This window comes from Ranitomeya imitator, chromosome 2 (genome assembly GCF_032444005.1).
Source record: "Ranitomeya imitator isolate aRanImi1 chromosome 2, aRanImi1.pri, whole genome shotgun sequence".
Lineage (NCBI taxonomy): Eukaryota > Metazoa > Chordata > Amphibia > Anura > Dendrobatidae > Ranitomeya > Ranitomeya imitator.
The window spans coordinates 590,021,296-590,165,474 of record NC_091283.1 but is presented as its reverse complement, the minus strand read 5'-3'; positions in this window follow the sequence as shown (position 1 = coordinate 590,165,474).

Here is a 144,179-nt window from a genome sequence, read left to right as displayed (position 1 = left end):
ACCAACACCGGGGCAGGAGGATCAACGGATGGAACCACAGGTGCCACGTATCTCCGCAATAACGACCTATGGAACACATTATGGATGGCAAAAGAAGCCGGAAGGGCCAAACGAAATGACACAGGATTGATAACCTCAGAAATCTTATACGGACCAATGAAACAAGGCTTAAACTTAGGAGAGGAAACCTTCATAGGAACATAACGAGATAACAACCAAACCAAATCCCCAACACGAAGTCGGGGACCCACACAGCGCCGGCGGTTAGCGAAACGTTGAGCCTTCTCCTGGGACAATGTCAAATTGTCCACCACATGAGTCCAAATCTGCTGCAACCTATCCACCACAGTATCTACACCAGGACAGTCCGAAGACTCAACCTGCCCTGAAGAGAAACGAGGATGGAAACCAGAATTGCAGAAAAACGGCGAAACCAAAGTAGCCGAGCTGGCCCGATTATTAAGGGCGAACTCAGCCAACGGCAAAAAGGACACCCAATCATCCTGATCAGCAGAAACAAAGCATCTCAGATATGTTTCCAAAGTTTGATTAGTTCGTTCGGTTTGGCCATTTGTCTGAGGATGGAAAGCTGAGGAAAAAGACAAATCAATGCCCATCCTTGCACAAAAGGATCGCCAAAACCTCGAAACAAACTGGGAACCTCTGTCAGAAACGATGTTCTCCGGGATACCATGTAAACGAACCACATGCTGGAAAAATAATGGCACCAAATAAGAGGAGGAAGGCAATTTAGACAAAGGTACCAAATGGACCATCTTAGAAAAGCGATCACAAACCACCCAAATGACCGACATCTTTTGAGAGACGGGGAGATCCGAAATAAAATCCATAGAAATATGCGTCCAGGGCCTCTTCGGGACCGGCAAGGGCAAAAGCAACCCACTGGCACGAGAACAGCAGGGCTTAGCCCGAGCACAAGTCCCACAGGACTGCACAAAAGAACACACATCCCGTGACAAAGACGGCCACCAAAAGGATCTAGCCACCAAATCTCTGGTACCAAAGATCCCAGGATGCCCAGCCAACACTGAACAATGAATCTCAGAGATAACTCTACTAGTCCATCTATCAGGGACAAACAGTTTCTCCGCTGGGCAACGGTCAGGTCTATCAGCCTGAAATTTTTGCAGCACCCGCCGCAAATCAGGGGAGATGGCAGACAAAATTACCCCCTCTTTGAGAATACCCGCCGGCTCAGGAACACCCGGAGAGTCAGGCACAAAACTCCTTGACAGGGCATCAGCCTTCACATTCCTAGAGCCCGGAAGGTACGAAACCACAAAATCAAAACGGGAGAAAAATAACGACCATCGAGCCTGTCTCGAATTCAACCGTTTGGCAGACTCAAGATAAGTCAAATTCTTGTGATCTGTCAAGACCACCACGCGATGCTTGGCTCCTTCAAGCCAATGACGCCACTCCTCGAATGCCCACTTAAAGGCCAACAACTCACGATTACCAACATCATAATTACGCTCAGCAGGCGAAAGCTTTCTAGAAAAGAAAGCACATGGCTTCATCACCGAGCCATCAGAACTTCTTTGCGACAAAACAGCCCCTGCTCCAATCTCAGAAGCATCAACCTCAACCTGAAACGGAAGCGAAACATCTGGCTGGCACAACACAGGGGCAGAAGAAAAACGATGCTTCAACTCCTGAAAAGCCTCTACAGCTGCAGAAGACCAATTGACCACATCAGCACCCTTCTTGGTCAAATCAGTCAATGGTTTAGCAACAGCAGAAAAATTAGCGATGAAGCGCCGATAAAAATTAGCAAAGCCCAGGAACTTTTGCAGGCTCTTCACAGATGTCGGCTGAGTCCAATCGTAAATGGCCTGGACTTTAACAGGGTCCATCTCGATAGTAGAAGGGGAAAAAATGAACCCCAAAAATGAAACCTTCTGAACTCCAAAGAGACACTTTGACCCCTTCACAAACAAGGAATTCGCACGAAGGACCTGGAACACCATTCTGACCTACTTCACATGAGACTCCCAATCATCCGAAAAGACCAAAATATCATCCAAATACACAATCAGGAATTTATCCAGGTACTCTCGGAAGATGTCATGCATAAAGGACTGAAATACTGATGGAGCATTGGAAAGCCCAAATGGCATAACCAGGTACTCAAAATGGCCCTCGGGCGTATTAAATGCTGTTTTCCATTCATCGCCTTGTTTAATACGCACAAGATTATACGCCCCTCGAAGACCTACAGTGGGGCAAAAAAGTATTTAGTCAGTCAGCAATAGTGCAAGTTCCACCACTTAAAAAGATGAGAGGCGTCTGTAATTTACATCATAGGTAGACCTCAACTATGGGAGACAAACTGAGAAAAAAAAATCCAGAAAATCACATTGTCTGTTTTTTTAACATTTTATTTGCATATTATGGTGGAAAATAAGTATTTGGTCAAAAACAAAATTTCATCTCAATACTTTGTAATATATCCTTTGTTGGCAATGACAGAGGTCAAACGTTTTCTGTAAGTCTTCACAAGGTTGCCACACACTGTTGTTGGTATGTTGGCCCATTCCTCCATGCAGATCTCCTCTAGAGCAGTGATGTTTTTGGCTTTTCGCTTGGCAACACGGACTTTCAACTCCCTCCAAAGGTTTTCTATAGGGTTGAGATCTGGAGACTGGCTAGGCCACTCCAGGACCTTGAAATGCTTCTTACAAAGCCACTCTTTCGTTGCCCTGGCAGTGTGCTTTGAATCATTGTCATGTTGAAAGACCCAGCCACGTTTCATCTTCAATGCCCTTGCTGATGGAAGGAGGTTTGCACTCAAAATCTCACGATACATGGCCCCATTCATTCTTTCATGTACCCGGATCAGTCGTCCTGGCCCCTTTGCAGAGAAACAGCCCCAAAGCATGATGTTTCCACCACCATGCTTTACAGTAGGTATGGTGTTTGATGGATGCAACTCAGTATTCTTTTTCCTCCAAACACGACAAGTTGTGTTTCTACCAAATAGTTCCAGTTTGGTTTCATCAGACCATAGGACATTCTCCCAAAACTCCTCTGGATCATCCAAATGCTCTCTAGCAAACTTCAGACGGGCCCGGACATGTACTGGCTTAAGCAGTGGGACACGTCTGGCACTGCAGGATCTGAGTCCATGGTGGCATAGTGTGTTACTTATGGTAGGCCTTGTTACATTGGTCCCAGCTCTCTGCAGTTCATTCACTAGGTCCCCCCACGTGGTTCTGGGATTTTTGCTCACCGCTCTTGTGATCATTCTGACCCCACGGGGTGGGAGCCCCAGATCGAGGGAGATTATCAGTGGTCTTGTATGTCTTCCATTTTCTAATTATTGCTCCCACTGTTGATTTCTTCACTCCAAGCTGGTTGGCTATTGCAGATTCAGTCTTCCCAGCCTGGTGCAGGGCTACAATTTTGTTTCTGGTGTCCTTTGACAGCTCTTTGGTCTTCACCATAGTGGAGTTTGGAGTCAGACTGTTTGAGGGTGTGCACAGGTGTCTTTTTATACTGATAACAAGTTTAAACAGGTGCCATTACTACAGGTAATGAGTGGAGGAAAGAGGAGACTCTTAAAGAAGAAGTTACAGGTCTGTGAGAGCCAGAAATCTTGATTGTTTGTTTCTGACCAAATACTTATTTTCCACCATAATATGCAAAAAAAATGATAAAAAAACAGACAATGTGATTTTCTGGATTTTTTTTCTCAGTTTGTCTCCCATAGTTGAGGTCTACCTATGATGTAAATTACAGACGCCTCTCATCTTTTTAAGTGGTGGAACTTGCACTATTGCTGACTGACTAAATACTTTTTTGCCCCACTGTATCTTGGTGAACCAACTAGCCCCTTTAATACGAGCAAACAAATCAGACAGCAACGGCAAAGGATACTGAAATTTGACTGTAATTTTATTAAGAAGGCGGTAATCAATACAAGGTCTCAAAGAACCAACCTTCTTGGCCACAAAAAAGAACCCTGCTCCTAACGGTGATGACGACGGGCGAATATGACCCTTCTCCAAGGATTCATTTATATAACTCCGCATAGCGGCGTGTTTTGGCACAGATAAATTGAACAATCGGCCCTTAGGAAACTTACTACCAGGAATCAAATTAATTGCACAATCGCAATCCCTATGAGGAGGTAGGGCACTGGCTTTGGGCTCATCAAATACATCCCGATAATCCGACAAAAACTCTGGAACTTCAGAAGGAGTGGAAGACGAAATAGACAAAAATGGAACATCACCATGTACCCCCTGGCAACCCCAGCTGGACACAGACATAGATTTCCAGTCCAATACTGGATTATGAACCTGTAGCCATGGCAACCCCAAAACGACCACATCATGCAGATTATGCAACACCAGAAAGCGGATATCCTCCTGATGTGCAGGAGCCATGCACATGGTCAATTGGGTCCAGTACTGAGGCTTATTCTTGGCCAAATGCGTAGCATCAATTCCTCTCAATGGAATAGGATACTGCAATGGCTCCAAGAAAAAACCACAGCGCCTAGCATACTCCAAGTCCATCAAATTCAGGGCAGCTCCTGAATCCAGAAATGCCATAACAGAATAGGATGACAAAGAGCAAATCAGAGTAACGGACAGTAGAAATTTAGACTGTACCGTACCAATGGTGGCAGACCTAGCGAACCGCTTAGTGCACTTAGGACAATCGGAGATAGCATGAGTGGAATCACCACAGTAAAAACATAGCCAATTCCGACGTCTGTGTTCTTGCCGTTCAGCTCTGGTCAAAGTCCTATCACATTGCATAGGCTCAGGCCCATGCTCAGATAGTACCGCCAAATGGTGCACAGCTTTACGCTCACGCAAGCGTCGATCGATCTGAATGGCCAAGGACATAGACTCATTCAGACCAGCAGGCATGGGAAATCCCACCATGACATCCTTAAGGGCTTCAGAGAGACCCTTTCTGAAGATTGCTGCCAGGGCACATTCATTCCACTGAGTGAGCACAGACCACTTTCTAAACTTCTGACAATATATCTCCGCTTCATCCTGACCCTGACACAGAGCCAGCTAGATTTTCTCTGCCTGATCCACTGAATTAGGTTCGTCATAAAGCAATCTAAGCGCCAGAAAAAATGCATCAACATCACGCAATGCCGGATCTCCTGGCGCAAGGGAAAATGCCCAGTCTTGAGGGTCACCACGCAACAAGGAAATAATGATCTTTACTTGTTGAACAGGGTCACCTGAGGAGCAAGGTTTCAATGCAAGAAACAATTTACAATTATTTTTGAAATTCAAGAACTTAGGTCTATCACCAGAAAACAAATCAGGAATTGGAATCCTAGGCTCTGACATCGGATTCTGAACCACTAAATCTTGAATGTTTTGTACCCTTGTAGTGAGATTATCCATCCAAGAGGACAGACCTTGAATGTCCATGTTTACACCTGTGTCCTGAACCACCCAGAGGTAAAGGGGAAAAGAGAGACAAAACACAGTGCAAAGAAAAAAAAATGGTCTCAGAACTTCTCTTATCCCTCTATTGAGATGCATTAGTACTTTGGGCCACCTGTACTGTTATGAACTGGTGGTCAGGACAATAATGGACCTAGTGGTTAAGAGCACACGGAATGACCTGATAGTTACTGATAATAAAGGACGAGCTCTGGGACGTGGGAACTCTGCTGACCGCAATCCCTAATCCTATCAAACACACTAGAAATAGACGTGGATTGCGCCTAACGCTCCCTATGCAACTCGGCACAGCCTAAGGAACTAGCTAGCCCTGAAGAAAGAAAAATAAAGCCTACCTTGCCTCAGAGAAATTCCCCAAAGGAAAAGGCAGCCCCCCACATATAATGACTGTGAGTAAAGATGAAAATACAAACACAGAGATGAAATAGATTTAGCAAAGTGAGGCCCGACTTACTGAACAGACTGAGGATAGGAATGGTTACTTTGCGGTCAGCACAAAAACCTACAAAAAGACCACGCAGAGGGCGCAAAAAGACCCTCCGCACCGACTCACGGTGCGGAGGCGCTCCCTCTGTGTCCCAGAGCTTCCAGCAAGCAAGACAACAATAAAAATAGCAAGCTGGACAGAAAAATAGCAAACCAAAAAAATACAAGCTGGAACTTAGCTTCTGCTGGGAAGACAGGTCACAACAACGATCCAGGAGTGAACTAGACCAATACTGGAACATTGACAGGTGGCATGGAGCAAAGATCTAAGTGGAGTTAAATAGAGCAGCCTGCTAACGAATTAACCTCGTCACCTGTGGAAGGAAACTCAGAAACACCCACCAGAGGAAGTCCATGGACAGAACCAGCCGAAGTACCATTCATGACCACAGGAGGGAGCCCGACAACAGAATTCACAACAGGGGTCTACTTTCCAAAATGGTGTCAATTGTGAGGGGTTTCAATGTTTAGGCATATCAGTGGCTCTCCAAACGCAACATGGCGTCCCATCTCAATTCCACTCAATTTTGCATTGAAAAGTCGCTCCTTCGCTTCTGAGCTCTGCCATGCACCAAACAGTGGTTTACCCCCACATATGGTGTATCAGCGTACTCAGGACAAATTTTACAACAACTTTTGGGGTCCATTTTCTCCTGTTACCCTTGGTAAAATAAAACAAATTGGAGCTGAAGTAAAATTTTTGTGAAAAAAAGATAAATGTTCATTTTTATTTAAACATTCCAAAAATTCCTGTGAAACACCTGAAGGGTTAATAAACTTCTTGAATGTTGTTTTGAGCACCTTGAGGGGTGCAGGTTTTAGAATGGTGTCAGACTTGGTTATTTTCTATCAAATAAACCCCTCAAAATGACTTCAAATGATATGTGGTCCTTAAAAAAATGGTGTTGTAAAAATGAGAAATTGCTGGTCAAATTTAACCCTTGTAACTGCCTAACAAAAAAAAATTTTTGTTTCAAAATTGTGCTGATGTAAAGTAGACATGTGGGAAATGTTACTTTTTAAGTATTTTGTGTGACATATCTCTGTGATTTAATTGCATAAAAATTCAAATTTGGAAAATTGCGAAATTTTCAAAATTTTTGCCAAATTTTCTGTTTTTTTTCACAAATAAACGCAGGTAATATCAAAGAAATTTTACCACTATCATAAAGTACAATATGTCACGAGAAAACTGTCAGAATCACTGGGATCCGTTGTAGCGTTCCAGAGTTATAACCTCATAAAGGGACAGTAGTCAGAATTGTAAAAATTGGCCCGGTCCATAACGTGCAAACCACACTTGGGGGTAAAGGGGTTAATGAGCGTTTAATGTATAAAAAATGGAAAAAAATGGCGTGGGCTCCCGTGCAATTTTCTGCACCTGAGGGGAAAAGCCGACGGCCAGGGGCCAATATTTGTAGCCTGCTATGAATATCAGCCCACAGGTGTCTGCGTAGCCTTTACTGGCTATTAAAATAGGGGGACTCCAAAAAAAATGACGTGGGGTCCCCCTATATTTTATAGCCAGAAAGGCTACACAGACAGCTGCAGGCTGATATTCATAGCCTAGAGAGGGGCCATGGATATTACCCCCCCCCCCCCCCCGGCTACAAAGACCAGTCCGCAGCCGCCCCAGAAATGGCGCATCTGTAAGATGCGCCAATTACGGCACTTAGCCCCTCTCTTTCCAATCCCGTGTAGCGGTGGGATATGGGGTAATAAGGGGTTAATGTCACCTTGGTATTGTAAGGTGACATTAAGCCGGGTTAATACTGGAGAGGCGTCAATAAGACGTCTATCCATTATTAACCCCTTCCCGATCTGTGACACAGCGTATGCGTCATGAAAGTCGGTGCCAATCCGACCTGTGACGCATATGCTGTGTCACAGAAAGATCGCGTCCCTGCAGATCGGGTGAAAGGGTTAACTCCAATTTCACCCGGCCTGCAGGGACAGGGGGAGTGGTAGTTTAGCCCAGGGGGGGTGGCTTCACCCCCCCGTGGCTACGATCGCTCTGATTGGCTGTTGTAAGTGAAACTGCCAATCAGAGCGATTTGTAATATTTCACCTAAAAAACTGGTGAAATATTACAATCCAGCCATGGCCGATGCTGCAATATCATCGGCCATGGCTGGAAACACTTATGTGCACCCACCCCACCCCACCGATCGCCCCCCCAGCCCTCCGATCTGTGGTCCGCTCCCCTCCATCCTGCGCTCCGCTCCCCCGTCCTCCTGTCCGCTCCCCCCATGCTCCAATCACACCCCCCGTGCTCCAATCACACCCCCGTGCTCCAATCAAACCCCCCCGCACTCCGATCACCCACCCCCCACACAGCGATCCCCCCCCCGTGCTCCGATCCACCCCCCTGCACAGCGATCCCCCACCCCGTGCTCCAATCCACCCACCGGCAGATTCGTTCCAAAGTGAGTTTTGATCACTGAGATATAACCTATCTCAGTGATCAAAATAAAAAAAATAGTAAATGCCCCCCCCCCTTTGTCACCCCCATAGGTAGGGACAATAAAAAAAAAATAATAATTTTTTTTTTCCACTAAGGTGGGGGTAAGAACTAGGGTTAGGGTTAGGGGTAGGGTTAGGGTTAGGGGTAGGGTTAGGTTTAGGGTTAGAGGTAGGGTTAGGGGTAGGGTTAGGGGTAGGGTTAGGGGTAGGGTTAGGGGTAGGGTTAGGGTTAGGGTTTCGGTATGTGCACACGTATTCTGTTCCTCTGCGGATTTTTCCACTGTGGATTTGATAAATCCGCAGTGCTAAACCGCTGTGGATTTATCGCAGATTTACCGCGGTTTTTCTGCGCATTTCACTGCGGTTTTACAACTGCGATTTTCTATTGGAGCAGTTGTAAAACCGCTGCGGAATCCGCAGAAAGAAGTGACATGATGCGGAATGTAAACCGCTGCGTTTCCGTGCAGTTTTTCTGCAGCATGTGCACAGCGATTTTTGTTTCCCATAGGTTTACATTGAACTGTAAACTCATGGGAAACTGCTGCAGATCCGCAGCATTTTCCGCAGCGTGTGCACATACCTTTAGAATTAGGCTATGTGCACACGGTGCGGATTTGGCTGCGGATCCGCATCGGATTGGCCGCTGCGGATTCGCAGCAGTGTTCCATCAGGTTTACAGTTCCATGTAAACATATGGAAAACCAAATCCGCTGTGCCCATGGTGCGGAAACGCTGTGTTGTATTTTCCGCAGCATGTCAATTCTTTGTGTGGATTCCACAGCGTTTTACACCTGTTCCTTAATAGGAATCCACAGGTGAAATCCGCACAAAAAACACTGGAAATCCACGGTAAATCCGCAGGTAAAACGCAGTGCCTTTTACCCGCGGATTTTTCAAAAATGATGCTGAAAAATCTCACACGAATCCGCAACGTGGGCACATAGCCTTAGGGTTAGGGTTGGAATTAGGGTTGTGGTTAGGGGTGTGTTGGGGTTATGGGTGTGATTAGGGTTATGGCTACAGTTGGGATTAGGGTTAGGGGTGTGTTGGGGTTAGTGTTGGAGGTAGAATTGAGGGGTTACCACTGTTTAGGCACATCAGGGGTTTCCAAACGCAACATGGCGCCACCATTGATTCCAGCCAATCTTGTATTCATAAAGTCAAATGGTGCTCCCTCACTTCCGAGCCCCGACGTGTGCCCAAACAGTGGTTTACCCACACATATGGGGTACCAGCATACTCAGGACAAACTGTGCAACAATTACTGGGGTCCAATTTCTCCCGTTACCCTTGTGAAAATAAAAAAATGCTTGCTAAAACATCATTTTTGAGGAAAGAAAAATTATTTTTTATTTTCACGGCTCTGCTTTGTAAACGTCTGTGAAGCACTTGGGGGTTCAAAGTGCACACCACATATCTAGATAAGTTCCTTGGGGGGTCTAGTTTCTAAAATGGGGTCACTTGTGGGGGGTTTCTACTGTTTAGGCACACCAGGGGCTCTGCAAACGCAACGTGACGTCCGCAGACCATTCCATCAGAGTCTGCATTTCAAAAGTCACTACTTCCCTTCCGAGCCCCGACGTGTGCCCAAACAGTGGTTTACCCCCATACATGGGGTATCAGCGTACTCAAGAGAAACTGGACAACAACTTTTGGGGTCCAATTTCTCCTGTAACCCTTGGGAAAATAAAAAATTCTGGGCTAAAAAATTATTTTTGAGGAAAGAAAACGTATTTATTATTTTCACGGCTCTGTGTTATAAACTTCTGTAAAGCACTTGGGGGTTGAAAGTGCTCAGCACATATCTAGATAAGTTCCTTTGGGGGTCTAGTTTCCAAAATGGGGTCACTTGTGGGGGGTTTCTACTGTTTAGGCACACCAGGGGCTCTGCAAACGCAACGTGACGCCCGCAGAGCATTCCATCAAAGTCTGCATTTCAAAACGTCACTGCTTCACTTCCGAGCCCCAGCATGTGCCTAAACAGTGGTTTACCCCCACACATGGGGTATCAGCGTACTCAGGAGAAACTGGACAACAACTTTTGGGGTCAAATTTCTCCTGTTGCCCTTGGGAAAATAAAAAATTGCGGGCTAAAAAATCATTTTTGAGAAAATAATTTTTTTTTAAAATTTTCATAGCTCTGCGTTATAAACTTATGTGAAGCACTTGAGGGTTCAAAGTGCTCACCACACATCTAGATTAGTTCCTTTGGGGGTCTAGTTTCCAAAATGGGGTCATTTGTGGGGGATCTCCAATGTTTAGGCACACAGGGGCTCTCCAAACGCGACATGGTGTCCGCTAATGATTGGAGCTAATTTTCCATTTAAAAAGCCAAATGGCGTGCCTTCCCTTCTGAGACCTGCCGTGCGCCCAAACAGTGGTTTACCCCCACATATGGGGTATCTGCGTACTCAGGACAAACTGGACAACAACATTTATGGTCCAATTTCTCCTATTACCATTGGCAAAATAGGAAATTCCAGGCTAAAAAATCATTTTTGAGAAAAGAAAAATTATTTTTTATTTTCATGGCTCTGCATTATAAACTTCTGTGAAGCACCTGGGGGTTTAAAGTGCTCAGTATGCATCTAGATAAGTTCCTTGGGGGGTCTAGTTTCCAAAATGGGGCCACTTGTGGGGGAGCTCCAATGCATAGGCACACAGGGGCTCTCCAAACGCGACATGGTGTCCGCTAACAATTGGAGCTAATTTTCCATTCAAAAAGTCAAAAGGCGCGCTTTCCCTTCCGAGCCCTGCCGTGTGCCCAAACAGTGGTTTACCCCCACATATGAGGTATGGGCGTACTCAGGAGAAATTGCTCAACAAATATTAGGATCCATTTTATCCTATTGCCCATGTGAAAATGAAAAAATTGAGGCGAAAATAAATGTTTTGTGAAAAAAAAGTACTTTTTCATTTTTACGGATCAATTTGTGAAGCACCTGAGGGTTTAAAGTGCTCACTAGGCCTCTAGATAAGTTCCCTGGGGGGTCCAGTTTCCAAAATGGGGACTCTTGTGGGGGAGCTCCAATGTTTAGGCACACAGGGTCTCTCCAAACGCGACATGGTGTCTGCTAAAGATGGAGATATATTTTCATTCAAAAAGTCAAATGGCGCTCCTTCCCTTCCGAGCCTTACCATGTGCCCAAACAGTGGTTTACCTCCACATGTGAGGTATCAGTGTACTCAGGAGAAATTGCCCAACAAATTTTAGGATCCATTTTATCCTGTTGTCCATGTGAAAATGAAAAAATTGAGGCTAAAAGAATTTTTTTGTGAAAAAAAAGTACTTTTTCATTTTTACGGATCAATTTGTGAATCACCTGGGGGTTTAAAGGGCTCACTATGCATGTAGATAAGTTCCTTGGGGCGTCTAGTTTCCAAAATGCGGTCACTTGTTGGGGAGCTCCAATTTTTAGGCACACGGGGGCTCTCCAAACGTGACATGGTGTCCGCTAAAGAGTGCAGCCAATTTTTCATTCAAAAAGTCAAATGGCGCTCCTTCCCTTCCAAGCCCTGCCGTGCGCCCAAACAGTGGTTTACCCCCACATATGAGTTATCAGCGTACTCAGGACAAATTGGACAACAACTTTCGTGGTTCAGTTTCTCCTTTTACCATTGGGAAAATAAAAAAATTGTTGCTGAAATATCATTTTTGTGACTAAAAAGTTAAATGTTCATTTTTTCCTTCCATGTTGCTTCTGCTGCTGTGAAGCACCTGAAGGGTTAATAAACTTCTTGAATGTGGTTTTGTGCACCTTGAGGGGTGCAGTTTTTAGAATGGTGTCACTTTTGGGTATTTTCAGCCATATAGACCCCTCAAACTGACTTCAAATGTGAGGTGGTCCCTAAAAAAAATGGTTTTGTAAATTTCGTTGTAAAAATGAGAAATCGCTGGTCAAATTTTAACCCTTATAACTTCCTAGCAAAAAAAAATGTTGTTTCCAAAATTGTGCTGATGTAAAGTAGACGTGTGGGAAATGTTATTTATTAACTATTTTGTGTCACATAACTCTTTGGTTTAACAGAATAAAAATTCAAAATGTGAAAATTGCAAAATTTTCAAAATTTTCGCCAAATTTCCGTTTTTTTCACAAATAAACACAGAATTTATTGACCTAAATTTACCACTAACATGAAGCCCAATATGTCACGAAAAAACTATCTCAGAACCGCTAGGATCCATTGAAGCGTTCCTGAGTTATTACCTCATAAAGGGACACTGGTCAGAATTGCAAAAAACGGCAAGGTCTTTAAGGTCAAAATAGGCTGGGTAATGGAGGGGTTAATCCAATACTAGTAAATAGTTAATAAAACACACACACATTAAGAAAAAAGTATTTTAATATTCTTCATTTAACCATACTTACCAAACTTCAGCGCCTGCAAAAAACGTAAAATAATAAACCGTATACTACCTGTCTGCCATAGTCCAATTAATAACGAGTGTCCCATGATGATCTCCCCTATAGAACAGTGACATCGGGTGATGTCACTGCTCTATAGGACCTTCAGTGACACACTGACAGGAGACAATGGCTCCTGCAGTGCATCACTGAGAGGTTACTATAGTTCAAAGTCTCACTTTATGGCAATTGCTGCGTGGGAAAATTTCTCACACAGCAATACCAAAAGTGAGACTAGGGACTATTTTTTTACAGCGGCGGAGGAATACAGTGCGGAAGGATACCTTCCTCCCGTCATTGTATTCCTGGAGCCCCTAGAGAGCGGTCGCCTCAGCTGATGCTGCCGTTCTCCACGGGAGATCGTCTTGGGACACTCGTGGATTTCTGTGGATCAGGGAGTATATTGTTTGTTTGTTATTTTAATCTTTTTTACAGATGACACTGGCTTCGGGGATCAAAATGACAAGTGATGGTGAGTATGTACTCTTTGTTATATGTACTGTATGCCTATACAGTGGGGCAAAAAAGTATTTAGTCAGTCAGCAATAGTGCAAGTTCCACCACTTAAAGAGATGAGAGGCGTCTGTAATTTACATCATAGGTAGACCTCAACTATGGGAGACAAACTGAGAAAAAAAAATCCAGAAAATCACATTGTCTGTTTTTTTATCATTTTTTTGCATATTATGGTGGAAAATAAGTATTTGGTCAGAAACAAACAATCAAGATTTCTGGCTCTCACAGACCTGTAACTTCTTCTTTAAGAGTCTCCTCTTTCCTCCACTCATTACCTGTAGTAATGGCACCTGTTTAAACTTGTTATCAGTATAAAAAGACACCTGTGCACACCCTCAAACAGTCTGACTCCAAACTCCACTATGGTGAAGACCAAAGAGCTGTCAAAGGACACCAGAAACAAAATTGTAGCCCTGCACCAGGCTGGGAAGACTGAATCTGCAATAGCCAACCAGCTTGGAGTGAAGAAATCAACAGTGGGAGCAATAATTAGAAAATGGAAGACATACAAGACCACTGATAATCTCCCTCGATCTGGGGCTCCACGCAAAATCCCACCCCGTGGGGTCAGAATGATCACAAGAACGGTGAGCAAAAATCCCAGAACCACGCGGGGGGACCTAGTGAATGAACTGCAGAGAGCTGGGACCAATGTAACAAGGCCTACCATAAGTAACACACTACGCCACCATGGACTCAGATCTTGCAGTGCCAGACGTGTCCCACTGCTTAAGCCAGTACATGTCCGGGCCCGTCTGAAGTTTGCTAGAGAGCATTTGGATGATCCAGAGGAGTTTTGGGAGAATGTCCTATGGTCTGATGAAACCAAACTGGAACTGTTTGGTAGAAACACAACTTGTCATGTTTGGAGGAAAAAGAGTACTGAGTTGCATCCATCAAACACCATACCTACTGTAAAGCATGGTGGTGGAAACATCATGCTTTGGGGCTGTTTCTCTGCAAAGGGGCCAGGACGACTGATCCGGGTACATGAAAGAATGAATGGGGCCATGTATCGTGAGATTTTGAGTGCAAACCTCCTTCCATCAGCAAGGGCATTGAAGATGAAACGTGGCTGGGTCTTTCAACATGACAATGATCCAAAGCACACCACCAGGGCAACGAAGGAGTGGCTTCGTAAGAAGCATTTCAAGGTCCTGGAGTGGCCTAGCCAGTCTCCAGATCTCAACCCTATAGAAAACCTTTGGAGGGAGTTGAAAGTCCGTGTTGCCAAGCGAAAAGCCAAAAACATCACTGCTCTAGAGGAGATCTGCATGGAGGAATGGGCCAAGATACCAACAACAGTGTGTGGCAACCTTGTGAAGACTTACAGAAAACGTTTGACCTCTGTCATTGCCAAGAAAGGATATATTACAAAGTATTGAGATGAAATTTTGTTTCTGACCAAATACTTATTTTCCACCATAATATGCAAATAACATGTTAAAAAAACAGACAATGTGATTTTCTGGATTTTTTTTTCTCAGTTTGTCTCCCATAGTTGAGGTCTACCTATGATGTAAATTACAGACGCCTCTCATCTTTTTAAGTGGTGGAACTTGCACTATTGTTGACTGACTAAATACTTTTTTGCCCCACTGTATGTATGCATTGAATGTACTGTATGTATGTAGTATGTGTTAGGGGTCGAGTTCCCACCTCTGCACAGGTGGAATCTCGGGCCATCTCCGCTGCGGTCTCCCATTCTTCTCCTGCCGCAGTGGAGCCTGCTCAGTGGAGACGTCAGTCCCAGCGTCTTGCTCAGTCTGACTCTGTACAAAGAGTTACTGCTGCTTTTCCTGCTACTGCCATTGAAGCCAGTGCGGGGCAGCGGTGAGCAGACGCTTCTAGGACTAAGTCCTGCTTTTCTCGTTCTGAGCATGCCCAGAGTAAGATCTCTCAGTGGAGATCGAGGATCACATGTTCAGATACTGCAGCTAAATCCATTGGTCCTTCAGGAAGGTCCTGTAGGTGCTCAGGCTCTGTGGTTGCTCTCATTGGTCCTTCTAGGAAGGTCATGTACTTGCTGCAACTATTTAAAGCTCGAATGGCCGCACGGCCAATGCGCTAGTATCTTTCTAAGTTATGTGCTTTGCGTCAATGTGGTCATGTAAGATTGTGTTCAGGGACCAGACTGAAATAAGCTCCTAGAATGCTGGCACCTCCGGCAAGGAGATTGTGTTTGTGTGTATTCAGGGACCTGGCTGAAATAAGCCCCTAGAATGCTGGCACCTCCGGCGAGGAGTTTTGTCTGCATGCATGACCACTGACTGCTCTCAGTTGGGTTTTTAGCCTGTGCCTCTGTGAAGTCTAACAGGGCGCAGTGCTTTGCTTTCACGGCTACTCAGTGAAATAACAGAGCTAGTTCATACCGCCATATAGTGCTGCCGTTTGCTAGCAGCAGGTTCTCCTGCATGGTGGACCCCGGGCTGCGAACGCATCTGTAACATTAAAACATCTATATTTACTCGGTGCGTTCCGCTAGCCCTAACAGTATGTATGTAGTATGTATGTTGTATGTATGTATGTAGTATGTATGTAATATGTATGTATGTAGTATGCTGTATGTATGTTGCAAGCATGTATGTAGTATGTATGTTGTATGTATGTATGTTGTATGTATGTATGTAGTATATAGTATGTTGTATGTTGTATGTATGTTGTATGTATGTATGTATGCAGCATGTATGTAGTATGTTGTATGTATGTATGTAGTATGTATGTAGTATGTTGTATGTATGTTGTATGTATGTATGTAGTAGTATGTATGTGCCATGTTGTATGTAGTATGCGAGTAGCATGTATGTTGTATAGTATAAAGTATGTATGTATGTATGTAGTATGTATGTAGTATGTTTGTAGTATGTAGTTTGTTTTTGTTTTTTTTACATTCAACACATTAGCCGGATAATGGGACTACTACTACCACTACTACTACTATCATTGGCTAATGTGTCAATCACTGCCATTGTAGCAGGCATAGCCCAATTGGACTTGTAGTCCCATCGGACGATGCCTGCACACAAATACAAAGACCCCTGGCAGTTCACACAGACTCCCGAGAGGCCCATACAGACCCCCGTAGGCCGCACAGATCTTCAAGAGGCCCGTGCAGACCCCGGCAGGCCGCACAGACCCCCGGCAGGCCGCACACAGACCCCCGAGAGGCCCGTACAGACCACCGGCAGGCCGCACAGACCCCCGGCAGGCCGGCACAGACCCACCCACGGTCACGCGCAGACCCCGCCCGCACACACAGACACGCAGTCTCCACCCATGCATCGCCCACACTCTATTATAGTGCATCATTGCACTATAGGATCCTCCGATTCCGGTATCCGATATCTTAAAAATATCGATACTCAGTATCGGAAATCTGATACAGCGAATATCTGCCGATACCCGATATTTGCAGTATCGGAATGCTCAACACTAGCCTGTACTTGTTAAACAGCTGAAAGCCGAATGAAGGGCCTGGAGTGCAATTCAAAGGTGGCAGCTTCAAAGTTTGTGATGCTGTTAAAAGTTTTGTGACTTTACGCTATAATATAGAATAACAACAAATGTCGGGAATATCAAATTTAAAAGGGCTGTCCTTTTTAGATGATCCCTATGTGTTAGATGGGCCCTTTGACAGTAAGCTGATCACACATTGTACGCAGCTGAAACCCATAAGCATCAGTTGAAATCTTTTGAAAAACCTGCCAGTAATTGTTAAAATTCTCTGTAGCAGCACGACATTGTAGAATACATTTAATATTACACCTTGCCCAGTATAATGGGCAGCACGGTGGCTCAGTGGTTAGCACTGCATCCTTGCAGCGCTGGAATCCTGGGTTCAAATCCCACCAAGGACAACATCTGCAAGGAGTTTGTATGTTCTTCCTGTGTTTTCCTGTGTTTCCTCTGGGTACTCTGGCTTACTCCCACATTCCAAAGACTTACTGATAGGGAATTTAGATTGTGAGCCCCACTGGGGACAGTGATGATGATGCCTTTAAAATGCTGCAAAACAAGATAGCGCTATATAAGCAAAGCATAATAATCAATGGAAAGTTTTTGTAAAGCAGGATAAGACTGGTCCCCCAGAGCAAATCTTTCTAACAGTGCTTCCACACTGCACTTTGGAACCTGTTTGCTGGTCTCTTCGGGGCTTACGTCTGAACTTCGGGAATATGCACCGATGGGGCCATAGACTATAATAGCACCAACAGAGTGAACTTGTGCTCTGACGTGCATCATTTTTGGGCGTGTATTCATACTGGAAACAGACACACGGACACCGTCTACTACATCTGAGTGTCAGCCTCCAGTAGGCATGAAGGTGCGAAAATGATGCACATCAGAGAGCATGCTCACTCTGTCAACACTAATATATTCTATGGCCCCATGGGTGCATACACCCAAATCCTGTTTTGAGGGGGCTTCGGATGTAAGCCCCAATGGGCAGGATCAATGAATGTGTGCCAAAACACATTGTGAAAGCACACTAACTGCTCTTTGTTCTGACCAAGAAGCGAGGATTCTCATTTTCAAAGCCATTCTATTAATTGTGAATCCTATTATAGGGTAAAGTTGGAAAGGGGGTTCTCTAAACTAGAAATCTCCTCTAATTCAACCCTATACAGAAAAACCTTTGAACCTCCTCCATCCATTGTGTTAAGAACTGGTGATTCAGAAACACAATGGACCTGGTGGTTAAGAGCACACAAAGTGACCTGATAGTTACTAATAACATAGGACGAGCTCTGAGACGTGGGAACTCTGCTGACCGCAATCCCTAATCCTATCACACCACACTAGAGGTAGCTGTGGAGGGCTCCTGACCAGACCTAGGCGCCTCGGGCACAGCCTGAGAAACTAGCTAGCCCTGAAGATAGAAAAATAAGCCTACCTTGCCTCAGAGAAATTCCCCAAAGGAAAAGGCAGCCCCCCACATATAATGACTGTGAGTAAAGATGAAAATACAAACACAGAGATGAAATAGGATTTAGCAAAGTGAGGCCCGACTTACTGAATAGACCGAGGATAGGAAGGATAGCTTTGCGGTCAGCACAAAAACCTACAAGCAACCACGCAGAGGGCGCAAAAAGACCCTCCGCACCGACTAACGGTACGGAGGTGCTCCCTCTGCGTCCCAGAGCTTCCAGCAAGCAAGACAAACCAATATAGCAAGCTGGACAGAAAAAATAGCAAACAAAAGTAACACAAGCAGAACTTAGCTTATGCAGAGCAGACAGGCCACAAGAACGATCCAGGAGAGAGCAAAACCAATACTGGAACATTGACTGGAGGCCAGGAACAAAGAACTAGGTGGAGTTAAATAGAGCAGCACCTAACGACTTAACCTCGTCACCTGAGGAAGGAAACTCAGAAGCAGCAGCCCCACTCACATCCACCAGAGGAAGCTCATGGACAGAACAAGCCGAAGTACCACCCATGACCACAGGAGGGAGCCCGACCACAGAATTCACAACAGTATCCCCCCCTTGAGGAGGGGTCACCGAACCCTCACCAGAGCCCCCAGGCCGACCAGGATGAGCCAAATGAAAGGCACGAACCAGATCGGCAGCATGAACATCAGAGGCAAAGACCCAGGAATTATCTTCCTGACCATAACCCTTCCACTTAACCAGGTACTGGAGTTTCCATCTCGAAATACGAGAATCCAAAATCTTCTCCACTATATACTCCAACTCCCCCTCAACCAAAACCGGGGCAGGAGGATCAACGGATGGAACCACAGGCGCCACGTATCTCAGCAACAATGACCTATGGAACACATTATGGATGGAAAAATAAGCTGGAAGGGTCAAACGAAAAGACACAGGATTAAGAACCTCAGAAATCCTATACGGACCAATGAAACGAGGCTTAAACTTAGGAGAGGAAATTTTCATAGGAATATAACGAGACGACAACCAAACCAAATCCCCAACACGAAGTCGGGGACCCATACAGCGCCTGCGGTTAGCGAAACGTTGAGCCTTCTCCTGGGACAATGTCAAATTGTCCACCACATGAGTCCAAATCTGCTGCAACCTATCCACCACAGTATCCACACCAGGACAGTCCGAAGACTCAACCTGCCCTGAAGAGAAACGAGGATGGAAACCAGAATTGCAGAAAAACGGCGAAACCAAAGTAGCCGAGTTGGCCCGATTATTAAGGGCGAACTCCACCAAAGGCAAAAAGGACACCCAATCATCCTGATCAGCAGAAACAAAACATCTCAGATATGTTTCCAAGATCTGATTGGTTCGTTCAGTTTGGCCATTTGTCTGAGGATGGAAAGCTGAGAAAAAAGACAAATCAATGCCCATCCTAGCACAAAAGGCTCGCCAAAACCTCGAAACAAACTGGGAACTTATGTCAGAAACGATGTTCTCCGGAATGCCATGTAAACGAACCACATGCTGGAAAAACAATGGCACCAAATCAGAGGAGGAAGGCAATTTAGACAAGGGTACCAAATGGACCATCTTAGAGAAGCGATCACAAACCACCCAAATGACCGACATCTTTTGAGAGACGGGGAGATCCGAAATAAAATCCATAGAGATATGTGTCCAGGGCCTCTTCGGGACCGGCAAGGGCAAAAGCAACCCACTGGCACGAGAACAGCAGGGCTTAGCCCGAGCACAAATCCCAGAGGACTGCACAAACGAACGCACATCCCGCGACAGAGACAGCCACCAAAAGGATCTAGCCACCAAATCTCTGGTACCAAAGATTCCAGGATGACCAGCCAAAACCGAACAATGAACCTTAGAGATAACTCTACTCGTCCATTTATCAGGGACAAACAGTTTCTCCGCTGGGCAACGGTCAGGTCTATTAGCCTGAAATTTTTGCAGCACCCGCCGCAAATCAGGGGAGATGGCAGACAAAATTATCCCCTCTTTGAGAATACCCGCCGGCTCAGGCAAACCCGGAGAATCGGGCACAAAACTCCTAGACAGGGCATCCGCCTTCACATTCTTAGAGCCCGGAAGGTATGAAACCACAAAGTCAAAACGGGAGAAAAACAGCGACCAACGAGCCTGTCTAGGATTCAACCGTTTGGCAGACTCGAGATAAGTCAAGTTCTTGTGATCAGTCAAGACCACCACGCGATGCTTAGCTCCTTCAAGCCAATGAAGCCACTCCTCGAATGCCCACTTCATGGCCAGCAACTCTCGATTGCCAACATCATAATTACGCTCAGCAGGCGAAAACTTCCTGGAAAAGAAGGCACATGGTTTCATCACCGAGCCATCAGAACTTCTTTGCGACAAGACAGCCCCTGCTCCAATCTCAGAAGCATCAACCTCGACCTGGAACGTGAGCGAAACATCTGGCTGGCACAACACAGGGGCAGAAGAAAAACGACGCTTCAACTCCTGAAAAGCTTCCACAGCAGCAGAAGACCAATTGACCACATCAGCACCCTTCTTGGTTAAATCAGTCAACGGTTTGGCAATACTAGAAAAATTATTGATGAAGCGACGATAAAAATTAGCAAAGCCCAGGAACTTTTGCAGACTCTTCAGAGATGTCGGCTGACTCCAATCATAAATGGCCTGAACTTTATCAGGGTCCATCTCGATAGTAGAAGGGGAAAAAATGAAACCCAAAAATGAAACCTTCTGAACACCAAAGAGACACTTTGACCCCTTCACAAACAAAGAATTTGCACGCAAAACCTGGAACACCATTCTAACCTGCTTCACGTGAGACTCCCAATCATCCGAGAAGACCAAAATATCATCCAAGTATACAATCAGGAATTTATCCAGGTACTCACGGAAGATGTCATGCATAAAGGACTGAAATACTGATGGAGCATTGGAAAGCCCGAATGGCATAACCAGGTACTCAAAATGGCCCTCGGGCGTATTAAATGCTGTTTTCCATTCATCGCCCTGTTTAATACGCACAAGATTATACGCACCACGAAGATCTATCTTGGTGAACCAACTAGCCCCCTTAATCCGAGCAAACAAATCAGACAGCAGCGGCAAGGGGTACTGAAATTTGATTGTGATTTTATTTAGAAGGCGGTAATCAATACAAGGTCTCAACGAACCATCCTTCTTGGCCACAAAAAAGAACCCTGCTCCCAATGGTGACGACGACGGGCGAATATGACCCTTCTCCAAGGATTCCTTTACAAAACTCCGCATAGCGGCGTGCTCAGGCACAGACAAATTAAACAGTCGACCTTTAGGAAACTTACTACCAGGAATCAAATCGATAGCACAATCGCAATCCCTATGCGGAGGTAGGGCACTGGACTTGGGCTCATCAAATACATCCCGGTAATCTGACAAGAACTCTGGGACCTCAGAAGGGGTGGATGACGAAATAGACAGAAATGGAACATCACCATGTACCCCCTGACAACCCCAGCTGGACACAGACATAGACTTCCAATCCAATACTGGGTTATGGACTTGTAGCCATGGCAACCCCAACACGACCACATCATGCAGATTCTGCAACACCAGAAAGCAAATATCCTTCTGATGCGCAGGAGCCATGCACATGGTCAGTTGGGTCCAGTACTGAGGCTTATTCTTGGCCAAAGGCGTAGCATCAATTCCTCTCAATGGAATAGGACACTGCAAGGGCTCCAAGAAAAAACCACAGCGCTTAGCAAAGTCCAAGTCCATCAAATTCAGGGCAGCGCCTGAATCCACAAATGCCATGACAGAATAGGATGACATAGAGCAGATCAAAGTAACGGACAAATGGTGGCAGACCTAGCGAACCGCTTAGTGCGCTTAGGACAATCGGAAATAGCATGAGTGGAATCACCACAGTAAAAACACAGCCCATTCCGACGTCTGTGTTCTTGCCGTTCAGCTCTGGTCAAAGTCCTATCACATTGCATAGGTTCAGGTTTATACTCAGATAATACCGCCAAATGGTGCACAGTTTTACGCTCACGTAAGCATCGATCGATCTGAATGGCCAAAGACATAGACTCATTCAGACCAGCAGGCATAGGAAATCCCACCATGACATCCTTAAGGGCTTCAGAGAGACCCTTTCTGAAAATTGCTGCCAGCGCACATTCATTCCATTGAGTGAGCACAGACCACTTCCTAAACTTCTGACAATATATCTCTACCTCATCCTGACCCTGACACAGAGCCAGCAAATTTTTCTCTGCCTGATCCACTGAATTAGGTTCATCATAAAGCAATCCGAGCGCCAGAAAAAACGCATCAATATTACATAATGCAGGATCTCCAGGCGCAAGGGAAAATGCCCAGTCTTGAGGGTCACCACGTAATAAAGAAATAATTATCTTAACTTGTTGAACTGGGTCACCAGAGGAGTGGGGTTTCAAAGCCAGAAACAGTTTACAATTATTTTTAAAACTCAGAAACTTAGCTCTATCTCCAGAAAACAAATCAGGATTAGGAATTCGAGGTTCTAACATAGAATTCTGAACCACAAAGTCTTGAATATTTTGTACTCTTGCAGTGAGATTATCCACACAAGAAGACAGACCTTTAATGTCCATCACTACACCTGTGTCCTGAACCACCCAAATGTCTAGGGGAAAAGAAAGACAAAACACAGTGCAGAGAAAAAAAAATGGTCTCAGAACTTCTCTTTTCCCTCTATTGAGAAGCATTAGTACTTTGGGCCTCCAGTACTGTTAAGAACTGGTGATTCAGAAACACAATGGACCTGGTGGTTAAGAGCCCACAAAGTGACCTGATAGTTACTAATAACATAGGACGAGCTCTGAGACGTGGGAACTCTGCTGACCGCAATCGCTAATCCTATCACACCACACTAGAGGTAGCCATGGAGCGCTCCTGACCAGACCTAGGCGCCTCTGACACAGCCTGAGAAACTAGCTAGCCCTGAAGATAGAAAAATAAGCCTACCTTGCCTCAGAGAAATTCCCCAAAGGAAAAGGCAGCCCCCCACATATAATGACTGTGAGTAAAGATGAAAATACAAACACAGAGATGAAATAGGTTTTAGCAAAGTGAGGCCCGACTTACTGAATAGACCGAGGATAGGAAGGATAGCTTTGCGGTCAGCACAAAAACCTACAAACAACCACGCAGAGGGCGCAAAAAGACCCTCCGCACCGACTAACGGTACGGAGGTACTCCCTCTGCGTCCCAGAGCTTCCAGCAAGCAAGACAAACCAATATAGCAAGCTGGACAGAAAAAATAGCAAACAAAAGTAACACAAGCAGAACTGTTATGATTAGGTAATTCAGTACCACAATGGACATAGAAGTCAGAGCACATACAGTGACCTGACAATAACCCAAAAACATAGGACGAGCTCTGAGACGTGGAAACTCTGCTGACCGCAATCCCTAATCCTCTCCAACAACACTAGAGGCAGCCGTGGATTGCGCCTAATGCTCCCTATGCAACTCGGCACAGCCTGAGAAACTAGCTAGCCTGAAGATAGAAAATAAGCCTACCTTGCCTCAGAGAAATACCCCAAAGGAAAAGGCAGCCCCCACATGTAATGACTGTGAGTTAAGATGAAAAGACAAACGTAGAGATGAAATAGATTTAGCAAAGTGAGGCCCGACTTTCTAAACAGAGCGAGGATAGGAAAGGTAACTTTGCGGTCAACACAAAACCCTACAAACAACCACGCAAAGGGGGCAAAAAGACCCTCCGTACCGACTAACGGCACGGAGGTACACCCTCTGCGTCCCAGAGCTTCCAGCAAGCAAGAAAAAACCAAATAAGCAAGCTGGACAGAAAAAAACAGCAAACAAAAATAACAAAAGCGGAACTTAGCTATGCAGAGCGGCAGGCCACAGGAACGATCCAGGAGGAAGCAAGTCCAATACTAGAACATTGACTGGAGGCCAGGATCAAAGCACTAGGTGGAGTTAAATAGAGCAGCACCTAACGACTTCACCACATCACCTGAGGAAGGAAACTCAAAAGCCGCAGTACCACTCTGCTCCACCAACGGAAGCTCATAGAGAGAATCAGCCGAAGTACCACTTGTGACCACAGGAGGGAGCTCTGCCACAGAATTCACAACAGTACCCCCCCTTGAGGAGGGGTCACCGAACCCTCACCAGAGCCCCCAGGACGACCAGGATGAGCCATATGAAAGGCACGAACAAGATCGGGAGCATGGACATCAGAGGCAAAGACCCAGGAATTATCTTCCTGAGCATAACCCTTCCACTTAACCAGATACTGGAGTTTCCGTCTTGAAACACGAGAATCCAAAATCTTCTCCACAATATACTCCAACTCCCCCTCCACCAAAACCGGGGCAGGAGGATCAACAGATGGAACTATAGGTGCCACGTATCTCCGCAACAATGACCTATGGAATACGTTATGGATGGAAAAAGAATCTGGAAGGGTCAAATGAAAAGACACAGGATTAAGAACCTCAGAAATCCTATACGGACCAATGAAACGAGGTTTAAACTTAGGAGAGGAAACCTTCATAGGAATATGACGAGAAGACAACTAAACCAAATCCCCAACACGAAGTCGGGGACCCACACAGCGTCTGCGATTAGCAAAACGTTGAGCCTTCTCCTGGGACAAGGTCAAATTGTCCACTACATGAGTCCAAATCTGCTGCAACCTGTCCACCACAGTATCCACACCAGGACAGTCCGAAGACTCAACCAGCCCTGAAGAGAAACGAGGATGGAACCCAGAGTTGCAGAAAAACGGCGAAACCAAGGTAGCCGAGCTGGCCCGATTATTAAGGGTGAACTCAGCCAAAGGCAAAAAGGACACCCAGTCATCCTGATTAGCAGAAACAAAGCATCTCAGATATGTTTCCAAGGTCTGATTGGTTCGTTCGGTCTGGCCATTAGTCTGAGGATGGAAAGCCGAGGAAAAAGACAAGTCAATGCCCATCCTAGCACAAAAGGCTCGCCAGAACCTCGAAACAAACTGGGAACCTCTGTCAGAAACGATATTCTCTGGAATGCCATGTAAACGAACCACATGCTGGAAGAACAATGGCACCAAATCAGAGGAGGAAGGTAATTTAGACAAGGGTACCAAATGGACCATCTTAGAGAAGCGATCACAAACCACCCAAATGACTAACATTTTTTGAGAGACGGGAAGATCTGAAATAAAATCCATAGAGATATGTGTCCAAGGCCTCTTCGGGACCGGCAAGGGCAAAAGCAACCCACTGCCACGAGAACAGCAGGGCTTAGCCCGAGCACAAATCCCACAGGACTGCACAAAAGAACGCACATCCCGCGACAGAGATGGCCACCAAAAGGATCTAGCCACTAACTCTTTGGTACCAAAGATTCCAGGATGACCAGCCAACACCGAACAATGAACCTCAGAGATAACTTTATTCGTCCACCTATCAGGGACAAACAGTTTCTCCGCTGGGCAACGATCAGGTTAATTAGCCTGAAATTTTTGCAGCACCCGCCGCAAATCAGGGGAGATGGCAGACACAATTACTCCCTCTTTGAGAATACCCGCCGGCTCAGATAAACCCGGAGAGTCGGGCACAAAACTCCTAGACAGGGCATCCGCTGTTAGGACTGGCGGAACGCACCAAGAAAGGTGATATAGATGCGTTCGCAGTCCGGGGTCCACCGTGCAGGTGAAAACCTGCTGCTAGTAAATACAGACTATATGGCGGTACACTAAAGTATATACACGCTCACCCAGCGTGAAGGGAGCAATCCTGTTGCGTCACAGGATCGCGGTACCGCACCTAAAGCGCGAGCGAGTAGTCAGCGTACTTAACCCTAACTGGGATTGAAGTCCGATTAGACGCTCGCTGGCACTACACCACAACTGGGTGTGTAAGGAAACTAAGTTTAAATATATAAATATATAAATGCACAGGAGTGCGAGCAATGCCGCACAGACGGACGCCACCAACCACACTGGCTTGGGTATGAAAAGCGCAAGGCAAGCGCACGGCGCCGTACAGGCGGACACAGCAAGAGGACGCTGTAATGTGTGTATCGTGCAGATGATTAGTCGGGCGCTAGATAGCTACCAACATCCACGAGCAGACAACAACTCTAGGGAGGGATATTTAGGAGCTTTCATCCATCGACATACATTCATCTACACACACACATATAACGTTATGAGACAATACTAGCGCATGGCCGTGCGCTCATGCGCAGTTTATATAGTTGCAGCACAGGAAGTGGCTACAGCACTTTTGCCCTTCCAAGACCTGCCAAGAGGACCAATGAAATGTGCTGCAGAGCCTGAGCACATGACCCTCGATCTCCAACGGGAGATCTTACCCTGGGCATGCTCAGTACGTGCAGACAAGGACTTAGTCCCAGAGAAGTCCGCTCGCTGCTGACCAGCACTGACTTTAATGGCAGAGACTGGAGAAGCAGCAGCAACTCTTGCACAGAGTCAGACCGAGCGAGACGCCGGGATCGACGTCCCTGCTGAGCAGACTCCACTACGGCTGGAGGAGAACGGGAGACCGCAGCGGAGACGGATCGAGATTCCCCCTGTGCAGCAGAGGAAACTCGACTCCTAACATTACCCCCCTCCTCGGCCCCCCCCTCCTTTGGCCTCGCTACGTTCGAAGGCAGCAATGAGCTGCGGAGCCCGAATCTGCTCAACAGGCTCCCAGGACCTGTCCTCGGGGCCATAACCCTTCCAGTCTACCAAATAAAATTTTTTACCACGCACCACCTTGCACCCCAAAATAGCGTTCACCTCATAATCGTCCGTAGACGAATCCGATGTCCCAGCAGATGACTCGGAAAACCGGGACATATACACGGGTTTCAAGAGGGACACATGAAAGGTGTCGGTGATACCCAGGCGTGGCGGAAGGGCCAAACGATAGACCACAGGATTAACCTGCTCGAGGACCTTGAATGGGCCCAAGTAGCGAGGAGCAAATTTAGTGGACTCAACTCGCAGCCTGATGTTACGGGCGGAGAGCCACACCAAGTCGCCAGGAGCAAAGGTCGGAGCGGGGCGCCGATGAGCATCGGCGGAGGACCTCATTCTCTCCTTAGAGGCCCGAATGGCATCCTGAGTGCGGTCCAAAATATCCCGTGCCTCCACAGCCCAGTCTGCCACCCTGGAGTCGGCAGAAGACACGGGCATAGGCACAGGTACCCGTGGATGCTGACCATAGTTGAGGAGGAATGGGGTTTGTCCAGTGGAGTCGGCTACGGCGTTGTTCAGTGCAAACTCTGCCCATGATAGCAAGGATGCCCAGTCATCCTGCCTGGCTGAAACAAAATGTCGCAGGTATGTGACCAAGGTCTGGTTGGCCCTCTCTACCAACCCATTCGTCTCGGGATGATAAGCGGAAGAGAGATTCAACTCAATACTGAGAAGACGACAGAGCTCTCTCCAGAACCGAGACGCAAACTGGGGACCCCGATCACTGACAATTTTGTCTGGCATACCATGCAGGCGGAAGATATGTCTAATGAACAACGCTGCCAAGGCCCGTGCAGAAGTTAACCGCGGCAGCGGCACCAAATGCACCATTTTTGAGAAATGATCAGTGATGACCCAAATGATGGTACAACCGCGAGACTTGGGCAAACCCACAACAAAGTCCATCCCGACCATCTCCCAGGGCCTATCTGCCACAGGCAAGGGATAGAGCAAACCAGCTGGCCTTTGACGCGGAGATTTATTTTTGGCGCAGGAGACACACGCCAGAACATAATCCCTGACATCCCGGACCATATGCGGCCACCAGTACGTCCTCGCCAGTAGCTCAGATGTCCTCTTTGTCCCAAAGTGTCCACCCACCCTGGACGAATGAGCCCAAGAGAGAACCTCTGGTCGCAATTTAATGGGCACAAAAGTCTTGCCCGGAGGCACAGACTCTAGCAAAACTGGTGCCACGGTTCTCAGGCTCTCGGAAGGGACAATAAGCCGAGGCTCCTCTTCCTCCTCCTCAGTTGACATAAGGGAGCGAGAGAGAGCGTCAGCACGGATATTCTTCTCCCCGGCGAGATAATGAAGGGAAAAGTGGATCCGGGAGAAGAACAGAGACCATCTGGCCTGGCGAGAATTTAGCCGCTGAGCTGTCTGCAAATAGACCAAATTTTTGTGGTCCGTGTAAACTTGGAAGGGAAACCGCGCACCTTCCAGAAGGTGTCTCCACTCCGAAAAGGCCAACTTCATTGCTAGCAACTCCCTGTCCCCGATGGAGTAGTTCCTCTCCGCTGGCGTGAAGGTCTTGGAGAAGAAGAAGCATGGATGCTTCCGACCTTGAGCATCCTTTTGGTAGAGGACTGCTCCAGCACCAACGGACGAGGCATCCACCTCCAGTAGGAATGGCTTATCCACATCGGGACGATGTAAGATGGGAGCGCTAGCAAAGTGGGACTTAATAGAAGTGAAGGCCTTGGAGACCTCTTCTGACCACAATTTGGGATTCGCTCCCTTCTTGGTGAGGGCTACCAAGGGAGCTACAAGAGTTGAGAAGTGGGGAATGAACTGGCGGTAATAGTTTATGAACCCCATAAAGCGCTGCACCGCTTTAAGAGAATGGGGCTCTTGCCAGTCCATCACAGCCTGTAGTTTGGCAGGATCCATAGCCAATCCCTGGGCGGAGATGATATAGCCCAGGAAAGGTAAGGACTCCTGCTCAAACATACACTTCTCCAACTTTGCGTAAAGAGAGTTTGCCCGTAGGAGGTCGAAGACTCTGCCAACATCTCTCCGGTGGGAGTCAATATCTGGAGAAAAGATGAGAATATCATCCAGATAGACTACTACCGAGGTGGAAAGCATATCCCGGAAGATGTCGTTGACAAAGTCTTGGAAAACGGCAGGTGCATTACAGAGCCCAAAGGGCATCACCAGATACTCATAGTGCCCATCTCTGGTGTTAAATGCCGTTTTCCACTCGTCCCCCTCACGGATGCGAATCAGGTTATAAGCACCCCGCAGATCTAATTTAGTAAACACTCTAGCTCCCCGAAGCCTATCGAAAAGCTCAGATATCAATGGCAAAGGATACTTGTTCTTAACTGTGATAGCATTAAGACCCCTGTAGTCTATGCATGGACGTAGTTCTCCATTCTTCTTCTGCACGAAAAAGAACCCTGCCCCAGCAGGTGACACTGACTTCCTGATGAACCCTCTTGCCAGATTCTCTTGTATGTACTGAGACATTGCCTCCGTTTCCGGGAGAGATAATGGATAGACTCGACCCCGGGGAGGCTCAGCACCAGGCAAGAGATCAATAGGACAGTCATAGGGGCGATGGGGCGGAAGAGTCTCCGCTGCCTTTTTGGAGAATACATCTGCATAAGACCAATATTGCTTGGGGAGAGAGGAGAGATCTGCGGGTACCTCTGTAGTAGTAACCTGAACGCACTCTCGATGACACCTGTTCCCACAAGATTCACTCCATCCCAGAATTCTGCCTGAGGACCACTCGATGTGAGGAGAATGGTACCGTAACCAAGGTATCCCCAAGAGAACCTCATCAATTCCCTCAGGAATGACGAGTAGAGATATAATCTCCTGATGAGATGGTGACATGGACAGAGTAAAAGGGATAGTTTGATGTGTAATCTGTGTGGGCAGTGTCGACCCATTCACCACTCGTAGTACCGTTACTGGTTGAGATAGCATGACCAGAGGAATTGCGTGACGTAGGGCGAAGGCTGAAGACATAAAATTGCCCTCCGCCCCAGAATCCACGCAGAGTTCCACCGAGTGAGAGGATGAGCCCAATGTTATTGTCCCCTTAAAGGACAATTTGGAGGCAAACGTCGCCGTGTCTAGTGCACCTCCACCAACTACCACTAGACGCTGACGTTTCCTCGACCGCTGGAGACATCTGGAGGCAAGATGTCCAGACTGTTGGCAAAGATGACAAATCTGGAGTGCACGAGCGGTCCGGGACTTAGATCCTGCTCGAGACTCTACCACAGGCTCATGGGGCTCAGGAGCCTGGTCTGGAGATTCCAAAGGTTTGGCGAAGGTGGGAGCCAGCCGAAACCTCTGCCTACACTGGGCTCGCTCTAACCTCCGCTCGTGAAAACGGAGATCAATACAAGTGGATAGAGTAATTAATTCCTCCAGTGTGGCGGGAATCTCCCTAGTGGCCAGGGCGTCCTTAACGTGGTCAGCCAGCCCCCTCCAAAATATTGGAATGAGGGCTTTATCCGACCACTCCAGCTCAGATGCTAAGGTGCGGAAGTGGACAGCAAAATGACTGACCAAGGACGAGCCCTGAGTCAATGCCAACAATTGGAGCGCCGTATCATGGGTGACACGAGGTCCTAAAAAGACCTGTTTCAGAGTGCTCAGAAACAACGGAGCACTCTGCACCACATGATCGCTACGCTCCCATAGCGACGTAGCCCATTGCAACGCTCTGTCCGACAGAAGAGACACTATAAATCCCACCTTAGCCCGCTCTGTAGGGAAACGAGAGACCAGAAGCTCGAGATGGATAGAGCACTGACTCACGAAACCCCTACAAGACTTACTGTCACCAGAGAATTTCTCTGGAAGCGGGAGGCGAGTTAGAGTCGGGACAGGAGCGGCAGTGGACAAGGTGGCTGCAGCAACACTAGCAGCCTGAACAGCGACAGCAGTGACATCCACAGCTGAAGTTGAACGCTCAAGAGCCGCCAACCTTCCCTCCAGCTGCTGGATGTACCGCTGTGAACGCTGATCATCCATCATTTACTAGCCAGACCCTGGCGCTAGTATTCTGTTAGGACTGGCGGAACGCACCAAGAAAGGTGATATAGATGCGTTCGCAGTCCGGGGTCCACCGTGCAGGTGAAAACCTGCTGCTAGTAAATACAGACTATATGGCGGTACACTAAAGTATATACACGTGGGTTCAACCTCACCCAGCATGAAGGGAGCAATCCTGTTGCATCACAGGATCGCGGTACCGCACCTAAAGCGCGAGCGAGTAGTCAGCGTACTTAACCCCAACTGGGATTGAAGTCCGATTAGACCCTCGCTGGCACTACACCACAACTGGGTGTGTAAGGAAACTAAGCTTAAACATATAAATGCACAAGAGTGCGAGCAATGCCGCACAGACGGACGCCACCAACCACACTGGCTTGGGTATGAAAAGCGCAAGGCAAGCGCACGGCGCCGTACAGGCGGACACAGCAAGAGGACGCTGTAATGTGTGTATCGTGCAGATGATTAGTCGGGCGCTAGATAGCTACCAACATCCGCGAGCAGACAACAACTCTAGGGAGGGATATTTAGGAGCTTTCATCCATCGACATACATTCATCTACACACACACATATAACGTTATGAGACAATACTAGCGCATGGCCGTGCGGTCATGCGCAGTTTATATAGTTGCAGCACAGGAAGTGGCTACAGCACCTTTGCCCTTCTGAGACCTGCCAAGAGGACCAATGGAATGTGCTGCAGAGCCTGAGCACATGACCCTCGATCTCCAACGGGAGATCTTACCCTGGGCATGCTCAGTACGTGCAGACAAGGACTTAGTCCCAGAGAAGTCCGCTCGCTGCTGACCAGCACTGACTTTAATGGCAGAGACTGGAGAAGCAGCAGCAACTCTTCGCACAGAGTCAGACCGAGCGAGACGCCGGGATCGACGTCCCTGCTGAGCAGGCTCCACTGCGGCTGGAGGAGAACGGGAGACCGCAGCGGAGACGGATCGAGATTCCCCCTGTGCAGCAGAGGAAACTCGACTCCTAACATCCGCCTTCACATTTTTAGAGCCCGGAAGGTACGAAACCACAAAGTCAAAACGGGCAAAAAACAGCGACCAACGAGCCTGTCTAGGATTCAACCGCTTGGCAGACTCGAGATAAGTCAAGTTCTTATGATCAGTCAAGACTACCACGCGATGCTTAGCTCCTTCAAGCCAATGACGCCAGTCCTCGAATGCCCACTTCATGGCCAGCAACTCTCGATTGCCAACATCATAATTTCGCTCAGCAGGCGAAAACTTCCTGGAAAAGAAGGCGCATGGTTTCATCACCGAGCAATCAGAACTTCTCTGCGACAAAACAGCCCCTGCTCCAATCTCAGAAGCATCAACCTCGACCTGGAATGGAAGCGAAACATCTGGTTGACACAACACAGGGGCAGAAGAAAAATGACGCTTCAACTCTTGAAAAGCTTCTACAGCAGCAGAAGACCAATGGACCACATCGGCACCCTTCTTGGTCAAATCGGTCAATGGTTTAGCAATACTAGAAAAATTGCAGATGAAGCGACGATAAAAATTAGCAAAGCCCAGGAACTTTTGCAGACTTTTCAGAGATGTCGGCTGAGTCCAATCATGGATGGCTTGGACCTTAACAGGGTCCATCTCGATAGTAGAAGGGGAAAAAATGAACCCCAAAAATGAAACCTTCTGAACACCAAAGAGACACTTTGATCCCTTCACAAACAAAGAATTAGCACGCAGGACCTGAAACACCGTTCTGACCTGCTTCACATGAGACTCCCAATCATCCGAGAAGATCAAAATATCATCCAAGTATACAATCAGGAATTTATCCAGGTACTCTCGGAAGATGTCATGCATAAAGGACTGAAACACTGATGGAGCATTGGCAAGTCCAAATGGCATTACTAGGTACTCAAAATGGCCCTTGGGCGTATTAAATGCAGTTTTCCATTCATCGCCTCGCTTAATACGCACAAGATTATACGCACCACGAAGATCTATCTTGGTGAACCAACTAGCCCCCTTAATCCGAGCAAACAAATCAGATAACAGCGGCAAGGGGTACTGAAATTTAACCGTGATCTTATTTAGAAGGCGGTAATCAATACAAGGTCTCAGCGAACCATCCTTCTTGGCCACAAAAAAGAACCTTGCTCCCAATGGCGACGATGACGGGCGAATATGCCCCTTCTCCAAGGACTCCTTCACGTAACTCCGCATAGCGGCGTGCTCAGGCACAGACAAATTAAACAGTCGACCTTTTGGGAATTTACTACCAGGAATCAAATCGATAGCACAATCACAATCCCTATGCGGAGGTAGGGTATCGGACTTGGGCTCATCAAATACATCCCGGTAATCAGACAAGAACTCTGGGACCTCAGAAGGGGTGGATGACGAAATAGACAGAAATGGGACATCACTATGTACCCCCTGACAACCCCAGCTGGACACAGACATGGATTTCCAATCTAATACTGGATTATGGACTTGTAGCCATGGCAACCCCAACACGACCACATCATGCAGATTATGCAACACCAGAAAGCGAATAACCTCCTGATGTGCAGGAGCCATGCACATGGTCAGCTGGGTCCAGTACTGAGGCTTATTCTTGGCCAAAGGCGTAGCATCAATTCCTCTCAATGGAATAGGACACTGCAAGGGCTCCAAGAAAAACCCACAACGCCTAGCATACTGCAAGTCCATCAAATTCAGGGCAGCGCCTGAATCCACAAATGCCATGGCAGAATAAGATGACAAAGAGCAGATCAAGGTAACGGACAAAAGAAATTTTGACTGTACCGTACCAATGGTGGCAGACCTAGCGAACCGTTTAGTGCGCTTAGGACAATCAGAGATAGCATGAGTGGAATCACCACAGTAGAAACACAGCCCATTCTGACGTCTGTGTTCTTGCCGTTCAACTCTGGTCAAAGTCCTATCGCACTGCATAGGCTCAGGTTTATGCTCAGATAATACCGCCAAATGGTGCACTGATTTACGCTCACGCAAGCGTCGACCGATCTGAATGGCCAAAGACATAGACTCATTCAGACCAGCAGGCATAGGAAATCCCACCATGACATCCTTAAGGGCTTCAGAGAGACCCTTTCTGAAAATAGCTGCGAGCGCACCTTCATTCCATTGAGTGAGTACGGACCACTTTCTAAATTTCTGACAATATACCTCAATCTCATCCTGACCCTGACACAAAGCCAGCAAATTTTTCTCTGCCTGATCCACTGAATTAAGTTCATCGTACAGTAATCCGAGCGCCAGGAAAAACGCATCAATATTACTTAATGCAGGATCTCCTGGCGCAAGAGAAAATGCCCAGTCCTGAGGGTCGCCACGTAAAAAAGAAATAATGATCCTAACTTGTTGAACTGGGTCACCAGAGGAGCGAGGTTTCAAAGCCAGAAATAGTTTACAATTATTTTTGAAACTCAGAAATTTAGTTCTATCTCCAAAAAACAAATCAGGAATAGGAATTCTTGGTTCTAACATAGAATTCTGAACCACAAAGTCTTGAATATTTTGTACTCTTGCCGTGAGCTGATCCACACATGAAGACAGACCTTTAATGTCCATTGCTACACCTGTGTCCTGAACCAACCAAATGTCTAGGGGAAAAAAAAGGCAAAACACAGTGCAGAGAAAAAAAAATGGTCTCAGAACTTTTTTTTTCCCTCTATTGAGAATCATTAGCACTTTTGGCCTCCAGTACTGTTATGATTAGGTAATTCAGTACCACAATGGACATAGAAGTCAGAGCACATACAGTGACCTGACAATAACACTAAAACATAGGACGAGCTCTGAGACGTGGAAACTCTGCTGACCGCAATCCCTAATCCTCTCCAACAACACTAGAGGCAGCCGTGGATTGCGCCTAACGCTCCCTATGCAACTCGGCACAGCCTGAGAAACTAGCTAGCCTGAAAATAGAAAATAAGCCTACCTTGCCTCAGAGAAATACCCCAAAGGAAAAGGCAGCCCCCACATGTAATGACTGTGAGTTAAGATGAAAAGACAAACGTAGAGATGAAATAGATTTAGCAAAGTGAGGCCCGACTTTCTAAACAGAGCGAGGATAGGAAAGGTAACTTTGCGGTCAACACAAAACCCTACAAACAACCACGCAAAGGGGGCAAAAAGACCCTCCGTACCGACTAATGGCACGGAGGTACACCCTCTGCGTCCCAGAGCTTCCAGCAAGCATTAAAAAAACAAATAAGCAAGCTGGACAGAAAAAAACAGCAAACAAAAATAACCAAAGCGGAACTTAGCTATGCAGAGCGGCAGGCCACAGGAACGATCCAGGAGGAAGCAAGTCCAATACTAGAACATTGACTGGAGGCCAGGATCAAAGCACTAGGTGGAGTTAAATAGAGCAGCACCTAACGACTTCACCACATCACCTGAGGAAGGAAACTCAGAAGCCGCAGTACCACTCTCCTCCACCAACGGAAGCTCATAGAGAGAATCAGCCGAAGTACCACTTGTGACCACAGGAGGGAGCTCTGCCACAGAATTCACAACACAGAACTTAGCTTATGCAGAGCAGACAGGCCACAAGAACGATCCAGGAGAGAGCAAAACCAATACTGGAACATTGACTGGAGGCCAGGAACAAAGAACTAGGTGGAGTTAAATAGAGCAGCACCTAACGACTTAACCTCGTCACCTGAGGAAGGAAACTCAGAAGCCGGTAGCCCCACTCACATCCACCAGAGGAAGCTCATGGACAGAACCAGCCGAAGTACCACCCATGACCACAGGAGGGAGCCCGACCACAGAATTCACAACACCATTGGACCCCAAAAATCAGGATGGCTCTTCCCGCTTCTCCAAGTTAAAGTTGTGTTGCAATCACACAACCCAGAAAGGCAAGGGGCTTGGCTTCATCCTCCACTTCATATATTGTAATTATGTTCCATTAAATAAAAAAAAAACATTTCTGTTGAAGGAAAAGATTGCATATAATTTCCATTTCAATAATCAGCCTAACGCATTTATTTTGCCCTCTTTGCGATAATAATATGTAGCAGCAGCAAACTATACACTATTAAATGGCACTTTCAGTGTAAAATAAGAAGAAGCCGCAAATATACAAACTAAAATCCAGTCGCGGTTCCATTTTCTGAATAAGTTCATTTTGCTGTTCCCAGCAGGTTTGCCATGCACCCACATTGTAAGTAGTGTATTCAAGAAGAATAATGACTTGATCAATGGTCTCCTAAGAAAGCAAACATCTCCTGTAAGGTCAGGAAATTTTACATGTAAATATATGAATACAGCAGACTACATTTTCATACATGAGTGATTTGGAACCAAGGGAGGATTTTTGCATTTTATTCCTTTCTGCTCTAACAGTATTTTCCTAATGCTCTGCTAGATTGGCTGCAAACAGTTTCTAATGATTCAGAAAGCCAAGATTTCAAGGTAATTTGGTTCACACTAACTCCCTGAAAGCAGCACAAGAATGAATTTTCATGATTGCAAAATGCATGTTCGATGTTTTCAATTTATATTATCCAACATATTCATTCATCTGAAGAGTGAACATTTTGCCAGCAAGTATACATTTTTTATTGAGGGTTCACATACCGGTATACGTTTAAAAAAATATATATAATCCACCCAAGATTAAGATAAATGTACAGGCAAAATGGCAAAGCAGTATCACTAGGTTTACACTGTACGTTCACCGCTGTTAACCAACCACCATACACATACATACAAGTCGTCCAGCCATGGTTTAACTTAAAAACCCTAGAATTTTCCGCTTTTGCACTCTCGTTTTCTCCTTCCCTTGTACCAATTTTTTTTTAAATGTTTCCAACCACATAGCCTTATGAGGTTATTATATTTTGCTGGACAAGTTGTTGTTTTGAATGACGCCATTCACTTTACCATATAATGTACGAGAAACAAAATTCCAAGCATTGCAAGAAAATACAAAAACATAATTACGCTATAGTTTTTGGGTTTTGTTTTCCCAGTGTTCATTGTGCTGTAAAAATAAACTAACAACATGATTTTCCAAGTCAGTACAATTATTGTAATACCAAACTTGACACTTCTTTTTTGTTATTCTAGTGGTCAAAATAACATTTTGATAATTGCAAAAAAAAAGAAAGAAAAACATTTTTGTTTGTGATGACACTTTCTGAGACCTGTAACTTTTTCCATCGATGAAACTGGGGTGAGGGTTTTTGTTTTTTTGTATGCTGAAATGACTTTTTATTAATACCATTTTGAAGAAAATATCACATTATAATTACTTTTTATTGTATTTTTTTTTGCAAGTACAGTGACCAAAAAGTGGCAATTAAAGCAAATTACCTAATTAAAAAAAGCATTGTTGATTAATTTTGTGTGGGCTAAAAACGATGATATCTTTGAATATGTTGAAAAAAGTGGCACTTGGCTAGAAATCCAAGAAGCTGTTGAAAATACATTCAATGTGCTGAAGAAAATCCTGGACTGTTATAGTTTGGCGCTGCCGGAAAAAAATATTAGGCAGTGTGGAAGTTGGAATATGTCTCTTTTGTGTAAGTAAAATGCATTTAAATAATAATAATAATCCTTATTTATACAGCGCTAACATATTCCGCAGCGCTTTACCGTTTAACAGTTTCAAACACAACAGTCATAAGTAACAGCATTAACAATACAATAAATAAAGCAAAATAAGACGACCCTGCTCTTGAGAGCTTACAATCTACAATGAGGTGGGGGATATACAAAGTATAGGAGCTTATTTACAATTATGTATTTACAATGGTCCAGTCATCTTGAGGGAGTGGGGGATAGATGGATATAGTGAATGGGCTACACACACACACAAACATAAAATGACTTTGATTAGGGAACGTGATAGGCCACTGTGAACAAATGTGTTTTGAGGGAGCGCCTAAAACTGTGCAAGTTGTGGATGGTCCTAATTTCTTGGGGTAGAGCATTCCAGAGGATTGACGCAGCGCGGGAGAAGTCTTGGAGTCAGAAGTGGGAGGTACAGAATAGTGCAGAGGTTAGTCGAAAGTCATTTGCAGAGCGCAGCAGTCGGTTAGGCCGATAGACCGAAATTAGGGCGGAGATGTAAGGGTGTGCGGCACTGTGGAGAGCTTTATGGGTGAGAACAAGTAGTTTGAATTGGATCCTGTAGTGAATGGGTATTTTGTATTTAGAGCAAGCCCTGCTGTGGTTATAAACACAATACAAATATTAAAAGGTTTCATTGGAATTTAGGGGACTATTGACACCAAAAGACAGACAGAGGCCAAAGTTCACATGCCGCTGTGTATGATTACATAAAATTTACAATAAGATAAATTAATCAGATACAATTAATCAAATAGTTTAAGCCTCCACATAGACCTAGTGGACCTGTGCACATGGTCAATTCTCACGGATGAGTGCTATCTGTGGTATTTTATGGGGCTGTGCGCATGTTTACTTTTTTCCTTGGACCAAAAGAAATCAGTGACATATTCAATTTTGATCCAAGTGTGGGAACAAAATCAGAAATGCAATGTCTATGGGTCTGTGAAAAGATGAGACCACAGTAAGATGACATCTGAGTGGGATCCAATTTTCATGGACTGACAGAATGAAGAAGGTGGATGATAGGGGTCGAGTTCCTCTGCACAGGGGGAATCTCGTGCCATCTCCACTGCGGTCTACCATTATTCTCCTGCTGCAGTGGAGCCTGCTCAGCAGAGACGTCAGTCCCAGCGTCTCGCTCAGTCTGACTCTGTACAAAGGGTTACTGCTGCTTTTCCTGCTTCTGCCATTGAAGTCAGTGTTGGGCAGCGGCGAGCAGATGCTTCTAGGACTAAGTCCTGCTTTTCTCGTTCTGAGCATGCCCAGAGTAAGATCTCTCAGTGGAGATCGAGGGTCACATGTTCAGATACTGCAGCTAAATCCATTGGTCCTTCTAGGAAGGTCCTGTAGGTTCTCAGGCTCTGTAGCAGCCTCTCATTGGTCCTTCTTGGAAGGTCCTGTACTTGCTGCAGCTATTTAAGGCTCTCATGACTGCACGGCCATGCGCTAGTATTGAATCAGTTATGTGCATGCTCCAGTGTGGTCACATTTATGTGTGTTCAGGGACTCGGCTGAAATAAGCCCCTAGAATGCCGGCACCTCCGGCGAGGAGATTGTGTGCATGGATTTAGGGCCCCGGCTGAAATAAGCCCCTAGAATACTTGCTCCTCCGGTGAGGAGATTTTATGTTTGTTTTGCCACACACTGCCTTCAGCTTGGCAGTTGCTGGATACTCCTGTGAAGTCAACAGGGTTCCGCATTTCTTAGTTGCCAAGGTCTTAGCTGCTGACTTGGGATGTCCTCTGGCGTGGGCTTAAAAGCCACCGAGGGTCAGAGTGAGATCTGGCACAGCGTCTCAGTGAAGTAACAGAGTGCGTTTCTACCGCCATATAGGTCCGCCATTTGCCAGCAGCAGGTCCTCTCCTGCACGGTGGACCCCGGGCTGCGAACGCACCAAATAACATCTCTCAAATTAACTCGGTGCGTTCCGCCTGCCCTAACAGTGGATGAACTTCTTTTTCTCTTCATGTCCAAGAAAAACTGATGTCACTGTTACCAAATTCGGAGCACACTGATCAGATTAATCGGATGTGCAGAAAAGGTGTTCAAAGTGGGGAGGAGAGGGGAAATGTGCCCCAGTGTATATGAGTAGGTGGTTCATTTTCATGATAGTGGTCATAAACTTTATTTGCAACCCAGACAAATCCTTTAAGAACAATCACTAGGAAACACCACCCTACCCTAAGCAGCTGTTTAAATGGGTTGTCCAGCATTAAAACAACCTGGCTGCTTTCTTCAAAAAAAATCATCACACCGCTCTTGTCTATAATTTCTGTCTGTCTGGTCCATTGGACACATAAGTACTCTATGACCACTGGACGTCATACCTGCAAATTTACTTTAATCAATGCATTCCTGGCTCCTTTTTTGTGACGTCACCATTGTGACATGAGGCACACACGAAGTCGCACCAGCATGATAATCAAAAGAAAAGCTGTAAATACTGAGAGGTAAGGAAATTTGTAGACATCCCATTTAGCAGTCACAATTTCATGGACTTTTCCATCAAACATAAAAACAAGTAGAAAACAAGGAACAAGGAGAATCCTATTAAGGAGGGTTCTAAAATAAATCTGTACACTTTTGAGCAAGAATCAACAATCTCTGTAGCCTTCAGTGTTGAGGTTGAGCTTCTTTGAAATTAAAGGGAACCTGTCACCCCGTTTTTTCAGTATGAGATAAAAATACTGTTAAATAAGGCCTGAGCTGTGCGTTACTATAGTGTATTTTGTGTACCCCGATTCCCCACCTATGCTGCTGAAATAACTTACCAAAGTCGCCGTTTTCGCCTGTCAATCAGGCTGGTCTGGTCAGATGGGCGTGGTGACATCGCCGTTTCTTCCCCCAGATCTTGCATATCTTTCCGTTGGTGGCGTAGTGGTTTGCGCATGCCCAACTTCTGAATCCACTGCGCAGGCGAAGAAAAAATGCACGATCGACGCTATTTCCCTGGTGAAACTCGGCTTCAGGAAAATGGCCACCGCGATCTCCATCTGCGCATACGCGGTATCCCGCGGCCATTTTCCTGAAGCCCCAGGCAGCAGAGGACTCCATATGCGCACGCGCGGACTCAGGAAGATGGCCGCCCCCACCGATCACCAGGGAAATAGCGGCGATTGTGCGTTTTCTCTTCGCCTGCGCAGTGGATTCAGAAGTTGGGCATGCGCAAACCACTACGCCACCAACGGAAAGATATGCAAGATCTGGGGGAAAAAACAGCGATGTCACCACGCCCATCTGACCAGACCAGCCTGATTGACAGGCGAAAACGGTGACTTTGGTAAGTTATTTCAGCAGCATAGGTGGGGAATCAGGGTACACAAAATACACTATAGTAACGCACAGCTCAGGCCCTATTTAACAGTATTTTTATCTCATACTGAAAAAACGGGGTGACAGGTTCCCTTTAAGCAATGCTTTTCTAATCGTGTATAATCAATCTTTTTAAAAAGTTTTTAGAATTTAACCCCTTCCCGACCTGAGACGCCATGTAGGCGTCATGAAAGCCGGTGCCAATCCGACCTATGACGCCTATGTGGTGTCATAGAGAGATCGCGTCCCTGCAAATCAGGTGAAAGGGTTAACTCCAATTTCACTGGATCTGCAGGGACAGGGGGAGTGGTGCTTCAGCCCGGGGGGGGGGGGTGGCTTTGCCCCACATGGCTTCGATCGCTCTGATTGGCTGTTGAAAGTGAAACAGCCAATCAGAGCAATTTGTAATATGTCACCAATGAAACTTGGTGAAATATTACAATCCAGCCATGGTCGATGCTGCAATATCATCGGCCATGGCTGGAGACCCTGATCTGCACTCACCACCGACTGAGAGCGGCAATCTGCCGCCGCCGTCAGTCTTTCCTCCCCTCTGTTATGTCCTCCGCTTCCTTCCTCTCCTCTCCGTCCTGTCCGGCACCCCCCCGCTGTCCAATCCCACCCCCCATACCTCTGGGGTCCCTCCCGGTGTCCATCTGGCATCTAGGATGGGCACCACCATCTTCCAAAATGGCTGGTGCATGCGCAGTGCGCCCGCCAAATCTGCCGGCCGGCAGATTCGTTCATTCATTTTGATTACTGTGATAGGTTCTACCAAAGTGATCAAAATAAAAAAAATTGTAAATAGCCCCCTACTTTATCACCCCCATAGGTAGGGAACATCATAAAATAAAGAAAATATATTTATTTTTATTTTTCCACTAGGGTTAGGGTTAGAATTGGGGTTAGGGTTAGAACTAGGGTTAGGGCTAAGGTTAGGGCTAGAACTAGGGTTAGAACTAGGGTTATGATTAGAATTAGGGTTAGGGTTAGAACTAGGGTTAGGGTTAGAACTAGGGTTAAGGTTAGAACTAGGGTTAAGGTTAGAACTAGGGTTAGGGTTAGAACTGGGGTTAGGGTTAGAATTAGGGTTAGAACTAGGGTTAGGGTTAGAACTAGGGATAGGATTAGAACTAGGGTTAGGGTTAGAATTAGGGCTGGAATTAGTGTATGTGTACACGGTGTGGATTTGGCTGCAGATTCGCAGCAGTTTTCAATAAGGTGGACAGTACCATGTAAACCTATAGAAAACCAAATCCGCTGCGCCCATGGTGCGGAAAATATTACACAGAAACGCTGAGTTGTATTTTCCGTAGAATGTCAATTCTTTGTGTGGATTCCACAGCGTTTTACACCTGGTCCTCAATAGGAATCCGCAGGTGTAAAAGGGTAGGTGAAATTCACGCAAAAAAGCAGGAAATCCACGGTAAATTCACAGGTAAAACGCAGTGCGTTTTACCTGCGGATTTTTCAAAAACGGTGCTGAAAAATCCCCACACAAATCCCCAACGTGGGCACATAGCCTTAGAGGTAGGGTTGAAATTAGAGTTAGAATTGGGATTAGGGTTGGGTTTGGAATTAGGGATAAGAGTAGGGTTAGCGGTGTGTTGGGGTTAGGGTTAGGCTTGTGGTTAGGGTTAAGGTTAGGATTGGGATTAGGGTTAGGAATGTGTTGGGGTTAGTGTTTGAGTTAGAATTGAGGGGTTTCCACTGTTTAGGCACATCAGGGGGTCCCAAACGACATGGCACCACCATTGATTCCAGCCAATTTTGCGTTCAAAAAGTCAAATGGTGCTCCCTCCCTTCCGAGCCCTTACGTGTGCCCACACAGTGGTTTACCCAAACATATGGGGTATCAGCGTACTCAGAAAAATTTGCACAACAAATTTGGGGGTCTAATTTCTCCTGTTACTTTTGGGAAAATAAAAAATTGGGGGCTAAAAAAAATTTTGTGGAAAAAAATGATTTTTTATTTTCATGGCTCTGCATTATAAACTTCTGTGAAGCACTTGGGGGTTCAAAGTGCTCACCACACATCTAGATAATTTCCTTGGGGGGTCTAGTTTCCAAAACGGGGTCACTTGTGGGGAGTTTCTACTGTTTAGGCACATCAGGGGCTCTGCAAATGCAATGTGACACCCTCAGACCATCCCATCAAAGTCTGCATTTCAAAACGTCACTACTCCCCTTCCAAGCCCCGACGTGTGCCCAAACAGTGGTTTGCCCCACATATGGGATATCAGCGTACTCAGGACAAACTGGACAACAACTTTTGGGGTCCAATTTCTCCTGTTACCCTTGTGAAAATAAAAAATTGAGGACTAAAAAATCATTTTTGAGGAAAAAAAAGATTTTTTATTTTCACGGCTCTACGTTATAAACGTTTGTGAAGCACATGGGGGTTCATAGTGCTCACCACACATCTAGATAAGTTCTTTGGGGTCTAGTTTCTAAAATGGGGTCACTTGTGGGGGTTTTCCACTGTTTAGGCACATCAGGGTTTCTGCAAACGCAACATGACGCCCGCAGACCATTCCATCAAAGTCTGCATTTCAAAACGTCACTTCCCTTCCGAGCCCCGACGTTTGCCCAAACAGTGGTTTGCCCCCACATATGGGGTATCAGCATACTCAGGACAAACTGAACAACAACATTTTCCAAAATGGGGTCACTTGTGGGGGAGCTGCAATGTTTAGGCACACAAGGGCTCTCCAAACGCGATATGGTGTCCGCTAAAGATTTGAGCTAATATTTTTTTCAAAAAGTCAAATGGCGCTCCTTCCCTTCTGAGCCTTGCCGTGTGCCCAAACAGTAGTTTACCCCCACATCTGGGGTATTGGTGCACTCAGGAGAAGTTGCCCAACAAATTTTAGGATTCATTTTATCCTGTAGCCCATGTAAAAATGAAAAAAAAAATTGGGGCTAAAATAAATTTTTTGTGAAAAATAAGTACGTTTTCATTTTTACGGATCAATTTGTGAATCACCTGGTGGTTTAAAGTGCTCACTTGGCATCTAGATAAGTTCCTTGGGGGGTCTAGTTTCCAAAATGGGGTCACGTGTGGGGGAGCTCTAATCTTTAGGCACACAGGGTCTCTCCAAAGGCAACATGGTGTCCACTAACGATTGGAGCTAATTTTTCATTCAGAAAGTCAAATTGCGCTCCTTCCCTTCCGAGCCTTTCCGTGCGCCCAAACAGTAGTTTACCCCCGCATATGAGATATCCGTGTACTCAGGAGAAATTGCCCAACAAATTTAAAAATCATTTTATCTTGTTGCCTATGTGAAAATGAAAAAATTGAGGCTGAAAGAATTTTTTTGTGAAAAAAAAAGTACTTTTTCATTTTTATGGATCAATTTGTGAAGCACCTGGGGGTTTAAAGTGCTTACTATGCATCAATATATGTTCCTTGGGGGGTCTAATTTGCAAAATGGGGTCACGTGTGGGGGAGCTCCAATCTTTAGGCACACAGGGGCTCTCCAAGCGCGACATGGTGTCCGCTAAAGATTGGAGCCAGTTTTTCTTTCAAAAAATAAAATAGCGCTCCATCCCTTCCGAGCCTTGCCGTGTGCCCAAACAGTGGTTCCCTCCACACATGGGGTATCAGCGTACTCAGGACAAATTGGAAAACAACTTTTGCAGTCCATTTTCTCCTTTTACCCTTGGGAAAATAAAAAAATTGTTGCTAAAAGATCATTTTTGTGACTAAAAAGTTAAATATTCATTTTTTCCTTCCATGTTGCTTCTGCTGCTGTGAAACACCTGAAGGGTTAATAAACTTCTTGAATGTGGTTTTGAGCACTTTGAGGGGTGCAGTTTTTAGAATGGTGTCACTTTTGTGTATTTTCAGCCATACAGACCCCTCAAAATGACTTCAAATGTGAAGTGGTCCCTAAAAAAAATGGTTTTGTAAATTTTGTTGTAAAAATGAGAAATCGCTGGTCAAATTTTAACCCTTATAACTTCCTAGCAAAAAAAATTTTGTTTCCAAAATTGTGCTGATGCAAAGTAGACATGTGGGAAATGTTATTTATTAACTATTTTGTGTCACATAACTCTGGTTTAGCAGAATAAAAATTCAAAAGTTGAAAATTGAGAAATGTTCAAAAGTTTCGCCAAATTTTCATTTTTTTCACAAATAAACGCAAAAATTATCGACCTAAATTTTCCACTATCATGAAGCCCAATATGTCACGAAAAAACAGTCTCAGAATCGCTAGGATCCGTTGAAGCGTTCCTGAGTTATTTCCTCATAAAGGGACACTGATCAGAATGACAAAAAATGGCCAGGTCATTAAGGTCAAAATAGGCTGGGTCATGAAGGGGTTAAAATGGGCCCTATTCACTTAATTAGAATGATATGCAATGCCTGAAAAAGCTACACAATTATGGACTTCGCTGAGTCAATTACTTCAGAGAGGATTAGTAGCCAAAATTCCCTTACACCTTGCACCCACTTACACATTGGTAACCTTTAAAAACCATTTAATACTCAAGACTTCTTCCGCCAGCAAGTAAAAAAATCAGGAAATCATAAATATTAATTCAAGGTTTCTAGCCCCAGTGCAAAATCTGTTACACTGCCCATCACGTACCATTGTATCATTTTATGTGACAGAGGGGATTTAAGGCTCCCTTAGGTCCTAAGGTCCTAATGATCAGGATGTGACAGATTCCTCTTTTGCAGATTTTGGCTTTCAGCAGAATCATATGCCATCAGACATTGTGGGAGAATTAACCTTTTTGTGGGTATTTTTTTATACTGTCCATCTTGTTGATGAAGATAATGATTGTTGTTTATCCCAAGCAAAGCAATTGTGTGAAAATGATTCTTCTAAAAGTTACAATGTGCAACATCCTCTGCACCTGCTATGGCTGCACCTTTGTAGGTATCAGCTTTTGGTGTTAACAATACCAATCTTGCAAACTAATGCAATCGCATCGCTACCATGATTTAAGAAATTATAGATTCATGGAGATTTCAGGGCCACATACATAAAAAATTTTGGACTTTAAGTTCTTTTTATCTGAAGGTCAGGTGACAAATATTACAGAAGTGAGCATGTAATCTCGCAACCGGCTGAGTAAATGACACACAAAGGACGTGAATTGTATCTCTCTCACTTCAGGAAGACGCATAGGAATGACACTTGCTATGGATGGCATATCTAAAAAACAAAACACCAGTTTAGATCACCAGTTAATAATCATTATTTATGACCTGTCGTGTACAAAATGGTTAGTCTGCCTCAGTCCCACAAATCCTTTGTCCGCTGAGGGATAAAGTGGTGTAAGATTAACGAGCCCCACGAAGGGCACTGTGTGTTACATCCTTCTAGAGACACACAGCTCCAAGCAAGGCGCTCTAAAATACATTTACGTGTAATTTTGCTGTGTGCTAACAGGAGGTCTGGAAAAATACAAAAAATGACAACAGCAACATTTTGACAGCACTAATATGATTAAAGAAGCTCACCTGTTGAGGGCTGAGAGCCCTTTGGGCTCCTGGACCTCAACTTCCTGACTTAGATAAGAGATAGGTTTTTTATTAATTTTTGATTTGCTGTGTAGTACTGCATCTATACAACTGGAGTCTGCCACAGTACATAGGCACACAGCTCTCAGGTTCTTCGATTGGGCATCAATTGGCATCTATTCCCCTTAATCATAAGCAGGTCATGACTAACAAGTCTTCAGTTGTATAGAAGTAGTAACTGAGATTTTTTTTAGATAAAGATATAAAAAGAAATAAAGCCAAATTCAGAGTCAACAGCAAAGCAATGATGGCTGTCACACTATATAAGGCCTGTATACGGAATATAGTTGCATTAATCACAAGTATTTTGAGTTAGCCGTGCCAGCATAATAACAATTACTCATGTTAGTCCCATCTTAGGACATAACCCAAGAATGAGCCAAGTTATTTAGGTATATTTATCACACATTTCCTTATGGTTAACATACACTTAATGTTGGTAGATTCCCAGGTGGCATCCATGATTGGTCAGAGGTGGGGTTAGGTTTTCTGCTATCCCTTGGAGAGCATTGTAGGTGGGTGCTGAGGGACTGATGAGGAAAGAGACTTGGGAATTAAAATGTAGTCAAGATATCGTAGGACAAGTATTGATAGCTTACTAAATGCACAATATATACAGTATGAAAATAAATTACATAAAGATGGTTTAAAGGCTTATGAAATTATGGCTGTTTCCATAATTTTTCTAAATCCATCACCACGCCTATCTGATACAGAATTGGATTAAATGTGTTATTTTTTATTTTTTTTTTGAGGGGGGGTTAAAGAGTTATTAAGTAAGTAGAATTTAAAAGGTGATGTTGGGTTTGATTTGGTTTTGATGTGTTAAGGTGAAAACTGGCTCCCGGCGGTAGTCGAGTAAGTGGGCCCCCCTTTCCACGTCGGGGCCAGTTACAGTAAATTTAGTGTAGTTGTTGGGTGTGTGCGACATTGTACCTGGATTTGCTGCTTCCATTATCTTTTCCAATGCACTTAGTGCAATCCCTTTCCCTTTTCCCTCTTCAAACAATAAGCCGGACGAATCCTTAAAAACAATGTCTATTTTATACATGACCACACTGGTGAACAGGTGATGACATTATACATTCTACTCCACCTCATCAACACAAAACAGCGTCTCCCTTTCCAGAGTTAAGGCCCCTTCACATTTAGCGACGCTGCAGCGATACCGACAACGATCCGGATCGCTGCAGCGTCGCTGTTTGGTCACTGGAGAGCTGTCACACAGACCGCTCTCCAGCGACCAACGATGCCGGTAACCAGGGTAAACATCGGGTAACTAAGCGCAGGGCCACGCTTAGTAACCCGTTGTTTACCCTGGTTACCTTCCTAAAAGTAAAAAAAACAAACAGTACATACTTACCTAACGCTGTCTGTCCCCGGCGCTGTGCTCTGCACTCCTCCTGTACTGTCTGTGTGAGCACAGCGGTCGGAAAGCAGAGCGGTGACGTCACCGCTCTGCTTTCCGGCTGACCAACGCTCACAGCCAGTACAGGAGGAGAGCAGAGTCTTTAGCTATGTCAGTCCCGAGGGCTGCTGATTGAAACAATGCTCCCTGTGTTGGTAGTCAAAACAGGGCACTACTTTACCTAAGATCCCCCTTTTTTGATGGACTGTACGTTTCCTGGACTTATAAGCTTTCCTTTCGGCAGGGGTCCCCAATTGCCTGTGATGTCCTGCCACCTATATAACTAGCTTCTTTCCATTATGAGTAGTGTTGAGTCACCTCCCTAGTGTTCAGGTTCGGTTTGTCGAACAGGGACGTGTTCGACGAATATTCATCGAACGTTCAACAAACACCGTCGAACCCCATTGAAACCAATGGCAGGCAAACATAAACACATACAAGCACATGGAAAACACATAGAAAACACCTTAAAAGGTGTCCAAAAGCTGACAAACTGCTCAGAAGACACAACAAACACATGGAAAAGTCACAACTACATATAGTCATGCGAAAAGAAAAGAGGTGGAGGAGTAAAAGGAGGAGGAGACACAGAGATAGGCATGTCATGCCCTTCTAAAATCAAGAAAGGCTGGAGTAAAAATCTAAAATCACTCTACCAACACCCAGACGTCTTGGCAAAAAAAATAAAAAAATAAATATCTTTAGGTAGAATGGCGGCAGGTCCATTCAGAACACTTTCCTTAGAAGACGTAGAGGTACCCCCGTTGGGAGTTGTGCCAAAAAATTAACCCAATACATTCAGACTAATCCACCATTTGTCATATCCAAGGGGCAGGTCAGTAAACGACAACATCGGCGCGGAACCAAGTATGGTACTATGTACTGTACCTCCTTTTACGAGGCAATCAGGCGGGTCAAGAAGGTGGTAAGGGGCACCCTAATGGCCAAAACAGACATTGAGGGGGCATTCCAGTTACTACCTGTGCCTCCGAATAGTGTCCTCCCATTGGGCTGCTTCTGTGAAGGAGCATACTACATAGATCGCTGTTTGCCCATGGGGTGCTCCATATCCTGCTCACTATTTGAGGAGTTTAGTTGCTTCCTCGAATGTGTCGTCATGGACGTTTGTAAGGCGGCACATATTATCCATTACCTCGACAACTTCTTATGCCTGGGCCCAAAGGATTCGCCACAGTGTGAAAACACGGAGTAGTCCATCTGTGAGAAGGAGAGAGCTGGAGGGAGAGTGGACACCCCAGAGCCGAGGGGTTAGATTGAGAAAGGAAGAAGGCGGTGTAGCTTGCTTCATGGGTGGGGTACTCTGCTGAGTAGCAGAAACTGCTACTAGGCCAAAAAGGATTTCCTGGGCTAGATGCCGTTACAAAATAGTACTTAGGTAAACAGGCGGTGTAGCTTGCTTCATGGGTGGGGTACACTGCTGAGTAACACCAAATTCTACTAGGCCCAAAAGGATTTCCTGGGCTGGATGCCGTTACAAAATAGTAGTTAGGTAAACAGGCGGTGTAGCTTGCTTCAAGGGTGGGGTACGCTGCTGAGTAGCACTAAATTCTACTAGGCCCAAAAGGATTTCCTGGGCCAGATGCCGTTAAAAATAGTACTTAAGTAAACAGGCGGTGGGTGGCTGGGCTACTCTGCTGACTAGCAGACACTGAAGCTTTGGAGCAGACCTCTGAATCCCAGGCCATATTATGAGTAAACAACTCTGCAGACGACCCCACCCACCTGGAATTGACGATGGCAACGTCATGTAAAACTCAGCAAGGGGACTAAATAAGGGTCTCCATTTTTTCCAAAAATTCAGCCACAGACACCAATTAAGAGGCATCAATTTCGCCAGAGTTTTTTAAAACGGTTGGTGAGGTGATTTTCAAAAATCATCAAGCTTTTAGTCTCCCCAAGATGACACAGGGGTAGAAAAGTCCTTGAGGATCCAGGATTTGTTCATCTTGATGAACGTTAGTCTGTCTACACTGTCACTGGACAGCCGCGTGCGCTTATCTGTCAGCACACCACCAGCAGCGCTGAACACAAGTTCAGAGAGAACGCTGGCTGCGGGGCACGACAAGATCTCCAAGGCGTGAGAGGGGAGCTCAGGCCATTTTTCAAGATTGGAAGCCTAAAATGAGCAAGGGTCCAGTTCCACAGTCATGGCATCGATGTTAACTTGGAGATACTCTTGTACCATCCTCTCTAGTTGTTGGCTGTGCGTCAGACTTCTTGTCTCCTGTGGCCTTGCAAATGATGGTCTAAAAAATTCTTGAAACGAATGGATAAAATTGCTGTTACCACCAGATACAATGTTACTGTTACGGTTTGAGTGATGACTCGATAGTCCCATGGTTGGCAAGTTAGATCTCAGAGATTCACTATGTGCACCACTGGTGTTTTGTGGAAAAGCAGATGCAAGTTTCTGTAACAGTCTCTGCTGATACTCCTGTATGCGTGATCCCTTTCTATGGCAGGAATTATTTCGCCAATTTACTTTTGTACCGGGGATCTAAGAGTGTGGCAACCCAGTAGTCGACATTACTTCGGGTTCTGACAATCCGAGGGTCATGTTGCAGGTAGTGCAGCAAGAAGGCACTCATGTGTATTGCGCATCCAGGAGGACCAAGTACTTGTTGTCTTGGTGGTGGTGAGGTGAGAATCATGCTTCCTTCGTCTGCCCTCTCCCCCCAACCTCACACAACAGAAATTTGATCAAGGTCTCCCTCATCTGATGAGTCTTCCATGCCCAGAGCCAGTTCGTCCTCCACTTCTTCCTTGCCTCCTGCACCTTCCTCAACAGTTTGGCTGCTACCATGTGCCCTCGGTAATCCCTCTCCCCCAGCCTCAAATGCCAGCCGCCTTGGTGCTGCCAACCTTCTTGACCTTGGAGATATTATCCCTTCTGCATACAACTCCTCCTGTTCCTCATCCTCCTCTTGTTCCACCACCTGACTCCAAACATTGTTTAAGGTGTGCTCCAGCATGTAAATCACCGGAATGGTCATGCTAATAATGGCATCGTCAGCACTAAACATCTTCGTTGCTATTTCAAAACTGTGCAGAAGGGTGCATAGGTCCCTGATCTGAGACCACTCCTGCAGCGTGATTTTCCCCACCTCTTGATCTCGTTGGCCCAGGCTATACATCATTACGTATTGCACCAGGGCTCGTTGGTGCTGCCACAGTCGCTGCAACATGTGTAGAGTTGAATTCCACTGTGTGGGCACATCGTATTTCAGCCAGTGAACTGGCAGGCCCAACGACTTCTGTAGAGATGTAAGTAGATGAGCTGCGGGATGCGAACGGCGGAAGTGAGCACACAGCGACCGTGCCCTCTGCAGAAGCCCATCTAGTCCGGGATAGTGGGATAAAAATTGATGGACAACCAGGTTCAAAACGTGAGCCATACAAGGCACGTGTGTGACATTGCCCCGGCGATTGGACGCACCCATGTTTGCAGCTTTGTCGCACACAGCCTTCCCTGGCTGCAGGTTGAGTGGAGACAACCATTGATGGAACTCGGTCTCCAGAGCTGACCACAACTCCACAGCTGTGTGACTCACATTTCCCAGACATTTCAATGTAAACACTGCCTGATGCCATTGAGCCCTGGTGACAGCACAGTGAGGTGTGCAGGATTACTTCTGTGCAGTTACAACGCGGGTGGCATTACCAGACAGGCTTTGGGTGCAGGTGGAGGACCGAGAGGAGGTTGAGGAGGCAGAAGCAGTGGAAGAACTTCTAGTTACAGAGGATCGACGAGCAACTCATGGGGATGGCAAGACTTGGACAGCAGCCACTTCTCCTGATGTCACCGTAGTTACCCAGTGCCCAGTCACCGACATGTAACGCCCCTGTCCATGTCTACTTGTCCAAGTGTATGTGGTGAAATGCACCCTGTCACACACAGAGTTTCTCAAGGAAGTGGTGATGTTGTGTGCTACATGCTGGTGTAGCGCAGTCACAGCTTTCTTTGAGAAGTAGTGGCGACTGGGCATCTGGTACTGGGGCACTGCGACGGACATAAGGTCTCGAAAATCCTCTGTGTCCACCAGGCGGAAAGGCAGCATTTCTGTAGCCAACAGCTTGCAGATGGAGAAATTAAACCTCTTAGCTTTGTCATGGCTAGGAAGAAATGGTCTTTTACTTCTCCACATCTGAGGGACTGAGGGCTGACTGCCGTGCTTAGATGGAGTTGAGTAGGGTGTCCCTGGCAAACTGCTGGTCTGTGAGGAAGGTGCAGGTGGAGATGTTATGTTGACTTGATCAAAATGTGGTGTCGACGTCGGAGAGCGTTCAGCAACAGCAGGTGTTTCCACTTGCAAATATCCTGACGACCTGCCAATCACACTGGCTGTTGTGGGTAAAAAGGTGTAAGGTCTGCTTCCAGAACCAAGTGCGACTGCTGTCCACACAGTCACAGAGGATGATGAGACGCGGATGCACTTGATGGGGCAGACGGTGGTTGAGATGGCCCACTAGGCCGCATTGTAGCTGAGTGAGCTTCCCACTGCAACTTATGCCTCATATCCATGTGACGGTTCATGCATGAAGTACTCAAGCTAGTGATTTTTTGGCCTCTACTGAGATTTTGTTGACAAATCTTACAAACAACATGACTTGGGTCATCCTTTGCAATGTCAAAAAATGCCCAGGCTATGCAAGGCTTAGAGCCCGTGCAAACTGAAGAGCCACCATGACTTCTGGTCTGAGGCACAGTTGGGGTTGAGGATGCAGTTGTTGACGTGCTTCCAGTACTCCGTCTCTGTCCAGGAAGGCACAACGTAACCTCATCTTCAGACTCATCACTAGCATCCTCCTCCACCTCCTCTGCTGTCTTCATGGACTGGTGAACTGGGGGTTGCCAGTAAGTGGGGTCTACAACCTCGTCATCATCATCCTGTCGTCCTCAGAGCCAACCTCTTCCTGCCCTGACCGAAAAGTCAAGTTTTCGTTCCAATCAGGTATCTCAGTCTCATCATCATCTTCCTCATTGTCTCAACCAACAGGAATTACAGTTTGAGAACGAGGGTCTACATTATGCTCAGAACCTTCTTCATCTGGGCCTGGATCGACTCACAAAGATTCTGGGCATCAGTGCAGATCATTTCCTCGTCTGGATTCACAGAAGCTCTGGAGCAAACCTCTGATTCCCAGGCTATAGTATGCGTAAACAGCTCTGCAGACTCAACCATGTGTGTTACCCCATGCTCAGACGGGCGGCTGGAGACTTGAGAGCTGTGCGGAAGCCAGTGCGATTGGGGTGACAACTCTGAGGACTGGAGTAGTTGTGATATTGAAGTTGACATGGAGAGGGCCCACTAGAATGAGCACTTGATATCCGTTCAAGCACCTGATGTTTTTGTGCCTCATCTGGATTTTTTGGCGATGCTTGTAGCGATGGTCGTAAGAAAGGGATCATATCAGATTGTCCACGAAAAGAAGTAGACATTTTACTTTAGCTGGAAGATCGTCTTTCTTCTGCAGATGTTACTGTTGCTTTACCACCTACCCCACAGACACAACCTTTTTTTCCCTTTCTAACATGCCTATTCCCCTTTCCACCAGCAGCAGGCCTTTTGCCACTCATTTTAGTGCTTAACTAATTGGCAACTCTGTATCTGTAGTTGTTGGCACAACAACCGATGGATGAAAACCGAGCAGAACTGAGTGGCCAAACTGTGGTACTAGGCCCAAAACAATTAACTGGATTAGATGCAGTAAAAATAGAGATACACAGGCAGAATAGTTAGTTTCACAGGCGGGCTACTCTGCTGATGTGCAGACACTGCTCCTAGGCCCAAAACTATTAACTGGATTAGATGCAGTAAAAATAGAGATACACAGGCAGAATAGTTAGTTTCACAGGCGGGCTACTCTGCTGACGTCCAGACACTGCTCCTAGGCCCAAAACTAATAACTGGATTAGATGCAGTAAAAATAGAGATACACAGGCAGAATAGTTAGTTTCACAGGCGGGCTACTCTGCTGACGTCCAGACACTGCTCCTAGGCCCAAAACTATTAACTGGATTAGATGCAGTAAAAATAGAGATACACAGGCAGTGTAGTTAGTTTCACAGGCGGGCTACTCTGCTGATGTGCAGACACTGCTCCTAGGCCCTAAACTATTAACTGGATTAGATGCAGTGAAAATAGAGATACTGTCACGCCCGCACATACTTACCTGGCTTCTCCCATCCCTCGGCGAGCTCACGATCCTGTCCCGCGCCGCTCTGCCTCCTCCTTCGCCGGCTCTCGGCGTCTGGTCTCTTCGCGCATGCGCGGTCGCGTCTCCCCCGTCGCTGAGCCTTCTGGGAGGTCGCGACCCGGTGGCTCCGCCCCAACATGGCGGCGCCCATCGGGTATTTCTTCCCGGCGTCTTCCTAGGTAAGACGCCTTTGCTTTGTAGGTGCACTGTCTGCCGTCAGTGTCCCTATGCCCTAGGCTCCCCTGTACCAGTGTCTTTTCTCAGCCCAGTCCTTGCTTTGTCTCTGTATCCTGCCAGTCCGTGTTCCTGTTGTATCCTGCCAGTCCGTGTTCCTGCTGTGTCCTGCCAGCCCGTGTTCCTGCTGTATCCTGCCAGTCCGTGTTCCTGCTGTATCCTGCCAGTCCGTGTTCCTGCTGTATTCTGCCAGTCCGTGTTCCTGCTGTATCCTGCCTGTCCGTGTTCCTGCTGTATTCTGCCAGTCCGTGTTCGTGCTGTATCCTGCCAGTCCGTGTTCCTGCTCTGTCCTGCCAGCCCGTGTTCCTGCTGTATCCTGCCTGTCTGTGTTCCTGCTGTATCCCGCCAGTCCGTGTTCCTGTTGTATCCTGCCGGTCCGTGTTCCTGCTGAGTCCTGCCGTTCCGTGTTCCAGACATTCTTTCAGTTAAGTCTTGTTTTCCTATTATTCCCTGCCATCCTTATAGCCTGTGGTTTCCTTCTTTATTTCGGGTCGTCCCTTTGGCTCTAGCTGTTGTGTCTCCATTCCCCCGAGGTCCTGCTCCTAACACTCCCTGTATAGGGGTGATTCCATCTGGTCCGCTCGACCCCGGGGGCTCTAGAGTCACGACCCAGAGGGTCCACTCTCGGATTTCTGTCCGAATACTTACAGATACACAGGTGGTATAGTTAGTTTCACAGGCGGGCTACTCTGCTGACGTGCAGACACTGCTCTTAGGCCCAAAACTATTAACTGGATTAGATGCAGTAAAAATAGAGATACACAGGTGGTATAGTTAGTTTCACAGGCGGGCTACTCTGCTGACGTGCAGACACTGCTCCTAGGCCAAAAACTATTAACTGGATTAGATGCAGTAAAAATAGAGATACACAGGTGGTATAGTTAGTTTCACAGGCGGGCTACTCTGCTGACGTGCAGACACTGCTCCTAGGCCCAAAACTATTAACTGGATTAGATGCAGTAAAAATTGAGATACACAGGTAGTTAGTTTCACAGGCGGGGTATTCTGCTGATGTGCAGACACTGCTCCTAGGCCCAAAACTATTAACTAGATTAGATGCAGTAAAAATAGAGATACACAGGCGGTATAGTTAGTTTCACAGGCGGGCTACTCTGCTGACGTGCAGACACTGCTCCTAGGCCCAAAACTATTAACTAGATTAGATGCAGTAAAAATTGAGATATACAGGCGGTGTAGTTAGTTTCACAGGCGGGCTACTCTGCTGACATGCAGACACTGCTTCTAGGCCCAAAACTATTAACTGGATTAGATGCAGTAAAAATAGAGATACACAGGCGGTATAGTTAGTTTCACAGGCAGGCTACTCTGCTGACATGCAGACACTGCTCCTAGGCCCAAAACTATTAACTGGGTTAGATGCAGTAAAAATTTAGATACACAGGCGGTGTAGCTAGCTTCACAGGCGGGCTACTCAGATGACTATCAGACAATGCTACTAGCCCAAAAGGATTGGCTGAGCTAGATTACACCAAATGCTGTGACAAACACTTGCACAGCACTGGCAGAAACCTGCCTGGCAAACAGTGCTATGAACTGGTGTAACCTACCCTGAAAAGGGCTGATATTACAACTAGTCCCTACTCCTAAACCTATCTCTCTGAAAATTCACTCCAAAAAAACACTCTTAGGCCGGCTTCACACTCAGCGTATGAAAATACGGTCCGTATATTACGGCCGTAATACGCTGAAATGTCCCGAAAATAGTGGTCCGTAGCTCCTCCGTAGGCAGGGTGTGTCAGCGTTTTTTGCGCATGGCATCCTCCGTATGTAATCCGTATGGCATCCGTACTGCGTGGTTTTCTCGCAGGCTTGCAAAACCAACATACCGCTATAGAAATGATCCATGTGTCCCAAAAAGAAAAAAATATATATATATACTGTCTATATATATATATATATATATATATATATATATGTCATTAGACACATATATGTATATATATTAATATTTATTCCAGCGCTATACAGCTTGAAAGCCGGTAATTCAATTACCGGCTTTTTCTTTCTCCTTCTTAAAACCCGACATGATTTGAGACATGGTTTACATACAGTAAACCATGTCTTCTCTCCATTTTTTTTGCAGATTCCACACTACTAATGTCAGTAGTGTGTATCTGCAAAATTTGGCCGTTCTAGCTCTTAAAATAAAGGGTTAAATGGCGGAAAAAATTGGCGTGGGCTCCCGCGCAATTTTCTCCGCCAGAGTAGTAAAGCCAGTGACTGAGGGCAGATATTAATAGCCTGGAGAGGGTCCATGGTTATTGCCCCCCCCCCTGGCTAAAAATATCTGCCCCCAGCCACCCCAGAAAAGGCACATCTGGAAGATGCGCCTATTCTGGCACTTGGCCACTCTCTTCCCATTCCCGTGTAGCGGTGGGATATGGGGTAATGAAGGGTTAATGCCACCTTGCTATTGTAAGGTGACATTAAGCCTAATTAATAATGGAGAGGCGTCAATTATGACACCTATCCATTATTAATCCAATTGAATGAAAGGGTTAAATAAAACACAAACACATTATTAAAAATTATTTTAATGAAATAAAAACAATGGTTGTTGGAGTATTTTATTCTACGCCCAATCCAATCACTGAAGACCCTCGTTCTGTGAAAGAAAAAACATAATAAACCAACAATATACTTACCCTCCGCAGATCTGTAACGTCCAACGATGTAAATCCTTCTGAAGGGGTTAAAACATTTTGCAGCAAGGAGCTTTGCTAATGCAGGCTGCTCCTCGCTGCAAAACCCCGGGGAATGAGTCTAAATATAGATCAATGAGCTATATTTAGCTTCATTTGCGGTGAGGCGCCCTCTGCTGGCTGTTTATAGATTGTGGGAACTTGCCTAGAAAGCCTGGGAGCTTTCTAGGAAATTATTTCTTGCGCAGTACGGTGACAAACGCAGCATGCTGCGATTTTGTACGGCCGTAGAAAGCCGTATAATACGGATCAGTAAAATACGGCAGTTAGGAGCAGGAGCATAGAGAATAATTAAGCCATATTTTTTGCGAGTTTTACGGACGTAGTTTCTGCGCTCTTACGTCCGTAAAACTCGCAAGTGTGAAGCCGGCCTTAGACTGTATAGTGTCCACAGCAGCAGTGGTGCCGTCTAACACTAAGCGGCAGCAGTGAGGAAATGGTGGCAACGGGGCAAATGGCTGGTTCTTATAGGGCAAGGACACATGACATAGACAGCCAATGACACATGCCCTTGCTTGTGTGCATCACATGCACATTGCTGTGTGTGTGCACTGCTGATAGGCTGAGAGACTGCACTGCCCCACTGTAAATGCAGGAAATAAAAAAAAATGGAGATCGGCGTTATTTCAGCACAGATCTAACCCCTGCCCCCCCGCCCACTATACACTGAAACAGTCTGTTAACAATGATAAACAGTTTTAATGTGCAAATCAAGTTAGGCTGTTGGTGAACGAACAGAAACTTGATCAGCCGAATTTTAAGCAAATTGTTCAAGTTCGTCGAATGACTCGAACACCGCCCAAAACAGCTCGAATTTGAAATTGGCGAACAGTTCGACTCGAACACCGCTCATCTCTAATTATGAGCCTTGTAATTCCAAAACCTGTGAACCTGTCCTTTTCATTTCAGCTCCTCTACAAGAAACAGCTTACTCAACACCAACTCATTACTTTCTATATCCCTAATGCCTTCCCACAGGGCCGCCTTCCTACACTCCCTGAGGATGGACTTGGGTTTTAACCCTACAGGAACCTGAAAACACACAGACTGGCCATATTGATAAAATCAATTTTCTTATAATATAGGCAGAAATATAATCACACACAAAAAATCGCCACAAATCGCAGGGACTTTAATTGCCTTGAAAAGATGTATTCTTAGTAGGGTTGAGCGAAACGGGTCGAACATTTTCAAAAGTCGCCGACTTTTGGCGAAGTCGAGTTTCATGAAACCCGATCCGCCCCTGTGCGTGGTCGGCCATGCGGTACGCGACTTTCGCGCCAAAGTCGCGTTTCAATGACGCGAAAAGCGCCATTTCTCAGCCAATGAAGGTAAACGCAGAGTGTGGGCAGCGTGATGACATAGGTCCTGGTCCCCACCATCTTAGAGAAGGGCATTGCAGTGATTGGCTTGCTGTCTGCGGCGTCACAGGGGCTATAAAGGGGAGTTCCCGCCGACCGCCATGTTACTGCTGCTGATCTGAGCTTAGGGAGAGGTTGCTGCCGCTTCGTCAGAAGCAGGGATAGCGTTAGGCAGGGTCCATTAACCACAAAACCGCTTGTGCTGTAGCGATTTCCACTGCCCAACACCACCTTCGGTGTGCAGGGACAGTGGAAGCTCCTTTTTTTTTTTTTTTCCTCAGCGCTGTAGCTCATTGGGCTGCCCTAGAAGGCTCCCTAATAGCTGCATTGCTGTGTGTACGCCGCTGTGCAAACCAACTGCTTTTTTCAAAGCACAAATCCTCTTGTTCCTTCCTTTCTGCACAGCTATCTTGTTTGTTTGTCCACACTTTTTATTTAATTTGTGCATCAGTCCACTCCTTATTGCTGCCTGCCATACCTGGCTGAGATTACTGCAGGGAGATAGTAATTGAAGGACAGTTCCTTTTTTTTTTTTTTTTTTTTTTGTGGGAGATTAAGATTGACATTTCTGCTAGAGTGCCATCTCTGTCTGTGTCATCTCTCACTCAGTGGGCCATAGAAAGCCTATTTATTTTTTTGCTTGATTTGGGTTCCAAAATCTACCAGAAAAAATCACAACATCAATCAGTGGGAGAAAAATATTGGCCTCAGGGCTTGTGTGCCACTCCTTACTCCTGTGTGTGCCATCTCTCACTCAGTGGGCCATAGAAAGCCTATTAATTTTTTTGCTTGATTTGGGTTCTAAATTCTACCTGAAAAAATCAATAAATCAATCAGTGGGAGATTAATATTGGCCTTTGGGCTTGTGTGCCAGTCCTAAGCGTGCCATCTCTCTCTCTCTCAGATAGTGGGCCATAGAAAGCCTATTTTTTTATTATTTTATTGGGTTTATAAATTTTCCCTGGAAAAAAAAAAAAATGGGAGATTAATATTGGCCTCTGGGCTTGTGTGCCAGTCCTGAGCGTGCCATCTCTCTCACAAATAGTGGGCCATAGAAAGCCTATTTATTTTTTTGGTTGATTTGGGTTCATAATTCTACCTGAAAAAATCAATCAATCAATCAGTGGGAGAAAAATATTGGCCTCAGGGCTTGTGTGCCACTCCTTACTCCTGTGTGTGCCATCTCTCACTCAGTGGGCCATAGAAAGCCTATTAATTTTTTTGCTTGATTTGGGTTCTAAATTCTACCTGAAAAAATCATTAAATCAATCAGTGGGAGATTAATATTGGCCTTTGGGCTTGTGTGCCAGTCCTAAGCGTGCCATCTCTCTCTCTCTCAGATAGTGGGCCATAGAAAGCCTATTTTTTTATTATTTTATTGGGTTTATAAATTTTCCCTGGAAAAAAAAAAAGTGGGAGATTAATATTGGCCTCTGGGCTTGTGTGCCAGTCCTGAGCGTGCCATCTCTCTCACAAATAGTGGGCCATAGAAAGCCTATTTATTTTTTTGGTTGATTTGGGTTCATAATTCTACCTGAAAAAATCAATCAATCAATCAGTGGGAGATTAATATTGGCCTTTGGGCTTGTGTGCCAGTCCTAAGTGTGCCATCTCTCTCTCTCAGATAGTGGGCCATAGAAAGCCTATTTATTATTATTTTTTTTATTGGGTTTATAAATTTTCCCTGGAAAAAAAAAAAAATGGGAGATTAATATTGGCCTCTGGGCTTGTGTGCCAGTCCTGAGCGTGCCATCTCTCTCACAAATAGTGGGCCATAGAAAGCCTATTAATTTTTTTGCTTGATTTGGGTTCCAAAATCTACCAAAAAAAAATCACTAAATCAATCAGTGGGAGATTAATATTGGCCTCTGGGCTTGTGTGCCACTCCTGACTCCTGTGAGCGTCATCTGTCACTCAGTGGGCCCTAGAAAGCCTATTTTTTGTTTTATTTGTTTTCTAAATTCTCCCTGAAAAAATCATTTTATTTTCTTTGGTTTCTAAATTATTCCTGAAAAAAATCATTTTTTTTGTATTTTTTTTTCTCTAAAGTCTCCCTGAAAAAAAAAAAAAAAAATCTGTGGGAGATTCATATTGCCCCTTCTGCTTGTGTGCCAGTCTTGACTCCTGGGTGTGCCATCTCTCTCTCTCTCTCCCCAATTGTGGGCCATAGAAAGCCTATTAATTTTTTTGCTTGATTTGGGTTCCAAAATCTACCAAAAATAATCACTAAATCAATCAGTGGGAGATTAATATTGGCCTCTGGGCTTGTCTGCCACTCCTGACTCCTGTGTGCGTCCTCTCTCACTCAGTGGGCCCTACAAAGCCTTTTTTTTTTTTTTTTTCCTAAATTCTCCCTGAAACAATCATTTCATTTTATTTGTTTTATAAATTCTTCTGTAAAAAATAATTTTTTTTTAATTTTTTTTTTTCTGAAGTCTCCCTTTTAAAAAAAGCAAACACAAATCAGTGGGAGATAAATATTTACATTTGCGCTTCAGTGACAGTCCTGCGTGTGTGCCATCTCATTTGTTGCCAACAACAACAGAGTGTGTAACATTGTGGCTGATTTTCGTTGTGGTCTCACCCACCTGTAAAGGGGTAGCTAAATCATACTGAAGTTATAGCTCACCGTGTAAGTTGTGTGACAGCAACAAATACCGTTCGTTTGGTAACGTTTTTAAAACAATGAGGAAGTCTGGTGGAAGAGGTCGTGGCTGGGGGCGTTCATTGTCAGCTGGTAATGAGGGTAGTGGTAGTGGTGGAGCATCAGGTGGTCGTGGGAAAAAAAATATTGCACCTAAGTCTGGAGCTGTGGAGCCAGGTTCGTCGTCTGGCTACACAAGGCCTCGAACCCTCCCTTTTCTGGGAGTAGGAAAACCGCTTTTAAAGCCGGAGCATCAAGAGCAAGTTTTGGCTTATCTTGCTGACTCAGCCTCTAGCTCTTTTGCCTCCTCTCGTGAAACTGGTAAAAGTAAAAGCAGCGCTTCGTTAGTGGATGTTCACGGTCAGGGACAAGTCGCTTCCTTGTCCTCTTCAGCAAAAACAACAACAGAGAAGAATGCAGCAGGCGACACAACGGGTTACTCCATGGAGCTCTTTACACATACCGTCCCTGGCTTAGAAAGTGAAGCAGTTAACAGTCCATGCCCATTACAAGTTGAATCTGACATGGAGTGCACTGATGCACAGCCACAGCCAGACTACTATGCTGGTCCTTTGACTCAGACCACAACATTGCCCTCGCAGGGTGCTGATCAAGTATCAGACCCTGATGAGACTATGTTGCCCCATCACGAACGCTATACCACCGACCGACACGGTGACACAGACGAAGTTGCACACGAGCTACAAGAAGAGGTAATAGATGACCCAGTTCTTGACCCCGATTGGCAGCCATTGGGGGAACAGGGTGCAGGTGTAAGAGGGTGAACTGTAGTCCCACTGAGAGGGCACTAGGACCCTGTGGTTTTTGCCTATTGCAGAAGAGAACAGACCGTGCAAAACTCCCAGAGACAATGTGTGCTGCTGGGTGGGGTCTAGTGTCTCGGGTGTAAAGTGAAACTTGGAAGTGAGAGCTGAGAGAGAAAAAGGCGGGAAGCAAAGGCAGAAGCTGCTGTGATATCTTAAAGAGAGACTGTGTGTGGATTTACTGCAAGTGTTTTTGGAGGAAAAGAAGCTTTTGAGAGACTTTTTGTTGCTAACGTTCCCCTGGAGAAGAATTAACCTTTTGTTTAACTCTGTGAGAGACTTGTGTGGCTAACGTTTCCTGGAGAGGAGTTAACCCTTTATTTAACAAAAGACTGAGACTTTACTAAGAACCCAGTACGTATTTGGAAGTCTGTGGATTCCCTGTGCATTGAGTGGAGAACCAAGTCTGGACAGACTGCTGATACAGAGACGGACGGATTGTCGTGGAAGCATTCCTAGGAGCTACAGAAGCAGAGACTACATCGTGAGACCACTAACTAAGTCCCCGGCGTTTGGGCTCGGCATCGGCCGACAAGACAAGAGGAGTTTGCTGTAACTTATTGGCGCTGAAAATATGAACTGGCTGCAGCCTGTGCGGATTCCTGCCTGAGAGGAAATCTATCTCAGGATACGGTACCATAGTTATAGATACCCGGGTATCTCTGCTCAGAGTGTTAAATTGTTACTTTAGAGGTGTATCTTATATTAGAGTTGTGTAAGTTATACTCAGTGTGCCATTCCAGGGGCTCCCATAATAACACTACATTCAATTTACACTTGTTCCTGCTTTTAGTTGCCTGTTAGGTAAATTTCTTACTAGTCTGTTGTAGTACACAGTTCTCAGGAGACCTTTGAGTGGCACAGTGATTTCAGCTGCTGCTGAATTAGTGTATCTTTGGGGTGCATCTGCCTTAATATTCTCCATATTACCTTGATTAATTTGCCTTTGAGTAAATACCGTTGGAGATTTCTGCCTTGGTCTTGGTTTGTGACTCACTGGATCTTATTCGGACCTCTGGTCATTACATTTTTGGCGTAGTCGGCAGGATCCAGTGTTTGTCATGGACGAGGGCGATGGTGGAAATGACCCCGCTGTATCCGCATCCTCCTCGGGGGTTGGGGTTCCCCTGGCAGCCGCGGCGACTTCGGGAGGGTATGTGCCTGTAGGAGCTTTACTTCAGCACATGCCGAAATACGATGGGCGCAATATGGCGTTGCAAGATTGGGCTGAGAGAATCCGGAGTATTCTGCGCATGTGTAATTTGACCCCCGCGTTACGCGCTGAGCTGGCATTAAATGCACTGGAGGGTGATATTAGGCGTATGGTGATGGTGCGCCCAGAATCAGAGAGGGATACATTAGAAAAGATTTTGGAACTGTTAGAGGGGAGTTTGGGGGGCCGAGCGCGCGTGGCCCAGCTTCGGTCCCTATTCTTTAATCGTCCCCAGAGAGAGTGTGAGTCCCTGATGCAGTACTCTAATATTTTGCAAGAGATGTTGAATGAGATGCAGCGACTAGACCCGGGGGCCATGGGGGCATTCCGGGAGGTAGACCGCTTGCTCCGGGACCAATTCATCACCGGTGTAGCCAATAGACTTCTCCGGGACAAACTGTTGGAAATGGTCCGGGTTGCACCAGAGTTATCTTTCTGGCAGATTTACCGAGCTGCAGTGGAAAGGGAAGAGAAATCGGCCTATGTTCCCGAGGGGTCAGTGAACAGTGCCCAGCTGGAGGAAGGTGTGTCATCAGGGTCGGGGGGAGAGGGGCTGGTAAGCGTGGTACAAGCTCTGCGTGCTGAGGTGAAGGAGTTGAAGCTGAAATTGTCTCAACTGACAGTTGATCCCGCCTCTACCCCCTCGCGGGAACCTCCTGCCCCACCCCCTGGAACGGTGACCCCGCAAATGGCCAGGTCGTCCTATCAGAATGAGTCAAGCCCTCGCCCACGAGGAACAATCACCTGCTGGAAGTGTGGCCGCCAGGGACACATCTCGCGTTACTGCCGGGCGCTTACAGCCCCAGAAACCCCGTCGCCGGCTTTAAACTTCCGGCCGCTGCCATGAGAGGGCAAGCAGCAGCGGCCCCACCCACACAAAGCCCTCGACGGAATGAACAAGATTTGTTTGCATGTAGTCCAGTGATAGAAGCAGAGTTTGAAGGGCGGAAGATGAGGTGCTTGGTTGACACGGGATCCGAATGTACTATAATGCCTCTAGAAGTATATGAGAGATACTTCAGTCGACTAGTGATTCCAGAGGATGGCCGAGTGATACGACTGACCGCCGCAAATAATGGTCAATTGTCAGTAAAAGGGATCGTGTGGATGCAACTAAAAATGTTTGGTCAAGAGCTGGGGCAGAAAGGGGTAGTACTGGTGGATCACCCCCCTAGAAGAGGGATGGAAGTGACGCTCGGAATGAACGTGCTGCGAGATTTGAATCACCAGATGTATGCCAGTGAAGGACCCCGATACTGGGCCCGTGCGACAAGACACCGACCCACACAGAGAATTCTACACCGTCTAGTGCTGAGTTGCGACTTGCTGAAAAGTGCGGTCCCAGGTGGCCGGGTGGGCCGGGTCCGAGTGACTTCGAGGGCCCCGATCCTGCTGGGACCCAGACAAGAGGAACTCTTAATGCTGCCTGTGGGAGCTGCACAGAGATTGAATGGGCTTGAAGTGCTACTTGAGCCCGCCCGAGAGGGTTCCTCATTTGCCAAGGTACATGTGGCCCGTTCTTTGGCGATTGTGAAGAATGGACGAGTACCGGTCCGATGCATCAATGTTTTAGATGAAGCTGTTGCAATTCCCGCTGGGACCATACTGGCTGAACTGTTCGTACCGGCAGAGAAGGTGCCGGAAAATGCAGGGTTCGAATTGCGACCAGACCAACAGTCATCCTGGACATTCGCGGTCGAGGTAGGCCGGACTGAACCTCCTACGGAGGAATGGAATGTTCATGTGATCATGGAGCAGATGGGAGTGGATCGGGAGAAGCTGACCCCCGTGCAGTTGGAGCAGTTGGAGAGAGTTTTGTGGGAACATCAAGAGACCTTTTCCCGACATGGAGAGGACTTCGGGTGTACCCAGACGATTGAGCATGAGATTCCAACGGGGGATACTCCACCCATTAGAGAAAGATATCGCCAAATTCCTCCGGCACTCTATCAAGAGGTGAAGAGCATGGTGGCCAGTATGCTGGACAACCAAGTGATCCGAGAGAGCCGGAGTCCCTGGGCGGCCCCTGTAGTCTTGGTCCGCAAGAAGGATGGGACACTCCGATTTTGTGTGGACTATCGGAAATTGAATGCCCACACCGTACGGGACGCATATCCTTTACCCCGTATTGAAGAATCCCTGTCGGCCCTGGGTCGGGCCAAGTATTTCTCAACGTTGGATTTGGCAAGCGGGTACTGGCAGGTCCCAATGGCTGAAAAAGATCGGGCCAAGACGGCGTTTGTATTGCCAATGGGGCTCTTTGAGTTCAACCGGATGCCCTTTGGCCTCGCTACCGCCCCGGGAACCTTCCAACGCCTGATGGAACATTGCTTGGGTGATCTAAATTTTGAATCAGTCCTGATATATTTGGACGACATTGTGGTGTTCGGAACCTCATTTGAAGATCATCTGGAGAAGCTGCGTCAAGTTCTCCGGCGGCTCAAGAGCTACGGCCTGAAAATAAAGCCAAAAAAATGTCAGCTGTTACGAAACCAGATTGAATATTTGGGGCATCTGGTGACCCCGGACGGGGTACTACCTTTAGCCAGTAAGATTAAGGCGGTACAAGAGTGGCCACCTCCTTGTGACCTGCGAGAAGTGCGGGCCTTCCTGGGCCTAGCAGGATACTATCGGCGGTTTGTGCCTAAATTCTCACAAGTGGTGAGTCCCTTGAATGAACTTTTGAGAGGGACAGCGCTGGGTCCTCGAAATCGCCCCATTCCATGGGGGCCCCTACAGAAAAAGGCATTTGATGGAGTGAAAACCGCCCTAACGAGTGCCCCATTGCTGGCCTACGCCCGGTTTGACACCCCTTTTTTGTTGTATACCGATGGTAGTCTTCATGGGTTGGGGGCAGTACTAGCACAGGTGCAGGACGGCCGAGAACGAGTGATTTCTTATGGCAGCAGATCTTTAAGAGACTCCGAGCGAAATCCGGCTAACTACAGCTCATTCCGTCTGGAATTGCTGGCCCTGGTGTGGGCAATGACAGAACGCTTCGCCGAGTATCTAACAGGAGCTGAGGTGCTAGTCATGACAGATAACAACCCGCTAGCTCACTTAGAGAATGCAAAACTGGGGGCGTTGGAGCAGCGGTGGGTCGCCAGACTGGCCAAGTTCAATTACCGCATTAAATTTCGCTCTGGTCGAGAGAACGGCAATGCAGATGCATTGTCAAGAGTGCCCCTTGGGTCATCCGGGGAAGATGTTGATGAACAACTTGAGGATACTGAAACTCCAGCTTTGGGGCAAATACCTATCTTCCAAAGTGTGGTACACTCAAGTGGGGTGGCCACCGGGATGCCCTGTGTCCTGGGTAAAACACCCTCAGATTGGACAAGAGTCCAGGATGAGTGTCCGGACGTTGCACTTGTGCGCCGTTGGGTACAAAACAAGGCCTGGCCCAGTGCAGAGGACAAGGCTCAGTTGTCCATGGAAGGAATGAAACTCCTTCGACAATGGGATAAATTGTGTGTGGAACAAGGTCTTTTGTATCGTAAGGTGTACCTGCCATCGGAGCTGCAGCATCGGTACCAACTGATAATTCCTGTGGGGATGGGGCCGGTGGTCGCTCGTGAGGCGCATGAGAAGGGGGCCCATTTTGGAAGTGAAAAGACACTTCAGTGGTTGCAGTGAGTCCTCTACTGCCCTGAGTTGGGAGGGATGGTGGCCGACGCGTGTCGGCAGTGCCGAATTTGTGGGCTCAACAAAAGCCCTGAGCAGCGGGCTCCCACACAGTCTATTAAGACTTCAGCTCCACTGGAACTACTCATGATTGACTACGTGTTGATAGGGTACTCTACATCAGGGTACTCCTACTGCCTGGTGATGACAGATCACTTTACCAAGTATGCTGTAGCGGTGCCGACAAGAGATCAGACGGCCAAGTCGGCGGCTGAGGCAGTGTGCCGACATTTCTTCCAAGTGTTCGGGTGTCCGCAGAGAATACATTCAGATCAAGGGGCCTGCTTTCAGGGAACGCTGATGAAAGAGTTGCACCAGCTCTATGGTATCGAGCAGTCGAGAACAACGCCTTACCACCCTCAGGGTAACGGGGCGTGTGAGCGTTTTAATCGGACCCTGTTGCAAATGTTGAGGTCCTTAGAGAGTCAGCAACAGACATGCTGGCCTGAGTATCTCCCCGAATTGATGTGGGCTTACAATAACAGGGTGCACAGTACTACTGGTTACTCACCACACATGTTGATGTTTGGTAGACCTGGCCGAGACATTGAGGATTTGAGCATGCCAGATCCCTCCTCCGCCCCCCTTCGGACTGCATCCGAGTGGGTACGAGAGCATCGGCGGCGGTTGAGGGTGGTGCATCAGGTGGTGGGTGACCGCCTTCGCCAGGTGGTCCATAAGGACACGCGACCTGTACAAACAGAGCTGTTCTCTCCGGGAGACAGAGTGTTGGTGAGGACAAAACGACGGTCAGGAAAGCTGAGTGACCGATGGGAGGCGATACCGTATCTGATAAAAAAACAGGTGAACCCTGAGATTCCAGTGTACGAGGTCGAACCGGTGGGGACAGGGGGGCCAACCCGTAATTTGCATCGTAACATGTTACAGCGGTGCTGGTTTGAAGATTCGGCGCCTACCCCCCTAGAGCCAGAGGCCATGTTTCAAGGGGCGGAAGCTCTGAATGATCTTGAGTTTGATGGTGTGCTTACTCCTGCGCCTGCTTATTTGCCCCCTGTGACCGATCTGGCCTCGGGTGATGAGAATGTTGGGGATATGGAGGATGTTGTTGAGGAGAGTGCATCAGTTCAACTGCTTGGTCCTGACGCTGTATCACAGGACATCGAGCCGCAGGAGGAGACAACTCCACTTACGCCCACTGACACGACCATGGAAGAGACTCTAGCTCCCTCTAAGGTCGCACCTGTTGATGTAGGACTCAGGAGAACTACACGATCTACGGCAGGAATACCGCCTCAGCGATATGCTCAAGATGAATTTGAGTGGGAAGGTATGTCGAGGACGCCAACCTCTAGTGGGGTGGCATGTAAGAGGGTGAACTGTAGTCCCACTGAGAGGGCACTAGGACCCTGTGGTTTTTGCCTATTGCAGAAGAGAACAGACCGTGCAAAACTCCCAGAGACAATGTGTGCTGCTGGGTGGGGTCTAGTGTCTCGGGTGTAAAGTGAAACTTGGAAGTGAGAGCTGAGAGAGAAAAAGGCGGGAAGCAAAGGCAGAAGCTGCTGTGATATCTTAAAGAGAGACTGTGTGTGGATTTACTGCAAGTGTTTTTGGAGGAAAAGAAGCTTTTGAGAGACTTTTTGTTGCTAACGTTCCCCTGGAGAAGAATTAACCTTTTGTTTAACTCTGTGAGAGACTTGTGTGGCTAACGTTTCCTGGAGAGGAGTTAACCCTTTATTTAACAAAAGACTGAGACTTTACTAAGAACCCAGTACGTATTTGGAAGTCTGTGGATTCCCTGTGCATTGAGTGGAGAACCAAGTCTGGACAGACTGCTGATACAGAGACGGACGGATTGTCGTGGAAGCATTCCTAGGAGCTACAGAAGCAGAGACTACATCGTGAGACCACTAACTAAGTCCCCGGCGTTTGGGCTCGGCATCGGCCGACAAGACAAGAGGAGTTTGCTGTAACTTATTGGCGCTGAAAATATGAACTGGCTGCAGCCTGTGCGGATTCCTGCCTGAGAGGAAATCTATCTCAGGATACGGTACCATAGTTATAGATACCCGGGTATCTCTGCTCAGAGTGTTAAATTGTTACTTTAGAGGTGTATCTTATATTAGAGTTGTGTAAGTTATACTCAGTGTGCCATTCCAGGGGCTCCCATAATAACACTACATTCAATTTACACTTGTTCCTGCTTTTAGTTGCCTGTTAGGTAAATTTCTTACTAGTCTGTTGTAGTACACAGTTCTCAGGAGACCTTTGAGTGGCACAGTGATTTCAGCTGCTGCTGAATTAGTGTATCTTTGGGGTGCATCTGCCTTAATATTCTCCATATTACCTTGATTAATTTGCCTTTGAGTAAATACCGTTGGAGATTTCTGCCTTGGTCTTGGTTTGTGACTCACTGGATCTTATTCGGACCTCTGGTCATTACACAGGCGGCAGCAGTTCTGAAGCGGAGGAAGAGGGGCCGCAGCAGGCATCAACATCGCAACAGGTTCCATCTGCCGGGCCCGTATCTTGGCCAAAACGCGTGGCAAAGTCAAAACCTGTTGGAGGACAGCGTGGCCATCCGGTTAAAGCTCAGTCTGCAATGCCTGAAAAGGTATCCGATGCTAGAAAGAGTGCAGTCTGGCATTTTTTTAAACAACATCCAATTGATCAGCACAAAGTAATCTGTCAAAAATGTTCAACTACCTTAAGCAGAGGGCAGAATCTGAAAAGTCTCAATACAAGTTGCATGCATAGACATTTAACCACCATGCATTTGCAAGCTTGGACTAACTACCAAACGTCCCTTAAGGTTGTAGCACCCTCGGCCAATGAAGCTACTCATCAACGCAACATCCCTTCTGGCAGTGTAGGGCCACCATTTTCTGCACCACCTGCAGTATCTGTGCAGGTTTCTTTGCCAGGCCAAAGCAGTCAGGGTCAGGGAATCTCCAGTTTCGTAATAGGAAACACTGCATCTAGGGCACCGGCGGCAACAATACCATCTCCCACCGTCTCTCAGTCTGCCATGTCCACCGGCACCCCCGCTAGTTCCACGATCTCCAGCTCTCCAGTCCAGCTCACCCTACATGAGACTATGGTTAGAAAAAGGAAGTACTTAGCCTCGCATCCGCGTACACAGGGTTTGAACGCCCACATAGCTAGACTAATCTCGTTAGAGATGATGCCCTACCGGTTAGTTGAAAGCGAAGCTTTCAAAGACCTGATGGACTACGCTGTACCACGCTACGAGCTACCCAGTCGACACTTTTTTTCCAGAAAAGCCATCCCAGCCCTCCACCAGCATGTTAAAGAGCGCATCGTCCATGCACTCAGGCAATCTGTGAGCACAAAGGTGCACCTGACAACAGATGCATGGACCAGTAGGCATGGCCAGGGACGTTACGTGTCCATCACGGCACACTGGGTAAATGTGGTGGATTCAGGGTCCACAGGGGACAGCAAGTTTGGGACAGTTCTGCCTAGCCCACGGTCTAGGAAACAGTTGGCTGTAGCCGTTCGCACCCCCTCCTCCTCCTCCTCCTCCTCGTCCTCCTGCAGAAGCGAGAGCTCGTCCACAGACCGCAGTCGCACAACCACTCCATCCGCAGCTGCCACTGTTGCACACCAGGTCTCCCATTATGGGGCAGCTACTGGCAAACGTCAGCAGGCTGTATTGGCTATGAAGTGTTTGGGCGACAACAGACACACCGCGGAAGTTCTGTCCGAGTTCTTGCAGCAAGAAACGCAGTCGTGGCTGGGCACTGTAGATCTTGAGGCAGGCAAGGTAGTGAGTGATAACGGAAGGAATTTCATGGCTGCCATCTCCCTTTCCCAACTGAAACACATTCCTTGCCTGGCTCACACCTTAAATCTGGTGGTGCAGTGCTTCCTGAAAAGTTATCCGGGGTTATCCGACCTGCTCCTCAAAGTGCGTGGACTTTGCGCACATATCCGCCGTTCGCCTGTACACTCCAGCCGTATGCAGACCTATCAGCGTTCTTTGAACCTTCCCCAGCATCGCCTAATCATAGACGTTGTTACAAGGTGGAACTCAACACTGCACATGCTTCAGAGACTGTGCGAACAGAGGCGGGCTGTTATGTTTTTGTGGGAGGATACACATACACGGGCAGGCAGTAGGATGGCAGACATGGAGTTGTCAGGTGTGCAGTGGTCGAAGATTCAAGACATGTGTCAAGTCCTTCAGTGTTTTGAGGAATGCACACGGCTGGTTAGTGCAGACAACGCCATAATAAGCATGAGCATCCCCCTAATGTGTCTGCTGATGCAAAGTTTGACGCACATAAAGGATCAGGCGTCTGCACCAGAGGAAGAGGAAAGCCTTGATGACAGTCAGCCATTGTCTGGTCAGGGCAGTGTACAGGACGAGGTAGCGGGCGAAGAGGAGGTGGAGGATGAGGAGGATGATGGGGATGAGTATATTTTTAATGAGGAAGCTTTCCCGGGGTCATTGAAAATTGGTGGCGTGGCAAGGGCGGGTTCTGGTTTTTTGAGGGACACAAGTGACGTAGATTTGCCTGCAACTGCCCCTCAACCAAGCACAACCGCAGATTTGACAACTGGAACTTTGGCCCACATGGCGGATTATGCCTTGCGTATCCTCAAAAGGGACACACGCATTACAAAAATGATGAACGATGACGATTACTGGTTGGCCTGCCTCCTTGATCCTCGCTATAAAGGCAAATTGCAAAATATTATGCCACATGAGAACTTGGAACTAATATTAGCAACAAAACAATCAACTCTTGTTGACCGTTTGCTTCTGGCATTCCCTGCACACAGCACCCGTGATCGTTCTCACACGAGCTCCAGGGACCAGCAGACCAGAGGTGTTAGAGGGGCAGAAATCAGAAGTGGCGTTGGCCAGAGGGGTTTTCTGACCAGGTTGTGGAGTGATTTTGCTATGACCGCAGACAGGACAGGTACTGCAGCATCAATTCAAAGTGACAGGAGACAACATTTGTCCAGTATGGTTACAAACTATTTTTCATCCCTTATCGACGTTCTCCCTCAACCGTCATTCCCATTTGATTACTGGGCATCCAAATTAGACACCTGGCCAGAATTGGCAGAATATGCATTGCAGGAGCTTGCTTGCCCGGCAGCTAGTGTCCTATCAGAAAGAGTATTCAGTGCTGCAGGTTCAATACTAACTGAAAAAAGGACTCGTATGGCTACCCAAAATGTAGATGATCTAACCTTCATTAAAATGAACAACTGGATTTCGAAATCTTTTGCCCCACCTTGCCCGGCTGACACCTAACTTTCCTATGAAAAGGTCTTGCCTGTGGACTCTTCTGAATGACTTTTCCAATCTCGTAATTTTCTGCACCTGATTGTCCAGCATACGACATGTTTACTCCTAACAAAATGGCCAAACTCCCCACACGGGGCCGTGGTATCGGCACTTTGCGCCAGCACCCGTGAGAGTGCTGTTTGTCTGAAGAGGTGGGTGTGCCCGCTTTTGGTCGACGGCACTGCCACTGGGTCCCTCATAGTACAATAAAGTGTCTCTGGCGGTGGTGGTGCGCACCCAACGTCAGACACACCATTGTAATATGAGGGGCCCTGGGCCTGTACCGCCGGCCACAAGACAGTTCCCCCCCCAGCTCAAACAGTGCTCTACCACTAGCAAAATTATCTCTCACAGCTTCACCAATGTTTAGTCTATGCGCTGACATCCTTCAATGCCTGGCACTGACAATACCATTGTTTTGACATTTTTGTTATGTTAGGCCTTCGAAGCCTGTCTGCGGTCCGTTCTTTCTACAACTACTACACTGACCAGGCCACTGCTGGCCGTGTTCCCCTGGAACCAATTTAAACTTGCCTACAGCCAGCCCAATTTTGTTATGTTAGGCCTTCTTAGCCTGTCTGCCGTCACTCCTTCCACTAGACTTCCACTGACCAGACCACTGTTGCCCGTGTACCCCTGGAACCAATTTTAAATTGCCAACAGCCAAATGTTATTATGTTAGGCCTTTGATGCCTGTCTGCCGTCACTCCTTCCACTAGGCCTCCACTGACCTGTCTACTGCTGCCCGTGTTCCCCTGGAACCAATTTTAAATTGCCTACAGCCAGCCCATTTTATTATGTTAGGCCTTCGAAGCCTGTCTGCGGTCCCTCCTTCCACTAGGCCTCCACTTACCTGTCTACTGCTGCCCGTGTTCCCCTGGAACCAATTTTAAATTGCCTACAGGCAGCCCAATTTATTATGTTAGGGCTTCGAAGCCTGTCTGCGGTCCCTCCTTCCACTAGGCCTCCACTGACCTGTCTACTGCTGCCCGTGTTCCCCTGGAACCAATTTTAAACTGCCTACAGGCAGCCCAATTTATTATGTTAGGGCTTCGAAGCCTGTCTGCGGTCCCTCCTTCCACTAGGCCTCCACTGACCTGTCTACTGCTGCCCGTGTACCCCTTGAACCAACATCATAAAATAAAAAAAAAAGTATTTTGCTTATAAAAAAGAAAATACTGGTGAGATATCAAATGCAGACATTTTAACATTAAAAACAAACACACAACTAAAATCTGGTACAGTACTAAAAAGGGCCACCAGCTACAATTACTTTCTCCTGCAAGTATTTAACTGAAAGGTTTTTTAAATTGAAAACACAGATATGGCATCCACCGAGTGTTGTCCTGTCGCGTCTTCTTTATATTATTGCCGAGAAGATGCAAAACAATGAAAATAATAAAATCATTAATTACCAAAATAATAGAGAAAGTCAACACCACATTGCAAATAAACATTCATTCCAAATAAAGAAGCAGGGCGCGTCCGAGGGTGAGTATGTACCTAATAAGAATATAATCACCCTCGGACGCGCAATGCTTATTTCCAACAGCCTTCCTTCCTAAGAATCAGCCCTTCCGTGGTGTAGAGAGACGTTGTGTTACACTCCAAGGTGTTCCCCAGGTTGCCTTTCCTGAGCTTCGATCTTCCGGCTCTCGTTTAGTAGTTGTTGGAAACTACGCTGCATTAGGCCTTCAAATTGGGTATGGGGTGTAGAGAGATGGTGTGTTCCACTCCAAGGTGTTCCCCAGGTTGCCTTTCCTGAGCTTCGATCTTCCGGCTCTCGTTTAGTAGTTCTTGGAAACTACACTGCATTAGGCCTTCAAATTGGGTATGGGGTGTAGAGAGAGGGTGTGCTACACTCCAAGGTGTTCCCCAGGTTGCCTTTCCTGAGCTTCGATCTTCATGCTCTCGTTTAGTAGTTGTCGGAAACTACGCTGCATTAGGCCTACAAATTGGGTATGGGGTGTAGAGAGAGGGTGTGTTACACTCCAAGGTGTTCCCCAGGTTGCCTTTCCTGAGCTTCGATCTTCCGGCTCTCGTTTAGTAGTTCTTGGAAACTACACTGCATTAGGCCTACAAATTGGGTATGGGGTGGAGAGAGATGGTGTGTTACACTCCAAGGTGTTCCCCAGGTTTCCTTGCCATTGCTTCGGTCTTCCGACTCTCGTTTAGTAGTTGTAGAAAAGTACACTGCATTAGGCCTACAAAATGGGTATGGGGTGGAGAGAGATGGTGTGTTACACTCCAAGGTGTTCCCCAGGTTGCCTTTCCTGAGCTTCTATCTTCAGGCTCTCATTAAATTGTGGTTAAATGGAACAACTGCATTTGGCGTACTAGTTGGTTTGGGGCCTACTATCGGTGTCTGCCACTCCTTGCTGTTCCCCTGGTTTCCTGTCCTGAAATTCCATTTTCAGGCTCTCGTTAAGTAGTTGTTAATGTTAGACTGCATTTGGCCTACTAGTTGGGTTGGGGCCTACTATCGGTGTCTGCCACTCCTTGCTGTTCTCCTCCACTGAACAAAGCTGTGCCGCCTGTTTACTACGGTTGCCAATTTTGAACTGCATTTCGACTACTTACTGATTTGGCCCTACTCTCTGTGTCAGCCTCTCATTCCAGTTGTCCTCCACTGCAATGCCCCCTGGTTATTCCTGTGTTACCAATTTTGAACTGCATTTAGCCCACTTTATTCTTTGGGCCTATATCTGTGTTTCCACTTCATCGTGCCCATTGCCCAGCCAGTGATAGATGAGTCTGCTGGTACATTGACCCATAACGCAACGTTCCCCGTGCATGCTACACAACAACATTGTGACCCTGCTGAAAGTCAGGTTGCTCTTCCCGCATACCATACCACCTTACACGGGGACAAAGAGGAAGGTGCAGATGAAAGTGCAGGTTCCTTCATCAGGTGGGGGGAGGAATACTAGTTGGCGACGTCACTGGCACAGGGCCTCTCATAGTACGCAAAAGTGTTGCTGCCGGTGGGAGGCGCCCCCGCCGTGCAAACACACCGCTGTACTTTGAGGGGCCCTGTGCCAGTGCCAATGCCAACAAGTGGGCCCCCCCTGCTTGCTCAGGATCACAGCACTTGCAAAGTTGAAATACTTACCTCTCCCTGCTCCACTGCCGTGACGTGGTCCAGATTTCCTGGGCCCACTAATTACTTGAACCAGCCCTACCCCACACAACTTTAGCCAAATGACCCCCAATTTCAAATGCCTTCCAATTATTATAAGGTAAATTACGCTTGACAAGCTTCATTAAGAAGAATGGATGGTTTTGACATTAAAATGGGCACTCTAGGTATTTTCCTGGCCCCCACTCACTGCCGACTATGCTGCCCCATTGACTTGCATTGGGTTTCGTGTTTCGGTCGATCCCGACTTTTCGCCATAATCGGCCGATTTCACTCGACCCGACTTTTGAGATAGTCGGGTTTCGCGAAACCCGGCTCGACTCTATAAAGGTCAAGGTCGCTCAACTCTAATTCTGAGGTCTCCTAGAACTGTGTCAAACCTCTTTCAATATCTATAATGCAATCACAGCAATGTCAAAATAACCTCCCCATAAATGTAACCATTAGTGGTAGGTGGACCCGTGGATGTTTGGGTCCGTCAGTTTTGGTCGACCTTTAAGAAAAACATTGGTTCGGTTACCAGAATGGAACCCGAACTCGAACCCGAACCCAATTCAATGAATGGGGGGACCGATCATCCTGCATTTTCCACGCTGTCATCTGCGTGACAGAGCGGTAAACACTGGCTCTGATTGGCAGTAGCTTTTCACATTACCGCCGGTGAGAGCACTACGGTTCCCACCCTGTCAGACAGACGATAGCATGTGAGCCAGCAAGTCTGACCAGCAGTGAAAAGGTTACAGCCGGTCATGCTATACTAATCTCATCATCCAATGCCTAGTCTCGCTGATAGCAGCGAGACCAGTCGAGACTGATGAGGGTATTCAGCAGCTGGCGTCTGTCCATAGTAATAAATATGTCAGTGGGATAATTAGCGTAGTGCATGTTTAGCTTACTGTACATCTATTTATTGAATAAATAAATAAAAGATAAAATGGCATAGGTACCCCATTATTCTTGATAACCAGAGCAGGTAAAGTTGACAGCTGCGGACTGCAGCCCTCAGCTGTGAACTTTATATTGCCTGGTTATCCAAAATACAGGGGTCCCAACACCATTTTTTTTAAATGATTTCAATAAATATTTTTAAAAATGGCATAGCATGCCTCAATTTTTATAACCAGCCAAGCTAATGCAGACAGCTGAGGGCTGGTATTCTCAGGCTGGGAATGGGCCATGGATATTGACCCTCGCCAGTCTAAAAATAGCAGCCCCTAGTAGCCACAGAAAAGGTGAATCCATTAAATTCACCAATTCTGGAGCTTTGCCCAGCTCTTCCCACTTGCCCTGGTGCGGTGGCAAGTGGGATAATTGCTTTGGAGTTGATGTCAGCTGTTTTATTCTACAGATATCAAGCCCAGGGTTATTAAAGGAGATGCATCTATAAGACACCCCCATTACTAACCCCAGAATCAAAAATAATAAAGATACAGAGACAGGAAAAAGTCATTTACCATATATACTCATGTATAAGCTGAGTTTTTCAGCACTTTTTTTTTGTGCTGAAAACACCCCCCTCGGCTTATACACAAGTCACGGTACAGAAAGCCAGCAGGGGAGGGAGGGGCGGTGGAGCACTGCCCTCAGTGCTGACACTGCATCTCCTTCCTGACACCGACGTCTGCAGCTCTTTCTGCCGAGAAATCACGTGGTACCGCTCATTGAGGTAATGACTATGGATGTGTCTCCACTCCCATAGGCGTGGAGCGCATATTGATTACCTTAATGAGTAGTACCACATGATCACTCCGCAGGAAGAACTGCAAGCAGGGCCAGCGGCTGGAACGAGGTGCAATACTAGCACCGAGGGCATGCAGGTAGGTGAATATGATGCTTGTTTTTTTTAATAGGAAACATGAACACAGGGATAGGGGATAGGGGATAAGGAAGCATGCATACAGGAATGGAATGGGGGAGGCATGCATACAGGGATGGAACAGGGGAGGCATTCATACTAGGACAGGGAAGAGAGAGGCATTTATACAGGGACGGAACGGGGAGGCATGCTGCAGGGACAGGGATGGGGGAGGCATGCATACACGGGCAGGGATGGGGAGGCATTTATACCAGGACAGGGATGAGGGGAAAATGCATACCCGGCTTATACTTGAGTCAATAAGCTTACCCAGTTTTCCGCGGCAAAAATAGGTGCCTCGGCTTATACTCGTGTCAGCTTATAATAGAGTATATATGGTAATTGAAATAAACACAGAAAAAAGTCATTTAATTGAAATAAACACACCTCAACCCTCTTTTACCTATTTAATAATGTAATGACCCATTGAGAGAGCCCATGAGGTGCCAGAATAGCAGAACCTCCCCATAAGTGACCCCATTTTGCAAACTACACCTCTCAATGAACTCATCTAAGGGTGCAGTAATCATATTGACAGTGCAGGTGTGTCACAGAATTTTATACCATTGGTCAGTGATGAAAAAATAACTACATTTGTACCAACAAAATTTTGTTTTAGCCCCAGATTTTACATGTTCACACAAGAAGTGAGTAAAATGGTACCAAAATTTGCCCCACAATTTCTAAAGAACATGGCAATACCCCATATGTGGCTTTACAGTACTACGTAGTCACGTGGAGAGACTCGGGAGGAACAGAATGCTATTTGCCTCCTGGAGCACAGATGTTCCTAGAACAGTTTGCGGACTCCATATATAGAGCCCCTAATTGCTAGTAGAGCAGAATTCCCCCTCAAGTGACCCCATTTTGGAAACTATACCTCTTAGGGAATTTATCTACAGGTGTAGTGACGATTTTAACTCCATGGGCATTTTCCAGAAACAAGCAGCAATGAATTTTGCATAGTAAAAATTGCAAACTGCCGTTGTAGTGACCAGTACGCTGTAGTCACCAGTATGCTGTAATCACCAGTATGTTATGTCCAGCCCATGCTTCAGGAGACCTGCATCTGTAAGTTTGGTGGACTCTCATCGCTTTAGAAATGCCAAATGTGGACGCAATATGTCATTTAGGTACACTGTGGGGCTCAGAAGTGAGGGGGCATTTGGATTTGAGAGCAGAGAATTTTGCGAGTGAGGAGCCATTTCACTCTTCTAGTGCCTTAGTGCTACCAGTAACGTGGAAGCCTCCTATATTTTGACAGATGACAGAACTGAGTGAGGGCTTTCTTTTTTTGTGGATTTAGTTGAAGCTTTTATTAAGAACATTTTACATAACGTTTGGGATCATATTTATCTGGTGCTCTACTCTGAGCACTTACTTTGAGGTTTCTATCTAAATGTCTGAGTGATATGATTCAGATGAAACCATCGAGGGATCCATTCACTATAATGAAGCAGTAGAATTACTCTGGACTTCTTCTGGACTCTGTTCAGTGGTGTCCTTTTTTTCAGAAGTGCACAAAACTGTGGCCGACGGTACTTTTATTCAATCCTAAAAAGACGAACACCGCCGGATCACAGGTCAGACGGCTTCCACAGCCCCTCCATCTGCCTCAATATAGGGAATCTTCCACCAGAGGTTCCGTCTGAATCATGTTTTTCAGACATTTATATGGAAACCCTGGTGCAAGCACTCAGTGCTGAGTGCGGGATAAATGTGTGCCAAGCCTTAGTGTGATCTTTTGGACGCAGAATGAAAAAATCAACACCAGGTGAAGAATTGGTTTTATTTATTTTTTACAATGTTCCTCATGCACTATAAGTAGTGTTGAGCGATACCGTCCGATACTTGAAAGTATCGGTATCGGATAGTATCGGCCGATACCCGAAAAGTATCGGATATCGCCGATACCGATATCCGATACCAATACAAGTCAATGGGACACCAAGTATCGGAAGGTATCCTGATGGTTCCCAGGGTCTGAAGGAGAGGAAACTCTCCCTCAGGCCCTGGGATCCATATTAATATGTAAAATAAAGAATTAAAATAAAAAATATTGATATATTCACCTCTCCGGCGGCCCCTGGACATCACCGCGGGTAACCGGCAGGCTTCTTTGTTTAAAATGAGCGCGTTTAGGACCTGAGAATGACGTTGCGGCTTCTGATTGGTCGCGTGCCGCTCATGTGACCGCCACGCGACCAATCAGAAGCCGCGACGTCATTCTCAGGTCCTAAACGCGCTCATTTTAAACAAAGAAGCCTGCCGGTTACCAGCGGTGATGTCCAGGGGCCGCCGGAGAGGTGAATATATCAATATTTTTTATTTTAATTCTTTATTTTACACATCACTATGGATCCGACACCGATACCCGATACCACAAAAGTATCGGAACTCGGTATCGGAATTCCGATACCGCAAGTATCGGCCGATACCCGATACTTGCGGTATCGGAATGCTCAACACTGACTATAAGTGATTATTCTACTTCATTCTGTGGGTCAGTGCGATTACAGCGATACCAGATTTATATCAGGTTTTTATGTTTGGCAGCTGTCACACACTAAAAGATGCTTTTTATTGTAAAAAATAGTTTTTGTATCATCACCTTTTGAGAGCTATAATTTTCCCATATTTTGTCCCACAGAGTCATGTGAGGCCTCATTTTTTGCGGTACCAGTTGATGTTTTTATTGGTACCATTTTCGGGCACATGACATTTTTTGATCTCTTTCTCTTCCAATTTATGGGAGGCATAATGAAGAAACACCTGTAATTCAGGAATTTTTATTGGTGGTGGTTATACCGTTCCGTGTGTGGTAAAATTAATAATGCAGTTTTATTCTTTGGGTGAGTACGATTACAGAGATACCTCATTTATATATTTTTTTATGTTTTGGCTTTAAACAATAAAAACTCTTATAGATACAATTTTTATTTTTGCATCGCTTTATTCTGAGAGCTATAATTATTTTATTTTTCCGCTGATGGAACTGTATGGTGACTTGTTTTTTGCAGGACAAGATGACATTTTCAGTGGTACCATGTTTATTTATATCCGTCTTTATATCGCGTTTTATTCCTCTTTTTGTTCGGCGGTACGATGATAAAGCATTGTGATTTGCCTAGTTTTTTTATTTTTGTTATGATGTCTCCAATCCAAAGGCAGAGGGGCTGTCATCCTTCTGCCAGCTCCCGGAATCCTGAAATCGCTATTGATCACAGCATTTAGGAAGTTATGTGTGACCACTACTGACACATAGTACTGGGTGTCAGCTTTCAGAATCAGCTGACACCATGCATTTCTGGTAAGATAATCTCAGGGTACAGGGAATTATTATTACGACAAATGACAGAAAGGGGTTAATATTTGCCAAATGCCAGAATAACGAGAGAGCATGTTTTAAGTCATTTTTATTACTTACTGCCAAGTCAAAAGTTTACATACACTAATTAATTGATTACTATGTCTTTAAACAATTCTGGACTGCCCATATGATGATGTCATGTGTTTGGAAGCTCCTCATAGGTTTTTGGAGAACATCTGAGTTAATTAGAGACACACCTGTGGATCTCTTTTAATGCACATCTGAAATACACTGCTTCTTTGTATAGTACCATGGGAAAGTCTCAAGGAATCAGCCAAGATATCAGGAAGAGAATTGTGGACTTGCACAAAACTGGCTCATCCTTAGGTACAATTTCAAGATATTTGATGGTGCCTCATTTACCTGTACAAATAATTATACGCAAGTACAAACAAGATGTTTATGTCCAGCCATCATACCAGTCAGAAAGGAGATGGGTTCTGTGTTACAGAGATGAACGTGCTTTGGTCTGACATGTGCATATCAACCCAAGGATAAAAGCAAAAGACCTTGTGAAGATGATGGTGGAAGCTGGTAAGATTGTGTCAATATCAACAGTGAAACGAGTACTGTATCAACATGGGCTGAAAGGCCACTCTGCCAGGAAGAAGCCATTACTCCAAAAGAAACATAAAAAAGCCAGAATAATGTGTGCAAATGCACTTAGGAACCAAGACCTTCATTTTTGGAGACATGTCCTGTGGACTGATGAAACTAAAATTGAACGTTTTGGGCATAATGACCATTGTTATGTTTGGAGGAAAAAGGGAGAAGCTTGGAAACCAACGAAAACCATCTCAACCATGAAACACGGGGGTGGCGGCATCATGTTATGGGGATGTTTTGCTGCAGGAGAGACTGGTGCACATAATAGATGGCATCATGAGAAAAGAAGATTATGTGGCAATACTGAAGCAACATCTCAAGACATCAGCCAGGAATTTAAATCTTGGGCGGAAATGGGTCTTCAAAGTGGACAATGACCTGAGGCATACTGCCAAAATGGTAAAAAAAAGTGGCTTAAGGAAAACAAAGTCAATGTTTTAGAGTGCCTGACCAATCATTTTGAAAATTTATGGGCAAAGCTGAAACAGCAAGTGCAAGCAAGGCGACCTACAAACCTGGATCAGTTACACCAGTTTTGACTCAGGAGAAATGGGTGTGTGCCACCATACAATTAAAACCAGATGAGGTGTGCTTCTGGTCAAGGAGAATCAACCAAAGAAGGACAACTCCTATAGGATAAATAGATTCATGCTTCAGTAGATAAGGTCGAATCTATATAAGTGCAGAATACACTGTCCTAAATATGAATAATTGTGATCTGGTGAAATATTTACCAAAAACAACAAAACATGCTAATCCTGTTAGCATGTATGCAATGCAACAAAACATCAGTAATATAAGATGTAGATGCAAATATTGATCAATTGGTACAGAGAATAAACATTTGACTAAGGTAAAAAAAAAGAACGGTCTCACCAGTTGGACATTTATGGGAGGCGGAGAGATGATCATGTACCAAACTGAATCATGAAGCGACTTTCGGGACCAATAACACCCTGTCAATCCCTATGGGGCTAGCAGTAGTCTATCCCCAAAAGACTCCCACTCTCATTAGAGCAGTCCACAGCTACCCCTATTCTAAATAAGCTCTGCACTTTCTCTCAAATGTCTCGACGCGTTTCATCCAAGCATAAGTTCATGAGGGGACTAGGCTTGGAATGGGAGATAAAGTGCTAAGTGCTGTGCTAAGAAGACATATAATCCCCCCACTCTGTTATGCAGAACAGTGAGATTTATCATTTAAATTGGTGGTTCTTATTCCATCATTGATTTTTTCACACTCAGTAGGAATGGGCCCTAATTCCGACCAACTATTGTGAGAAGCCTGTGGAAGGATATCCCAAACGTTTAACCCAAGTCATTCAGTTTAAGGGCAATGGTATAAATATTAATGAAATGTATGTAAACTTTTGACTTTGCAGTAAGTAATAAAAATGCCTTAAAACATTCTCTCTCTCTCTCATTATTCAGGCATTTGGTAAATATTAATAATTATGGTAATCATAATTGACCTAAAACGGGAAAGGTTTATTCTGATTTCATGTCAGATATTGAGAAAAACATGCATATGTGTCTTTTTTTATAGTGTATCTAAACTTGTGGTTTCAACTGTATATACAGTGGGGAAAAAAAGTATTTAGTCAGTCAGCAATAGTGCAAGTTCCACCACTTAAAAAGATGAGAGGCGTCTGTAATTTACATCATAGGTAGACCTCAACTATGGGAGACAAACTGAGAAAAAAAAATCCAGAAAATCACATTGTCTGTTTTTTTAACAATTTATTTGCATATTATGGTGGAAAATAAGTATTTGGTCAGAAACAAACAATCAAGATTTCTGGCTCTCACAGACATGTAACGTCTTCTTTAAGAGTCTCCTCTTTCCTCCACTCATTACCTGTAGTAATGGCACCTGTTTAAACTTGTTATCAGTATAAAAAGACACCTGTGCACACCCTCAAACAGTCTGACTCCAAACTCCACTATGGTGAAGACCAAAGAGCTGTCAAAGGACACCAGAAACAAAATTGTAGCCCTGCACCAGGCTGGGAAGACTGAATCTGCAATAGCCAACCAGCTTGGAGTGAAGAAATCAACAGTGGGAGCAATAATTAGAAAATGGAAGACATACAAGACCACTGATAATCTCCCTCGATCTGGGGCTCCACGCAAAATCCCAACCCGTGGGGTCAGAATCATCACAAGAACGGTGAGCAAAAATCCCAGAACCACGCGGGGGGACCTAGTGAATGAACTGCAGAGAGCTGGGACCAATGTAACAAGGCCTACCATAAGTAACACACTACGCCACCATGGACTCAGATCCTGCAGTGCCAGACGTGTCCCACTGCTTAAGCCAGTACATGTCCGGGCCCGTCTGAAGTTTGCTAGAGAGCATTTGGATGATCCAGAGGAGTTTTGGGAGAATGTCCTATGGTCTGATGAAACCAAACTGGAACTATTTGGTAGAAACACAACTTGTCGTGTTTGGAGGAAAAAGAATACTGAGTTGCATCCATCAAACACCATACCTACTGTAAAGCATGGTGGTGGAAACATCATGCTTTGGGGCTGTTTCTCTGCAAAGGGGCCAGGACGACTGATCCGGGTACATGAAAGAATGAATGGGGCATTGTATCGTGAGATTTTGAGTGCAAACCTCCTTCCATCAGCAAGGGCATTGAAGATGAAACGTGGCTGGGTCTTTCAACATGACAATGATCCAAAGCACACCGCCAGGGCAACGAAGGAGTGGCTTAGTAAGAAGCATTTCAAGGTCCTGGAGTGGCCTAGCCAGTCTCCAGATCTCAACCCTATAGAAAACCTTTGGAGGGAGTTGAAAGTCCGTGTTGCCAAGCGAAAAGCCAAAAACATCACTGCTCTAGAGGAGATCTGCATGGAGGAATGGGCCAACATACCAACAACAGTGTGTGGCAACCTTGTGAAGACTTACAGAAAACGTTTGACCTCTGTCATTGCCAACAAAGGATATATTACAAAGTATTGAGATGAAATTTTGTTTCTGACCAAATACTTATTTTCCACCATAATATGCAAATAAATTGTTAAAAAAACAGACAATGTGATTTTCTGGATTTTTTTTTCTCAGTTTGTCTCCCATAGTTGAGGTCTACCTATGATGTAAATTACAGACGCCTCTCATCTTTTTAAGTGGTGGAACTTGCACTATTGCTGACTGACTAAATACTTTTTTGCCCCACTGTATACACCCCAGGAGTAAATGTTTTTTAACCCTTGCACTTAGTGCATAGGCTTCACCAGACTAGAAGTCCCACGCCTTAAAAATGGGAAAAAAATTCTGAAGCCCTCCTCTAAGTGTATTCCAGGATGTATTGCAGTCCCTCCTTCTAATTTTTGTCACCCCCTGCACTTGGTGCATAGGCTTTATGAGTCTAGGAGTCCCACTACCTAACAAGTTTAACAGAATGTGTATGAGGCCTGCCTTAATATCTAAGGCTATGGTCACATTGCGTTAGCAGCAGCAGCCCGTTCAGCACATACGCTAACGGGCTGCTGCTAACGCAAGTGCTGGCGCTACATCACGCTAGCACAGATGGAGCTTCTGCTAGCTCCATCTGCGCTAGCAGTGACGGACCCGGAAATGCTGCAGCCAGCGTCTCGGGTCCGTCACTCAATGACGGCGCATGCGTCCTGCATTGCATTCAATGGCGGCGTTAACAGAGTACGTTACACCGCGTTATGCCGTGGTGTAACGTACTCCATTTAACGTTGCCCCTGAACGCAATGTGAACCAAGCCTTATACAAAATGTATCTGAGTCCCTCTTCATTCTAATTTTTGCCAGTCCTTACATTGTCCGCATAGGCTTTGTGAGTTTCAGAGTCCCTTCTTCATAAATTAAACAGGATGTGTCTGACCATGTCACACACACATACAGTACCACATGCCCAGATTAGGTAGTAAAATGGTAAAATTACATTTACTGGTGACTACCGGTGGGTGTAGCTTTATTTCCCCCTCTACATGTTATCTGCTGTAGTTATAGGAGATGAGAAATATGGTGAGAGATTGCCTGGCTGTTATACTTACATTAAAACCTTGCTTCACATCTGCAACAAAAGCACTTCATACAAGGGGTAAAAGCATAAAAAAAATGCAGCAAAAATGCAATAATCACCCCACTCGACATCTCTCACTGACAAGGTAAAAAGAAATGGTAAATGGGTGTGACTTAGGGTGTGGTTTGTGTTGTGAATTCAGCTCTTGGGTTCCCTCCAGTGGTTGTAGGTGGGAATGCAGTTGTCTCTGAGTCACAGACCTGGCCAGGTGTATCGGATGATTACAATTCTGACTGGGATATTTAAGTGGGCAGGATCCTTTAGCCCTTGCCAGTAGTCAATGTTCCTTGTGAAGTGTTGGATCACTTTCTGGCTTCTCCTGCTCGCTGCCTATTTCAGCAAAGATAAGTGTTTGGTTTTTGTTTCTGTGGCACACTGCCAGTGTGCTTGTTTCAGTTTTATTCCTGCTCTGATTGTAGGATTCACTGGAGTTGCAGATTTACGCTCCTTCATCTTTTAGTAAAGATGTAGGAAGTTTTTGTATATTCTGCTGTGGATGTTTTGAAGGGTTTTTTATACTGACCGCACAGAACTCTGTTCTATCCTGTCCTATCTAGCTAGAGTGGCCTCCTGTGCTAATCCTGTTTTTCTGCCTGTGTATGTTTTTTCCTCTCCGACTCACCACCAATATTTGTGGGTGGCTGTCTATCCTTTGGGGATTTTCTCTGAGCCAAGATAGTATTACTATTTCTATCTTTAGGGGTATTTAGTTCTCCGGCTGTGACGAGGAGTCTAGGTGTGTTAGGTACACTCCACGGCTACTTCTAGTTGCGGTGTTAAGTTCAGGATTGCGGTCAGTACAGTGGCCACTTTCTCCAGTGAATGTTCTCATGCAGCTCCTAGGTCACCGGACCATAACAGTACTACTGGCCAACAATGAGTTAAATGCATCTCAGAAGAAGGGAAGGAAGCTCTTGAGCCATTTTTTTTCTCCAGTCTGTTTTGTCTTCTCCTCCCTCTTTATCTCTGGGTGCCTGAGGAGCCTGGTGCAAGCATGAATTTTCAGGAATTAGTTTCTCGTGTAGACCAGCTTGCTGCTAGGGTGCAAGGTATTTCTGATTATATTGTTCAAACTCCTGCTTTGGAACCGAGGATTCCTATTCCTGATTTGTTTTCTGGTGACAGGTCTAAATTTTTGAGTTTTAAAAACAACTGTAAACTGTTTTTTGACCTGAGACCTCGATCCTCTGGTGATTCCATTCAGCAGGTAAAAATCGTAATCTCCCTGCTGTGTGGCGACCCGCAGGATTGGGCGTTTTCCCTGGAATCTGGGAATCCGGCTTTGCTTAATATTGACTCCTTTTTTCAGGCTTTAGGACTATTATATGATGAACCTAATTCTGTGGATCAAGCTGAGAAAACCTTGTTGGCTCTGTCTCGGGGTCAAGAGGCGGCAGAATTGTATTGTCAGAAATTCAGAAAATGGTCTGTGTTGACTAAATGGAATAATGATGCTTTGGCGGCAATTTTCAGAAGGGGGCTTTCTGAATCTGTTAAAGATGTTATGGTGGGGTTTCCCACGCCTTTCGGTCTGAGTGATTCTATGTCTCTGGCCATTCAGATTGACCGACGCCTGCGGGAGCGCAGAACTGTGCGCGCTGTGGCGTTATCCTCAGAGCAAATTTCTGAGCCTATACAATTTGATAGAATTCTGTCTAGAACGGAACAACAAGGTTTCAGACGTCAAAATAGGTTGTGTTATTATTGTGGCGACGCTTCTCATGTCATTTCTGTCTGCCCTAAGCGGACAAAGAGGATCGCCAGTTCAATTACCATCAGTACTGTACAACCTAAATTTCTGTTTTCTGTGTCCTTGATCTGCTCATTGTCATCATTTTCTGTCATGGCGTTTGTGGATTCAGGTGCCGCCTTGAATTTAATGGATTTTGAGTTTGCCAAGCGTTGTGGTTTTCCCTTGTAGCCTTTGCAGAACCCTATTCCTTTAAGAGGCATTGATGCTACACCCTTGGCTAAAAATAAGCCCCATTTTTGGACACAGGTGACCATGCGCATGGCGCCAGCCCATCAGGAAGATTGTCGATTCCTGGTGTTGCATAACTTGCATGATGCTATCGTGCTGGGTTTTCCATGGTTGCAGGTACATAATCCTGTGTTGGACTGGAAGTCCATGTCTGTGACTAGTTGGGGTTGTCAGGGGGTTCATAATGATGTTCCTTTGATGTCAATCTCCTCTTCTTCACCTTCTGAAATTCCAGAGTTTTGTCTGATTTTCAGGATGCATTCGATGAACCCAAGTCCAGTTTCCTTCCACCGCACAGGGACTGCGATTGTGCTATTGACTTGATTCCAGGCTGTAAGTTTCCTAAGGGTCGACTTTTTAATCTATCTGTGCCTGAACATACCGCCATGCGGAGCTATATTAAGGACTCTTTGGAGAAAGGGCATCTTCTTCACCGTTGGGAGCGGGGTTCTTTTTTGTTGCTAAAAAAGATGGTTCCTTGAGACCCTGTATAGATTATCGCCTCTTGAATAAAATGACGGTCAAGTTTCAATTCCCTTTACCTTTGCTTTCCGATTTGTTTGCTAGGATTAAGGGAGCTAGTTGGTTTACGAAGATTGACCTTCAGGGGCATATAATCTTGTTCGTATTAAGCAGGGTGATGAATGGAAAACTGCGTTTAATACGCCCGAAGGCCATTTTGAATACCTTGTGATGCCATTCGGACTCTCTAATGCTCCATCTGTTTTTCAGTCCTTCATGCATGATATCTTCCGGACTTATCTTGATAAATTCTTGATTGTATATTTGGACGATATTTTGATTTTTTCCGATGATTGGGAGTCTCATGTGTAACAGGTCAGGATGGTATTTCAGATCCTTCGTGACAATGCCCTGTTTGTGAAAGGGTCTAAGTGTCTCTTTGGGGTGCAGAAAGTCTCTGTTTTGGGCTTCATTTTTTCTCCTTCGTCTATAGAGATGGATCCAGTTAAGGTTCAGGCCATTCATGATTGGATTCAGCCCACATCTGTGAAGAGCCTTAAGAAATTTTTAGGTTTTGCAAATTTTTATCGCCGTTTCATTGCTAATTTTTCCAACGTGGTTAAACCTTTGTCCGATTTGACGAAGAAAGGCGCTGGTGTGGCGAATTGGTCCTCTGCGGCTGTCTCTGCCTTTCAGGAGCTTAAACGTCGATCTACTTCTGCTCCAGTGTTGCGCCAACCAGATGTTTCTCTTCCGTTTCAGGTTGACGTTGACGCTTCTGAGATTGGGGCAGGGGCCGTTTTGTCTCAGAGGGATCCTGTTGGTTCCTTAATGAAACCGTGAGCCTTCTTTTCCCGTAAGTTTTCGCCTGCTGAACGCAATTATGATGTCGGCAATCGGGAGTTGTTGGCTATGAAGTGGGCATTTGAGGAGTGGCGACATTGGCTTTAGGGAGCTAAGCACCGTATTGTGGTCTTGACCGATCATAAGAATTTGATTTACCTCGAGTCTGCTAAACGGCTGAATCCTAGACAGGCTCGATGGTCCTTGTTTTTTTCCTGTTTTGATTTCGTGGTCTCGTACCTTCCGGGTTCTAAGAATATTAAGGCTGATGCCCTCTCTAGGAGTTTTTTGCCTGATTCTCCTGAGGTCTTAGAGCCGGTGGGTATTCTGAAAGAGGGGGTGGTCCTTTCTGCCATTTCCCGATTTACGACGGGTTCTTCAGGAATTTCAGGCTGACAAACCTGACTGCTGTCCTGTGGGGAAATTGTTTGTTCCTGACAGATGGACTAGTAGAGTGATTTCTGAGGTTCACTGTTCCGTGTTGGCCGGTCATCCTGGCATTTTTGGTACCAGAGATTTGGTTCTTAGGTCCTTTTGGTGGCCTTCATTGTCACATGATGTGCGTTCTTTTGTGCAGTCCTGTGGGACTTGTGCGCGGGCCAAGCCTTGTTGTTCCCATGCTAGTGGGTTGCTTTTGCCATTGCCAGTCCCTGAGAGGCCCTGGATGCATATTTCGATGGATTTTATTTCTGATCTTCCGGTCTCCCAGAAGATGTCTGTTATCTGGGTTGTTTGTGACCGGTTCTCTAAGATGGTTCATTTGGTGCCCTTACCTAAATTGCCTTCCTCTTCAGATTTGGTTCCATTGTTCTTTCAGCATGTGGTTCGTTTGCATGGTATTCCGGAGAATATTGTGTCCGACAGAGGTTCCCAGTTTGTTTCTAGGTTTTGGCGGGCCTTTTGTGCTAGGTTGGGCATTGATTTGTCTTTTTCTTCTGCGTTTCATCCTCAGACAAATGGCCAGACCGAGCGAACTAATCAGACCTTGGAGACTTATTTGAGATGCTTTGTGTCTGCTGATCAGGATGATTGGGTGGCCTTCTTGCCATTGGCCGAGTTTGCCCTTAATAATCGGGCTAGTTCTGCTACCTTGGTTTCGCCTTTCTTTTGTAATTTTAGTTTTCATCCTCGTTTTTCTTCTGGGCAGGTTGAGCCTTCTGACTGTCCTGGTGTGGATTCTGTGGTGGACAGGTTGCAGCAGATTTGGGCTCATGTAGTGGACAAGTTGGTGTTGTCTCAAGAGGAGGCTCAACGTTTTGCTAATCGTCGTCGGTGTGTTGGTTCCCGGCTTCGGGTTGGGGATCTGGTCTGGTTGTCTTCCCGTCATGTTCCCATGAAGGTTTCTTCTCCTAAGTTTAAGCCTCGGTTTTTTGGTCCTTATAGGATTTCTGAGATTATTAATCCGGTGTCTTTTCGACTGGCGCTTCCGGCCTCTTTTGCTATCCATAATGTCTTCCATAGATCTTTGTTGCGGAAATATCTGGAGCCCGTTGTTCCCTCTGTTGATCCTCCGGCCCCTGTGTTGGTTGATGGGGAGTTGGAATATGTTGTTGAGAAGATTTTGGATTCACGTTTTTCGAGGCGGGAGCTCCAGTACCTGGTCAAATGGAAGGGTTATGGCCAGGAGGATAATTCTTGGGTTTTTGCCTCTGATGTCCATGCTGCTGATTTGGTCCGTGCCTTTCATCTGGCTCGTCCTGATCATCCTGGGGGCCCTGGTGAGGGTTCGGTGACCCCTCCTCAAGGGGGGGTACTGTTGTGAATTCTGCTCTTGGGTTCTCTCCAGTGGTTGTAGGTGGGAATGCAGTTGTCTCTGAGTCACAGACCTGGCCAGGTGTATCGGATGATTACCATTCTGACTGGGATATTTAAGTGGGCAGGATCCTGTAGCCCTTGCCAGTAGTCAATGTTCCTTGTGAAGTGTTGGATCACTTTCTGGCTTCTCCTGCTCGCTGCCTATTTCAGCAAAGATAAGTGTTTGGTTTTTGTTTCTGTGGCACACTGCCAGTGTGCTTGTTTCAGTTTTATTCCTGCTCTGATTGTAGGATTCACTGGAGTTGCAGATTTACGCTCCTTCATCTTTTAGTAAAGATGTAGGAAGTTTTTGTATATTCTGCTGTGGATGTTTTGAAGGGTTTTTTATACTGACCGCACAGAACTCTGTTCTATCCTGTCCTATCTAGCTAGAGTGGCCTCCTGTGCTAATCCTGTTTTTCTGCCTGTGTATGTTTTTTCCTCTCCAACTCACCACCAATATTTGTGGGTGGCTGTCTATCCTTTGGGGATTTTCTCTGAGCCAAGATAGTATTACTATTTCCATCTTTAGGGGTATTTAGTTCTCCGGCTGTGACGAGGTGTCTAGGTGTGTTAGGTACACTCCACGGCTACTTCTAGTTGCGGTGTTAAGTTCAGGATTGCGGTCAGTACAGTGGCCACTTTCTCCAGTGAATGTTCTCATGCAGCTCCTAGGTCACCGGATCATAACAGGTTTGGCAAGGGGCATGGTCAAAATTTGCTACTCACACTGCAAGGTTTGTCCCTAATTGTATGTGGTAAAAGTTAGGAAATGTGGTTTTGTAAGAGGATGGTGGTCCATCTCTCAACCCTCTTGCAAAGTTATGCGATCTGCAGCATGTCAATTAATACTGCAGGGAGAACCTAATTATTCATTCTTCGCAACACAAAAGATGACCTTTCTGACATTGAACAAGAATAATTAATGTAATAAAGGACAAGAAGAGACAGCCAATGGGGCCATTGAAACATGGACTGGGGCAATGCTTAGTGGGGTGCTTGGGGGAATGCTGGGCATACCTGCTGCAGATTCTGGGTGCGAGAAGTAACTGTTCATTCACAAGGGTAATTAGCTGCTTGGAGCTTACTGGATTATTGCCCTGTTGAGGGGGAAACCTTTGATACTAGTCTTCTGTGGCCGCTTTAGTTTGTGCTACTTTGTACACTGTGGTATGTAAGCAAGTAGAAATCAATCTCTCAAAGGATGCTCAGAATAAAGTGTTCTGGGAAAGTGAACTTATATGACTCCTGAAAAGTTCGTTTTTACATCACACTGTTAGCCTTTGACTATTTGGCAGTTTGGAATAGATACAGATTTAAGATTAAATTGCAGGGCGTTTGTTCAAAGCCGGTTACAGCTCTGTAACCTTTCAGAGACAAATGTCAGGTACAAATAAATTGTTGCTACGTGGGAGCACAGCACTTAGTCCGCAAGATATGCTTGAGAGGAAGAGTGAGATGGCAGACAGCCCCTAGCAAAAAGATACCATTGAAGAGATAGCATTTAAAGAGTACCTGTCACAGAGATCTAAAAAACTGTACATTTAAAGGACAACTTCTGATGACTTCCGTTTTTTTTTCTTTTAAACTCTTTACTTTCAATATTTGTATCCCTGTAAGACACCTATTTGGGACTTTGGTTATTATGTCGAGTTATTCCACACACATTGATGGATGACTTTCTGAAGTAGTTTCTTCTAGAATTAACAAACCACATTCTACTTGTTGTATTATTACATACCCAACAGAAAAGGGAAGCGAGAAGGAAATTCTGCTTCATGTTAGCAAGATGTTACACATACTTGCCAATAAAATTGATTTTACTGGGAAAGTCATGTAAACTGGGCAACAAATTGGGTGCATCTTGGCAAACACCCTCAAAAGTGAGCATTTTGAATGCATTCCTGGTTATTTTGGGGGTGTTATTTTCAAGTCTTGGGGAGGAACGTAAATATCCCTACGTTTACATTGGAGTTAAGTATGTCATACCTAGAGTATTTTGGATCATTACAGCAAGGAAAAAAGGCCAGCCCACCTTAACAATCCTTTTACGGCAGGTGGACGGAACTCTATCCTGATGAGATGTGGTTAAAGGGAACCTGTCACCCCCGAAGGTGAGCTAAGCTCGCTGACATCAGGGTCTTATTTACAGCATTCTGTAATGCTGTAGATAAGCCCCCGATGTATCCTGAAAGATGAGAAAAAGAGGTTAGATTATACTCACCCAGGGGCGTTCCCCTCTGCGGTCCAGTCCGATGGGCGTTGCGGTCCGGTCCGGGGCCTCCTATCTGTATAGGATGACGTCCTCTTCTTGTGTTCACGCTGCAGCTCCGGCACAGGCGTACTTTGTTTGCCCTATTGAGGGCAGAGCAGATAAAGTACGCCTGCACCGGAGCCACAGCGTGAAGACAAGGACCTCATCCTGTGAAGATGGGAGGCCCTGGACCGGACTGTGATGCCCATCGGACCGGACTGCCCGCATGTGTATAATCTAACTTCTTTTTCTCATTTTTCAGGATACATCGAGGGTTTATCTACAGCATTACAGAATGCTGTAGATAAGCCCCTGATGCCGGTGGGCTTAGCTTACCTTCGATTTTGGGAGGTGACAGGTTCCCTTTAAGTAATGAAGAAAAAGCGAGGTTTGTTCCAGCTCCTCACATTAAAATTAAAAATCTAGTCAGTCATAAAAATGGTAATACCTTTAAAACAATCATATGAGGAGAAAGACAGCGAGTTTCAATTTCAATCCCACAATCTTTATCAAAGCTTACAATTCCGCAAAACGCACAATTTCTATGTAGTGCATAGGACCAATACACTCCCTGACAGAAGCTATGTCGCTTATCCATGTTATGTAACTAAAAGCTTACAACCTGATGTTAAATTCATCCATTGGTGGTATAAATTATTCTTTTGAAAGCTGAAACCCTCCGAAATGTGGTTTAGGTTAAGAAAATAAAATGGCATCAATGCAGAAATATTGATCAGTTAATGGACACAGAATGGTCAGATTTTGGCAAGAAAAAAGTTTTGTCACCCACAGAAAGTAATGTGATATTCAAATAATTAACTTAAAATACAAATATATGTTGCATAACATTGGTGTATGAAGTTGTGGTGCTATTTGAGTCATATTTAATATTTTGTGTGACTTCCATGACCTTGAAGGACTGCATCCATGCGGTTCAGCAATGATTCATACAATTTATTAATGAAGTCATCAGGAATAGCAAAGAATGCAGTCTTACATGCCTCCCAGAGCTCATCAAGATTCTTTTGTTTTGTCTTCCAAGCTTCCTCTTTCATCCTACCCAAAACATGCTCAATGATGTTCATGTCTGGTGACTGGGCTGGCCAGTCCTTGAGCAACTTGATTTTTTTTGACTGGAGGAACTTTGTTGTAGAGATGGATGTATGAGATGAAGCACAATCCTGCTGCAGAATTTGACCCCTTTTATGATTTGGAATATAAGAGGTAGCTAATACTTCTTGATATTTTAGGCTTATTATATTGCCTTCCACCTTTCAAATGTTTCGCACACCCCCATACTGAATGTAACCACAGACCATGATCTTTCCACCACCAAATGTAACTATTTTCTGGGTGTATTTTGGATCCATACGGACTCCAGTAGGTCTCCTGCAGTATTTGCGGCGGCTGTGGTGTAATTCTACTGAAGATTAATCAGAGAAATCCACCTTCTGCCACTTTTCCGGTGTCCATCTGTTTAGCAGGCTGTGGGACTTTGCAAATGCCACATTGGTTTTTATTTGCCTTTTGTTTAGTGCTGGCTTCTGGGCACTGATTCGACCATGGAGGCAATTTCGAGACAGAATCCTACAAACTGTTCTAGTTGGCACAGGGACTTGAGGTTACCAGGCCTGTTGGAGCTCTGTTGCAGTGGAAGAGGGGCTTGCTTTGGATTTTCTAACCAACAAACGTTCCTCCTGAACAGTTGTCTTGCGGGGTCTGCCAGACCTGGGCTTGTCAAACACATCTCCAATCTCTTCAATTTTTTTAAAATTCTTTGTACTTGACGCTGAGACACATTAAAGGTGCCTCTGCAGTGGATCTGGTCTTCAGCCTGCTGATAATCCAGGTTTTGGTCACAGGGTGTATTTTTGGCATGTTGTCAGAGCTCAAATTGCACTTCAAGTGAAGGTCTGGGGTGCTGGGTTTCTTTTTATACACACACTAATTAACCAATCATTGACTGACTGAGCACAGGGGAGGATGTAAACTAGGATTGGGTGCATTATATGACCAGGAGACAAAACTTTTGTCTAACCAAAATCTGACCATTCTGTGTCCATTAACTGATCAATATTTCTGCATTGATGCCAATTTATTTTCTTAACGTAAACCACATTTCGAAGGGTTTCAGCTTTCAGAAGAATAATTTATACAACCAATCCATGAATTTAATGTCAGGTTATAAGCTTTTATTTACATAACATGGATAAGCGATATAACTTCTGTCAGGGAGTGTAGATCACTTCCAAACACATCACATGACATCCATATGAAAGGTCTTAATATTTAACAAAAACATAATAATACATACAGTGGGGCAAAAAAGTATTTAGTCAGTCAGCAATAGTGCAAGTTCCACCACTTAAAAAGATGAGAGGCATCTGTAATTTACATCATAGGTAGACCTCAACTATGGGAGACAAACTGAGAAAAAAAAATCCAGAAAATCACATTGTCTGTTTTTTTATCATTTTTTTTGCATATTATGGTGGAAAATAAGTATTTGGTCAGAAACAAACAATCAAGATTTCTGGCTCTCACAGACCTGTAACTTCTTCTTTAAGAGTCTCCTCTTTCCTCCACTCATTACCTGTAGTAATGGCACCTGTTTAAACTTGTTATCAGTATAAAAAGACACCTGTGCACACCCTCAAACAGTCTGACTCCAAACTCCACTATGGTGAAGACCAAAGAGCTGTCAAAGGACACCAGAAACAAAATTGTAGCCCTGCACCAGGCTGGGAAGACTGAATCTGCAATAGCCAACCAGCTTGGAGTGAAGAAATCAACAGTGGGAGCAATAATTAGAAAATGGAAGACATACAAGACCACTGATAATCTCCCTCGATCTGGGGCTCCACGCAAAATCCCACCCCGTGGGGTCAGAATGATCACAAGAACGGTGAGCAAAAATCCCAGAACCACGCGGGGGGACCTAGTGAATGAACGGCAGAGAGCTGGGACCAATGTAACAAGGCCTACCATAAGTAACACACTACGCCACCATGGACTCAGATCCTGCAGTGCCAGACGTGTCCAACTGCTTAAGCCAGTACATGTCCGGGCCCGTCTGAAGTTTGCTAGAGAGCATTTGGATGATCCAGAGGAGTTTTGGGAGAATGTCCTATGGTCTGATGAAACCAAACTGGAACTGTTTGGTAGAAACACAACTTGTCGTGTTTGGAGGAAAAAAAATACTGAGTTGCATCCATCAAACACCATACCTACTGTAAAGCATGGTGGTGGAAACATCATGCTTTGGGGCTGTTTCTCTGCAAAGGGGCCAGGACGACTGATCCGGGTACATGAAAGAATGAATGGGGCCATGTATCGTGAGATTTTGAGTGCAAACCTCCTTCCATCAGCAAGGGCATTGAAGATGAAACGTGGCTGGGTCTTTCAACATGACAATGATCCAAAGCACACCGCCAGGGCAACGAAGGAGTGGCTTCGTAAGAAGCATTTCAAGGTCCTGGAGTGGCCTAGCCAGTCTCCAGATCTCAACCCTATAGAAAACCTTTGGAGGGAGTTGAAAGTCCGTGTTGCAAAGCGAAAAGCCAAAAACATCACTGCTCTAGAGGAGATCTGCATGGAGGAATGGGCCAACATACCAACAACAGTGTGTGGCAACCTTGTGAAGACTTACAGAAAACGTTTGACCTCTGTCATTGCCAACAAAGGATATATTACAAAGTATTGAGATGAAATTTTGTTTCTGACCAAATACTTATTTTCCACCATAATATGCAAATAAAATGTTAAAAAAACAGACAATGTGATTTTCTGGATTTTTTTTTCCTCAGTTTGTCTCCCATAGTTGAGGTCTACCTATGATGTAAATTACAGACGCCTCTCATCTTTTTAAGTGGTGGAACTTGCACTATTGCTGACTGACTAAATACTTTTTTGCCCCACTGTATACAGTATACAATGAATAAGATACAAAATATTGAAAAGATACGAAAAGAAAAAAACAAGATGACAACCAAAAATCAATAATGGAACATTATTTTGTTCCATTTGTTTTAGACCACCAAGCGCTCTAATGCCCGTTTTATATATTCAGAAAACCTCACGAGTGAGTAGATGTCTTCTCATACACCCCCTCTCGTGGAGGTTTGCTCACCTCTTCTTTCCCACACATTTGAAAGGATGAAATACTCCATTGGTGATGTGTGATTAAGTGTTTAGCAGCCAATTAAACATTATGATTGGAATTAATAACGTTGAAAATATCATAAAGATGTTCAGAAACCATGTTTTAAGTTTGCAGGAGGTGCCGCATACATAAGCTTTATTGCAAAGAGTACAAATGGTTTTATAAATAACATTGTATTGCAATTAATAAATTGATATTATAACTTTGGGTATTGTCATGATTGAAAAACACTTTAGTGTTGCTGGCTTGGTTACACATTGTACAATTACTACTGCCGCACTTGAAATTAAACATAAATTGTAGCCATGGAAAACTAAGGAAAACTAAGTTTCCTTGATAGAAACAAACGGAGAATGTTGCCTAGTGTAGGTGCTCTTCTCGCAACTAAATTATAATCAGATTGCAATACTGTTGCTAAAGTATTATCTTCAGGTAATATGGGTAAAAAATAGTTGATGAAATACTTAATATTATTGAATTGAGGGCTATATTGAAAGCAGACAAAGGTTTTTCTTTCTTCAATCTATGATCACTTTTGTTATCCACAGGGGATATAAGATCACTGCGCTTTGTTTGTTGCACAATTTTTGACGTTCTATCAAGAGTCCATCTTGGATAAGCCCATCTCTAAGTTTGCTGTAAGAATTATTTAATTCAATAGGTAAAGCGTCAGGGTTGCTGCCGTTCCTTTTAACTCTAGTGAACTCACCTACTGTGATTAGCTCTAATGGTGTGCTTAGTGTGACCTCTGGTAGCATGAAGAATGGTATTTCCCATTATTGGTTTGGTGTATACTGCAGTGGAAATAATTTGTTCCTGGATACCGTGCAATTTAAGGTCCAAGAATGAGATCTGAGAGGAAGCACGTACATGAGTACATTCTGGTATGACAGATTCATCCCCTGTTGAAATGATGAGTAGGTCATCAATGTATCTGCCATACCAGATGATGTGAGCGGGCAAAGGAATTGGAAATAGAAAAATGAAGTTTCCAAAATGCCACGACCAAATTAGCTAAATACGGTGAAACTTTGGCACCAATTGCTACTCTTGTACTACAGGATAATGTTCATCAGAAGAGAAAAAGTTGTGAGTTAGAAGAAAGTGCGTGACCTGCGAGATATAATGTATTAAATCTTGAGAATAATGACTGTATTTTGTTGAATGAAAATTAAGTGCTTTTATGGCTACCGAGTGAGGTGTAGATGTGTTTTCCTCCTCATATGAGTGGTTTTTAAGGAGTTATTGTTAATTTCAGCCTCTGGGTGCAAACAATAAATGGTTCAATTCATTGACTGCAAGTGTTAATTTTGGAAATGGTGGGAAATTCAAACATAAAGCACGTTAGAAAGTTGCATTACCATCTAACCATCTTACAAAGAATACATTTTAAAAAACACTTAAAGGGGTTGGCCATTATCTTACATGTCCCTTTCCTGTAAACTAACTGCCATAGATAAGCACTTTACTAAATATCTTGCTTTGCTAAATCCTGCTGACACCTGAGCTGCTCTTCTTGTTACATGATCTCTGGCTGAGAATCTCCTGGTTACTGTGATGTGATTCTACCTCAGTTCCAAGCTCTGGAAACTGACAAAGGGGCAGGGCTTGTCATGCAGGTGGGTGGGTCTGCATTCAGCAGAGCTCACTTAGCTTCTGCAAATGCTGCCCACTCTTCCTTGCATATAGATGTATAAGGCAGGGTGTATGTACATGTACACACACACTGATGTATACCCTGTCTAATGTATATACTTCCTGCTGTATTCTCTTTATAATATGAATATATTAGATCTCTTCACATCCATCCATTGATCTATCCCATCATTCATGTCAGTGAAGGAACATAAGGGCTGTTGTAATGGTGTATTGTGAATTATTTCTATTGCCTGCAGTGTCCTGTACAGGAGATCATACTGGGCCTATATGTGACACTAGGGGAGGAGTGGGAGGGTTTAAGTGGAGTTACAGGTCTGTGCTCTTTTCTGGCTTGCAATCCATCACAACGGATGGATGATGGGAAATGTAGTAAGACGGGAGCAGAGGATTCTGAAGAGGAAGTGAACATAATGACAACAGAGCTGGTGTCAGGGAACAGGAAATGCAGAACAAAGACTTAAACAACATGAAACTTGGCAGAAAATGTATACAGAGTTATTTAGGGGCATTATCCTTAAATGGGTATTCCCAACTCCAAGATCCTATCCCAATATGTAGTAAGGGTAGTAATAATATTAACATATACCTTCAATTAGAAATGTAGTATAATTTTTCTGATTCGATATGTCCCTTTCCTCATGTGCAGGCATTGCAGGACATTAGGTATTCCGGGTTACGACCAATGATATAGTGACAGTTAGCTAGTTGCTAGTGTTCATAACCATGGATACCTAAAGTCCTGCAATGCCTGCAAATTGTAGGTATTTGCTAATATTATTATTATTACACTAACTACATATTGAGCTAGGATCTTGGAGATGGGAATACCCCTTTAAGGATTTATGGCAAAACTAGTAACTTAGGGTAGGGATAAGCTATTTAACACTACAGAACATAACTATATGCTGTGTTTTAGGCCACTTGCATACGTTCAGTATTTGGTCAGTATTTTACATCAGTATTTGTGAGCCAAAACCAGGAGTGGTACAATCAGAGGAAAAGAACAGTATAAGGCTGGGTGCCCATGATCTGGAATGGCAGCGCTTTGGATGCAGCACATGTTCGCTGCATCCAAAGCGCCGCTGTCTATTGAACGCAGGTACATTTGCATGTGTTCACTGAACCGTGCAGAGTCATTGCATACAATACATCCTATTGGTGACATTTCTTTTGGGGAGACTTGCGTCTCCACAGGATGAATTGACGTGCTGCAGTCCGGAAAGACACGCCACATGTCCGTCTTCGTGGGTGAGCCACAGGCATCTGTGGACACATAGTGGACATGAGATTTCTTGAAATCCCATCCACTATGCTGTAAAATCAATACCTGGCACTGCCGCCAATGTAAGGGGGTCGACGAGGCAGCGGGTACCTGCATGCTGGGTCTGGAACTAGAGAGGCTGCATCCAATGTTCCACGGGGGAGCCTGAGTGACACGGACTTCCCCGTTGCCTGGGGAAGCTCTAGAGAGGAGGGGCTTCCTGCTATCAGAGGGGGCAGAAGAAAAGAGGGAAAAGCTTGCGAAGCAGGGCAGTGTGGGGCCAGCGCAGAGCAGTGAGGAGCGTGCTCTCCTTCCCCCTCCAGAGAGTGCTGCAGCAGGCCTGAAGGACAGGGACTGCTGCATTGAGGGGAGTAGTGTGCTCAGCCGCAACCTGGAGAGTGAGAGCCGTGCAGAGCAGAGCCATGCAGAGCAGAGCCGAGTAGAGCCATGTATACAGAGCAGAGCAGAGCCGGGTGTTGCAGCAGCCACTGAGAGTAGTGCTCCGCCCGGGAGCAGCAGGTGAAAGCAGAGCATTCCTTCAGCGCAGGCCGACTTTATAGATTCCCTGCATACAGGTCCACTGTAGGTGTTCGACAGACTGCCAGTTCATCCTCTGTGCCAGGAGGTGACTTACAGTTGAAACCTGACACTGTAACGTGCGCGCAGCGCAGTGAGAAGCAGATGACTGGGCCAGAGCCTCTTAGCCAAGTACCTGTATACACCAGCGGTGCTTCGTACTGGACTGAGCACTGTGTTTGGCGTTCGTGAGTGCAGGAACTTCCCGCACCCTTCAAAGACTCTTCACCCGCTCCGTGGATTGGAGCCCTGTCCTCTACAGACACCTCCAAGAAGTCACGTGCTGCTGTTGTCAGTGCCACCGTTGGAGAACCGAGACACTGCAATCAAGAAGACTATAGACTGATAAGTTTTATTGACTTTATTTCCTTCTATCGAACTATCGTTCGATCCTGCCCTACCCCTTCCTAGCTCCCAGTTACGCTCTTCTCCCTAACACACCTTCCATGTCCTGCCACTCTCTGCATGGAGTATACGTGTTGTTAATAAACCTGTTAACTCTTGATCTGCCTCCTGTCCATGATGACATCTCACATTCCTGCGATTTCTACACTGGCACTCGAGAACGGAGCGTTCAGCTACATAGAAATACATGCAGCCGCACGCTCCGGTCCCGAGTGCCAGCGGCAGTGCCGGGTATTGATGCGAGAGACTCGTGCGAGTTTCTCGCACTGCACTCACAAGTGTGACCCCGGCCTAACACCTCTGTGCCACTGCTACCTTCTTTGTTGACAGGATAGAGGTATGAAAGTAACAGCAGAGTGTATTATTTTCACCTAGAGGAAGCCCACAGGCATAAAATACTTATAAATCAAAAACACCTTTAAATGTATTTTGTATATGCTTCTCTATGTCCATGTCAAAATCCCAAACAATTGATAATCTAACACCTGAGATGACCTGCAGATGCCAGATTAAAGTGTTTTTAGTAAATTATCATTTTGCTCTATATTTCAGAAGTAGAAGCTTTGATGGCAATTGAATATATGCTAATATATTGCTAATATATGCTGTTGTAAAAAAATGAACAAATTAAAATAGTTTCTCTGCTATTGGCGATAAAACAATAAAGATCAAAACAGCTCTTGCATATAAACTTTACTATAGGCCATATACATAGACTAAACTTGTAATAAAATACACACATTTATATCTCAATAAATGTTGGGAGTCACAAAATAAACTTAGAGGTATATTTATAGCACTGCAGAAACTGCATGGAAATAGCATAGCACAGGATTCGAGTGCATCGCATTTTTGTCACATACTAATGCTAGGACAATACTATAGATGGACTATTATGATTTTCCCATGTCATGACTGTATATGGAGAGTTCATAACCTGGCCATGCCCTTACCAGAAATATTGCTTTACATTTCAGCTATATGCCCCATCGTTCACCTGCTGATTATAAGTAATTGACTACAATATGACACCTATAGCAACCTATATCCACTAATGGGCTCCAATGCAGCTCTGATGGCTGTCACATTATGTCCCCACATAGCCCCCCGACGAAGCCCACACAGCCCACTGAGGAAACGCGTGTCGGGGCTGCACTGGACTAAAGTTGGCAGGCTAATATGGGTAAGCCAAGCATTCCCTAAGACGGCTTCTCCCCAAGGTCTGAGACATTTGGAAATTAGTATTTACTAATCTACTTTTACTCTTCCTATGTAATCTCTGTTTGACCTGAGGGTTTCTTGTCTATACTTGCTGTACCTTAAATGCACTATGCACTTTCTTGAATACACTTTGTATTTTTTGAGGTGTAGGATATTTTGAGTTTTGCTAGCTTGCCCTTCCTGGGATTCAATCCAGCGTTCTGTGTCCTTCACACAAGGTGGTAGTCATGGCGAGGGGCTTCCGTATTTCCATCGCACCCTGGCGCCCCACTGCATTAGTAAACTACCCTTTCTCTGGTGTGCTGTATTTGCAAAGTACTTCAACCACCTGTGGGTCAGAAGTGTCCTCAGCGTGCAAAGTCCCGATCTGTTTCAGCAACACACAAATATTCTCAAAGTCCAGATTTATTTTCAGCAAAACTTTACTTAACTTGTTCATCTTCATTACAGACACCGACCTACAGTATTCACAGATGTTCTACCTTCTAAGCTGTCCCTGGTCTTCCTTAACAACACCTCATCTGGTTCCATGATCTCCATTCCCGCAGTTTTCTGGATTGCCGGTCTAGTTGATCCCTGGTGCTCCCCATCCACTTTCCCCTTCCTTGGGCGAAATTACAGGATTACGCTGTTAAATCACAGTGCGTACAAAAGCCGGCTGCACATTGGACGGAGCGGACATGTGCTGTGTCCAAAGCGCTGCCGGTTTGTGCCTGTGGAAACATACCCTTAAAGGTTAAAAACACCAAAGTGTAATACAGAACTATTTGGCTATGTGCACACGATGCAAATTTGCTGTGGATTCGCAGCGGATTTTTCCGCGCAGAAACGCTGCAGATCCACACTGTGATGTACAGTACAATGTAAATCAATGGGGTAAAAAAATAGCTGTGCAGATGGTGCGGAAAAATCAGGGCGTAATTGCTGCGGATTTCAAAGAAGTGCATGTCACTTCTATTGAGTGGATCTGCAGCGTTTCTGCACCCCTCCATGTTAAATTCCCCATTGGAAAACCCGCAGAAAATCCGCACAAAATCCACATCAATTCCACCTAAAAACTGCACAAAATCCGCTTAAAAACTGCACAAAATCCACTTAAAAACTGCACAAAATCTGCATAAAAACCACGGCAAATCGGCTGCGGATTCTGCCAGGAGATGCAGATTTTGTGCAGTAAATTCTGCACCTCTTTTCTTACGTGTGCACATAGCCTTAGTACATAAAAAATCTATTTTGGGCGAAAACCTTCTAGACCATGGCTGTTTTTCTGCAGTCGGTACTGAATCTCTCTTTGCATCAACATACAATAGGATCATTGTGTGACCATTGCATCCAATCAGTAGCTTCTGATCCACGATAGTCTTCACTACTGGTGGACACAGACAGAAAGCGCCCCTGTGCAAGAACAATATATTGGCCCTTTGCAGCCCAAAAGCTCGTAAAAATGCAAAATGTAACTTGCTTTGAGGTAGAAATGGGCCCCCTTACCTCTTGGACTCGGCTGCACAGGTTGCTCCAATAATATGTCTATCCCCTGGTCTTCACATTCCATCCAAGCAGAAGAAGCCAGCTTGGACACAGTATGACATCGGCCAATCATTTGCTGCAGCATTGACAACCCAGACTTACCTGAAAGTTGACGCTAGAAGACAGGCAGAGGACACAGTTGAAAGTACAAGGAAGCAGCTCTGACCTTGGAGGTGAATATCATTTTTCCATTTAATTCCCTACCATGGACTCATTGACATTAACTTTTTAAGTAAGGAAAAACATTTTTTAAAGCTTTATTTTATTTCCTATAATATAAATTCCCTGTACTTTGCATGCCTTTTAATGAGTTTGGTACATCTTTCAGGTTGCCCATGTTCCAAAGTCAGAAGATGTTCTCTAGTCATAGGCCAGAATACATTTCTGCTATAATTTACACAGCTTTCAATTATAGAGAGGCTATTAATCTACGCTAGCCTATACACCTACTTCTGATCTCCACCAACTTGCCAAAAATGAGTGATCTGGCATCCATAGTTTGTGACTCATATGCCAGTTTTCAAGTGGTAACTGTTTGATGACTTCCACCCCATATGCTAGGCTATGCCGAGTCATTAAAATCCTTGACTTCCATAGTACTGTACAATTCCAAGGCGCAAAACTGTCATATTCTACTGGTACCAGAAAGGTTAATGCAGTATAAACATTCGGTAGTCCTGATGCATAATTGTATCCACATTTTCCATCTCCTTCCTCCGCACAAGTGGAATACTCCGGTCTTGTCTCAGCAGTCTAGGTTGTTACATCTGTCACTGTAAAATGTCATAATACCAAGAAATGTCAACTCTGTATACAATCCAGTAACAAAACCATCTAGCAAATCTTCAATTGGCACATGCTGTTGCACTACAAAGTTGTAGCATGTAAAGACAAAATGTAGCAAAGAAATACATGTTGAGGGCCAGTGTACATAGGAAATTGGCTTCTATTGAATAACATGCAAAAATAGAAGCTGCCATTTCGAGGCCTGCTGGCCATAAATGCTCAGAAAGTTATGTATAGAACAACACAAATTTCATTAAATAAAACCCATAGGAGAGCACGAAGCAGCAATCAGCAATGTAAGTGGAAATGGCAATTGGCTGCAGAAGCGAAGTCAGGACATCAATATGTTGCAGGACAGCAAAATGGGATAACAAGGCAAATCAGCGGCTGCTGTAAATAATCATGGACAAGACGTGCTCTGTGACGACCTCTAATAATGCTCAACCTCAATTATAGCACCTTAAGGATGGAAAGAAAAAATGAAAAGTGTTCCATTACAATGGACCTTTAGAGACAATTATTCATTCCTGTAATGCAGCTTATTAACTAATGATTTGTGGCCATCAAGTGTGAAGCTGTTAGCGGGAACAGTTCCTCATTTTACGATTCTTGGGAAATCTGCCAGCAAGGAGAAATCTGTATTTTAAAAGCAAAAATAATTTAAAAGCAAAATATTTAAGGGTCTTTTTTAAATTGTAGATTCTGAGGACTCTCAAGGAGAAAAGTTGCAACCATATTAATCTGTGCATAAAATGGCAAAATGGAGGATTGGAAACGCTCCAAAAAATAAAATGACTGAAAGGCCTATAGGCAGGTGAGTTGTCACAATGAAAATGTGAAGGAAAACATGAATTTGGTAGCTGTAGCTGGCAATTCAAAATGTGAAGAATTGTTACAGAAAACATTGGAAAATTGTCAACCTTTTCTTAGCAGAAAAAAACAATTATTTGCAGAAAGTTAAATATCCATTTATAGAGGATCTGTAGCCAGATATTGTTCACAATACAAACTATATACAGGTGCATCTCACAAAATTAGAATATCATCAAAAAGTTAATTTCAGTTCTTCAATACAAAAAGTGAAACTCATATCTTATATAGAGTCATTACAAACAGAGCGATCTATTTCAAGTGTTTATTTCTGTTAATGTTGATGATTATTGCTTACAGCCAATGAAAACCTAAAAGTCATTATCTCAGTAAATTAGAATACTTTATAACACAAGTTTGAAATAATGATTTTAACATCCAAAATGTTGACCTACTGAAATGTATGTACAGTAAATGCAATCACTATTCGGTCAGGGCTCCTTTTACATCAATTACTGCATCAATGTAGCGTGGCATGCAGGCAATCGGCCTACAGCACTGCTGAGGTGTTATGGAAGCCCAGGTTGCTTTGACAGCAGCCTTCAGCTCATCTACATTGCTGGGTCTGGTGTCTCTCATCTTCCTCTTGACAATACCCTATAGATTTTCTATGTAGTTAAGGTCAGGTGAGTTTGCTGACCAATCAAGTACAGTGATACTGTTGTTTTTAAAGGTATTGGTACTTTAGGCAGTGTGGACAGGTGTCAAGTCCTGCTGGAGAATGAAACTTCCATCTCCAAAAAGCTTGTCGGCAGAGGGAAGCATGAAGTGATCTAAAATTTCCTTGTAGATGGGTGGGCTGACTTTGGTCTTGATAAAACACAATGGACCTACACCAGCAGATGACATAGCTCCCCAAACCATCACTGACTGTGGAAACTTCACACTAGACCTCAAGCAGCTTGGATTGTGGCCTCTCCACTCTTCCTCCAGACTCTGGGACCTTGATTTCCAAATGAAATGCAAAATTTACTTTCATCTGAAAACAACACATTGGACCACTGAGCAACAGTCCAGTTATTTTTCTCCTCGTCCCAGGAAGACACTTCTAGCATTGTCTATTGGTCATGAGTGTTTTGACACAAGGAATGCGACACTTGTAGCCCATGTCTTGGGTACGTCTGTGTGTGATGGCTCTTGAAGCAATGACTCCAGCAGCAGTCCACTCCTTGTGAATCTCCCCCAAATTTTTGAATGGCCTTGCCCTTTTCTTAACAAGTCTGTCAAGGCTGCGGTTATCCCAGTTGCTTGTTCACCTCTTTGTACCACACATTTTCCTTCTGCACAACTTTCCATTAATATGCTGGGATACAAGACTCTGTGAACAGCCAACTTCTTTAGCAATGACCTTTTGTGGCTTACCCTCCTTGTGGAGTGTGTCAATGACTGCCTTCTGTACATCTGTCAAGTCAGCAGTCTTCCCCATGATTGTGGAGCCTACTGAAACAGACTAAGAGACCTTTTTAAATTTTTAGGAAGCTGTTGCATGTGTTTTTTTAATTATTCTAATTTACTGAGATAATGACTTTTCGGGTTTCATTGGCTGTAAGCCATAGTCATCAACATTAATAGAAATACACAGTTGAAATATATCACTCTGTTTGTAATGACTCTATATATAAGTTTCACTTTTTGTATTGAAGAACTGAAATAAATTAACTTTTTGATGATGTTCTAATTTTGTGAGAAGCAGCTGTACATTATTAAGGCTTGTGCAGATGAGTGTATTTTCCCTCTGAGTGTGATTCAACAAAACATCGAATCAAACTCAGATCAATGTTATTCTATAGGGCTGTGGACATTTCAGATTTTTTTTTTCTAGACAGAAATGGTCCAGTGAAAAAATTGCAGTGTGCCTAAGTTTGATCCAATATTCGGATCACACTCAACGATACCAGTCAATGAGTCCGCAATCGGATGATATCTGAGTGCAGTTTGATATTTACAGACTAACATAATGGAGAAGAAGGAGAAAACATTTTTCCATCTCCTCATTCAATAGAATTGGATCACATTATGCTGACACTCTGAGCAAACTCTGATCAGAGATTGATCAGAGGGTGATTTGTATAATTGTTCCAATTTTTTTGGATTAGAGAATACATGTTTGTGTGACCCTAGCCTTAGATAAATCTTTTCAACCCAACAAGTCTGAATATACTTAATATAAAAATACATTTCATGTTTAACCCTTTTTTTTATCTTAAATTCTGCCCAATTGACAGCTCCTCAATGCACCTCCTTTCTGCTGCTGCTGCTAAAATATCAAACTGCTCCTTAAAAGCAGCAGCACAAGTCTGTGTGGGCTGAGATTGAATGTACTGGGACTCTTGAGCTCTATCACTCTTTAGATGGACTTGTCTAATACGCTATCCTCATTGTGATTGTGGATTATTTAAGTTACTATACCAGCCTCATTAGGTTTAAGAAATCTGCTTAATGTTGTATGCCATGTATATTTTGAAATCTGGGGTCAGAACTGCTTTAAACACATATCTTATATTAAAAAAAAACACTCACAAGTCGAAATGCTGAGTCCTTCTCATTGAATGAGGGAGATATGGAAAAAGCGGAACTCTTGAAAACGTTGTTCACAATTATATTGACAAAGTTACTACATTTCTAGAAACATCACTGCATAGTTCAAGAAGTGTTGTATCAAGACAAGAAAGTAATTGTACCACATTTAGACTAGGGATGATTAGTTTATTATTCACTGGTTATATACCTTCAAAATACAACACATCACCAACAAAAAGTATGCCAGACACATAAATAATGAACAACAAGGCATAAAGAACTAAGACCTAAAAAAATTAGAAAGTCAAGAAAAAACTGGAGAAGAGAAACCCCAGGCAAGAAAAGAGAAAATATATTCATTGGATTCACAACTACGGCCCTGGAGTGACTACCATGGAAGCAGCACATTTAAGGAAAATGCCCTCTGTTATGGCTTGCCAATAGCACTACAATACTTAAGGTTAAAAACAACAAAAAATCAGTCTACAAATGAATAAAGAAATCTTTGGAAGTTTGGCATGGACATGGCAAATAAAGTTTCTTGTAGAAATATGAGATAATCCACTTAGTTTGCAAAGTACATAGATTAGTAACAGCGGGAGCCAAGAAGCTGTTCCTAAGGCAAATAAAATCAGTAATGCATAAGAAGGATATTAGAATACTGTATCAGATTTTTTTTACTTTTAGAAAAATAAAGCTGCAACTATGGGGTGCCAAAGATACAAATCTAATTTTTCTGCACTAAAAAAGCATCCTGGCAGGTAAAACATACAATATGCATTAATTCATCTGTTTTTACTTGCGGTTTTTTGTGCATTCATTTGAATGTGTGAAAAAAGTTGCAAAAGTGCTGAAAGAATTGTCAATTTTAAAATTTTAAAAAACACATTGATGGTTAAAATACAAAAGAAATAAATAAACAGGATGTGGGTAAGGGTTCAGAAATCTAATTTATTTTTCACGTACTATTTTTTTTTTTAAAGCTCGAAAATGCACTGACAAAATGTTGAAAATACTCAACGTGTGCACAAGACCTGAAAACAAAACATTTCATCAGAATATTATTTTTGCACATGTCCATGGAAATATTGGATAGGGGAGAGAGCAATGTTGCTACAGTATCTTTCCCTAAGTACCTGAGGGTGATTCATGCTGTGAAAGGGGACTCTGGGCAAAGATAGGAAATGCTGAAAGTGAACCTGACAGCTGATACATGCTGCCGAATCCACGGGCAGCATGTATCCGACTCTGGCTGTATGAACTCAGCCAGGTATGTTGTATGATAATCATACTTCAACATCCGCCATTGAACTAAGCCGCAATGTAGACTAGTCAGACAGGTGGATCTCTGGTGGCTTATCCCAGCCCAATGAACTAGATTGACAGGTCTCTACCTATGTGCACTTATAGACAGAGATCAGTCAGTCTCTGACAGTAGGTGAGGAGAAGCCGCCGGGGACCCACCTGTGCACCTAGTCTACAGCACAGCTATTGAACAGGCGGCTATTGAAGTATGTCTTTCTCTGAAAATGCCGTAGCATTTTAGAGTCAAACATACCTGGCTGAGTTTATACAATCAGAGCCAGATACATGCTGGATTGGTTACCAGCTGTCAGGTTCCCTTTAAGACCCCAAATGTACAGGTCTCAGCCAATATTTCTGGCTGCACTATTTCTAATATACTGTATGTCAACAACTGCCTAAGGATGGATTGAAATTGAAATTGTATTTCGGAATGATAGGCATGATTTAATGTGTTGTACACATTTTTCCCAAATTGCATTACTATGTTTTTAGTTCTTAGCGTAAAAACTTCTTATCATTTAAAAATATTGTTTTCATTTTCACTTATCTACCTTTCCAGTTAGAATAAAGTGTTCTAGAAATAGGCTTTGTTGTAGTTCTTAAACAAGTATTGATTATCGCCATGTAATTTAACTCTAGGGAACACTTGATATATTTCATGTTGACCTTGGTCATATGAATTTTTGATTTGTCTGTCTATAAGAATGACAGTACACCACTAACGTCCCCCAGTACTGTAGTATTGTCAAAAGTATATTTTTGCTCTTATGAAGTAAATTACTGTATGGCAGTATTTGTGATTTATCTTACATTGATGGATTGTCAAAAAGTCATTTTTCTGAGTAACACTGTGTCCTGTCTTTCAGGGTTATTTATAAAGTATGTAACTAATGGGCAATTTTTGCAATTACCCCAGCTTGCACAGATTGGGGCACTATTTAGAAAAGTTGAAAGGTATCTGATTTGAGGACAAGAATGGTAAAGTTTTGATCAATCAATTAATTTGTATACTGAATGTGAGAACAATTGGAAAATATTATTTCTAGCATTCTGCAGTATAAACGTAAGAAGGATGCCGAGTTAGAAAAAGACAAAAAAACTTTACAATCTACCCTAATAGGGAACTCATTAAGTTTATATAGAGGGGTCCTCTGTTCAGAATCTTCATCTCTTGGTCAGAATGGAGACTGATTACGAAGAGCTCTTACTCTGGAGGCCCTATACTTTCTTGTAATACTTAATTTCCGCTGTGGTGGTGCTACTGGGAAATTAAACATTTACTGCCGGTCTTCCAACAAATTACAGCTGAAGGTCTTCGCAAGGGGACACTTTGAGATCAGCCTATTGTTAAATTTAAGTATTTAATGTCGTTTTACTGATCCATCAAATATTCATCGAGCAATATGTAGTACGGGAAAATAAATTAACCGTGTGGTGTAAATTTTGAATTTAGGGATCTAATCATTTCATGCAAGAATTACATTTTTAGTATACCACTGTGACCCTTCTATAGGTATAAGTCCATTTACAATAACTTGCAATGCTTTCCAGCAATTTGTAAAGTCTACCCAAAGGTTGAAGAAGGGATAATTTGAAGAAGGTAAGATCAAGGTGGAATGGTTTTCGCTCTCACTCATCACCATGATAAGAGATACCATATGTGCAACCTGTGCAGTTGCACATGTACCAAGTGGGTGAAGGAGGCCCACCGTAGCCAGGAAAACTGAATCCTATCATTTATTACATTTCATGTAAGATCGAAAGCAGATAATTTTTATGGGTCAAAATCAGGTGCCAATCAATCAGGATTGGCATAGAACACGCTTGGAGTACACCAGTTTACCTGGAGTATAAGGTGCCAAACTCGTTAAGGCTAGTTTCACACTAGCGTTCGGCAGGGCTGCGGAGAGCTGAGAAATTCCTCCGTGAAGCCCCGCCCACTGCTGTGCCTCTTCCTTCAGCTCCGCCTGTGGCTGCATGCGTCCTGCGTACCCTATCTTTAACATTGGGTATATAGGCCATGTGGATGTATGCGGATGCCTCCGCATGCGTCGTCTTGACGCTGTGCTGACCTGCATCAAATGCAACATGTTAGGATTTTATTGCGGTTGGCGCAGCTTCAAAACAACACATGTGGAGGCATCCACATACATCTGCATGGCCTGCATACCCAATGTTAAAGGTAGGGTACGCAGGACGCATGCAGCCGTAGGCGGAGCTGAAAAAAGAGGCGCGACAGTGGGTGTGGCTTCACGGAGGAAGTCCACAGTTATGCTGAACGCTAGTATGAAACTAGCCTAAGAGGTGCACCCCACTCAATAAATTAGGCGCATTTTCTGAGTGACGTGTGCCTACATGCACTGAGCCAAAATGCTGCAAAGACTGGATTAGCATTTCTGGCATACAAAATGCTATCACTTGTGATGAATGTGAAAGGCGGTGTGGCCACGAGTCCGGTCTTTCGGACTAATGCTCAGCTCCACCCATTCTGGCAAGGCTGGTTCAAGCTGGTTTGAAAATATCAAAAGTAATATGTGCAACTCTCTATTGTGTAAAAGTTGTGACTTTTCAAAGCTTTTATGCCAGTTTTCTGCCATAAATGCTCAAATTTTAGTCCTCAGAAAATGAACAAAATGTGCATAGACTATCATGGGTACATGAAAAAAATTCTGAAACACAAAAGTGCAAATAGGGCCTTAGAAACAATAGTTATTTTGTGTCATCCACGCTTCATCTCATCCTGACAGATGCTGAGTATAATATGAAGCAGTCATCACATATATTTCTGTATCCTGTGGCTCTCTCTTGAAGTAAAATGTCTATCTTTATGGTGTCATTTGATTGCGAATTTCATATTTTCAGATTTTTTACTCTAAAAGGCAAATTAGTCATAGTCACATGTGACTTATATCAAACATAGGTCGGGATCACACAGCTTTATATGTAGCACAATGGTCTGAGGTTATGTTCTCAGGGCAGTATTTGATGAGTATTTCAAATCATCATTTGTAAGCCAAAACTAAGAGTAGGTCAAAAATACAGAAGAAGTGCTCGTGCTTCTATACTTTTTCTCTGATTGTTCTACTCCTAAGGCGCAGTGTGTTGCCCTGATTTATCAAAGCGATTATGGGTAACTTGTTTTGAAGCGTTGGAAAATTTTCAGACAATATGGAGGCGCATGCCACTTGTCAGAGGTGCCTGGTTCATTAAGTGGCATGTGCCTATTAATGAATCAGGAGCATCTGACTCGAACACCACCCCTCATCAAGACTGTCGTTGTTGTCATCTGTCTTGATTAGTGTTGAGCATTCCGATACTGCAAGTATCGGGTATCGGCCGATATTTGCGGTATCGGAATTCCGATACCGAGTTCCGATACTTTCAGTATATCGGATACCGGAATCGGAAGTTCCTATAATGCAAAGAGCCAGTTTCATTTAATTCAGCCAATGAGGAATGATTAGAAGTGTGGGCACATCCTGTTCTGCATGGTAGGCATGTAACTACTGGCATGGCTGTGATTGGGTGCTGAAATGATGTCATGATGCACTATAAAAGTCGCCGCCACCATTTTGGGTTCACTCTGCTGTGAATTCAGTTAGGGACAGGACGCTGTGTTCTGACTGAGGGCCAGTTTAGAGATAGCGATTTGCTTCATTGTGCTTTACCCAGGCTAATTTAGCAACCACTGTGTGAGAATCTTGTTTTTGCCTTGCAGCGCTGTTCACAGCTGTCTGCAAGGTCTCTGTGTGTGTGCAGCTCACGCTGTAGTCTGTTCTACAGCCACCGCTGCTTGTAGTCAGCTCAATGTGCGTCACTGCCTCATACTGTTCCATTGTCCTTTTTTGCATTAGTGCGGCCTGCAGCACATTTTTCCTGTTTTTATCCTATTAGTGTGTTTCCATCCGTATCCTGCTAGATTATGGAAAAACACTATATAGGATTACATAGAGGAGCTTTTTTTGGCCTTGCAGTGCCGTTCACGGCTGTCTGCATGGTCTGTGTGTGAGTGCTGCTCACTCTGTAGTTGCTTCTGCTGCCACAGCCGGTTGTAGTCAGCTCAGGTTGCGTCACTGCCTCATACTGTTCCATTGTCCTTTTTTCAATTAGTGCTGCCTGCAGCACATTTTTTCAAATTTATCCTATTAGTGGGTCTCCATCCATATCCTGATAGATTGTGAAAAAACACTATATAGGAGTACATAGAGGAGCTTTTTTTGGCCTTGCAGCGCCGTTCACGGCTGTCTGTACGGTCTGTGTGTGAGCGCAGCTCACTCTGTAGTCTGCTCTGCGAAAAAGACAAAAAGTTAATAAAGTTCACCAAACATTCCACTTTACAGTTGTGTAGGCCACATTAGCTCATATTAAAGTCTAGTCCACACGTTAGAAAATTAGTGTTTCTTATACCTGTTAGGAGCTGTTCAGGAATAAGCACACTAAGCCCTTAGTACTTTTCTGCCTATCTTTATCAGTCTACCAAGATGAAGAAGGCAGGGAGTAAGGCACGTGGTCATGGGCGTGAAGCAGGGAGAGGACGTGGGGATTCTGTGCCTGCTGCGGGCACCGGTGACTCATCATCCCCCAGTTTCAGCAGGGAACAGTCCTTCCTGCGCAGCTTTGTAGGAGATCGCCGTACCCAGGGCAGCACGGTGGCGCAGTGGTTAGCACAGCAGCCTTGCAGCACTGGAGTCCTGGGTTCTAATCCCACCCAGGACAACATCAGCAAAGAGTTTGTATGTTCTCTCCGTGTTTGCGTGGGTTTCCTCCGGGTACTCCGGTTTCCTCCCACATTCCAAAGACATACTGATAGGGAATTTAGATTGTGAGCCCTGCTTGGGACAGCAATGATAATGTGTGCAAACTGTAAAGCGCTGCGGAATATGTTAGCGCTATATAAAAATAAAGATTTATTTATTTGTATTTATTTACCCCGCTGCTGAGAGATGAACAAACTGAAGCCATTGTCGGATGGATGGCAGCTAACGCATCGACTTCAATTAGTGCCACATCCTCTCAGGCACAGAGCATTGAAGATCACCCATCTGTCTCTTCACTACCTGCCAAATTGCCCAGGCAGTCAGAGAGCTTCTGAATCTCTTGGCTTGGAAAGAGGGGGCCAGCCATGCAGCATTCGAGAAATGGAAGAAGAGGCAGTATGCAGTGATGCCCAACAGCTTTGTCTCTCTGAATCTTAAGAGGCGGGTGGACCAGTGCCTCCGGTCAGCACACCTCAGTACGCATCTGATGATGAGACTCAGGTGCCCCTGTCTGGTGCGTATATTGCTGCCGAGACTACCCAGGAGAAGCAGTTGGTGGAAGAGGGTAGTGTAGATGATGAAGTCCTTGACCCATCATGGCGTGAGGTACAGGAAGGTGGTGGGAGCAGCTCTGAGGAAGAGATTCCCCGAACGGCCCAAAGAGGGAAAGGGAGGGGGAAGACTGCGTTGCCTGTAGCCTCCACTTCGGCACCCATTAGGAGCATGCCTCTTCCAAAAGCCAAAACGGGTGCTCCCAAGACTTGCAGTGCCTGGTCCTTTTTTGACACAGTTGTAGATGACATTTGCTTTGTCAAATGCAAGCTGTGTCATCAGAAAGTCAAAAGAGAGAAAAGTGTCAGCAACCTCAATACCACAAATATGTGGAAACGTGTGCAGACCAAGCACGTGGTGGAGTTAAAAAAACACACTGAAGACCTAGGCCAACCAACAGCGGCACCTACCACCTCTTCAGCTCGTGTTGTAGCCTCTTCCTCCAGCTCACACACAGTTGGTTCGGCTTCCTCACAGGATCGCCATGGAAGAACCTCAGGCACTGTTGTCCAGAGTCCCAGTGTAATTCCACCCATAGCACCATGTTCCCAGTCATCCTCACACTCCCAGTCCAGTCTTCAGCCATTGGTAGCACAGGCATGGGAGAAAAGGCGGCCATTCTCAGCAAACCACCCCCGAGCACAGGCTCTGAATGTTGGCATTGCAAAACTACTGTCCCTTGAAATGCTGTCATTCAGGCTGGTGGAGACTGACACCTTTCGTAACTCGATGGCATTGGCAGTTCCACAATACAACATGCCCTGCCACTTTTATTTCAGCAGGCAAGCTGTCCCTGCCCTGCAAAAGCATGTGGAGGGAAACATTAAACATACGCTACTAAACGCCGTCAAGTGGGAAGGTCCACCTCACCACCGATGCATGGACCAGTCACCATGGACAGGGACGATACCTTCCCTCACTGCCCATTGGGTCAATGTTGTGGAGCCGGGTACAGATCTTGCGAGTGGCGCTGTACGTGTTCTGCCAACTCCAAGGATGGCAAGAATCCAGTCTGTAGACATTGCCTCCTCCTCATACTCCGGTTCCTCTGAATCATCGCTACAGGAGCCATCACGGTCTATTTCCACCTTGACCCGTGAACGCTTACCTGTTATGACCGATATGAGCACAGCCGTGGCCAAACGTCAACAGGCCATACTGAAATTAATTTCTTTGGGGAATCGAAGCCACACAGCGCAGGAGCTCTGGAATGCCATCAAGCAGGAGAGCGACGTGTGGTTTGTGCCAGCAAATCTCCAGCCAGGCATGGTACTGTGTGACAATGGCTGAAATCTGGTGGGAGCTCTGGGCCTAGGCAACCTCACTCACGTACAATGTCTGGCACATGTGCTCAACTTGGTCGTGCAGAGCTTTTTGAGGGACTATCCGGATCTTGATGAACTGCTGCACAAGGTCCGCCTAGAGTGCGCTCACTTGCGGCGTTCCAGCATGACAAGATCGCGCCTTACAGCTCTGCAGCGCCGATTCCGCGCTCCGGAACATCGCATCATATGTGCCCTACCCACCAGGTGGAATTCAACGTTACATATGTTGGAGCGGTTGTGTGAGCAGCAGCCAGTAGTAATGGAGTACCAGCTGCATCAGGCGCAAAGAAGTCGCACTGCGCGCCGTTCAGACTTCACAACCACTGAGTGGACCACTATGAAGGACATCTGCCAAGTTTTGCGTGCCTTTGATGAATCCACGCGGGTAGCGAGTGCAGATGATGCACTAGTCAGCATGACTGTCCCCCTTATCTGCCTGCTTGAAAGAAAACTGCAAGCACTAAGGGATGAGGTTGTGGAAGAGGTGGAGGATGAGGTGTCAAAAATGCCATCTTTTTCTGGACAGTCTGCGTGATGTGATTCCTCACAAAGACCTAGGCAGGGGACACTTTGTGAGGAGGATGAGGAGGAGTCAATGGAGGAGGAAGACATCTGTCCAGAGGAGGGAGTTACACAATGCTCCAGTAGTCAGTATGCAGAGCGAGGGTGGGGTGATGCAGAGTAGGCAGAGATCACGTCTCAAGCAGGGGACAGCGTTTCTTGGCCAGTTGGCAGTCTGCTGCACATGGTTGATTTCATGCTGCAGTGCCTGAGAAACAACCGCCGCATCGCCCACATTCTCAACACGGCTGATTATTGGGTGTACACCTTCCTAGATCCGCGCTACCGGGACAACTTACAAAGCCTCATAACACCGTTGAACCGGGAGCGTAAAATGCGGGAGTACCCAGAAACACTGGTGCAGTCCATCATCTTCTCCAGTCCAACTTAGAGCAGTGCTGCTAGTGCTTTACCAAGCAGCTCAGTGCGTCAAGGCAGTGGAGGAAGCTCAGCACAAACAGGGAGCAGAAGCAGTGCCTCAGCACAAGGCAAGACCAGTATGGCCCAACTGTGGCAAACTTTTGTGTGCCGGCCACAAATGTCTAAACCATCACAGACGGCTCCAGTAAGCAGGAGGTAACGTTTCCGTCAGATGGTGACATGTCTTGCCCTCTCAGTGCACTCCCTCACGGCTCTTCCCCTTTCAAGTTTTGGGTCTCTAAGCTGGATACATGGCCAGAGCTTAGCCAGTCTGCATTGGAGGTGCTGGCTTGCCCTGCTGCTAGTGTATTATTGGAACGCGTCTTTAGTGCCGCAGGTGGTGTACTAACAGACCGTCGCCTGCGACTATCCTCAGACAATGTTGACCGGTTTACTTTTCTGAAAATGAAAAAGGCCTGGATCTCGCAGGAATTTGCCACTCCTTTTCCAGATTAAATACGTGGTTGGCAACAGTATCCAGGTCTCCTGTTCTGTTCACGTTTCTACCACCTGAACTGTAATTCCTAGGCTCCAACACCTCCAGTTGCTGCTCAGAAGTGCGTCTGCACAGTCAACACATTACCCAGTGTTAAGCTTTAGTCACACTAAACGACTTACCAACGATCACGACCAGCGATACGACCTGGCCGTGATCGTTGGTAAGTCGTGTGGTCGATGGGGAGCTGTCACACAGACAGCTCTCTCCAGCGACCAACGATCAGGGGAAAGACTTCGGCATCGTTGAAACTGTCTTCAACAATGCCGAAGTCCCCCTGCAGCACCCGGGTAACCAGGGTAAACATCGGGTTACTAAGTGTAGGGCCGCGCTTTGTAACCCGATATTTACCCTGGTTACCATTGTAAAAGTAAAAAAAAAAAAACACTACATACTCACATTCTGATTTCTGTCACGTCCCCCGCCGGCGTCCTCAGGGTTAAAACTGCTTTCCCCTGCTGTGTATCCGGCAATTGCTCCTGCTATCTCCACACTCACACAACTTCAGATATTAAACTCGCACCAATTAGGCCTCGGCCTACACCCTGATTGACCCTGGGCGCCAACACCGCCAGTTGATGCTCAGAAGTGCTGTCTGCACAGAGAAAAGCACTCGCTCCTGTGTTAGTGGGGTTCAGAAACATCAGCTGCTCCCCTGCTGTGTATCTGGCAATAGCTCCTGCTACCTCCACACTCACACTACTACAGATTTGAAACTTGCTCCAATTAGGCCTCAGCCTACACCCGGATTGACCCTGGGCTCCAACACCGCCAGTTTGTGCTCAGAAGTGCTGTCCACACAGTCAACAGTTGCTCCTCTGTTATTGGGGTTCAGTAATGCCAGCTGCTCCGCTGCTGTGTGTGCGGCAAGTTCTCCTGCCAGTTTCTTGCATTGACCCTGGGCACCAACACTGCCAGTTGCTGCCCGGAAGTGCTGTCCGCACTGTCAAAAGTTGCCCCTCTGTTATTGGGGTTCAGTAACGCCAGCTGTTCCTCTGCTGTGTGTGTGGCAAGTTCTCCTGCCAGTTTCTTGCATTGACCCTTACTAACTATGTTACTATCTTGCCTGAGGAGGTGGTGATGGCGAACTCAGTCGAGGGGTTCAAGAGAGGCCTGGATGTCTTCCTGGAGCAGAACAATATTGTATCATACAATTATTAGGTTCTGTAGAAGGACGTAGATCTGGGGATTTATTATGATGGAATATAGGCTGAACTGGATGGACAAATGTCTTTTTTCGGCCTTACTAACTATGTTACTATGTTACCCTGGGCTCCAACACCACCAGTTGCTGCTCGGAAGTGCCGTCTGCACAGTCAACGCTTGCTGCCGTGTTATTGGGGTTCAGTAACGTCTTCTCCCTCCACACTCACACTACTACAGAAATTAAAGGGAACCTGTCCCCCCAGGCGTTTGCTGCTGCTGAGGATGATGAAGAAGAAAGTGTGGGAGAAGTTAAAAAGGTGAAGAGCATGGAAATAGTGAAACATAAATATCTGACAAAATATAAAAAATCTTAACATAGTCAATATCTTTGTAACTCCGAACATCTTAAAAAAAATAATAATTCCTGCTATTCCATTTGATTGGGCAAAACCTCAATGCATTTAATGTCTCCTCCACCTCCCCCAATACATCCTACATTATTCTTAGTTGTTTTCCTTCATGTAGAATTAACCGACAAGGAAAGAAAGGGTTTATTTTAATTCTGATATTTTTGTCCCATTGACTTGCATTGGTATCGGTTATCGGTATCGGCGATATCTGATATTTTTTGAATATCGGTCGATCCAATCCGATACCGATATTTCCGAATATTGGAAGGTATCGCTCAACACTAGTCTTCATGAATCAGAGCCAGTATACAGGCAGTAATATATTGAATTCAGAGCCAACCTTATGCTACTGGTAAGTCGCTTGTGGTTTGCACTCTTCACTCCAAATCCAGCCAGTATAGATTTTTGGGGGGTGACTGTAGACATCATGTTAATTCACCCACAAACATTACAATGTCACAATGCACCCTTCATGTGCTTTTCATATCACGTGACTAAATCTGCATGATACCTAAAATATTATAGTCATTGAACGCCCATTAGTTATATCATGTAGTTTACATGTAAAGTTAGACATGCATTATTGTTATTATTATTATTTTGATCATATTTGTTGGTATGCATTTTTTTTATTGTCTGTTTATTCACCAGTCTTGGGAAAATACCATTCTATTAAATGTCTCCTCATGTCATTGCTGTGTTCTGACCGCTTTTGCTATTGTTTTTCATTGTAAGATTGCTCTTTGTGAGTTGTAGACAATCTTGCAGTGCAAGCATTTTGTGTCCTGGCTTCTCTGGCTGTGCAGACAGCATGCTGACCTCTCTGGCAGTGTTTGTGTGTGGGTATCACAGTGTAAGAACTCAGTAGTGCACTGGATTAGCTATTGATTCTACTACTCCCTACAGAGCCTGTAAAACTGCTGGCTATTAAGCTGCTAATCCCTGTGTAATAGTGAACACAGCTCAGAGTCACCTTTTCTGCCCTGTGCACACATTGCTAAATTATGTATAAAAAGCTTACTGAAGCAAATGCAGATCTTATTGGTAATTTCCAATGTTCTGTCTCCTTTTTAGACATAGCAAAAACAGGGAAAATTCTAGGTTTTCTACTACCCGAGACAAAAATGAAAAAGGTGTGCCCCGTGTCCAAAAAAAATCTTTACTTAAAAATCAACACAAAAATATAATCTAAAAATGCCCTTCAGCAACATAAAAGGATTTTCAGGGTTTCAGCTACATTTTTGAGGTCACTCTATGCGATTGAAGATTTGCAGAGTGCAGTGTGTACACTATCAGGATTCACCTGTTCCCAACTCCAGCAGGCGATCACATGACCAATCATGCATTTTGCATTGTGTAGCTTACTGTACATGTATTTTTTACCTACTAAATTATTTTCTGAAAAAAAATGGCATGGGATCCCTGACATTTTATTAACCAGCAGAGGGAAAGCAGACAGTTGGCAGCAGATGTTTATAGCCTTGGAAGAAGGTAATACACATGGAGCTTCCCAGGTTATTAATATCAGCTTACAGCTGTATATGTAGCCTTTTTTGGTTATTAAAATGAGGGGACCCCTAAAAAATTACAAAGGGTCCTTCTATATTTAATAACCAGCGAAGACTAGGCACACAGTTGTGGGCTAATATTAATAGCCTAGGAAGAGGCCATGGATAGTGGTTTCCTCCCAGACTAAAAACATCAGCTCTCAGCTGTGCCAGAAATGGCACATCCATAAGATACCACAATTCTGGAACTTAGCCTTACTCTTCCCACTTGCTCTGGTGTGGTGGCAAGTGGGGTGATAGTGTGAATCCTTCTGGGCATGCTCTTGGTCAAATAAAAACATGTGTCCATTAAAATTTAATCTCAGGTCTTTTCTACACATTGCCAAACTTGGCGCATACTTGTCAACTTACTTGGGTATGTATACAATTTTTTTTCAATTCTACCCACAAATGTTTGATTGGGTTGAGGTCTGCAAACTGTGGGGGCCATTCCAGCACCTCTTCTTCATTGTCATTGAACCGTTTGCTTCGTGTTATTGTCATGTTGGAACACTATATTGCCCTTTTCAAACCCATAGTACTTGAGTGTGCAAAGTAATTCTTGCAGGATACTCACATATAGCTCAGCATTGAGACCACCATTGATCTTGGTAAAATATCCAATGCTTTTGGCTGAGAAACAACCCCATATCATCAGGTTTCCTCCACCGAACTTAACATTTCCTTCAATATCTCAATGCGTTAACCCCTTTTTCCCTTGTTTTTTTCAGACCCATTTGCACCTATCAGACCCTAGTCTATTGACTTTCGTGCCAAAATCACCAGTTTCAAATCTTTAAATGTCCTCTTTTTGTTTTGTTTGAAAACTCGAACCGACGCTTCTTATTACAATATTGAAGTTGAGGCTTCTTCACCTTTTCTCGGACCACCATTCCAGACTTGTGTAACGTATGTCGCATGGTGCTAGTGGAGCGCCCGCTAGGACCGTGGGGTACTCATGACTGGGCCGGTTCTTAAAGGGATGTGTCACGGCAGCGGTGACCTGGTCCGTGGCCCTGGGCGTCCAATTAAAGGGGATTAATGGAAATTGGAATAAAGTCTATTGTAGTAGTGTTCGTGATACCACATGTGGTACTCGGCCAGGGATGGCTGACGCTGCTTAAAGGGGTCCACTGGGGATGATGGTATTGCAGCAGAGGTGGTATAGCTCCCCACAGGTAGAGCTTAGTCCCCAGGGCTCCCGATGCAGTTGATAAGGATGATAGATAGAGAAGTGCAGGAAAGAATTGGAGGACACAGGGTTACAGTCTCTTTACCTTTTACTGGTGAATGCAGTCCAGGGCACAGGTTACAGGTGATCTTTGGAATCTGGGCAGCCTGGAAGCAATTCGGAATCCCCCTAGCCAGGTGAGGTTGGAAGCCTTCGTTACTGTGCTGTATTCTCAGTCACTTGCTGCCTGAGGCTTCACACAAGGTCCTCTCTCAATCTTTTAGGTGGACACTACCCATATGGCAGGCAACTCGAGCCTTTTTACAGGTGTCCCACTCTCATGGTGACTTCGGGCTCTATTCTGCTGCTGTTCCTTCGGGTGTATTTGTGACCAGGAGACTTGGAATCTCCTGCCCGCTGGTTTCTGCTGTGTGGTATACAGTTGCCCCCACAACCTCGGACTTCCGGCCATCGGTTACTTGCGCTTGATCTTGGAGGGAGCCCACTCACAGCTCCACTCCAGTTTCTCTCTCCTCCTGTGCTCCTTCTCCCCTCACTGTCTCCTACAATCTCTCTAACTCCTCCTCCAGTCAGAATATATATAGGGAAGCTGCCCAGAAACTGGGTCAAGATCTCCCCCTTCTGGACTGGAGTCAGAAGAGTGTTGTATGTAAGTGTTACCTGCTAAGGGGATCCTTCTCACTTGCAGGCATGACATCACCCTCCCCATGAGGAAGGCAATACCACTGTAACAAGCGGACTCCTGGGGTGTCACACTTGCATGAATATCTGTGATCTCACTATTTATAAAGCATGGAAGCCATTTGCACCGCCACTGACTGTCGCACCAGAACGTATAGACCTTGGGATGAGCAGACTTCTTGACTCCGATATGTTGCCTAAATGTCCACCTTTTGGCTTCTGAGTGGATGGATGGACTTCATTTCATATTCATCCAACTGTCATGGCACTCACATGATGCAGTTTGGCAACTTTCTTGGCCAAGAGACCACAATCGATGAGCTGGTTGATGCTGTGTCTCTTTTCTTGAGAAATCGTCCTCATGGCTGCTCCTCAATTTGAACCAATGACCTCTCATTTGGGAATCAACTTAATAATACACTGAGCTATTAGGGAATGTGAAAACAGGATGTATTTTCTAATATTCAGGAAGAAACACATTTTTCCACCACTGCAAAACAGTAACAATGCAGTGACATGACAAGTATATGCATAACTAATCGCATGCTAAATAGTTGCAAGTCAAATTTATGTATCAGATAGCCAAGATGATTGTCTATAAAATGATGGTTATCTCATGATCAAAACAGTAGTGGATGGTGAGATAAGGAGCTTGAAAGTCAAAAGATCAAAACATTGTTACCCTCTTGCTCTTCACTATATGATGTCTTACATACATATTTATCTTTGTATATCTATCTATCTAACTATAATATATATATATATATATATACATATATATATATATATATATATGTATATATATATATATATATATATGAGAGAGAGAGAGAGAGAGGGAGAGTAAAAGTATATATATGTAATCTTGAAGGATATTTTCTCAGGAAACTATGTGTAAATTATATACATTGTGGGCCATTTATATGGATACACCTAAATAAAATGGGAATGGTTGGTGATATCATCTTCCTGTTTGTGGCACATTAGTATATGGGAGGGAGAAAACTATTCAAGATGGTTCGTGACCATGGCGGCCATTTTGAAGTTGTCCACTTTGGATCCAACTTTATTTTTTTCAGTGGGAATAGGGTCATGTGACACATCAAACTTATTGAGAATTTCACAAGAAAAACAATGGTGTGCTTGGCTTTAACATAACTTTATTCTTTCATTAGTTATTTACATGTTTATGACCACTTATAAAATGTGTTCAAAGTGCTGCCCATTGTGTTGGATTGTCAATGCAACCCTCTTCTCACACTCTTGACACACTGATAGCAACACCACAGAAGAAATGCTAGCACAGGCTTCCAGTATCCGTTGTTTCAGATACTGCACATCTCGTATCTTCACAGCATAGACAACTGCCTTCAGATGATACCAAAGATAAAAGTCTAAGGGGATCAGATCTGGAGACCTTGGTGGCCATTCAACTGGCCCACGATGACCAATCCACTTTCCAGGAAACTGTTCGTGTAGGAATGCTTGGACCTGACACTCATAATGTGGTGGTGCACCATTTTAGGTGTCAGGTCTGAAAGGCCACAAATCTTGCCAAATCAGACAAGGTGATTTTCTGGATTTGTTTTTTCATTTTTACTCTCACAGTTGTGGTCTACCTATGATGTCAATTACAGGCCTCTCTCATCTTTTAAAGTGGAAGAACTTGCACAATTTGTGTCTGACTAAATACTTTTTTTACCCACTGTATACATACAAACTTTATTTTGATTATAACTACTGTGCCTTCAGTGATTGTATTACTTAATATTTTGGCACTTTGTACTTTATTGATTATAGGGAATACTTTCTCCTTCAATGCACTTTTTTTGATTAGTAATTCAGTTGTGTATATTATATTTAGTTGCTGCTAAGGTTTTTTTCGCCACTGACAGGCCGCACCCTGCTATCTCATAGAAAATTCCTTTTGTTTGAATTTTAAATTGTTTTAATACTTTCTCAATAAAATATTGTATTTTATGATATTTATTCCTATACCTCATTATCCCCTTTTGACATGTTTTTAAGTGGGATTTTGTTTTTTATTACATTCTGCATTTAGCCTAGGAACAGTTGCAGTAGCAGGGAGTGTAGCAGAATACAACCTCTAGGCAGGGCTTAGGGCTTTTCAGTCTGTCGCTAAATATATATCTGCTGCACTTGACCACATTCTTTTTTTGGGGGTGAAAAAAACGATTATGTTGTCATCCATACAGTTTAACGTGCTTAGTGTTACATTACGTTGGTATGTAACACTGGATTGAATTTGTCATTGATACAGTATTACGGTACCTGCTTTCTGTTACAATTCGGTGGTATAGAACACTCCAAAAAAGAGTTCCAAATTTTTCTGGATTTACTTTGTCATCCATAGAGTAATATGCACTTTGTTTTACATTTCAGTGGTATATAACACGCCAAAAAAGCGTTCAAAAAGTTTTGTGGCTTGAATTTGTTAATCATAGAGTATTACATGCTTTGTTTTATATTTAGGCGATATATAACACTCCATAAAACCGTTCAAATTTTTTTCTGGATTCAATTAGTCATCCACAGAGTATTAAGTGGTTTGTGTAACATTTTGCACTCAAAACATCCTTGCACCCAGACACTAGAATGATATCGGAGTATCACCAAGCATATTCCCTCATACATAACCTTATCTTGGGGCGGGCAGCTCACACTTTTTTCTAAATTACAATACTCATTAAAAGTGAAAAATAAGGTCAACCATTAGAAACTCTGTTACTAATTGCAGATGTTTCACTAACGAGGCAGATAAAAGCCAAACACATTCAGTCTAATTAGACAGGCGAAGAAACAAATGTATTCTACAGGTTAGTACACACAGACTGTAACAAAATGTTACAAGCAGCTGCATTGACTGTCATTCTGTCTTTGCGTAGGCCTTAGATTTAAATCTGAATATTAGAAACTGACATGTAAAATCCTTTTAAATAAATGGCATTAATTATGTTGATTTTTTTTAAGTGACTACTGAGCCACTGCTGGTTTAATTAGGAAGAGAAAATCACAATTGAGAACCTTGCTAATTTTATGACAGTTTTACTTACATAGGAAACAGCTAGGCATGACGACCCTACAGACAGCAACCTATTGCTCAGCTTTCTGCTAGTCTGTGAGTATAACGTAGAGCGGAAGTTGGAAATTTTGCCAAAGAAAAATATATTCTGAGTGGAATTGTATGGTAGAGTCAGGAGTATAGTTACAGGAGTTGACGTGTCGACAGCAGCACTCAGGACCCTCTGTTAGGTAAGGAGACAACAGTATTATTGATGCTGCATTGTAAGTGGGATTTTTGAGATACAGGAGTATCAAGTTATACAATATAATAAAATTTGGAATGTCACCATTTCATTTACAGCGTAGAATGGTTGAACCTCCACTGTGCAGGTCCTATGACAACAATTTAAATATGAGAACACAATATAAGAGAGCATGGTCAAATTCTGCGCTGCTGAATCATTGTAGTCCAACGGTATTATTAAAAGTGTTTTTTATTCAACGCGTTTCTGAGTTTCAAAGAACTCCTTCATCAGGAAATACCACATAAGAATTATGTGGTATTTCCTGATGAAGGAGTTCTTTGAAACTCAGAAGCGCGTTGAATAAAAACAACTTTTAATAATACCTTTGGACTACAATGATTCAGTAGCGCAGAATTGGACCACGTTCTCCTATATTGTGTTCTCAACCGCCGGTCCCTCGTGGATCCGTGGATCTGCGGCAGCAAATCTCTCCAATGCTTGTCTTAAGCTACATCTGGTGAGTGCTATTACCTTGCATTGACTACTTAACCTCGGATAAAACCCTATTGCGCTATTTCTCTCCAACAGTTTTTATAACAATTTAAATATGCACATGGCCTCTTCAAAGAGGAAGGAGACAAAAACTCTAGCGCCATCTACTGGGTCAATATTGACTCTTTAACAAGATTTGCCATATGACTTGGGGTAAAAAGACAAGCAGGCACTTAATTTGCAGACGTGTTTCAGGGTGTTTGCCTCTCATCAGTGCAAAGCAGGAGATCTTATTTGGCTCGGTGTCTGATGGGGAACATTTACCCTTTTGGAGAGTGGTAAGCCCACATAAGGAGACTTATAAGTCATTCAATGTCCCTATGTAAGCACTTTCTATGCTTTGCAAAGTACAGTATACAAAAGCTGCTACGATCATATTCACATGTAGGTCTACAACTGGGACACTACCCAGTATCTAAAACAGTATGCATTCTGTTGAAGACATAAAAACTACACATAAGAGCAATACATTACATACAACCCACGGTGCTGCAGAGCTAATCACAAAAAGGGAGATGTGAAATATATAAAATACTGTATTTAATTATACTGTATGTATACAGTATATATATATACAGTGTAAATATATATATATATATATATATATATATATATAATATCAAAAAAAGAAAAGCAGCACAAAAAATAATAGAAAAGGTGGACTTTATTGCCTGAGCAGGCGTGGCGACGTTTCGGATATAAGAATCCTTTTCTAAGCAGTGAACAAGTGAGTGAAACCTCTCTTTATACAAATCCTGAGCATATCCAATCAGTACATTCATTACATTCAATAACATAGATGCTGGATAGGTGTAACTGTTAACCCCTTTACCCCCAAGGGTGGTTTGCACGTTAATGACCAGGCCAATTTTTACAATTCTGACCACTGTCCCTTTATGAGGTTATAACTCCGAAACGCTTCAACGGATCCTGGTGATTCTGACATTGTTTTCTCGTGACATATTGTACTTCATGATAGTGGTAAAATTTCTTTGATAGTACCTGCGTTTATTTGTGAAAAAAACGGAAATTTGGCGAAAATTTTGAAAATTTTGCAATTTTCAAACTTTGAATTTTTATGCAATTAAATCACAGAGATATGTCACACAAAATACTTAATAAGTAACATTTCCCACATGTCTCCTTTACATCAGCATAATTTTGGAACCAATTTTTTTTTTTGTTAGGGAGTTATAAGGGTTAAAAGTTGACCAGCAATTTCTCATTTTTACAACACCATTTTTTTTTAGGGACCACGTCTCATTTGAAGTCATTTTGAGGGGTCTATATGATAGAAAATGCCCAAGTGTGACACCATTCTAAAAACTGCACCCCTCAAGGTGCTCAAAACCACATTCAAGAAGTTTATTAACCCTTCAGGTGTTTAATAGGAATTTTTGGAATGTTTAAATAAAAATGAACATTTAACTTTTTTACACAAAAAATTTACTTCAGCTCCAATTTGTTTTATTTTACCAAGGGTAACAGGAGAAATTGGACCCAAAAAGTTGTTGTCCAATTTGTCCTGAGTACGCTGATACCCCATATGTGGCAGTAAACCACTGTTTGGGCGCATGGGAGAGCTCGGAAGGGAAGGAGCGCTATTTGACTTTTCAATGCAAACTTGACAGGAATTGAGATGGGACGCCATGTTGCGTTTGGAGAGCCACTGATGTGCCTAAACATTGAAACCCCCCACAAGTGACACCATTTTGGAAAGTAGACCCCCTAAGGAACTTATCTGGATGTGTGGTGAGCACTTTGACCCACCAAGTGCTTCACAGAAGTTTATAATGCAGAACCGTAAAAATAAAAAATCATATTTTTTCACAAAAATTATATTTTTGCCCCCAATTTTTTATTTTTCCAAGGGTAAGAGAAGAAATTGGACCTCAAAAGTTGTTGTCCAATTTGTCCTGAGTACGCTGATACCCCATATGTGGCAGTAAACCACTGTTTGGGCGCATGGGAGAGCTCGGAAGGGAAGGAGCGCAGTTTGACTTTTCAATGCAAAATTGACAGAAATTGAGATGGGACGCCATGTTGCGTTTGGAGAGCCACTGATGTGCCTAAACATTGAAACCCCCCACAAGTGACACCATTTTGGAAAGTAGACCCCCTAAGGAACTTATCTAGAGGTGTGGTGAGCACTTTGACCCACCAAGTGCTTCACAGAAGTTTATAATGCAGAACCGTAAAAATAAAAAATCATATTTTTTCACAAAAATTATATTTTTGCCCCCAATTTTTTATTTTTCCAAGGGTAAGAGAAGAAATTGGACCTCAAAAGTTGTTGTCCAATTTGTCCCGAGTACGCTGATACCCCATATGTGGCAGTAAACCACTGTTTGGGCGCATGGGAGAGCTCGGAAGGGAAGGAGCGCCGTTTGACTTTTCAATGCAAAATTGACAGGAATTGAGATGGGACGCCATGTTGCGTTTGGAGAGCCACTGATGTGCCTAAACATTGAAACCCCCCACAAGTGACACCATTTTGGAAAGTAGACCCCCTAAGGAACTTATCTGGATGTGTGGTGAGCACTTTGACCCACCAAGGGCTTCACAGAAGTTTATAATGCAGAGCCATAAAAATAAAACAAAATTTTTTTCCCACAAAAATTATTTTTTAGCCCCCAGTTTTGTATTTTCTCTAGGGTAAGAGGAGAAATTGGACCACAAAAGTTGTTGTCCAATTTGTCCTGAGTACGCTGATACCCCATATGTGGGGGGGAACCACCGTTTGGGCGCATGGGAGGGTTCGGAAGGGAAGGAGCGCCATTTGGAATGCAGACTTAGATGGAATGGTCTGCAGGCGTCACATTGCGTTTGCAGAGCCCCTAATGTACCTAAACAGTAGAAACCCCCCACAAGTGACACCATTTTGGAAAGTAGACCCCCTAAGGAACTCATCTTGATGTGTTGTGAGAGCTTTGAACCCCCAAGTATTTCACTACAGTTTATAACGCAGAGCCATGCAAATAAAAAATATTTTTTTTTCCACAAAAATTATATTTTAGCCCCCAGTTTTGTATTTTTCCAAGGTTAGCAGGAGAAATTGGACCCTAAATGTTGTTGTCCAATTTGTCCTGAGTACGCTGATACCCGATATGTGGGGGGGAACCACCGTTTGGGCGCATGGGAGGGCTCGGAAGGGAAGGAGCATCATTTGGAATGCAGACTTAGATAGATTGGTCTGCAGGCGTCACATTGCGTTTGCAGAGCCCCTAATGTACCTAAACAGTAGAAACCCCCCACAAGTGACACCATTTTGGAAAGTAGACCCCCTAAGGAACTTATCTGGATGTGTGGTGAGCACTTTGACCCACCAAGGGCTTCACAGAAGTTTATAATGCAGAGCCATAAAAATAAAACAAAATTTTTTTCCCACAAAAATTATTTTTTAGCCCCCAGTTTTGTATTTTCTCTAGGGTAAGAGGAGAAATTGGACCACAAAAGTTGTTGTCCAATTTGTCCTGAGTACGCTGATACCCCATATGTGGGGGGGAACCACCGTTTGGGCGCATGGGAGGGTTCGGAAGGGAAGGAGCGCCATTTGGAATGCAGACTTAGATGGAATGGTCTGCAGGCGTCACATTGCGTTTGCAGAGCCCCTAATGTACCTAAACAGTAGAAACCCCCCACAAGTGACACCATTTTGGAAAGTAGACCCCCTAAGGAACTCATCTTGATGTGTTGTGAGAGCTTTGAACCCCCAAGTATTTCACTACAGTTTATAACGCAGAGCCATGCAAATAAAAAATATTTTTTTTTCCACAAAAATTATTTTTTAGCCCCCAGTTTTGTATTTTCCCAAGGGTAACAGGAGAAATTGGTCCACAAAAGTTGTTGTCCAATTTGTCCTGAGTACGCTGATACCCGATATGTGGGGGGGAACCACCGTTTGGGCGCATGGGAGGGCTCGGAAGGGAAGGAGCATCATTTGGAATGCAGACTTAGATGGATTGGTCTGCAGGCGTCACATTGCGTTTGCAGAGCCCCTAATGTACCTAAACAGTAGAAACCCCCCACAAGTGACCCCATATTGGAAACTAGACCCCTCAATGAACTTATCTAGATGTGTTGTGAGAACTTTGAACCCCCAAGTGTTTCACTACAGTTTATAACGCAGAGCCGTGAAAATAAAAAATCTTTTTGTTTTCCCACAAAAATTATTTTTTAGCCCCCAGTTTTGTATTTTCCCAAGGGTAACAGGAGAAATTGGTCCACAAAAGTTGTTGTCCAATTTGTCCTGAGTACGCTGATACCCCATATGTTGGGGTAAACCCCTGTTTGGGCACACAGGAGAGCTCGGAAGGGAAGGAGCACTGTTTTACTTTTTCAACGCAGAATTGGCTGGAATTGAGATCGGACGCCATGTCGTGTTTGGAGAGCCCCTGATGTGCCGAAACAGTGGAAACCCCCCAATTATAACTGAAACCCTAATCTAAACACACCCCTAACCCTAATTCCAACGGTAACCCTAACCACACCTCTAACCCTGACACACCCCTAACCCTAATCCCAACCCTATTCCCAACTGTAAATGTAATCTAAACCCTAACCCTAACTTTAGCCCCAACCCAAACTGTAGCCCCAACCCTAACCCTAGCCCTAACCCTAACCCTAGCCCTAATCCTAGCCCTAACCCTAGCCCTAACCCTAGCCCTAACCCTAGCCCTAACCCTAGCCCTAACCCTAGCCCTAACCCTAACCCTAGCCCTAACCCTAGCCCTAACCCTAGCCCTAACCCTAGCCCTAGCCCTAACCCTAGCCCTAACCCTAGCCCTAATGGGAAAATGGAAATAAATACATTTTTTTTTATTTTTCCCTAACTAAGGGGGTGATGAAGGGGGGTTTGATTTACTTTTATAGCGAGTTTTTTAGCGGATTTTTATGATTGGCAGCCGTCACACACTGAAAGACCCTTTTTATTGCAAAAAATATTTTTTGCAATACCACATTTTGAGAGCTATAATTTTTCCATATTTTGGTCCACAGAGTCATGTGAGGTCTTGTTTTTTGCGGGACGAGTTGACGTTTTTATTGAAAACATTTTTGGGCACGTGACATTTTTTTATCGCTTTTTATTCCGATTTTTGTGAGGAAGAATGACCAAAAGCCAGCTATTCATGAATTTCTATTGGGGGAGGCGTTTATACCGTTCCGCGTTTGGTAAAATTGATAAATCAGTTTTATTCTTCGGGTCAGTACGATTACAGCGATACCTCATTTATATCATTTTTTTATGGTTTGGTGCTTTTATACGATAAAAACTATTTTACAGAAAAAATAATTATTTTTGCATCGCTTTATTCTCAGGACTATAACTTTTTTATTTTTTTGCTGATGATGCTGTATGGCGGCTCTTTTTTTGCGGGACAATATGACGCTTTCAGCGGTACCATGGTTATTTATATCTGTCCTTTTGATCGCGTGTTATTCCACTTTTTGTTCGGCGGTATGATAATAAAGCGTTGTTTTTTGCCTCGTTTTTTTTTTTTTTTTCTTACGGTGTTTACTGAAGGGGTTAACTAGTGGGCCAGTTTTATAGGTCGGGCCGTTACGGACGCGGCGATACTAAATATGTGTACTTTTATTGGTTTTTTTTTTTTATTTAGATGAAGAAATGTATTTATGGGAATAATATTTTTTTTTTTTTTTCATTATTTTGGAATATTTTTTTTTATTTTTTTTACACATTTGGAAATTTTTTTTTTTACTTTTTTACTTTGTCCCAGGGGGGGACATCACAGATCAGTGATCTGACAGTTTGCACAGCACTCTGTCAGATCACTGATCTGATAGGAGTGCAGGCTGCTTCACAGTGCCTGCTCTAAGCAGGCTCTGTGAAGCCACCTCCCTCCCTGCAGGACCCGGATCCGCGGCCATCTTGGATCCGGGGCTCGAGCAGGGAGGGAGGTGAGGAGACCCTCGCAGCAACGCGATCACATCGCGTTGCTGCGGGGGGCTCAGGGAAGCCCGCAGGGAGCCCCCTCCCTGCGCGGTGCTTCCCTGTACCGCCGGCACATCGCGATCATCTTTGATCGCGGTGTGCCAGGGGTTAATGTGCCGGGGGCGGTCCGTGACCGCTCCTGGCACATAGTGCCGGATGTCAGCTGCGATAAGCAGCTGACACCCGGCCGCGATCGGCCGCGCTCCCCCCGTGAGCGCGGCCGATCGGCTATGACGTACTATCCCGTCCAGGGTCAGATAAGCCCAGGGCACCTCGACGGGATAGTACGTCTAAGGTCACAGAGGGGTTAATATTTCAACATTCAGTGCAAAATGTGACCTGTGTTTCAATTATAAAAATTCATTATCTATACATACAGTGCATTACACATCCTGTGCATAATCCTAAAACATTGCTCAATGAGCAATTAACAATTATAAAATCCAGGTGCTCCAATCACCCGAATCATGGTAATAATACACTTACAGCGTTGTATACATGCGTGCCCCTGTCTTCGGCGTCCTAGCGCACTTACTGCGCATGTCTGTGACATCACAGCCAGTGTAACCACAATGCACAGGCACGCAACTGCGCAGTATCGCAAAGAAGACAGCGGCGCCATTTTATTTAAGGGAAAAATCGCTATATGAAGCGGCGAATCTCTTATTAGCACAATGTTAATAAAAAAGGGGTAAGATATGTCCAATTTACATCACCTCGTTCTCATCATCCTAATTAACCAAGAAAATAATAAAATCAAACAAGTTATCATCTAATAGCAATATAGAGCAGTTCCATATTATGCTGGGGATGAATCAAGTTGTGCCTTTAGCAGGATTTAAAGGGCCAGAGCAAAAACCCATAACAGTCATAAGGGCCGGGATACCCTCCCCAATCAAGTGGGGCACCCCGTACCTCCATGTGGAGAAAGAGACATTTGGGGGTGGTACCCCCCCGCATAACTCAAACCCACCAATGACTTAATATGACCCATATCCAGTGCCACAACATATCAAACCCATAACAGAAACACACACAACATTGCAAGTGCTCCCGATATCCAAAGTTTATTGTGCTCTCATATTTTTTTATATATTTTTTATACATTAATTTTCAAAAACAACGAGAACCAGGGGATGCAGAGGCCATAAAACTTACACAATCCTAATCAAAATTATACAAGAAAAAAAATATAAATAAGACTCAGAGAATCCGTCACTCCATAAGCACAGAAGATTTTTAAATAAAGAAATAATATTCCTCTGAATACCATGCAATTCAAGGACTGGAGCATCTGAAAATAAAAGCAGAAGAAAAAGGAAATAAATATCATTCCTCATTTAATAGATACATAAATCAATACGTTTGAGAGAGGAAACCCACCCTCATACATTTTACATGACTTGACTAAGTTTATAGTCTACAATAAGACCATATGGCTTTAAGGTGTTCAACCTCTTTATCCACTCCAGTTCTCTCCTCTTAAGCAATTGCACCCGATCCCCTCCTCTCCTCTGTATAGGTATCATATCAATGATTCGAAAACGCAACTCCCTTTCAGTGTGAGACTTTTCTACAAAATGTTTCGAAACAGGTAAGTCCATCCGTTTTTTCCTTATGGTATGTCGGTGCTGATTGATTCTAGTTTTGAAGTCACATATAGTTTCACCGACATACCACAAGGAACATGGACATTGTAATAGATAGATAACAAAAGCAGAATCACACGTTAAAAAATGTTGGATTTTAAATTCCTCATTAGTAATGGGATGAGAAAAACTTGAACCCTTTAAGATCAGACTACAATTAACACATGATAAACATGGGTAACATCCCCTTCTATTACGACCAGTCAGTGTATTTTGGCCTTGTTTTTTAAAGGAGCCTATGTCTGATTTAATCAATGTGGAGGCAACCGTACGATTTCTCTTATACGAAAACATTGGAGGTTTAGAAAATTCTTTTACTTGGGGTAAACAATTGTGTAACATCTTCCAATGTTTATACACAATATCGGCAATTTTGTTACTTTCCTCACAAAAGGAGGTCACAAAGGGAATGCGATCAAGTTCATTTGCTTTTGTCTTTTTTATAAATAAATCCTTCCTAGATAGTGCATCCACTTTATTCTTTTGCCTCTGCAAAAGCTTTTTTGGATACCCTCTATCAGAAATTTTTTTTAAGGTTACTTCAGTAGATTTTTCCAAAGAACCTGTATCGCTCTCAATCCTTTTTATTCGCAATAATTGGCTGTACGGAATAGATTCCTTCATTTTCCGAGGATGTTGACTATTAAACATCAATAAATCGTTTTTATCAGTAATTTTTGTATACAATTGCGTGACTAGTCTGTCATTCTCAAGTCGGACATTAACGTCCAAGAACTGTATATTTGTATCCGAGTATACAAGGGTAAATTTAATCGTTTCATCGATCCTATTCAGATAATCATGAAATTCTTGTAGCAAGTCCTCGGTCCCAGTCCAAATGAGGAAGACATCGTCTATGTATCTCCACCACGCAGCTACATAGCAAAAGTGGTGGGACACATAGACGAGGTCCTCCTCAAGGACACTCATAACTATATTTGCATACGCGGGCGCCATGTTCGCGCCCATGGCGGTCCCACGCAATTGCAAATAAAAGGTGTCACCAAACAAGAAATAATTTTTGGTCAAAACCAATTCCAATAATTGAATGATGAACTGTCTAGCTTCAACAGAATAATGTGTAGTCAAAAGTTTTTTACCAACTGCCTTCAACCCCCGATCATGATCTATAGACGTGTAAAGTGATGTAACGTCAAAAGACGCCAACATCACCTCACCTGTCACTTCAATATCATTAATTTTTCCGAGGAAGTCTGAAGTGTCCCGAATAAAAGACTCTGCACAACTCGCAATAGGATTAAGGACTCTATCCAGGAACACCCCAATCTTAGAAAGAATGGAGTCACACCCTGATACAATTGGCCTACCCGGGGGATGTACGAGAGATTTATGTATCTTGGGCAATATGTACATCACCGGAGTGATTGGAAATTTAACTGTCAAAAAATCATATAGGTCCTGATCAATAATGCCTATATTTAAAGCACCATCCAACACATTTTTGATCTCTTTAGCTATTGAAAATTTAGGATCACAAGATAATTCCTCGTACACACTGTATATATACAGTCCAACACATAGTGGCATGACATAAGGGTATACGTGACTCCTGTGAGCTTAAAAGATAATCCTCCCTTTTACCTTTGATAACAAAACCCCCAACCAAACCAACCTAATGTAAATCAAAAAACCCCAATAAACACTCAAGGCATTATTTGGATTTAAATGGACACAGCAGCTATTTATTAACATAAAGTATAAAACAATTTTAACAATAAACTACCGAAATGGGGGTGGTCATCGAAGCCCCCAAATTATAGACCTCAAATATCCAAATCCCACATTGGCCCCCAGGTTAAATCTTATCCCCATCTGCTATGCACCAGCTCAGGGATAGATAACAACCAACCTGGTCAACCAAAAACCCATCCAAGGGTCCCTTGAATGCCACTCCAGTGGGATATTCGAACCCTGCCTACTTAGATTCACCCAGGGGGACCTCTCAAGATCCCCCCCACTAATCCACCATATTCCACTTCCACCAACTTCGAGGACCTCCCCCTGCCACCAACATAAATGGTCTGACATCTTAGACATTTATGTCCCTTCATACCTCCATAAGCTATTTCAATGCCATCGTGAATAGCCAGACACCACATATCCATACCCACCGCGCTCAGGTGGACTCCATCTGTTCTCCAAAAACCACCCTCACCCGACTCCAGATCCACATGCCTCACTACCAATGCCCCATTCCGAGCCATGAACCGGGATATAGCCTGTTCACCTTGATCCTTGCTGTACTCACTCCATCAATAGACCTGGCACCTCGCCACACCTTACGATGGATGATATCAGACCAAATTACCAAAACCTTCGGAAACATGGCCCATAACCTCAACATATCAAATTTAATGTCCTTGATCAACTCTCTACAAGGCCGTTTGCCCAAATCATTCCCCCCTAAATGTAAAACAACCACCTCAGGCACCCTATCTAACCGAACAAAATGGTGAAATTCAGGCAACAGTTATTTCGAAACCATTCCCCTTTTACCGATCCAATGTAGTCTTACTGACTCCCGAGGAAAACCTAACTGTCACCTGTCCGGACGAACCGCTGCGCTCAACGCCGCCCAGAACACGAACGAGTGCCCCATTAACCAAATGAGCATCCGATCGTTCTCGTAAACAAAGGGAAAAATAATAGCAAATATTTAAGAAACTACACAATGCAAATTATTATTATTACACTAACACCGGACAAACGTACGAGCGAAACCTCGCATATTCCCAACACCCAATCCTCCTAACCATCTCGTCACCCAAACCCATTCTGGCTGCCTCTGTCGCTGCCCCAATCCTGAAAGAATACCCACTATAATCCATCACCGGGATACCTCCCGCTTCCAAACAACCTCTAAATACCGTAATGAACTAAAATCGAGACAAGAAAGAGCTGTCCTCATGAACTAACAGTGGTTCATTAAAAATGCCACCCCTATTCATGTAATTCTTAACACAGACCACTGGACATAATGGGGAACCATCAACGCCAAATAACACCACTTTGCACCCTTTGCCAAACACATCCATTTTGGAAGACCGAATGAGCACAACCACCTTATCGCTGCAAACATCCATGTCCTCTCAGCAAATTTCCTTTCTTACACCTAGAAGGGCTAATCAACTCTCCCAGCCGGAAAGCCCCAAAGAAGGCCAGTGAAAAAGCCGCCTTAAACAAATCCACCTCCCAATCTGAAAAACATACCCCAGTTAACTGATACTCGATAGCTAATAACACCTCATAAGAAATGGTATGCCTGCCATCTACTGCCTTCCAGCCTTTTTTCCAGCCCCTTACCCCTTGACGCAACAAAAAAAATTTTGTTTCATCTCTGAGACCTCTGACCTTAAAGCTAAAAGACAGTCCCGCCAAAAACTTATTCAACTTAGCTACTGACCACCCTGCTTCCCAATAGTGACCAATGAACAACAATAGTCTAATTCTTCCTCCATCTCTTCCCCCACAGATGCCCTCCACGATTCCCACAAAAGCCAAGCCTGACCGATCTGTCTGACAGCGACCTAGAAAATAGATCCCCTACAGACCGCAAGGCAGGTTCCATTATTCCGCTGAACACTCCAAGCCTGATGCCTCCACTTGTGTTGCCAACTCCTGGAAACGATGCCACTGAAATTGAGAAAGAATGTCAACAAATGGGATTAGGTACCACCGGCCTAACCTCAGACACAATCCATAAGTTAAGTTTAAGACCCAAGAAAACCAAGTGTTGCAATACCTTCACCACAGCTGACGTTGCTGCCGACAATGCATTTATGGCTGACACCACCCCCACATGCTTGCAGGGAAAACAAATCTTTTTATTCTTTACTTTTTCACTCCATATTGACAATGCCACGACCCTTGGAAACAATTGCAGCAATATCCAATTCGCCGTTAAACCCTGCTCCTTGCAAACTCAAAGCCATTCTGCTGCCAGCCAGCTCCCTTGAAAAAACAAACCAAAATCACGCTTCTCAACAATACCAACCATGAGACCCAAGGTGTCCGCATACACTACTGGCTGGATCCAAAGAGCTCTGCCATTGTACTCTTCTAGAAAAACTGCCCACACCTTCAAATCCTCTTGCAATTCTCTTTTTAATCTGATAAAATGCCCCGGGGATTTAACCCCCACCGTCTCCAATTATAACCGCCGACAAAAGGCTTGCCCCATTGGCATGATCCTGCATGCAAAATTCAGTTTACCTAACAACGATTGCAAACCACGTAAGGTTATTTTTCTTGAACATCCCGCTCTAGCCACCTCCTCCCTCAAAGCTATTATCTTGTCAGCAGGTAACCTGCACTCCATTGCCACGGTGTCAATTTCAATTCCCAAAAAACTCAACACTGTTACCGATCCCGTTGTCTTTTCTTCCACTAACGGGACCCCAAAACTTTTAGCCACATTTTCCATTGTATGTAACAATACTGAACAATCAGCTGCCTGAGCAGGACCAACAAACAAAAAAATCATCTAAGTAATGAATGCACAAACTAAAACGGACACATCCTTAACAACCCATTCCAAAAAAGTGCTCAAAATAAACACAGGAAAGCAAGCAGCCCATAGGAAGACAACGATCAACAAAAAAACCTTCATCCCAAAAACAGCCCAACAAGTGCATGCTCTCAGGGTGAATCAGTAACAAGCGGAAAGTGTTATGGACCTGGTGGTTAGGAGCACCCGGAACGACCAGATGGTTAAACTAACACAGGACAAGCTCTGGGAAGTGGGAGCTCTGCTGATCGCAACCCCTAATCCTATCACACAACTAGAAATAGCCGTGGAGCGTACCTAACTCTACTTAGATGCCTCTTCACAGCCTAAGAGCTAACTAGCCCTAGAGATAGAAAATAAAGCCTACCTTGCCTCAGAGAAATTCCCCAAAGAAAAAGGCAGCCCCCCACATATATTGACTGTGAGTTAAGATGAAAGTCAAAAACACAGAAATGAAACAGGTTTCAGCAAAGGGAGGCCAGACTTACTAAACAGACAGAGGATAGGAAAGGTATCTTTGCGGCCAGCACAAAAAACTACAAAAGACCACGCAGAGTGCGCAAAAAGACCTCCGCACCGACTCACGGTGCGGAGGTGCCACTCTGCATCCCAGAGCTTCCAGCTAGCAAGGCAAAATCATGATAGCAAGCTGGACAAGAAAACAATGAACAAATAATTAACTAGCAGGGACTTAGCTTCTGCTGGAGTAGACAGGTCACCAGAAAGATCCAAGAGCGAACTGAACCAGTACAAGAACATTGACAGCTGGCATGGAGTAACGATCTGAGTGGAGTTAAATAGAGCAGCCAGCCAAAGAACAAACTAAGTCACCTGTGGAAGGAACCTCAGAAGCAGCAGCTCCACTCACAGCCACCAGAGGGAGTCCATGGACCGAACTCGCTGAAGTACCATTCATGACAACAGGAGGGAGTTCGAAAACAGAATTCACAACAGGAAAGCCACCTCAATATCCGTTTTTGCTAGCCTTGCCCCTCTTCCTCAATACCGAACCCACTCCATAGCCGTATCAAACGACGTGTACAGTACTGAACACAATTGAGGGTCAATCCCATCGTTTACTGAGGAGCCCTTTGGAAAAGATAAATAATGGATCAACCTGTATTTATTAGGTTCTTTCTTTGGGACCAAGTGGTGACACCCTCAAATTATCGAGGGGAGGCATTGCAAATGGGTCCGCCATTCTACCCAATACTAGTTCTTTGTGTAATTTATCCGAGACAACTTCTGGGAATTGTAACGCTGATTTTAAATTCTTTTAGATAGCCAAACTTTTCGCTCAACAAATGGGATTTTAAGGGTATGTGCACACGTTGCGGATTTTGCTGCGGATCCGCAGGGTTTCCACAGCTGCGGATCCACAGCAATTTCTCATGAGTTTACAGTACAATGTAAACTTATAGGAAACCAAAAACGTTGTGCCCATGCTGCGGAAAAAGCCGCGCGGAAACACAGTGGATTATTTTCCGCAGCATGTCAATTCTTTGTGCGGAATCCGCAGCGGTTTTCCATCTGCTCCAATAGAAAACTGCAGATAGAAAACCGCAGCAGAATCCGCATTAAAAACCGCGATAAATCCGCAGTAAAAACCGCAGTGGTTTTGCACTGCGGATTTATTAAATCCGCTGCGGAAAAATCCGCAGCGGATTTTTCTACATGTGCACATAGCCTTAAACCTTCCTTAAAACCATCACTCAGCAAAACCGCTGTGCTGCATCAGGATACCTACTTAGAAAACCCTCCATCGTGTCCCACCGCACCGGAGTCACCCCTTTTTTCAGCTGAATCAACTCCTTTTTATCTACTTCCTTTGAAACATTTTGCTGCACCGTGCATGCCCCCACAGGCTAAACATTCATGTTTAAACTTACACTTTTTCCCAAATTTGCACATCCCTTCATTGAAGGAAAAACACAGTCTTTTCTGCATTGCCACTTAGTGTCCTGACTGCCCCATACTCCCAATGCCCCCATGAAAAGGCTGACCGCTTTCACCTAACCTAGATGGAACCATTAGCCTCATCCACAATGCTATATCTTTGTGATACCAGCAAATATGAGGCCAGGTTGCCTTTCGTTAACAAAACTCTTTTTCAAACCTTAACCAACCCAGTCCGCTGTATACTCTATAAGCCTCACCTATTGCATCTAGATAGCAAAAAAGGCCTGATCAGTTTTCTGGGACCCTTTCCCAAATAATGCTGGCTAAAATAGCAACAGCTTGCAACCAATTTGAAAAGGTTCTCGGTAGGGTTGAGCGAAACGGGTCGGCCATTTTCAGAAGTCGCCGACTTTTGGCAAAGTCGGGTTTCATGAAACCCGACCCGACCCCTGTGTGGGGTCGGCCATGAGGTCGGCGATCTTCTGAATCTGGTATCGGAATTCCGATACCGAGTTCTGATATGTTTGCAATATCGGAAATCGGTATTGGAATCCATATTTAAGTGTAAAATAAAGACTTAAAATAAAAAATATTGCTATACTAACCCTCTGACGCGCCCTGGTACTAACCGGCAGCCTTCCTTCCTTAGAATCAGCGCGTGAAGGGCCTTAGATGACGTCGCGACTTGTGATTGGTCGCGCGACCGCACATGTGACCGCTCGTGCGACCAATCACAAGCCGCGACGTCACCGAAGGTCCTTCAAGTGCTGATTCTTAGGAAGGAAGGCTGCCGGAAAGAAGCAGGGCACGTCCGAGGGTGAGTATATACCTAATGGGAATATACTCACCCTCGGATGCGCCCTGCTTCTTTCCGGCAGCCTTCCTTCCTAAGAATCAGTGCTTGAAGGACCTTCTGTGACGTCACGGCTTGTGATTGGTCGCGCGAGCGGTCACATGGGCGGTCGCGCGACCAATCACAAGCCGCGACGTCATCTAAGGCCCTTCACGCGCTGATTCTAAGGAAGGAAGGCTGCCGGTTAGTACCAGGGCGCGTCAGAGGGTGAGTATAGCAATATTTTTTATTTTAATTCTTTATTTTACACTTAAATATGGATCCCAGGGCCTGAAGGAGAGTTTCCTCTCCTTCAGACCCTGGGAACCATTGGAAACCCAATGCACTGCATTGGGTTTCGTGTTTCGGCCGACCCCGACTTTTTTATAGGATCAGCCGATTTCACTCGACCCGACTTTTGAAAAAGTCGGGTTTCGTGAAACCCGACCCGATCCTATAAAAGTAAAAGTCGCTCAACCCTAGTTCTCGGTATTAACCAATACTTCCTCTTCTCTTCGTCCTCTTTTTTAGAATCATCTCTCCTCGCCCTGTCTAAATTTAAACGCTCCAGAGGCAATAAAGAAAATAATTCCACGTAATCTCCTTTCCAAATTTTCTCACTCACTTCTTGTTTTAAATGAGCCCCCAAAGGACCCTCAAAACACACATACACCTCTCCCCTAGCCGTGTCATCCAAATGAATCACGCCCTCTTTTTCTTTCTCCCCAGTTGAGCACGCAACTAAACCCACAATCCCTGATCCGTCCACTGGTGTTATAGCTCTGGATGCCCCACCACTGTCCACTGAAGAAGCTGCAATGCCCACACCTAACTCCAAGTTACCGCAAACACCAAAAACTTCAGGTGAGCCCCTAGATCCTGAAATTGCCCCAGAATTCCCATGCAGCTGATAGTAATGCTCCCTGTGCAGCCCAGATCCCCCAACCCCGCTAATTCTCCCAGGCCCCTAAGGATCAAACCCATACCCCCACCAACTCCCCCCAGAAAAAACATCCAATCTCCTAGTATCAGGGGAAGCTAAGCAAGGGCTAAAAGGCAAAGGATAGTTACTCTCACCTAGCTGCCTGGGCACGGTGAACCCAGCAGCCAAAGATCTGGCATCCTGATGAAGTTGACCTAATCCCATCCTGGTCAGGTCCGCCAAGGAATCTGGAGCTCTTGTGTTCTCTTGCTCCCCAGACCGCCATCCACTGTCAGGCGCCAAAGCGACCAACTGTGCTGCGGAGCTGATGTGGATGGTGCATTGTGAGCAGGGCCAGCATCCTGCTGCCTGTATGAAGTTGCTTCGCCCAAGTCCAACGATGTGTCCCCAGGCCTGGAGGCTGAAGCAGCCAGCTGCCGCCTGTGTTTACCTGATGGTACCTGCCCCGTGCTCTCTAACGTTCGTGCTCTGCTCTGGCCAGTGCAGCCCACGTTGTTCCCGATGCTGAGGGGCCGCCAGATATGGCCCCCACCTCCTGGACTCCTGAGGTCTCCGACGCTGACCCGGCCCAGCCGACATTCTGGCGCCCACTGCTCCTGCTCCCGTCATCCCTTGCCACGTTCTCCTAGACCAAGGGGAGGCTGGCTCCTCCCCCTGTTGTAGGCCCCGCCGCTCAGTTGGATTCCTCCCGGCATTGTGACACAAGGCCAATGGCCAAGGGCCAGAGGGGCTCCTATTTCGACACCGGACCCGGAGAGTGACATCGGAACTCATGCGCACCAGAGGCCTGGACCCCTGTGACCGGCGCCCGCCTGAAGGAGCCTGGGAAGCTCTGTCTATTGTCCCCTGCAGCAGGCTGGTAACCGATGCCTGCAGCCACTCTGTACCCTGGGATCCTGCTGTGTCTCTCAGACGTTGAAGCAAGGCCTCAATCTCCTTCGCAAGAGTACCTTACAGCTTCCTTATTCTTCAGGTGGGTACTCAAAATGGTTGCCCACATAAGATGGGTGGCCCTCTTATACTGCCCCTCACCCTTTAACCTTAACCCCACCTCCTCCTTGATTTGAAAACTAAACACTACCCCTCCCCTCACATACCTTTAACCCCAAACACTCTGTCCCTCCAAAAAAAAAACTGTCAGCTCACTAAATACCACCTTACCCAGTCATGTTGTCCTCCCCTTAGGGGCCAGGGGCCCCGTACGGCCTCTCTGGATGCAAAATGCAAGCAGGAATGGTGAATACCAAATGCCACAACCATGTAGTGGTAATTGTATACAGGAACATCTGCACAGCATATGAGCTAAGTCCAGGTGGGAGACCCCAGAAAAAGTGGTGGAGAATGAAAGGGCTAAAATCCTGTGGGTCTTCAAGATCCAGACAGATAAGCAGGTAGTGGCTATCCAACCAGACATTGTGATAGTAGACAAGGACCAGAAGACAGCGATGATAATAGATATGGCAGTGCCAAGTGACAGCAACATCAAAAAGAAGGAATATGAGAAGCTGGAGAAATACCAGGGCCTCAAAGGAGAACTGGAGAAGATGTGGAAGGTGAAGGCAACAGTGATTCCAGGGGTGATAGGAGCACTTGGAGCAGTGACCCCTAAGTTGGGAAAATGGCTACAACAGATCCATGGAGCAACATCTGAACTTTCAGTCCAGAAAAGTGCAATGCTGGGAACAACTAAGATCCAGCACAGATCCCTCAAACTTTCAGGCCACTGGTAGAGGACCCGAGAATGAGAAAGGACAACAAAGACCACCCCCATTGGGGGTTGAAAAGGAAGTTTTATATAACATTTACAACCATAGACGGATTATACTGAGTGCAATTTGGGCTACCGCCTGGGGCCCGTGGCTTTGGTAGGTTCATCGCCAGATTGGCAGCACACATATCCCAGCAGAAAGCTTTCCAGGCGCTACTCTGTGGACGATACAGATTGGCAGTGCAGCTTCAGGTGAGCTCCCATCACCTCTGCTGTGTCATGCTTGTGTGATGTCATCAGCTGGCGCAGGGGCAATATGACATCATTACGCAAGCTTGTCCTGTATATAAAAGGCTATGTATGGGCAAAACTGTATATAGAGAGTTACGTGCTGCTTATACTGTATATAGAAGGCTAGGTGCAGTCTCACACTATACAGGAGGCTATGTAGGGGCACACACAGTATAGGAGGCTATATGGGGGCTCACTCTGTATACAGGAGGCTTTATAGGGGCTTATACTGTATATAAGAGGCTATTTAGGGGCTCAAAACTGTATAGTAGAGGGCTATATAGGGGCTCACACTGTATATAGGAGGCTATATGGGGCTCATACTGTATATAGGGAGTTATGTGCAGACTCATACTGTATATAGGAGGCTATATAGAAGCTCAAACTGTATATACAAAGCTATATATAGCAGTCGCTGAGGAGCAAGGGCGTCATATCATTTCAGCTTAGGGTGCCAACCTCCGCTGTCAGGAAGGGAATTGTGAAGAGCAAAACGAATCCCTATCACCCCTCATTTCTGCTATTTTTTTAAATCACTGTTTTTTTCTGTGCAAATGTGTGTGTGTGAGGGATGGCCAGGGCGGTAGTCGTGGCTGAGGACTTCTGCTCCATCACACCCTGGCCTCCCCTCACATAAACATACTGTCCATTAGTAAATGTACCTGTGACTCCAGGTCCAACGCCTTCATAGTCTCCTCTCTTCTGTAGGGGACTCTCTCCAGACGATTTCACACAAACTGAGGCACAGTCCATTGCAACTCTTTTTTTTCAGTGAAGATGGGGT